Consider the following 122,575-nt stretch of genomic DNA (forward strand, 5'->3'; position numbering starts at 1 on the left):
TGGAGCTCCTTCCCCGCCCCCCAGTGCCAGCAGAAAAATGGTTTTCTTTGAAAAGACTGATTGAGGTGTTTAGTCTTTTCATCAATACTTTCCTGTTTCCAACAAAATAATGCAGTTTGTTCCTTTGGTAATAGCTTGAAAGAACATCTGAGCAGCCCATTATAATTAACTTTCACCATTTCAAAACATGTATTTCACAACTATATAACTGCCTGACACCAGTAAGAGCAATATTTCAGCCGTGCCTGATTGGGATGCAGTCACATAGTTTCAGAGATTGTAATCACAGTCAAGCACACCTCAGGTGTGTTTGAGTCTCTTTAAATTGTAGGGTGTGAAGTGTCTCTACAAATATATACGTATTTGTTTTGTCATAGCACAGGTTTTGTGCAACTGGATGTTGAAAATACCACAGTTGTGCTAGTAAGTACCCATGGTGACAAGGTTGTCGCCGGTTCTCCTCTGTGAGGTGCACCCTAAATTCCATCAATGAGACTGATGTGCAGCAGAAGCCTAAATTCACATCACCAAAATTATGTGTTAACAAATGTATTAACAGTACACGGGTTCACAGGTGTGAGGGAGTACTGTGAATAAAATCTGGCTTGTATCTTGACAGGCTATAGACAAAACCATATCCTTCTAAATGTGTGAATGTAAGAGAACAGAAAGGACAGTGTATCTTGTAATATAAGCTGAAATTGGGCACTTGATTTTGAGAGGATTTAATTTGCTTGTTGAGAGTTTGTGTAAGGCCAGGAGGACACATCACATTTCAGAAGGGTGTATTGCACCATATCTCAGTACTGATCTAAACTTGTCCTAAACTGAAGGCTCATCTGGGTGGTCTGGCTGCTCATTAAGTGTTGGAAGTCAATGGGCTTTCTAGTGCCTTTTTGAGGCTGGGAATTATTCACAGTTTATGTAGGGCACAAAGAGTGAAGATAATGTACTTAAAGCTTGCGACAGCACATGAACCATGGATGGATCTTGCTGGTTACCTTCCTGTTTTTACTGGTAAACCATTCCCTAAAAAGATTTGGTTTTACTTTTTGCCTTCCTGGTCTGAGATCTCACATTGTGTCAGTATTTATAAACTCATCCCTTCACCTTGCTAGGGTAAAAATAAAGGCTGACAGCTTGTAATAATATGCTGTGATCTCCCAGTGATCACCTCTCCTTAAAGTGGTAATTCCCCAGGTGGCAGAGGTGCAGATCTAGCGGCTGGTTGTCACCTTTCACTGTTGCCTGTAATATTTGACGAAAGCTGATTGAAATGGTTTCTGACTTTCTTGAGCAAAGCTACACTTCCAGCCTAGATGTGTCATTGCTGAAGTTATAACACAGCTGGCAACAGACACCCCTGTCTTCATAACAGCCTCTTAGTAAAACTAGCAAACTTGTGTTCAAAGCAGCAAGAGGGAGCATTTCTAATGGAAGAATATTAGCACAGCTTGACCAACTGGATGCAGTGGCTTGGCCAAAGCCTGCTCCTAAGATGTTACCATTGCTATTCGAAGGGAGATATTGTTGTTCTTGTTTATTAGCAGGGATGGAAGATGCTGCTGGGACTTGCACTGAGAGCGAGGAGAACATGAGTAATGTTTGGTTTGACCATGTGGGGAGCAATTGGCATTGGAATGGTCAGGCTTGGATTCACACTTCCATTGATCATGGTATAACCAGTGCAATGATTCTCATGCTCGGATCATTTGATGCATGTTGAGCAGGACCGATGCATTCAGAAAGACCATTTCAGTATTGCTCTCAAGAACAGCACACTTTCTTTTCCCAAAACTATTTCACTCAAAGACTGAAATTTCAAATGTGATAATTGGTGCTATTGTTCACATTAATGCTGAGACATAGTTTGCTCTTCCCCCTTCTGCCAAAACTGCATATTCCCTGAAAAGGCAGCATCCTCTATATGCACTCTGAGGGGCCACACTTAGAAGACAAGCCCAGCTCACATCAGAAAAAACCTTCCTTGGTCACAACTGTTCTTCAACAATTCAAGTGTCCCAAGGCCCTCTCTCCTTTATGTAATACTGTTTTTTCCTTTGTTTCTTTTGCTGGTTGCTCTTTTAGCTTGGTTGGGGGTTTCTCATACACCCTCAGGAAAGCAGGAGGTTGCCCCTTTACTCCGAAGTCCCCTCGGAAGCCCTGCTGCTCCTCCTGCCTCCGCTCCGCTGGCACAGGAGCGGGCGGGAGCATCTGGAGACGTTACACGCAAGCGGCAGAGGAGCCCGTGGAGGAGAAAGCGCTGTAATTCACAGAATCACAGAATGTTAGGGATTGGAAGGGACCTCGAAAGAACTGGGGCAGATGAGGGATTTGCCCGGCGTTGCTGCGCGCTTTGCGGGGCGCTGGCGTTACCCACGCGGGGACGGGCTCGTCCCGTCCCGCCCACGCTTCTGACTGGCCGCGGGGGCCGGGCGGGGCCGGGTCTCCACATGGCGTGGGCGTGCACGGCGAGAGCGCGGCGTAGTGTGGTGCCGCTCCGTGGGGTTCCCCGCTTCGCTCGGCAGGATGGGCCGGAGCAGCTGCGGGCGGCTCCCGGTCCTGCTGCTGCTGCTGCTCTGCGGGGCGGCGGGGCTGGGGCGCGGTGGCGCTCCCCGCCTGCTCCGCTTCTCCGGGCAGGTGCCCGAGAACAGTCCGGCGGGGACGCGGGTGCGGGGCTTGCGGGTGCCGCTGCGGAGGCTGCTGGGCCCCGGGGAGCCGCCTGGGGAGTGGGCGCTGGAGGGTGACGGCGCCTCCCGCTTCTCCCTCCAGCGGGGGCCGGGTGGCGGGCGGGGGCTGCTGCTGCTCCGCACGGCCGAGCGTCTGGACCGAGAGGCGCAGCCCGAGTACGGGCTTCAGCTGCGGCGGCGGGCGGGACGGTCTCCCCGGGAAGCGCTGCTGCGGATCCGAGTCCTGGACCGCAACGACCACCGGCCGCGCCTGCCGCCGGCGCGGCCGCTGGAGGTGGACGAGCTGGCCCCGCTGGGCACGGAAGTGGCCCGGCTCCGCGCCTCGGACGGCGACGAGGGCGCCAACGCGCGTCTCACCTACCGCCCCTGGCCGCCGGGCGCCGGCAGCCGCCGGCTCTTCGTGGTGCCCCGCAGCGGGCAGGTGCTGACCGTGGGCTCGCTGCTGGGGCTGCGCCGGCTCCGCCTCTGCGTCGCGGCTCACGACCACGGCCGCCCGCGCCCGCTGCGCAGCCCCGCGCGGTGCCTGCGCCTGGCCGTGCGCGGCGGGACGGCGGCAGCCGGCGAGGGGAGGCGGCGGCGGGCGCGATCTCTGCCGCCGCCCGAGCGGCCGCCGGGGCCCGGCTCGCAGCGCTACACGGCCCGTCTGCCCCCCGGGGCGCGGGTGGGCGACACTGTCTTCATCGTCCCGCGGAGCCGCGACCGGGCGGCGGGCGGCTGGTTCGAACTGGCGTCTCCCGGCGCCACCCCCGTGGGGATCGACAGGACGTCGGGGCGGCTCTACCTCCGGCGGGAGCTGCGGGCGGGCGGCCGGGCGGAGGTGCTGGTCAAGGTGCACGGCGGCGGAGGACGAGGTAGGGGGCCGGAACGGGCTGCAGGGACGCGGTCGCACCGACCCACGGCGCTGCCTCGGGTGGGGCAGGATGGCCGCCAAATGGCCGGGTGGGGCTGGAGAGTCGCCCGGAGGCAGGGGGGATGCGGAGCGGGCACGGCCGTGCCGGGCACTTATCGCTCAAGGGGATGCGGCTGCGCTGATGCCGCCCGCCCTGGGGCGTGGGGAGCCGAGGACGGCTGTGGGGGCTGCCTCCCGAACTGGGTTTTGTGGCGTGGGGGTGTGCTGGGTCTTCTCCGGTAGCGAGAAAAGCTTTCACCTCCTGCCTTTGAAGGAGCAGATGAAAACTGTGGGTAAAAAAGGATTTTTTGTTTGATGCTGTGTTGTAAGGAGTTCCTGTCACAACAGGTTCACTTCTGTAGGATCGGAGGGGTCTGCCTATGGGTTAACAAGCAGTTAAAACGGGGAGCACATCACAACAGACAGATTGTCTTATAACGCGGGGAGTTACCAGGGAGCCTCTTTGCTCCCTGTGGTCCTCCATGACCTGGGAAGGCAGAGGTGACATGCCCCACGGAGATGCTGCTGGACGGCAGCTGCAGCGCAGACAGAGCAGTGCAGGGGAAGGGAAAGACGCTTTTGCCCAATAGAGGCCAATGGGCCTGGGACAAGAAAAAAATAAAAATTATCCCAATCTCAAATCCTAGAAGTTGGCGCAGAGAACTAGATGGTGATATCATTATATCACTGTGTAAATCCTCTTTACATCAGCAGCTTGTATATTGTATGTTGTTTTCCTAATAGCACAATGAAGAGAATGGCTAGACTTGTTAAACTTAAACCATGTTAAGCTTGAGGTGCATTATGGCTATAAGAGCTGTCCTTTCCGTGTGTTACTTTCACCTTAGAGCAAGTTTTATAGTGTGTTTGCAACTGCAGCTCAGGTATCTGATAACATTACTGGTCATCATTTGTGTTTTGGTTTTTGTGTGTGTGGTTTTGTTTGTGGAATTGTTTGTATTGTTTATTTGTTTGGTTTTCCTTGGATGTGCACAACTTCACTATAGAGGGAATATTTACAGTTTTCTTTAGATGGATTTCACAGCCTAATCTTCAGGAAATGTGAAACATACAGCTGGGAGGAAAACAAATATGTTGGAGTGTGCTGAGTGCCCTTACCATGTTGCACTGTGTGCAGACTGAGAATCCCAGAGCTGCCTGTCTCAGAGACTTATTCTTGCAGGAATGGGCTGTGTCATGAAAGTGAGGAACATTTAGCATAATAAAAATGCTCCACAGTATTTCTAGGTACTAACTTCAAACAAATCATCTGACACTGCAAGTGTAACTTCTCATTCCAGCTGAAGATGGAGTTGGGAAGGTGACGTGTTGTTTGACTGTCTTGCTTATTTATAATGAAAGCAAATAACCTTGTGAGCAGTGTTGTACAAATGATTAATCATGTTGTCCTCTCCAATCTGGTGCAGTACAACATGTTTTTACCACTGTCTATGCACCAATAACATATTGACAAGAGATGAGCCTCAGGGAGAAAGGAATTCGATGATCAAGTGGGACAAGGTCATTTAGACACTCCTTTAAGCTACTTTTAAAATCAAAACTGTCTCATAACTTTGTATAGTAACAAATTTCAGATCTTTTTCTGGCTGCTTATTGTACAGGAAGGTGATGAAACTATGTGAGGCTTTGAGCATCCATTTTTTTTTATCTGAACAAACCTTGTGAACTGTCTAAAGACTAACAGAATTAACTTTTGTCTGCTCCTCATTTCTCCTTGTGCCTCTTACTAAAAATAATTAACAGCGGGTCACATAGCAATCAATATTATGGAACATGTGCCAAACTTTTAATCCTCTCATTAACTGAAAAACAAAACTACCAGACCCTTATTAATTGCCATCTCTCATATAAAAACTGTGAACGGAGTTATGCATTTCACAGGTGCTGCTTCTCCACTGAAGTTTGGGTATTGTGGTTTGGGATTTTTTCAAGAAAAGCAAAGCTTTTTTGACACTTAAAAAAAATAAAGAAGGAGGTCAGCCAGTAACTTGGAGCACTGTCCCTTGCAACTGTACTCCTAGGAAGACAGTGTTAGGCAGTTAAAATACTGAAATAAACTGAGTACGGGGAACAATAAACTCCTGAATCCTACCTGTTGCTCAGCAGTACTTGTAGCAGTGATGTGTATGACACTGCTGTCTGGTCTGTGGGGACATCATCACTGCGAAAATATAGTCCTTCTTCCGTTGAGCTTACACTTGGTACATCACAAAGAGGTTTACACTTCTGTGAACTGTCTTATCCACCTACACAAAGCAGTTAGCATCTTCTTCAGGAATCTGGCTGGTTGCGTGTCTCTCAAAGCCTTGCTGTTGTGGGCTCTGCATGAGCATAGTTGTGGGATTGCGATCTGGAGTTGAGACAAAAATCTTACACAACGGTAGCAGCTACTCACCAATTCTTTCCTCATCCAGGTTTTCTTCCAGGTCATTTAGCAACCTGGAAGCACAGACTGTTCTGTCAGAAGGCAGAGGAACAGCGCATAGCCTGAGTGTGGTAGGGCTGGGAGAGGTGGGAAAGGACTCAAAGGGCTGTAGTTCCTTTCCCCCTCCAGGTCTGACTCTGTTCTTGCACACCTGCCCACACCTGCAAGCACAAGTGTAGGTTCTCATACTTGTTACCGACTTACAAAGGGTAGGACATATGCAGTTACACAGCTGTCCCCTCTGCCTCCACCCACATCCATCCTGTCTGTAGCTGGGGATATCTACTGGTACACTCTGTGTAGAAACTTTATGGTTAGGACTTCATCATGTTTCAAAAAGTGAAGAAACACAATTTCTTACCCCCACGCTTCGACTCTAGCAGACTTTCACCTCGGTTTTTTTTTGTGTTTTGGTTTTTTGTTCATTTTAATCTTAAGAGCCTGCCATGAAGGTCTTACAGAGCACATGCTGCATTAGCTTGGAATAGTGACCCCTCCTTGGTGGTTTCCATGCTCCTGCGCACACCAGCACCACAGATAGAGCCCACGTGCTATCAAACTGAAAACATACATTATAAGAAGTCACTCTATAACCTACAAAGGTCATTCTTTGAAAGCAATGGAGACTCAAAAGCCCAGCCAGACAAATCTCTGCCCCCTCCAGCCTGTCTGCAGTGCTCTGAAGAGTAAGCTTGAGGCTGGCAACCCTTTAAATCTGGGATGCCTCAGGACATGAAACTGAGGTGAACACCAGCAGCCAGTTTATGACTGAAATGAATAAAACAGTTGCAAGGCTGTTCAGTATTTTCATGTTTTGGAATTGAGGTGGATGCCTCTGCACTTGTTTTCTTTCAGGTGGAATAGCAACTATTTACTATTGTAACTGAACTCCAAGGAGATCGATCTTAAATCTGACTGAGGAGGCTGTAGCATAATGCTCTTCCTCAGGTGTATGTCTTATGGTAGAATATTATAAGTATCGAACCCTTATGGCTCACTGGAAGAAAGCTATGTTTTAAAAAGGCATCTGTCAAATCTTGAAATTCCTGAAAATACAGCTCAGACTGCACATGGAAACATAAAGTGATTTGAGTTCCTTGCACTCTCTTAAAAAACTTCCACCAGGTTGCCTACTGGGAAAGGAAAGCCTTTAAATGCAGCTTCTGTAAAAACTGACAAGTAATAGGTACGTGCTATGATTGGCATGCTGGCTATGGTTTCAAATCAAGATAAAGCTTAGAGTTTGGCTTTTTGTTTTGGTTTTGTGTTTTTTGGGGGGTTTTTTGGTTGGTTGGTTGGTTTTGTTTCATGAAGGCAGTCATGGCCTGTTGCTTCCTGGCACCCCCTGACATTTTAGAATAAAATGCGTCTGACTCCAGAAACAGAAATCTGGCCTGGCAATCAGGTTTACAGGTCATGCTCTGGTCATGCTATGTGCTGCCTTTAGGTTTTTGGCTTATTGGGTTTTTTTTTCCATCCTGGTACAAGACTGATTAAAACCATCTGTGGATGCCGTTGCTGTGCCTTCAAATTCAGGTGCTGACAGAGAAAAAGCTTGCTTCACTTAAACCGTGAAACCATTTTAATGGTCAGGGATCATTAGACAAAACAGCAAGCTCCAGGATGAAGGTTATTGTGTTACCCTCTCTGTGTGTATCTCCGGAAGAATCTTACTGTAAAAAAACTAGATGTAAAAATCTATAATGATCCAGAGGCAATAAATAAGTGATGAGAATGTCTGATAAACTCTATAGTTGGGAAACCAACAAAAAGCTTAAAAACAGAAGAGGTAAAGTTTATGGTACAAGTATCCTTAGTAAGGTGCATAAGAAGCTATTATAACAAGTTAGAGAAAAGCAATGGGAGACCTTCAAAATAGAATATTCCACCCTTTATCGTTAATGTTAACATCTTAAATTTTTTGTACAGCTTCTGATTTAATATTTCTGAGTTTTCATTATATTACAACAGCAGAAAGACATTTAAAAATCTGTTCCACACCCAGATCAAAGCAGCATCACACCAGAAACATCCCTGTGTACCCCCAGTGCTGTTTTACACTCCAAGAGCCCTGTGCGGTATGTGGCAGGGTTTAATTTTTGTGTATCGACAGGAGCTGCCTGATCTGTGTTTGCCTTTTCACACCTGCATTACACATGGGAGGCCCAAAACTGAAACTTACCGTGTTTGCACAGGCAGTTTTTTCATATAAGCATCCCTAGGCAGACGCGTGCATAGCCGCCTCATTTGGGAATGTAACCCTGAAGTGGGACTGAACTTGCTCCCATCTGAACACTGTCCTTGCTGGAATGTGGCGGGGGCTGCTCAGCAGGAGCTGGTGTTTCCTCACTAAAGCCATAAGAGCCTGGCTTGCGTGTTACATGACAGTACTGCAATTTCAGCCCAAGCAGCGAGTTTGGCATGCTAGTGAAAACTGTCCAAAATTCAAGAAGAAGTCAGGCAGAAGGTTTAAGAAAAGCTTTTAAAAGCTTGACCTTAGGAAACGGGTGGACGGAAAGGGCTCAGGGTTCTGCTCTGGCAACTACACAGATCTTGCTGCCTTGCACATTGCTGATGGAAGGGACTAAAAGCAGCGCTTGGTGGAGCAGAGCCACGAGTGGTTTGCGCATACAGTTATGGATGCACTTGCTTTACATCAGATGGGCTAGCTGAGGTTTCGACTGAGATACATATGGAATAGACATTTGCTGCGTGGGAGAGGAGCAGCAAAGCAGCGAGGGATATGTCTGTGGAAGGGGAGGAGGATCTGTTTAGAAATTTAGTATATCGGGCAAATTGGAAGGCAGGTTATGGACTCTTACCTTTTCATTTCTTAGGCCACAGCACAGGAACCTCCTTTGGAGGCTGCTGCCCTGGTTAATCCAAACACACCTCTAAATGCCACTGTCCACCTTGATCAAAGTTGCGTGAGCTACTGGGTCTGAGGTGCATCTTTTATAGTTCCATCCACATGTGTTAATAAGAAATCTTGCTATAACTTTTTTGGCATCTTTTTGTACATATAAAACATGCTATGGCTGCTGAAAAAAATACTGGTATTTTGCTGGTAGTTATAAATTTTAAAGTCTTTGGAAATAAGTTAATATACTCACAGTATGGTCACAGGAACAGCTTTTATTGCATAAAGCCTCAGGAAGCAACTTTTTATCTTATACCCATTCGAACAAACCTCAAGAAGAGATTTGTTTTTGTTAAAAGACAATGCTGACACAAGAACAAATGCCTGTAGCTTTTCTGCAGAAAGACTGGGGCTGGAAGCGAGGTGATTCCTAACCACTGTAGCCATTGGATTCTGCCTCTCAGGAAGAGGGTTTTTTATACCCCACATAAGCTACTTTAAACTTAGTAAGTGTCGGTTTAAAGAGGAGGAGTAGGTGCTGTGTTGTGTGGAGTGATAGGAAGGCAGAGACAGCGACTGGGAGCTCATCCAGTCATAGGCTCCTCGAAGGATGTTGTGTTTCTTTAATGATGCTGCCCTTATGAGACACGTTTAGGAATCATCCTAGAATTTGTGACTGACAGCACAATGAGGGGCTGTGTAGGAATCCTGCCTTGATGTCCTGTTTCAAGGTGGGTACTGCAGAAACTTCTTCACATACCATGCTGTCTCTTTTACATTCAAATGATTCATTTTACCAGAGGGGGTATAAGTAAAATATAAACTACCATTTTTCAATGCACATTTTTGACTTCTCAGCTTCACAGCATTAGTCCTGTCAAATCCATATCAATTGGTGCAGTTCTAATGCTCATCTCGGCAAAAGAAAATTACTTCTGTCACATTTTCCATTAAGGTAGGAAAATAAATGATTAAAGGAACACAGAGTTGATACAAGCTTACAGGAATAGCCACTTAGAGTTTAAAAACTTTTTCCAGTTCTTTCTTTGCTTTCACACTCTTGTCCAAGGATGCCACAGGTATATCTGCTCTGATCTGCTGAGATGTGTTTAATCCTCAAAGACAGAAAATTAGCAGCTCTTCGTTGCATGGATGGCCATGTGGTGCGTTCCCCCATCCTTGCACTTGCTACATCCTGACCCTTTCACTTAGGTTCCTTTTAGCTGGTGGTTGATTGACATCCCTTTCATACCATCACTGATGTGCCTTTCTTGTGTGTAAGCAAGAAGTAAAGCTGAAGCTTTGGGGATATGCTAGTATCTCCAGGAAAATCAGTCGCCTATAGTATTGTCTTCTGGACTGATCATACCACAACTCTTTCCAATAGCCAGGAATTTTATCCTGTTTCAGTAGCCAGGTATTTTATCCTGTTGATAGTCTTGTTTCACAGGCTATGAAGCCTGGTTTCCTGATTATTTCCTTCCTTTCAGCGGGTGATTCATATTGACAAAATGGGTGAACTGTAACATCACTGGGTGATGTTGCATTTTGATTTAATAGGATGCTGCGGTTGTGTCAGTGGAACAAAATAAAACACTATTGATTTCAGAGGCTTGATCTGTTAATGCCTTTACAGTTATGACAGTTGAAAAAACAAGGTATTGCTGGAAAAAAGCCGCCTGCTTTATCAAGACTGGGTTTGTTTCACTGACTTTTTTCAAGTCAATGCAATAATTTTCAATAGTATTTGAATGCCATGCATCTGTAACACCTTAGAATCCAGTAGTTTCTCACTCCTGGTGTGTGTGCAAAGAGGAGACAGCTACCAGAAATGTCCATACCCCTGAGCAGTGAAGGCCCAAAGTGCTGCTTCTGAACAGCCCTTTCTGAATGACAGGGCAGAGCAGTGCTCTTTGACTGGCCTCCAGTTAGTGTCCGGTACCTGTCCAACACTGCTTTTCTTCGAGTTTGGGACTTGCTCCAACATAGACCTGACCTTTATAACAATCTTTGCTTCATGGAATCATAGAATCATTTTGGTTGGAAAATGACCTTTAAGGTCGTCTAGTCCAACCGTTAACCTAGCACTGCCAAGTCCACCACTAAACTGTGTCCCTAAGCACCACATCTATACATCTTTTAAACACCTTCAGGGATGATGACTCAAGCACTTCCCCAGGCAGCCTGTTCCAATGCCTGACAACCCTTTCCATGAAGAATTTTTTCCTAATATCCAACCTGAACCTCTGGCGGTGCAAGTTGAGGCCATTTCTTCTTGTCCTGTCGCTTGTTACTTGGGAGAACAGACTGACACCCTCCATGCTACAGCCATTTACTCCCTGCTGGGATTAGAGTTCTGATGTCTATATGCAGAAAACCCAGACTGTTTTACCAGTGTGCTTGCAGGTTGCTTCAGTTAAGTTTTGTTTCCTCACCCAGAGAGAATAGCTCTGCTCTTTCAAGCCTGAAAAGCAGGAATAAATGCTATGGGGCTACAGGAGTGAGCCAGGTCTCAGCAGCAGAAAGATGATCTACCTGATATCTGAAGTTTATTGCACCTGTTGTTGTCCCCATCCTGTGTTTTTTCCTTTCAAGTGAGGTGCTGGCTGTTTCTGGAGTGGTGTTCCCTGCTTCCCTCACTTCTTATCTTTGAGCGAACGGCAAAGAAAAACACAAGGTCCAAAGAATGTTTGTGCTAGAAATTCCCTCAAGCTACCGGAGAATGAGTGACGTGAACATCTGAGCTTCAGAAATCAATGAGATGCAAAAGGGGGATTAAATGATGATAGAAAGGATTTAACAGTCTTGCTGGTACCATGCTTCTGCCTAGAGGCAGGCCTTGCTGTAACAAAGTGATTCCCAGCAGATATTTGTCTAGTCAGGTCTTAAAAGATCTCATTGGTGGATGCCCTTTTACCTGTCCAGCTGCTATGGAGTGCTCCATTATCCTTATAATTCAAAAATTGCTGGGTGACTTCCCCCTTCCCCAACAGCTAATACAAATCTTTTCCTGAAGAGTGAGTGTTACTTTTTGTCTCATAGGGTAGGGAACAATTTACTGACTCTGTACATCAGTCCTTTGCCATCTTCTAGCACTGTTAGCATGTCCCTTGCAGTCTCCTCTTCTGAGGACCCCCAGGCCTTTCCAGTTTTCTTGACAGGCTGTTTTCTGGTTGCGCTCTTTGCTCTTCTCTGGACATTTGCCATCTGGTCCACATCTTTCTTGAAATCCAGTCCCCAAAACCTTAGTTGACTGCACAGGCTACCCAGGGAGATTGTGGAGTCTCCATTTTGTAGATATTCAAAAGTCATCTGGACATTGTCCTGGGCAGCCTGCTGCAGGTGACCCTTCTTGAGCAGGGGGTTGGACCAGATGATCTCCAGAGGTCCCTGCTGGCCTCAACCATCCCACGAGTCTGTGGTCTGAGGCTTTGCTAGTGTCACGGTTTTACCAAGGTTCAGTGAGGGTGTTGCTTTGTGTGTCTGACAGTTAAGAGCTGTGCCTGCTTCTGTGTCCTTGTGCGGTGTTTGCCTTCTGTGGGCCCTTACCTGGGGGCTGAAAGGGGAGGCACATCCAGTGGTTTGAGAAAATTAAACACATTCGTGTTTGAGCTGGAAGAATTTTAGGAAGTTTTGATTGCTTACCTCTTCTGCGATTTTTAAGAGAAAATATTTTATTTTATATTTTAATTAATATTTTAATCAACTGATTTGGTAAACTGGCAACATTTATGTTGAATTTGTTGAAAACAAAAGGCCCAATTTCACTCGACTCTGGATAAATATGCACTTAAAACTGTTTCATGGCAAGAGGTGTAACTGACATAGTATTCAACATGTATATCTAACTAATTAAAAGCTATTATTTAATAGATTTTTAATTAGTTGTTTACTGCACTTAATGCACATTGAGCTGCCAAAGTCCATTTCTGTACTGTATTTTTTGTGCATGCAATAAGATGAATGTACTGGACAATTCAATTTGGTTTAGAGATAGTAGTGGATAAGATCTTAAACATTCCCGACGAAAGTTTGTGAACAGGCTATGTAGAGATGTGTGCATTGTTTGCAGATAATGACTGGTACCTCTGCCATGTGACACTCCTTGCCCCAGAAGAGGAACTTCTGTCCTGGGCCATGTACCCGTACCCCTACCTGGCACGTGTTGACCCAGATGCCCGAAAAGGCACTCTTGTCTACCAGCTTGTCGCGTACTACAATAACAATGAAAATACCAGTGCTGGGATTACTTACACACTCATTGCAGGTAAGTCAGGTAAAATTCTGTTAAACTGCAGATTTTTCCAATTTTATCATTTTGTTGATTGATTTTTATCCCTTGGAGAATCCTTGAAGATACAGCAAGTAGAAGCTAGAGGTGCTTTAGGTAAAACAGATATGTGCATGGGAATCTTTCTTGCTGCCACTTTCTTCGCTTTACGTCTATTTTGAAATCAATTGCAGCCTTACCATTAGCTTAAGGCTCCATTTTTCACCCGTCCATGTCTCTTTTATACCTGCACCATTCAACAGAGCATGGTATGAGTGAGAGATAAGGTGCACAACTGGAGAGGTAAAAAGAAGTTCCTGCAAGGACATAGGCAGGCAGTTTGAGGATGGCTTATGTTAAAATACTGAAGATGCAAATGTTCTTGCTGTGGGGCATTTTTCAGATCAGCTTTGTGCATATGTTGATAGGTGGTGAAGAGCGATTCCGAGTAGATAAGGATACCGGTATTATCATGACGACTGGCTTGCCTTTGACGTGGAACAAGGAGTATGTGGTTACGGTGGAAGCCTCCGACAAATACGGCAACAAAAGCCCCTACGCCTCCATTTCCATCCTGGCGGGTTCCCGTCCCCCGCAGTTCACTAACATGTCCTACAGTGTGTTTGTCCCTGAAAATACTCCAGCAGGAGAAAAGTAAGTTGGACTTTGTTAGGTGAGCTCCCCCCCTCAGTCTGAGAGGAACTTCACAAAGTACAATAAAGCGACTTTTTGGTGTTGTTGCTTGTCAGGGCTGTGCATATGTGTTTGCCTATTACACTTTTAAAATAGCGTTGTGTTTTCTAAAAGAGATTATGTATTTTTCTGGTGCTTGAGAGTCTCCAGTGTGGCACACATTGTAGCCTGGGGTGCTGGAATTCTGCTGAAATTATTATTTTAATGTTCTTGGGGTCTTACTGCATTGCATCGTTAATCAAAATAACCAAACTCCTGGCTACGCATTTCCTGGAGCACTTCAGATAGGAGTGTTTGCAAAGTACTCTCCTTTAATTAATCGGACTTGGAGTTGTTTAACTTATATTTAAGTTTTCAGAAAGGCAGTCATTGCCAGACTCTTGAGATAACAACGCACGTGTGAAGTGCAAATAGATACAGCTGGGTCTCCATGGGGCTCTGTGGTTGAGTGAAGAGCTGCTAAGCCAAGCCACAGTGGGGAGATGCTGCCAAGATGACTCTGATTTTATTGTCACTGCTCAGCTGCTGGAGAGCAGCATCGGCTTTTAAAGCACCAGGTAGCAGGTGGAGCAGTGCCACAGGGCCTTTAAGGAGTAGGAAATCTCAAAATGAGCTGATGAAGTAGGAAAAACTGCTGGATATGTGCCACTTACCCCATAAAAGAGACTGAATGAGGAGGAGCAGGGAAATTTGTTTCCTTGCCTAGAGCTTTCACTGAGATGGGCTTAAAGTGTGTTATCACACTGGCCAGAGACTGCTGTGAGAGGTGGAGCTTCAAAACATAAGTCACGGTAGGGTGGGAAACATTCATTTGATGTCCTGCCAAGGTGGACAGCAAGATCTGGAAAGGCCCTGTGCTTCATGGGTCTTCCATCCATCATTTGAAGCTTCAAAAAAAGACAAAAGCATAGTAGCTTGGTTACCTATATAACTGAAGTTAAAACAGTAACTGCTGTCAAGTATTTGGAAGGGTGCAAAAGGGAAGAAAAAAACATTTTCAAGTTAATCTTGGTGGGAGGAGGAAGGGTAGGTGGGCTCCCTGTGACACGGGGGTTTCCAGGCTGAATACAAAGCTGAGCCCAGCATTGACAAGGAGCACTTCACCTCTCATCTTCCTCTTCTAGGTGCTCAGGAGTCATCTTTCATTGTTGTTTTGAAGCGAAGGGTTATTCTCTCATTCTTTACAGAGTGGCAGTTGTTGAGGCTGTTTCTTTCCAGAGCCAGCCTCTTTCGTACACTCTGCTGACGAACCCCAGCGGGCTCTTCAGGGTGAGGCAGGAGAGCGGGGAGCTCAGCCTGACCCACCCCGTGGACTACGAGAGCGAGCACCACCTCTACCACCTGCTGCTGAGAGCCATGGAAGCTGAGAGCACCCTTAGCACTGTGACTGAGGTACGTGGGTCACTTCACTTTCTACCCACTGTTTCTGCAATCTTGGTTACCTGGTCAACAGGATTAGTTAAGCACATGGATAGCCCAGAAAACTTGTGAAAATGCTCGGGAGGGAGAACGCCTTATGGTGCAGGCAGAAGGCTGGGCTCTGAGCTGGGTTCAGATCTAGACTCTGTGGACACCTTTTATTATTTCTCTTTGGTTTTGCCTCCCATCTGCGTGGAAGCGGAGGAGATAATACCTCTGTGTTACAGGAGAAGCGTGAGGAAAAAGTTTAGCATCAGAGATGTAAGGACAGGACAGCAGCAGAAGGAATGGCTTCCCAGGCAGTGTCCAAAACGGGATGTCTGTTTTTCAAAGTGTAGAAACTAAAATTCCCTCTCAGCATGTCCTTTTGTCTCAGGTCATGGTCCACATCACTGATGAAAACGACTGTTCACCTGAATTCCAGCACTCTATTTACAGCAGAGACAATATTCCCGAAACCATTCCTGTCGGCACATCTCTGCTGCAAGGTGAGGACCATCCTGGTACCTTTCGTTGCAGTCTTGCCATGAACTTACCAGTTTGCATTATGTTTTCGTGTTCTCACCATGAGGAAGGGCTGTCTCTCATAAGATGTGGCTGGTTGCCTTCCTGGAGGGCTGGAGGTGGCTGCTGGGTATCCTGGAAGCAGAGTTGTGGGTGTCTTCAGGTGAGGACCACTGTGCTGGGTCACACAGCTCTGCCCAAGGAGGGATCCCGTGGTAGCCAAGGAGCAGTTAAGGCAGCTGACAGGCAGTGACTTACTGGGTTGCCATAACTTGTTTCCTTTAAATCTTGTGGCTGTCTTTTAACTCAGCTTGGTCATCTTCTTGTTGAAGCAACTGCAACTAGTTTTTCTTTTCATAATATGTTAAGGAAAAAAAAGAGGTTTTTAAATAGGCAGCTAGTTTTATCAAATAGGTATTGACACTGTATAATGGACTTAGAAAGCGTTAAAGGAGAAGCCTTCGGAAAGCCTGTGAACTTTTATATTCATGATTGTGGCTTACCAGTCATCATTCCAAATTTGATGTGTTTAAGATGGCTGCATATCAATTGCATGTAAGCCCTGAGTGCACATGTAACATTTTTAGAGGCTTGAATAGTATCCTGTTGAAAGATTAGAGCTACTAGAAATTCTTTTAAGCCCCAAATTCCAGCCAAAGCTTCAAGGTCACTCTCAAAATGCCATGGCTGCATAATTAAAGATTGAACTTGGATGGCACTGCATCTTTTGTCTCAGTCTATGGAGTCCAACAGACAGGGAATTAAAGCCTGTTCTCCAGCCTGTTTTACTGGTGTCAGTTCAATGCCTTCAAAGATGTCTGGAGAGTGACATCTGTTGTGATGTGATGCATGCCACAAATGTGTTCTGCCTAAAACTGGGAGAACACTTACAGGCTTGTTGTCAGTATTCAAACTGGAAGTAGAGGCCAGGACTGCGGTGGGTGATGGGAACGTGGACTGAGACCTCAGCAGGTTTGTGAACTGTGTGAGAAATGTGTAAGTACCAAGGCGAGACTTAGCAAAAGTTTACATGACTAAGGTGTGTCTTTTGAAGACAACAATGTAAATTTCCTGAATTTGAAGCTGAATGCATGAAGGTCGCAGTGGTGATAAGAATGTGGCTTCCCTTGTGCAGCCACATGCTGATAAAAAGCCTGCAGGGGCTGCTTTCTCTGAACACTTATCAAGAGAGTTCAGAGCTTACTGTGGCTCATTTTTTGTTTTTTTGGCTCTTGGAAAGAAATAAGTTGATTGGAATGATCAACTCCTAAAATTTCCTTAGCGTGTGATTTTGATTAAAAAAATGGATGCTCTTCTCTCCAGGAGACTTGTAAAGCTGATCAAAATTCACCCAGTTGTGGAGAGAAAAGTACACCCCATGTCCACGACAAGCAGAACAGCAAAACTGTGCAGTATGGTTTGCAATTGCATCCCATTTGGTTGTTTTACAACACAGGGTACATTTAGAAAGGCTTCTAGAAAAATAAAATGCAAGGTGGCAGTCAGTAAAAATGGGTGGGTGAGCGCTCATTTGGCATTGCAGGGCAGATCAGCGTTGGCAGCAAGGAAGCCATATGTGCAGTCACCTGTACCCCTGTGCCGGATGAGTGCTGAGCCATGAACTCTGACTGCCCAAGCAAGAATCATCTCAGGAAAAAAAAAAAAGCAGTTCTTACTCTGCCTATAGTTCCTTGAGGGCTGGGATGGTTACAACCTCTGGGTGTCCCACAAACAGAAAGAAATCCGAATACAAGACATTTTTTTCCATTCTGTGACTGACTGGGTTGCTATGGATGGTAGTGAACAGAATACTGTGTTATATGGCATTTGTTGGAACTGTGGATGACTTAAATGTAGATTTTAGCCATCAAGCATTTTTATTGTAACACACTTGAAGTTTGGCTCGCATCATATTTGTAGTGTTGACGCTATGCTTGCTGAGTCAGTCTGCCAACTTAGTCAGTATGGGCAGATTAATGCTCACTGTATGTGCTTTAGGATGCAAACAAGCCATGATTGCAAAGCAGGGAGGAGTGCTCTCAGCAGGGTGAGTGTGCTTCTTCAGCCGCACCGCTGTGCCAGCAGAGTGGGGCTCAGAGCAGTAGTGGGTGGCTTTGTGCTAACATACCAGGCTTTAGCTGGAGTCAGCTTGCACTGAACTATCTCAGAGCATGGGTACAGTCTGCACAGACCTGTTTGAGGTGTCTGTGTGATCCCTGAAATACCTTTGCAGAGCAGATCAGTTTGCAGGACGGAGTAAATGGAAGGCGAATGAATTCCCAGTTGCTGTTGGTGTTGTCTGTGTCACGTCTCTGTCATATCACAGAATCACAGAGTGTTAGGGATTGGAAGGGACTTCAAAAGATGATCTAGTCCAATCCCCCCACCGAAGCATGAACACCCGGATGAGGTTACACAGGAATGTGTCCAGGCGGATTTTGAATGTCTCCAGAGTAGGAGACTCCACAACTTCCCTGGGCAGCCTGTTCCAGTGTTCTGTCACCCTCACTGGGAAGAAGTTTCTTCTCATATTTAAGTGGAACCTCCTGTGTTCCAGTTTGTACCCATTGCCCCTTGTCCTATCAGTGGTTGTCAGCGAGAAGAGCCTGGCTCCATCCTTGTGACACTCACCCTTTATATATTTATAAACATTAATGAGGTCACCCCTCAGTCTCCTCCAAACTAAAGAGACCCAGCTCCCTCAGCCTTTCCTCATAAGGGACGTGCTCCATTCCCTTAATCATCTTTGTTGCCCTACGCTGGACTCTCTCCAGCAGTTCCCTGTCCTTCTTGAACTGAGGGGCTCAAAACTGGACACAATATTCCAGATGTGGTCTCACCAGGGCAGAGTAGAGAGGGAGGAAAACCTCTCTTGGCCTACTAACCACTCCCCTTCTAATATACCCTAGGATGCCATATGCAAGTAAATGTCACATTCTCTGCTTGCTAGAAAACATCTGACCAAAAAAAGATGTATGATTATTAAGCATATAAAATGTATTTTTGTAAATGTTTACAATGTCTTGGTAATTACTTTGTAGATTAAATAATAACTTTTTAAATTAAATGTTTATTGCTTTCTGCATGTCTTTCTAAAAACAGTAATTGACCGCTAAATGTAACAGTTTGAAGTCGCTTTAGTTTGTCTTTCTTGAGTTTTTAATATATTTCATTTTTCAGTGGATCAAGATAGTGATTAACTCTTAAACCCTTGCTTTTATAGTCTGTAAGACACACAAATATTTATTCAGAGCAGGATTTTGAGAGATGTTTAAAAAAAGATGTTACAACTACCATAAATGTCCTTTCAAACCCAGATGAATAACTTTCTATGGGCAGAGGTAGTTGGGGTTTTTTTGCAACTCTGCACAGCATTTCAGTGCACTTCTTAAAATCTTTCTCTTCCCCTTTTCTGTTCTGAGTTAATATTCTGATAGTGGTAAGTCATTGTTGCTTCGTCGGATGTTTGGATGATGCTGTAGCTGCCTGCCAGACTGTCCATGTGCTTTTTACAGACACTGAAATCACTTCCAAAAGGCTCTGTGCTAATGTGATGGCCGCATCTATATCCTCCTGGTAGAACAAAGAGTTTGTTTAATGCCAGTGTGGGTGTGATGTGAAGCCTCATTGTTTGTCTAGAAAAATGGCAGGGTAATTAAAGAGGTGAGCTCCTGCTCTTTAAAATCACTTTTGACATAACGCTGTGAGCTCCAGCTCTTTGTTCTGCTGATTTGCTGCTTCTGAGCAGATGGGACACCCAAGTACTGAATAAACAGTTGCTGGGGAGGAATGTTTAATCACTCTTTGTACCTTGAAGCAGGTAATTAAAAAGTACTTTAGCTATAACATAGCCGGGAGCTAATTAAATTTGAACAGCATCCCTGGAGAGAGTGAGGACGCAGTTTATGACTGATCATGTTCTACTAAGATGCATATTGATTGTGCAGTAATTACCAGTGTTGACTGCTGTTTGTACAAAGCATGTTGTGTAGTATTGGGATCACGGCTCTCTTGCAAACCCACCTTGCTGTGATCACTCAGGCTGGAGGGGAAGAGTTGGTTTGCTTTTTTTACTCCCAGACTCCTGCTGAGTTCCCAGGCTTTTACCACAAAAAAAAAAGACTTTCATGGATAAAACAGACTTAGGTGATCTCTGTTCTCAAAAGAAAAAAAACAAAAGTATCTTCTGAAGTTGACTCAGTAGGAAATAGCATAACCAAATATCTTCTACACCATGACCATTCTGCTAAATGTGTTCTCTAATAGTGCTTGCAACAGACTGTGACTCTGGCTCCAACTCTGAGATCTCTTACTTCATCCAGAGCACTGATTTTTCCATCACACGTCACGGGGTCATCAATTCTAATCAGAGGCTGAACTTTGAGCGGGCAAACCATATGTATGAGTTTGTGGTGATAGCTGTCGATAAAGGACATCCCCCTCGGACGGGGACGGCGTCGGTGCGGATTCGAATGGCCAATGTGAATGATGAGGCTCCTGTCTTCTCCCAGTCTGTGTAAGCCAGCTTTAAACACCTGCTTTGGTTTTTAAAGATGCTGTTCATATGCGTAACCTTAATAACACTTGGCTAAATGGTTACTTGTTTTGCGCAGCAATAAGTACCAGTGAAATCCAGGGATAATTTGTATGAATAAAGGCTTAGAAGTTGACCCTTCCTTTCTAGACTGTATCAAAAAAATACAGCAGTTGTGATACCAGCTCATTGACTTTATGGAGCAACTGTTTTATTTAGAGAGAACAGAATGAATACATGATTTAACTCTACAGGGAATAAATCTGACTGTGTCGATTTCTAGGTCTCAAAGTGATTGCCCATGCGTACATACGTAACAGATTAAGATGATAGTTAGCAAACATTAAAACTTAATTTTATTATCAGTGAATTGTTTTATAAGGCCCTGCTTGTTTCAAATGCCTTATTTCCTTTCCTGAATGAATACCTTTTTCAATGAGTTTAAACTGTGAACATGTTTTGAATACAAAACATAAATACATTTGTTTACAAAACTAAATACATATTTACATTACCTCTGTAGTATCTGATGCTTTCCATTAGTAGAAAGTGACATGAGAAGCACTGTGTGACAGATATTGGTCCTTTTTTTATCTTTAAGATATAAGTGATCCTGGTTTGCAGTGTAACGATGATCAAAGTCTTGTCTTAAACTGATTAAAGATTGCATGATTGCATGCCTAAAACTTAAAAAAAATTACATTCATAGTGAATTTACAGTTCTTGACTGATGGTTAATATGGTGCTGGTTATTCTGGTACTGAATGTGCTGCCATTGCTCCTTTATATGTATCAGTTACAGAACTTTCCTTTCGGAAGATGCGGGTCCCAGTACCTTAGTGGCTACTGTTCGGGCAAAGGACCCTGATGGAGATGGGCTGCTATATCTAATTACAGGAGGTAACGAGGAGGGCAACTTTGAACTGGATAGTCAGAAAGGTAAGGGAAGAGCTTTTAGAATGCAGTTACTTACTGTCTCATCTGTACTGACTCTGCTTCACCTGTGTGATGAAAATCATCAAAGCACCATAATAATATAATCTGCAAATAGGGATGCTTCATATCAGTGATAATTAGCTCTTTGATGTGATGGTCATTCTCCAAATAGAAGCCAAAATTTGGGGTCCCAATCCTACGACTGTGTGGTCTAAGATGACTGAATCCTGTGCTTTACAACCAAAATACAAACTGAACCAACGATATGGTGGCAGAGAAATGTGATGCTTACTTCATTTTGTGTGCTTGTTTACATAGTAAAATAAGATGACACTTTATGTTTCAAAATTTAGGTATCATTAGACTCCGCAGCAACCCACCTCCCAACCTGAAAGGGCCACAATACACACTGAACATCACCGCGATAGATGACAACGCCTCGGGGGGACCCACCCCTCTCAGCAGCTTTGCTGAGGTTATTGTAGGAGTTAATGACATTAATAACAACAAGCCTGTCTTCAGAGAGGTAAGGTGTCTCTCTGCAGCTATTCTTTTCCCATCCATAATTGGGGTTATAGACTCTTTTTGGCTTCTGGTGGTTGCTGGGGGGCTCAAAGGACTGTGTTTGCAGAGCAGAATGCATCTATAAGTGAACACACAGCTATTAATAGCTTTCTTCATACTTAAAGTATAAAGCTTTTTTTCTGTCCTCTCCCTTAGAGCTGGATTTCTTTGTGAGTATAAGTAATAGAAGTTATTTTCCTCTGAGTTCTTCTCTTGTGCTGGAAGAAATATTGACACTGTGCAACAAATTCCTGTGGCTCTGTGTAATGTATAGGGCTGGATGTTTGGGTGTGTTTTTAGTGTGCTTACTACAGCGACAGCACCTGGGTTCTGGAGAATCAGCCTCCAGGCACGTACGTGCTACAGGTAGAAGCCCATGATGCAGACCTCGGTGTCAACGGAGAGGTGAAGTATGGGCTCATGCACCAAGATGGAGCTTCCCTAGGCTTCAGCATTGACCCAGACACAGGTCAGTAGCTTTCAAGTTACTGAGATAAAATGAAAACGCTATTGAATTGTAATGAGAATGCCACTGTATGAGTGTGTCCATGTGGGCTCATGCTTTAACAGTGTAACTGCAGGGTTACCTATAGTAGCTTACAGAATAAGCAATGAAAAAAGTTAAGACTAGGGATAGCCATGAAAATACATTGAATTTAGATGACAGTGATTTAAATGACAAATTAAGTAGGGAAACAAACACCAGTACAATAAGAAGATAAAAACCTATTCTGTATCAGTTGTCCACCTGTTGGATCAAGTGTAGCTGTAAGAATGCAGAGCAGAAAGTGTGACTCTAACAGCTTGAGTTTATTCTTCCCTTCAGTGTGGCCTGACAGTTCTTTAAAATGGTTTATTTCTCATCTCATGCACAAATAGGAGGTCCAGGTGGTGCATATAGAGGCAAAACTCTCTTGCCAGAACAGGGCAGTGACAGACAGTCTTGATGCATTTCAGATGAAGGTGTTATAAAACTTGTTGATGTTTCTATAGTCAAAACAGTAAGGTGTGGTATTTGCATGTCCAAGACTGTACAGGAGACTGGAAGGACCAACAAAAGAGCAGCAGAATCCCGGTCTCTGGCATAGCAGAGACAGGTCTGGGAGTGGCCTCCAGCAAGCTGATTTAAAGTCTCCAAAACAGAAGAAAAGAGCTGAGACAGGGAGAGACCTGGTCAGTGGAGAGGAAAAGTTGTGTACTGGGAGAAAATTGTTCAATTTATTAACTGAGCTATGTGAGTCTACCCTATTTCAATCTGTTCGATGAAGCATCCTCCAGTTCCCATAGTAGAGATGAATTTGGTCACATCATTTGTGCCTTCTGTGGTGACTCTTTCCCAGAGAAATAATGAGCTGGTTTTGAAATATTAAGTTACTTGGACTGTCACTGGCATAAACCTAAGAGATGCCTCTCAATGAGGAGGAGAAAGCTGTTGAGTCCTGGTAGTGTGTGGCATGTGAGGAGAGACAGGGGAATTGGAGTTGGTCTTGTCCAAGACATGCATTGCAGGGTTGGTGTGGATTAAACTTGATGGTTGTGCTGCGTGCGGTCAGAGCTTCCTCTTGTGTGGGAGATGTGCTGCTCCATTTCTGCAAATTCAGTACCGAGGCTGTGACACGCAGGACAAGAGGTGTCTGTGTTCCCAGGGGTCATCACGACCACACAGAGTTTTGACCGGGAGCAGCAGAGGGAGTACACGCTGTCTGTCACTGCCACCGACCAGGCACAGGAACCACTGATCGGTGTGTGTCAGGTCACCGTCCTCATTGCTGACGTCAACGACAACGATCCCAAGTTTGAGAACAGTCGCTATCAGTGTGAGTGTTTAACCACTTGTCTCAGTACCACAACGTGAGCCTGGTTAGTAGTTCCGTATAAAAATGGTCAGTTTAGGTGACCAGTCTTCCTTTTCCGCTAAGCCAGTTACCTCTTAAGCGATTATCGGTAGAAATATGCAGAACCGATCACTGTCCTTGTGGCATATTCATTGCAATACTCTTAAAAATACTGACAGTATTCACTCCTACAAATTAGGCAGATGTGATTCCTTTCCTTTGTGACTTTTCATTGCCTAGTTTTTCTGCACACTGAATTTTTATTTGATGCCCCAAAACAAAACACAGCATCCTAGCTGAGAAGTCATCAGCCCCAGCTAGAAGAGCAATTGTCATCTGTGTCTCTGGAACACAGGACCTTCATTTGAAGAGGCTGGAGTGCTCTTTATCTCTTGTCAGCCCGAAATCATTGGCTTCTAGCCTGCAACTGACTGGGAGCCCTGATGCCTCCTGTAATTGCACTGCTGAGATGCCTTTGCCCATTTGCCCTGGTGCCATTCCCCACATGATGTGCTTTTCATCAGTCTTTCCTTTAATTTTACTTGATGCTTCTCCAGTAAAAAATCCTGCACTTCACTACACGGGGACTCTCTACACTTGATGTCACCTACAAGTGACAAGTGTACTCCCTAGTTGCTGGATGAGGATCAGCCCTTCCTTGCATAATTGCCTCACCAAGAATGTGACAACTCCCATTTGGAGATGTTCTGCCACTTCTATGGAAAAGTCAAATAGTGACCAGTGACTTATTAAAATGAATATGGCTCATAAATAAGTCATCTTTAGCATCACAGAGGCCAGCAGGATTCAAAAAGAGGTTGGATGGTTATATGGCAGGATTTTAACAAGGAGAAATGACCTGCTAGGAAATAGTCGAAGAATACATCTACGCTTTGGAGTTAGGCACAAGGATGGAAAGAAAGTTGTGTTGCACCTTTTAGAGTATCTTATAGTGACTAACTCCAAGTGCCACATTGGTTAAAATACGCAGATTAGGAATAGGCATTTCTGCATTTCTACCAGGATTTTCTGCAAACCTGGCCAAAGCAGCACTGAGAAACCAGGTGGGAGTGATCTCACTGGAGAGAAATATTTTCAGACAGAGCAGAGAAGTCCTTGAGGTAAAGGTAACGTTTGTGCAAAGGTGAACTTTTCTACTCTACCTTCAAACATGTGTTTCAGGTGAAATTTCCCAGGATTGTTTTTTTTCAGAAGTGGTGAAGCCAAGAGGTTGCATTTGGTAATCATGGCGACTTTGGCACTTCTGAGGAACAGGCAGACTTTTTTATTGTTTTAATGAGCACAGGGAACCACCAAAGGTCCTAAAGCAAAGGCAGCCCTTTGGGATGGGGAAACTACAGATAATGAGGTCACTTTATGCATAGTGCTTTTCCATCATCTATACATAGGTAATCAATGTTTGTACGTCACAGAATTAAAAATAGCTTTTTCTCTAACAAGATCATATGCCATTAGTCATAGGTTTCTGTTCTTCCTGGAAACTGCTCTTTCTTTATTGCTCTGCATTAGGATGTTGGTCAAATAATCTTATCATCTGCCTGCAAAACAGACATTAAAGAAATGCTTATCTTGGTGCAGTAGGGATGGTATAGTAAGTCAGTTATGCCAGCAGCAAGCAGAAGTACATGAAATGAGAAAGTAGGGCCCTTCCAAGTTGTTTTGTATATTTTCTTACCATGCGATTTCACAGGATTTGACTCTAAAAGCATAAGTTTAAACATTAAAAGGATATTTCACAGTGTTTATTAGAAAAAAAAAATCTATTTTCATTAATCTATTTTAGTGCAAGTGAATCTCTTTTGAGAGTAGCTTTAGCTGTTACTGACATACCAGGGACATGAATCGTAGACCAATTAAATATCCTGGGGGATGATGGAAGCTAATTAAAGTTCAAATATGTGTTCACGGAGCAAGTGGTTGTGGTGGTTTAAGGTTTTACTGTCCCACTGCCACAGACTGTATATATTAAAACATAAAATATGGCCACCCCACTCTATAAATAGCATGCAAATCTGATTGTGTCATCTAAAAATTGCTAAAGGAGCCACATACAAGGGAGATCAATGATATCGAACACTTTCTGAACAAGAAGTGATTAACTAGACTGACATGGTTGTCTAAACCCAACTGCAACAGCCTTCCCACTGCCACGGCTGTTTCAACACACTGAGCTGATGGAGCCTTAGTGCATGGAAATGGCTCAAAAACTCCATCAGGCAAGCACCCGTACCTACTTGGAGGAGGAATTGGGACTGGATGGCTGAGGATGGGGGGAAGAGCAGTACCAAAGTCAGATCAGAGCAATCTAAAGACTGGGGTACGGAAAAGATGCAACAAGCAGTGCTGTGATAGCTTTGTATGAAACAATTCCTCTCAGACAGGAGGGGAGTAAGAAATGACTGTTCATGGTTTCCCATCATTTTGTTGATGTCCCTGCCAGGAATCAGGCTTTTGAAAGACAAAATGGATTACTTTTCTATGCAATGGGTACTTCATCTCTGCGACTCTTTGCCACCAGATTTTTAGATGATATTTATAAAAGCAGGTTCAAAGAGGGACTGGTCTGTCTATAACTATGGACACAAAGGCACACCCTCTGTTTCAGGTGGCTTGGTGGGAACAGGGAGTGAGACCTAAGGAAAGGGATATGTATGAAAAGGAAAGACATGGACCTGTTAGAGAGGATCCAGAGGAGGGCACAAAAATGACCAGAGTGCTGGAACTCCTCTTCTGTGAGGACAAGTTGAGAGAGTTGGGGTTGTTCAGCCTGGAGAAGAGAAGGCTCTGGGGAGGCCTAATTGTGGCCTTTTAGTACTTAAAAGGGGCCTACAAGAAAGACGGAGACAGACTTTTTAGCAGGGCCTGTTATGGGAAGACAGGGGGTAATGGTTTTAAATTAAAAGAGAGGAGGTTCAGAATGCACATGAGGAAGAAATTTTTTACCATGAGGGTGGTGAAACACTGGCACAGGTTGCCCAGAGAGACGGTAGATGCCCCATCCCTGGAAACATTCAGGACCAGGCTGGATGGGGCTCTGAGCAACCTGGTCTAGTTGAAGATGTCCCTACTCATTGCGGGGGGCTGGACTAGATGACCTTTGAATATCCCTTCCAACCCAAACTATTCTGTGATTCTATGAAGTGCTCATTGCCCTTGCCCTGGGCAGCTTCTCCAAAACACTGGGGTGTTTGGGGGAACTTCACTTTGACCTGAGTCTTCATGCTTTGCGATTACCTACTGCCTCCTGCTGGCGATGCTGCCGCTGCTCACATTCAGGATTAATTCAATTCACAAGAAGTTCCTTTTGGTGACAGCCTGCTTTTATCAGCAGCTGAGCCCAGCAACCTGGGCTGTGATCTAAGCAGCAGACGGGTGGCTTTGGGGTTTGCCAGCACTGCTATGAAGAGGCACAAGTGCTGGAAACGGCATCATCACTAAACCTGCTTCACCAGCATCTGACTTAACAACCAACATGTCAGGGGAAAGGGAAGGGGAAGCTGAGAGAAGGCTGTAGACACTTAATGACAGTACTTATAACCTGCCTCATTGCAGAAACATTTGATCTCATGTGACGGGGACTATGAGGTCTTACAGTAGTATTTCTTTTATGTACAGCCTGGTAAAACAGAGCAAGACCTGCTGACAATACCTTTGTCTCTTCAAAGACTTCCTCAGCGAAGACACTCCAGTGGGGACAAGTTTCCTCCGTGTTGCAGCTCATGACAGTGACCAAGGCACGAATGCTGCCATCACGTACTCTATGTTGGAGCATCAGCTGGAATACTTCCAGATCAACCCCAGCACAGGCTGGGTATATGTGAACCACCCGCTGTCCCAGGTAAAGTAACTGTGCTTGGAACAGCACAACCTCTCACCCCTCAAATCCACTGCAAAGGGTTAATTGCAATTTCTTGATTTCTACAAAATGGTTTGCAAATATCCTTGATCTTCTTCATTTCACAGACAACACGCATTAGTCGCTATATCATAGTGACAGATGGAGGGAACAGAAGCAGCAGTGTGGAGCTGACGGTAACTGTCACTAATGCTCTCAGCCAGCCGCCTCAGTGGGAGCAGAGCAGATACTGGGTAACCATCCCCGAAAACACCATTCGTGACACCAAAATAGTGGTATGTTACTTCCCTCCTTCTTCGTTTCAACTTCTTCCTCTGTTGTGCTCTGTCTCCATGTTAAGAGTGCGTGGATGCTCCCTCTGCAACCTTACTGCCTTGTGCTGTTTCCTTGTCAGCCTTCACCGCTGTGTATCCTATCCTGTTAGTGTCTGAGGAGTACTATTTGCTGAACAGGCTGGCATTTCAGCTGGCAGCAATTTTCACAGTGACCAACAGCCCTCAGGGTGTGTTCCTGCAGGCAGCAGCTTTAAATGAGAAGCAAGACCCATGTCCAGTTCTTTTTTAACCTGTACGGAATTATTCTTTAAGGATAGTCTCTTCTATAAATTGCCAGATAATTCCTGCCTTCCTCCTCCTGCATGTAATATCCAAGCACTTGCAAACAATTTAGATTGTGTCTGTATCTTGCCTGGTAAAATGAACCACTCAGTAGAGAAACAGTCTCCTTTTGGCTTGCTTTGATTTTGGAAGGAGGAGGGAGGAGGGATGGAGTTTTTGCTTGACGTATTTACAGGCAGGTAAATTTACTGCTGATTGAAGACCTGCAGCAAACCTAAATGTTGTAAAATGAAAATCAGCTCTGTAAACTGTTTCTCTTCTGTCTGTTATCCAAGTCATACAGGCGTGTATGTTCTTGAAGAACATATATGCATGTATGTTCTTGCCATCAAGCTGCACATTTAACACTTACAATACCATGCTTCATGAACATATGTCATGGTTCTTTTCTTCTTCAGACCATCAAAGCCACATCCCCACTTGGTGATCCCAGGGTTACGTATAACCTGGAGGAGGGTCAAGTTCCAGAGACTAACATGCCAGTTCGTTTCTATCTGAAGCCAAACAGAGCTGATGGATCTGCTTCTCTTCTAGTCGCTGAACCACTTGACTTCGAGACAACTAAGTTTTTCACCCTGACAGTCCGGGCACAAAACGTAGCAATGACCCCTTTAGCATCCTTTACCACTGTTTGTGTGAATGTAACAGGTAAGCTCTGCTGCTGTTAGAACAGCTCATTCAGAACAAGAGTGTTTTTATTTACTTATTTAGTCACATCACAAATTAAAGTACCACCAGTGACAAGCTACCTAAGAATGCTTTGTATGTTTCTATACTGTAGAAGGAAGTTGGTGCCATCATTGGGAAGGTCTGTCTGAGACAATTTCTGTGTGCAACTATAAAATGTGAAAATGTGATAACGCAAAAATGGGCTGTGTGAATATTTACACAACACTAGTGCCTGCTTCTATAAGTGTAATTGCAAAGGTTTTCTTTTGATAGGAGTGAGAATCTAGTAAGTGTCCCCAACCTATTGAAAGGAGACAAGTATTACTAGAAATGTTTTGTGCTATAGAAAGAGAAACAGCTCATATAGATACCAAACAGAAGCCAAATCTGTTTAGAGGTGGTTGTTGCATTCAGAATTTTCTATTCAACATCGAGGTTAGAACTGTAGAAATGAAAATGCAAGGGTCCTGACAATAGGTACAGTCTTCAAAGATTTGATCCAACCCTCCTATAGTGGGATCTTTTTGTAAGGCTCTACTATAGATACACATGAAACTATACACCTGATTTTAATCCCTGCTTTTTGAAGCAGTAATGGAGTTCTTTTTCATATACAGACATTTAGATTAAAACATGAATAAGTGAAGTCTCCAGCAAAAACATTTGTCTCACTCACCACCATGGAAATGAGAGGCCTAAGTCATGATTTGAATGGGAATCCAGCTTCCCTGCTTCACTTTATCACAGCGTTGTCCTGACTTCCAGGCAAAAACCCTTCAGGTTTGTAGAGCAAGAGTGCTTCAAGTCAGGGTCTGAGCCTCACTGTAGGTTATGGACCCCATCCCAAATTTTTTTCCTATAGTGCTGTTACTGTTGTCAGAATTTGGCAGAAATTTCATTTTGTTCACCAGCAGAAATATTTTTTCAATAACTCAGTATTTCATAGGAAAAAGGTTTTACACACACGTATCCATTAGTGAGAGAAAAAAGTGAGTTAAACACCTTTAAGAGCGAAATAACCACCAGAAAGTTTCGTATGCACAAGCACACAGAAAAGTAAGTCTTTTATAGCATCTTGTTTTCCTTACATTGCTCAGTGAATTTGTTGAAATTTATCTCTAACAAGACATATTCTCTTTTATAAAATATGAAGGGAAAAAAACCCCAAACTCTTAGAAGTTTTCACAGATGATTATGCATATGAGAGAAAGAAAAATGGGATTTACAGGAGCCCACACCGACAACTTAAATTAAAAAAAACAAAAGTAATTTAAGACACTGGTTGTGCAAATAGTTGTGTGTCAGAATCAATGGAGTCATGTGGCAGTAGCAGAACTAAATGTGTACTTAAGAGTTTTTAGAATGAGATATTAAGAATTTTGTTTGCACTTCCTAAAGACAGATAGATCTGAGGAACTGTGGTTATGGCTCCTCTGTTTTGGCACTGTGCCACAACAGAGGAAAATGACTTTCTTAAAATAGGAAAATGATTTTTTAAAAATGTGGCTGTTAAACTGCGGAAAGTGCAAAAAGATGTAGGGGAGTATGCAGCATTTCTGAGTTTATTCATATCACAGACAAAGAGGGACACCAGACTGATTTGTCATGGGTTGAGCAGGAGGACATGGTTCCAGAGCAGTTTAAACAGATCCGAGTCGGTGCTGCCACAGTTCTCCTGCCGTTCCCTTGTGCCCGCCTGCTCCTGCACAGCAGTTTTAGGGAGAAAATGTGTCAGAAACTGGTTCTTCAAAACACTGGACATACCTTTTCCAGTTTAGCTCTCTGCAGAGGTCAGGCAAGGAAGACAAGCAGGACCAGCACTGATGTAAGCTTAACTTGGCTGTTTGTTGTGCCTCATCCGACCTGCCTGCAGATGGCCACCACTGGGGCAGTCCTTCCTTTCCTTCACCGTGTCCCTTGTGTTGGGTCTGGCGATATGCAGCTACAGAGAGTGTCAGATCAGTTAGCCCCGTTGTCTCCAGAAAGTCAGTCTTCTCTGTGAGCAACAAAATGAGCACTGTTGACACGGGGCTGTGTGATCTGGCTCATGAGAAGGGGGTCGCGTGGCTCAGAGCAGGATGGCAAGAGTGGGAAGATCAGCATGGTTCCTTTGGACATCAGCCAGGAGTTAGATGAGAGCACCTAATGTGAAACTGCATCCTACGTAATCATTAGGTCCTACAGCCTAATATAACTGTGGCGGTGCTGCCCTGCAGAGGCCAGGAAAGGCTGTTTTACACGCAGTCTTTGTCAACTCTATAGATTCAGCAATTTTAATTTCCATTGTATGTTAATCAGCCCTTAATTAAAATGCTGAAATTAACTACTGCTGTAGATGAGCAGCTCTTTATAGTCTGTGGATGAAAGGCTTCCTGGTCCTGGCATTCACTGAATTACTAAAAGAAGATTGCCAGTCAAATCATTAGCTAGTATCTTAGCTGAGGTTAGGCAAATGTCTCCCAGAAACTGCTGAATGTCTATAAAATGCCTCCTGACAGCTGACTCAAAGCAAGATTGCTTCTTACTATGAACAATGCAACTTGTTTCTGCAAGCAAAATTACGACTATGGAAAAAAATACAGTAAAAGAAAGTCTTCAAACATTTTCTCACCATGGTTCCCCTCACCTCTTTTTTCAGATGTCAATGATAATGTTCCATTCTTCGTGTCTTCTAACTATGAGGTGTCAGTGCCAGAAGGAGCTGATGTTGGCACTTCTGTGGTTCAGGTGTTAGCTACGGACTTGGATTCTGGCCTTCATGGACAGGTTTGACCTTGCATTCAGTTCTTTTCCTCCAAATAGGCAAGTTTTAGTACTGCAATTAGTGAGAGTGCACAGACAGAAGTGACAGGGTAATGAGACACGAACACTTGTTATAGCACTTGTCAAGCATTTGCCTAGCATATGGCTGAAGTGCATAATATGGGATGCAGGCAGTAAAGATGCTGTTCATGATCTTGGGATCCTGCATTACAGCAGCTCATCCCGATCCAGCAACTATGACCAAGCCCTCCTGCATGATTCTCAGAGTAGCTCCCATGGCAAGTGGAGGTGACTGCAGAATGTGTTTCCAAACTCTTGCCTCTTCAGTTCATTGTTTAATTGACCATCAATTATTATGGTCAGTGAAATACGGTTGTTTAAATATGGTCAATTAAATAACATTTCATTTCACCATCACTGGTCAAAGGGTTGGTCAAACCAACGTATGACTGTCATTGTCATAATAACCCAACCCTTGGAAAATGCAGTGTTATGAAGGAAACTGCATATTTTCTGTGCATTTTCCTGAGCCTTTTCCAAAAATCCTACTAGCTTTTCTGGGAGAGAACTCTGGCTAGTAGAGGTTTGCTGTTCTGAAACTTTCATTTTGCACCTTCTGAAGAACAACCTGTGTGGTAGCAATGCATGGTGGTGCGCTGGGCATGACTTGGGGGTGGGGGTGAAAATGTTTTTTTCAGAGGAGGAAGCCAAATCTTTGTTAAAGGGAAGAGTTTGAATAGCTTTCATCAGTGGAGGTTTTCATTTGTTCAGTCCTGTTGAACCAGACCCAAACTCTCAGCCCTGTTTTTTTTGAGATCAGAAGCACAATGGGTTGCTAGAAGCTGAGACACCAGGGAAGGTGTCATTCCATGCATTCTCTGTCCTTCTGTTATTCATGTTCTTTCTTAATTGCTCCTACTGGCCACTGTTGGAGTTTAGATACTGGGCTTCATGGGCTTTGATATGATTGGTACAGCTGTTATGTTTGAAAATTCTGGGGGGTTTTAATTTCAAAATGAGCAAAAGACTACAAAAAATTCTATCAAGATGAACTGTCTTTCCTTAGAGTCTTGCTAGTTTGCTGACAGCCCCGGGAGGCTACTAGGGAAGGGGGAGCTCACAACATTTGAACGTGCAAATGGAAGTGGAAAACACACCCTCTCTTAACTATTTCATTTTTAGGTTCACTACTTAATATTGAAAGATGCAAGTGGGGATTACCAGTTCTTCACTATTGAGCCTGAGACAGGAGTTATTTCCACCCATGCATCTTTTGACAGAGAGAAAAGAGCCTCTTACTTGATTGAAGTTCAGTCTCAGGACTCTTCAGAATCTGCTAGACCTGGTGTTCATGGGCATCCCAACACAGGTAAAACAAATGAGGAATTATATACTGGGTAAAATATAATAGGGGTTGGGTTCCTTAACTTTTCTGGAATTGAGGGGAATGTGAGCTGTCTGGAATTGAACAAGGTGTTCTACCTCTGCCATTTCTAGTCTGCCTATTCCTCTTGCACCTCCTTAGACACAGCCTACGTAAGGATTTTTGTCAGTGATGTGAATGACAATGCTCCAGCATTTCCTCGGTCAGTGTATGAGGTCAGCATAGATGAGGACAGGGATGTTGGGAGTCCTGTTGTGACAGCAACAGCACATGATGAAGATGAAGGTGAGTAAGCCTGCCCTGCACATCTTTAATTCTTCTTAGTATTACTCTGTATTGTGTATAGGGCTACTTCCTTCATGGCAAACAAATCTTTGTATTCAAGAAATGATTAAGCATTTGTGAAAGTGAGGAGACAAGTACGGGGCACATGGCAGCGTTTTCTTCTATTAGGTGCTTAGGTTTGCAGTGCAAAGCTTAAGCTAGCTGGCAATCTCTTTGGGGCAGAATGAAATCACCTGGAATCACAACCCTGCTGTAACTTCACTAGAGGTAACACAAAAACTCAGTCCTGAGCACGTGCTTGATTTGTGCTGACTCCCGGGCTTTACAGAGCTGCCTGTGAGCCAGTTTTATTTATTGCTATTGCAAGGAAATCAAACCTGTGTGCTTTTTCTTAAATTAAGGAGTTGAATCTGCTTGTGGAATAATTTGTTGAACAGTAGAAAATGTGGCATGACATGGCCAGAAGTGAAGTCAAGGAGAAGGCAAGAATAAGGCAGGCCAAAAAAGGGGAAAGCTAGACCTTTTGGGACTCACAGTGTTACCTCAGCTCTGATGGTGTGAAACTTTTCCTATGGTGTGGTGAGGCCAGACGTGCTGAGCCAGTCCAACAGCATGCACCAGTCAGTCCTCAGCTTTGCTTCTGCTGGGGCCTTTTTGCTCCTTTCTTGAGTTGGTCCAGCTCAACTTGCTGGAGGAAAACAAACTCATTGGTAGAAAGGAAAGCAAGCTGGTGGGTTGGTGACAGAGTCCAAATGAGCACCAGAGGAGCATGTTGCTGAGAGCAGGTGGGAGTTGACCATTCCTTTTGGTGGCTGTGCTCTAATGCCAGTGCCTCTTGGTGCCCATAATGGAGAAGAGGTCTTTTAAACTCAGCTGCTGCACTTGAGAGGATTTGGCAAAAGCAGCTAGGAAGTGATGCTGAAAGACAGGCTGCAAAGGCAGAAAAGCCCTTCCGAGCACAGCCTTTTCAGTTTCTTGCTATCCATGTTGCTCTAGTCTCCTCATCCGCAGATGACTCACAACTTAAAATGCTCAATATTCTTTCTACTACTAGCTATCACCTATTTTATTTGGGAAATGACTTTTTGTCCTGAAATGCAATGTCATGGGTTTTTTTTTTCCTTTTCAAATAAGTAAACATGAAGCACCAAACATTTTTTGTTAATTCCTAAATGTTTTGCAACAGTCAAACAACAGCTCTTATGCAGGTGAAATGTTCTTCTAGAGATTAATTCTTGCACAAAAAGAGGACTTCTGTTGTATTTTAGCACCATCCAGTGGTTAAAAAAAAAACAACAATCAAGGAACGTTGGCATTTTAAATGTGAGGTTTAGGAAACATTAAGAAAAAATAGCTTCTAGTATTTTAATAGGGTGTTATTTTTTTATTATTGGCAAATGAATGTACGATAAATTAGAGGCACATAATTCCTTCATTATCAATAAACACGTGCTTGTCTGTGACTGAGAATTATGTTTGTGAATACAAGTGCAGACCTAACTCCCTACTACCCTACACAACCCCTTCAAATTACATACATGGATCATGCTGTTTGTGGCTCTGTCTGTGTTTTATCTCCCACACACACTTTATCAGTCTGGGCAAATAAGGTTTCTCTTGGATACTTGTCCGCTGTGCATGGCTGCATTGAGCATTCAGAGAGTGGACAGGCAGTGGTCATTTGCTTTCTCTTCTAGGTGCAAATGCCAAACTAAGGTATCAGATCACATCAGGAAATCTGAAAGGAGTTTTTGATGTGGAACCTGAGGTTGGAACTGTCTTCATCACTCAGCCTCTGGATTATGAACAAGAACAACGTTATGAGCTTCGGCTTGTAGCTTCTGATGGAAAATGGGAAAACCACACTCTTATCATCATCAATGTCATCAATAAGAATGACGAAGCACCAGTCTTCCTGCAGAACGAGTATCAGGGCAGTGTCTTGGAGGAGCTCACAGATCTGCCTGTATTTGTACTAAAGGTAAAGTAGTTTGCACAAAGCAGGGTAAAACCTGACTTTTTATTCAGCTCAATCCCTTCCATTCCTACTAATCCAAAGAAATAGTTCTGTCAGGATGGGTGAGCCCTGGTATTAGCATTTAGCTAGCAACTTTCTGTAAAAGAGATGATAAAGAGGGCCTCTTTGAATTTCTGTGACGGACTTGGTCCCTTGACCAGCATAAATGTTGAAAAATGTGATGGCTTTCCTTTACAAAGCAGAGTTAGCATGTTTTGTATAACTGTATAAGCATATAGCGTGGTTGGCACGTGTACCTCATGCATTTAAGTCACAAACACTTTGGCTGCATTTATACTACCAAACAAACATTACTAAGGGTTGTTCTTTGACTCTGGAACTCAATCATCTTCATTCTGTTGTGAGAGCAGTTCCTGGCATGGGTGCTGCTGGGCTGACCCAACGAGTCTCCCAAACAATCCCTGGGTGCAGATCAGGAGCCGGGAGTTCTCCCTGGCCTGAGCTGATAGTCAGCTGGGATACAAGGCCACCCCGCTCTCTCAGCCTTCTGTGTACTCAGAGAGGAACAGCCCTTACTTGCCTTTGTATTCCAGCTCTGAAGAGTTTCTTAAAAAACATTTGCTCAGTAGATCTGTTAAAACTTCTACATGGTTCTTCCTGTAGTTATTTCCTCTACACTGTGAAGCAGAATATATTGGTCTGTCTAAACATGATCTTTTTGTTTCTCTAGGCTGTGCATGATCTTTATGGAAAGAGTACTTGACCTGAGTCACTCAAAACAACAGATGTTTGCTGTTAAAATGCATGCTATTTATTTAGTCTCCACAATACCAACTGCCATCAATAAAATAATAGTGATTTCCCCTTTTCTTTTACATAAACACTTACCTGCTGTGGCTTGTTCCAGGTTTCTGCAACAGACCCCGACCAAGCGGCTGATCAAAATGCCATTAACTATTCATTGCACGGACAGGGGGCCAGTAGTGAATTCAGCATCAATGAGAACACAGGTGAGATCAGCGCAAATAAAAGGCTAGACCGTGAGAAGCGATCAACATGGCGCTTTCTTGTTCTTGCAACGGATGAGAGAGGAGAGGGACTGACTGGCTTTGCAGATGTGATCATAGAAGTGAGGGATGTGAATGACAATGCACCCCTTTTCCTCTGTGTGCTCGATGGCTGTTTCATGGGCCACATTGCTGAGGATTCTCCAGCAGACACTTCTGTCATCGAAATGACAGCAGTGGACCTCGATGACCCAAAGGCTGGTACGAATGCTGTACTAACATACAGTATCATTCAGAATGTCCAAAATGAAATTAATCTGAACTTGTTCTCAATCGACTCTGTTAGCGGCACCATCTATACAGTGCTCGGGTCCCTGGATCGGGAGAAGGAGGACAAGTATCTGGTAGTGGTTGAGGCCAGAGATGGAGGAGGGCTAACTGGGACAGGCACTGCCACTATTTTGGTGACTGATGTAAATGACCATGCCCCAGTCTTCCTGCAAAGGATCTATACGGCATTTGTCTCTGAGAATGCAAGTATTAACACAGAGGTGGCAGTGGTGTCTGTTGTGGACAGAGATGAGGGAGAAAATGCCATGGTGACGTTCAGCATCCTTGATGGGGACAACGACCGCAAGTTCTCCATAGAGACAGATGAAGTCAACAACCGTGGGTTTATCCGGCTACGAAAGCGGATTGACTTTGAGAAACCCCATGAAAGGGTGTTCAATTTGACTGTGAAAGCAGAGGACATGGATTTCTTCAGCATCACTCACTGCGTAATCTATGTGGAGGACTCCAATGACCATGCTCCCGTCTTCTACCCCCAGTCCTACGAAGTGGCTGCACTGGTAGAAGATGCACCAGTTGGCACCAAAGTTGTTCAGGTTTCTGCTGTTGATTTGGATTCTGGTCTGAATGGAAGGTTTTCTTTCCACCTGCTAAACAAATCTGACCCAGGTGGCCAGTTCTCTGTGGCTAGTGATGGGTGGGTGGTAGTTGCAGGACTGCTGGATCATGAGACAGTGGCACAGTACCAGCTCATTGTCATTGCCACTGATATGGGACAGCCCCCTTTGACTGGCAGTGCCACTGTTTTAGTGTCTCTGCAGGACATAAATGACAATGGGCCAGAGTTTGAGGCTCATTATAATCCAGTGGTCTGGGAAAACACAGCTTCTCCACAGGTCGTCCAAATGAACGAGACCTCTGCGTTGCTGTACGCTAAGGACCGAGACACTGCTGCTAATGGCGCACCTTTCTCCTTTCACCTTCTTGGTGATTTTGATAGTCTGACTAACTTCAACTTGCAGGACTTCCAGAATGGAAGTGCTTTGCTCACAGCACTGCGTACCTTTGACAGGGAAGAGCACAAAGTGTTCTACTTGCCCATCCTGATCACGGACAGCGGGATCCCACCAATGAGCTCCACCAACACGCTGACCGTGAATATTGGGGACCAAAATGACCATCCGCATTCTGCTGGCTACATGGAATGTCTCATTTACAGCTATGATGGTAAATCACTCCCTGATGCTTGCTTCCAAGTGTAACAGTAAGATCAAAGGAGCAGCAGCGAGATTCACAAAAGGACTCTGTCCTGTTCCACATAGGCTAAGATCTTAGTAAAGGTTCTGCTGAAGTTTGCTTAAGCCCCACCAGAGAGCAGTAGGTGTGTGGGGCACAGAATTCTAGGCCACTTGATTTGTGGAAGAAACTGAGCCAGCCTTGAAGGAAGAGCAAACCTGTCTGGTATTCTATGCATGCTTCTGTCAAACTTGAGTAATGGTCTTGTTTTCAGATGCAGTTTTCAAGCAGGATTAACTTTCCAGGGGGAAAAAAATTAACAATTAACTTAAGCTGAATTAATGTGTAAACTGCCTGAGACATTCATATAAGCCTTCAGCTGACAAATGCTCTTACAGGGGAATTTTCTGTGAATGTTGGCTGCAGGCAGTGCGAGAGAAGCCACCTTTCCCTTCTCGCTTTGGCAATTAGGTAGCAGTTCTCTTGTGATCCAGGGTCCCCACATAATAAGCCCAACAACAAAATAAACCACACAGGTAAGAAGATTTTTAGATGTTTGCACACATAGGCTCAGGACATTCCTTCCTCTTCTACTCTGCTGTGTATCCTATGGTTTGACACATGTTAAATAGGTTGTCTATTGTGGGCACACTATGAACCGCTTCTGTGTAGATGCTGTTGACCTGTACTGAAATGTTGTTACGCCTGTTGTGTGCCCACTCTCAATTTCAGCTTATTGTAAAGTTGAAACCAAGTCCGACTGCTATTTGCTGAGATGCTCTGCTTGTAGCCTAAGTACCAAATATTTTCATTAAGCTTTAGTTCCCTTTTAGTTGCCTCTTTAAAGGTTAAACTCATCTGTACTGTCAGTTTCTGGGAGGGACAAATCAAGTCTTCAGATCTTTGGTTATTTAAAATATTAGGGAGAGACAGAATCAGAAGACTACTATTGTGGTGTGTGTTATATTCATATAATGTGCGAGTCAAACATCAGGGCAACCTGTACACTGTCTCCTGCAAAATATCCAATGAATGTTGCCACAGTTGCAGGAGAGGTATACTTTTATCTCCTTTTTGCATGTAGTCCCTCAGTTGTCAGGGTTTGTGCTGTTCCCTTTCACAAGGTGAAGTCCTACATTTTTTCTTTCTTCTTTGTATATCCTTGATTCTTTACTTACTATATATACGAATGCAGATACCTGTGGATCTTTGCTTCAGAAATAGTTTTTATAGAACAAAACAAAAAAAAACTAATTTGTGAACCTTGCTGAGAGGAGACAAAACCAGCAGAACACATGCTGCTTTTCATCTCCCCACAAAGTATCGCCATCTACTCAAAATAAGCCTGGTTACTCTATTTTGGACATCCTTTCTATCTTGCTGTGATTTCCTCCAAATTGCTACTGGTTTTTGCCCTTTATAGCCTAGTCAGCAGTTTGTTGTTTATCCTGCCAGACCCCAATCCCTGTCTAAACCACTCTGTAAGTTTGTTGGATACTGCAGCCAAAATAGTGAAAATGAGCAATTCTGATGTTGTTTCTGAATATCTGTTGGATCTTTCCTCAGCGGTGGCTTGTCTTTTTTCTTTCTTGATTGCTTTTAATTGCAGCCACCTGATGAATTGAATCTATGTGGCCACATAGCAAATATGCAGGACATGATGTGGTATTTGCAAACTGATGCATGTCTTCTCTAGGCAATCATCACAACTGTTTTTGTAGGGGTTTTAGACTTAAGACAAATGAGAAAAACTTGAATGGCCAACCTGTTAGTGTATGTGTGAGAGATCCCACTGTGGCACTTACATGCTATGTTGGTTTAGGTATTCTCCCCATGACTGTACTGGGCCAGGTCAGCGCCCCTGATGATGACGACTGGGATCGCAAAATCTACCAATTTGAAGGGAAAACATCAAGGTATTTGGAGAGAAAAATGGGAGTTGGGTGAAATGTATGGAAAACGTGCCCACACACACACAAAACCACAAAAAGTATTTAAACTGCCTTTTTTTGAAAACAAGTGTGCAAAAGCATTTTGTTGGTTAGACACTTGCATGTAGCTCTCCAAAAGCTCCTCTGAGTGTGAGGCCGCGGTAAATAATGCTGCACAGCAAATGGGTCTGCTTCCCGTTGTCTGATGGGCTAGAATACCATTCAAAATTCCTGTTCACAGTTGTACCCATAATCAGTATCAGTGAGCCAGCGCAGAAAAAAATACCCGCTAACTTCCATCATCCTTCATCCAAGCTCCTGGAGAGCTGGTGTTTCTGTGTCACCACTGGTTTTAAGACCTTATTTGTATTGGATGTGTTCACACCAAAGTGTCTGGGTTGTGACTGGGGTTGAGATGTATGTGTGCTATTCAGAGGTTTTGACAGAGGTGTCACTAGGAGTTTGCACTATTTCCAAATTTATAGCTATAGTAGCCTGAGTCTTAGTACACAGTTCATATAACTTAGAAGCGGGAAGAAGCCTTGATATACTGGTGAAGAGCCATGAGAAGCCAACAGAAGACAATGTAAAAAAGTTCTGTTCTGCCCTGTCCCTTCATGAGGGAGCATATCTGCTCTCTTTGATAGCTTTTCCAAAATAAAGTGGATCATAAAAACCATCAGTGATGAAAATCACTACTTAGCTTTTGAACTTCTCATAGTTTGTTCCTTGGCTTAAATCTTATTACAGGTACTTTATCCTTAATGATACCTCAGGTTTGCTGACTATGAAAGAAGGAACCCCCCCAGGAACATACAACATAAAAGTTAGAGTCATTGATGGAGTCTGGCCAGACGTTGTCTCAACCATAAAGGTTATAGTGAAGGAAATCAAAGATGATGCCCTCCATAATGCTGGTTCTATACGAATAAAAGGTAAGCAATGGGATGAAGTGCCTTAGCATCATAATACTGAAATCTACCTCTTTAATGTTACTGCTGTGTTACTTAGAATTCTCTTAGACAAGGGATGATACTTAGTAGTTTTCTAGGTAAGGGTTTGAAAATGCTTCTTTGTTTGCATGGTACTCTAACACTGCATGTAGAGGTGCAGCTATGGAGAAAAAACATAGCAAGAAATGCTTGTCTGATGCAGAAAACAAAGACAAAAGTTTTCTGTACCAACTTTTTAACAAAAGACTGATTTATATTTAAGAAAAAAAAAATGAACTAGTGTCTGCCTGAAATTCATCACATCATTTCATTCTTTGTAGGAAAGTAAAATCTTAAACATGTTTCTGATTTAAAAGATCTTTTTTAAAAATAAATATTTAGAGGCAGAAAGCTTCAGAACACAAATCCTAAGCAGCAGCCAGCATGGAAAATTTCAGAGCCTAAAAATGAAAATACTCCTGAATTTACAGATGAGTGCATTTTCTGCAGTGTTAATATTTATTCTGTCGTGCTCCTCTCTTTTATTGCTACAACAGTTGCAAGATATGTGTTTGTCAGGTTTTTAACTTGTATTACAGGTATCACTCCAGAGGAGTTCATATCCCAATCCTCTGAAAAACAGAGTAAATACTACCACTTGAAGAAGCTGCTTTCACAAATTATATCAGTCCAACTGGAAAATGTTCACATTTTCAGTGTATTAAATAGCCCAAGTCAAACCCAAGGAACTGATGTTTGGTTTGCAGTTTATGGTCCACCCTATTATAAAGCAGAAAAACTTAATGGCAATGTAGCAGCCTCCAGGGGGTGGGTAAGTATCTGTACTACATATGAAACCACAGCATCTTCTCATTGTGTCTGTCCAGATAATATCCATTGCGTAGTGAATGTGTATACTTAGAATTACTAAGGGAGTAATGTGTGAGAAAAATGGATAGTTTTAATCAGTGAAGTCAAACAGTCCTTTAGCACTTACAGTAAAAGTTTCAAATATGAATGTTTTAAAAGCCAGCCCATAAATACATATTAAGTCATTCAAACACAAATAGCTTTTAGGAATAGAAACATGTTTTTCCTATTAAAAACCATAAAACTCTGTATAAAGGATGTGTTTGGGAGTTGCATTTCTACATAGTGTCTTAATGTTTCGATTTATAGTCTACTACACAGGAATGTTCTGTAGCTGAAACTCAAAACCAGTCAAAACTTCCATCTTTCTGAGTTAAGAGGGCGAGGCACTAAAATAACCACTCTCTGGTGGAAAACCAGGTTGGAAATGTGAATTGACAATTTAGTAAAGTTTCTGTGCCTCTTGCAAAAAAAGAATATCAATAAGAGTTACAACTCACTCTGTTGAAAATGTGTCTGTTGGTACTCGGTGGCTGAAATAAGAGTTATGTTTAGAATCAGTGCTGCAGTACCAAATCACTCTTGCCCAAAAATGTATTTCTTCATTGCTCAATGCCTCTCCACCCTTTCCAATATTTTTAAGACAGAAGTCTAAATTAAAAATACAGCTCAGATGCTATGTAAATAATCCATCAGAACCATCAGTGATTCAAATTTATCCACTCAGCTTATGATGAATATGATATTTTTGTCCTATAAGTGCCTAGTCATCCTATAATTGACTTTTACCAAGGCTTTGGCCTTAATAAATAGATACCAGGCTGAACTGCCTTTGGCTGGGTGGAGTGAGGTAGATGTTGGAAGGAAGTTGCACAGTTTTGAGAATAAATAAGAGTTGATCATTTCATGGCTGTTGTTGTGAGCTTCCTCTTGGTGAGAAAGGCAGATGAATGCAACTAATTGTTCTCCACAGCTGGAAAACATCTTGGATATAAATATCACCCAGATTGGCATTGATGAATGTGTGACTGCAAACTGCACTCATAGCAGTGGATGCATCAGCAAGCATGAGCAGAATCATATGCCAACGATAACCACAGCTGGAAGCGTTTCACTGGTGTCTGTGACAGTCCTGAGTCAGGCCCTATGTGGCTGTGCAGCTCGGGAGAATCCTCATCTCTCCTGCTCCTCATACCAGACGAATCCTTGTCTCAATGGTGGCACGTGTGTGGATACTGATTTGGGCTACAGGTAGGTAAAGCTTTGTTTGGTGTGCAAGCAAAATGCTCCTAGCTCAGTCTGTAAGGAGGGGGAATGGATGCTTGGGGAGGTGTCATTACATGTCTTCTCACTGTGGCAGATCTGAGTTTTTTTATAATTCATGTACAGGTCTTGCAAATAAACATCTGTTTTCAGGTAGGTATTTAGGTTCATTGTAGTCTCCGGTAAAACCTTGGGAAGTTTGCAGACTGCACTGGTTCCTTTAATGTTATCCTGCAGAATGTTCTTGTTTTGTGCAGCCTACCTTATTGTTGTTAAACACACAAATGATGTCATTTTTGTCACTTAATAACCTCTTCCCCACATTCCTTGCTTCATGTTTTCTCAAAAAATGACATCTCAAAGGCAAAGTAGTATGAAGATCAAAAAAATAATGGGACTACACCAGGTCCAAATGAGCCTAGTCCCCTTCCAGAAGCAAGCCTTAAGCATGTTTGCTTAAAAATGGTCATCCCAATTTAGGAAAGCAGAAACAACTAGCCAGCCTCTTCTGAGAACCCTTGACAGGGGTGATAGGACTCAGACTGAAGATGCAGAAGCCATGGTCGTGGTAAAGATCTGAGCCTGACACTGCTGCTCAGAGGTAATGAACCATGGAAATTTTGCTGCCCAGAAACCCCTTGATAGTGCTCTGTCGTGTTCTCAACTTTGAGGCTTCTTCTGCTCCATTTTCAGTGGTTTTGTGAGTGATCTTTTTCTACATCCCACCCCTGTTGTTCTGCTCTCATTATGTACAAGCAACCCATGGGAAGTAGAAACTAAGAAATAGGACCCAGTTTGTCTCCCTCCCTGTCCTCCTGCCCATTTCTGTTGCCCCTCTGGTTTCCCCCTTAAAGTTTTTGATATTGTCATGCTGTGATTAATCTTTTCTATAGAAACCCCAGAGTATTAAGGAAAGAACTCCAAGCATCTATTTTTGCTAGTTTAAAAGAAACAAACCAGTAAGTAGCTTGCAATAAGAGTGAAGTTATTAAGATCTGTGACTGTCATTCCCTTTCTCACTTCTTCTGGGTGATATTACCTTCCCACACCCTTTCTTTACTTTCCTTGCCAATGCTATAAAGTCTTCAAATAAGCTGAAAACTAAGCCTAGTGCAAAGTAGGTTTCTTTTTTTGCTGAAGATATTAGAGGTTTTCAGGTGCTTTGTATATTATGTCTCTTTCATTTGTTCACAGAATTATTCTTTCATAGACATAATATGATTTAGAACTAAAGCTAAATTGTGTTTGTACAAACAAGTCAATAGGGAACATGTTGTGACAAGAGTTTTGTTAGTGCTTGGGCCGGTTAACATGGGCCCCTGTGTTTAAGGTGAAGAGTCCTGCTGTGGGTAGAGCCCTTCATGACTTATGCTTGGATGGTGGATTTTTGCAGTTTTGGTGGTGGTGGTGGTTTTTTTGTTTTTAATAGATGCAAATGTTCTGCAAATTTCCATGGACCAGACTGCCAGCAGACAAAACGCAGCTTCAGAGGCCACGGTTATGCCTGGTTCCCTCCTCTTAAGCCCTGCTTTGAGAGCCGCATCTCCCTAGAGTTTATCACTGAAGTCGCTGATGGCCTTCTGCTGTACCATGGGCCAGTGGCACGAGGGCAGCCTGGAGAACGGGAAGATTTCTTAGCATTAGGTGAGCACCTTAAAGAGTATTTATTCTTTGTATTTGTAAGATTCTACTTATTGAAAGTACTAGTTGACAGTTTTTTTGTAAAAGGTTCAAAAAGTCTATTTTGGAGAATAAGAAGAATGCAGAACAATTTGCCAGCATCCCCCTGTGATAGAAGCTGGATTTTTTTGAACTAGCTAAAGAACTCCTCCAAGTAAAATCTAACTGTAACAGTCATTTCAACTGGGTTTGTGTGGGAACATGGTTCATGGGTATCAAGTGTAATAGACTTTTCTTTGCAGAGCTCTCCGGTGGTGTCCCATCGCTGACTGTGAGCCACAGGTCTGGTGAGCTTTTCCTGCAGCTGTCGCAAAAAGTTAATGTTGCAGATCGCCGCTGGCACAATATTAAAATTATAAATGATGGAAAGGCAAGTGTAAATATAGACAGTCTTGTGGAAGCACTATTTTGGGTACCTAGTTATCCCTTCCAAATCCTTTCTTTCTTCTGTAGAGCTCTTTTATCAATCAGTCTTTCACCATCTCTGCAACAGCAGGAATTGAAATTTGTCAGCTCAGGTGTCCCCTTAGTCTTGAAGCAGTGAAGCAGAAAAAGGCCTGGAAAAGTCCAACCCTATTTTGAAACTGGCCCTGCTATCTTCTGTGTTTTGTGATCCTCTCTATTGCTTAGACTACACAGCTGTGATAATGCAAGGGCTAAATGCTTCCTGGACTGATGGAGTAAAATATCCTTAATTTCTCTGAGCAGGAAATCCTGCCCCACCAAGTGAGTATAGACTTGCAGCACAAAGGAGATAGATATGCTTTTGTGTAGCAGGAATACCTTGTTGATATAGCACTGGTGAAGGCACCTGCTAGGCTCCCCTTTCCTCTCCCCCATAAGACAAGCTGGGGGGCACGTCAGGATCTGGGATGGAGAGCCTGGCAGACTCTCTCCTTTGCTAGATTGTCTCTTTGGGTTCTGATTTGGCAGAGAACTCCAAGAAAATCCCATCTTCCCTCTACCGTGTCAGTGACTTGGCATAGTCATGGTAGAGTCAGATCTTTTGTGTAGCTCCTTAGTTATAAACCGTGTACAATAACCTTCCAGATTATGTGGAAGTGTTTTCTTATTTTAATAAATTTTCCTGTAATGTAATTGCTAGTTACTATTCCCTCTTCTGCTAAGTGAAAGAAAATGTGTAGCTTAAATGTATGCAATGTCTCTGGACGCAATTGTTTTAAATAATGCCTTTCTCTAGAAAGTGAAGCTGATTCTTGACCACTGCATAAATGTCTCAGTTAGAGGCAATGACAGTGTCATTAAGAAGATCTCCCAAGTGGATCTATCTGCCTGTGAAGCCTCTGGAGAGACTGCAGGATCTCAAAGGTAAAAAACAAACAAACAGACAAGAAAACCCAAGAACTGGAAATATAATTACTCAAGAGTTAAGGAAAAAGGGGGAAAAAATGAACCAAGTTGCTAATTTTGTCTCTCCCTCCCTTCCCTTCAGCATGGGCAGGCTCTTCAGTGGCTACTGGCCCCTGCAGCTGGGTGGAGTTAAGACAACTTTCCCGTACCACGATTCACAAAGGCACTTCAGAGGTTTTGTTGGCTGCATCCGCAATGTTGTTGTTGACAGTAAGGTAGGGCTACTAAGACCAGTCTTTGATTTACTGCTGTTAACTGTAGACACCTGATGTGTTGCTTCTCTTTGTCCTTTTCCAGGTCTACGATTTAGAGCACCCAGCAGAGTTCTTGAACAGTGCTCCCGGCTGCGTCCTTACGGATGAAATGTGTCAGAGGGGTGGGATGGCCTCCTGTGGCATCCATGGCAAGTGTGTTGGTGGCTGGGATTTTTTTCACTGTGACTGTTCCCCAGGATATGCTGGACCTGCGTGTGAAAAAGGTACTGGGGAGGAACTGATGGTGAGGATCTGCGGGAACAGCATCAAGCATATTGCTTTAGATTTGCCACAACATTGAACTGAGTAGTCTAATAGGGCTGTGCTGTAGTCTGGGAATTATTTAGATCAGCAGCAATGTAAAGATCTTTCTAACTCTTGTTGAATAAAGATAATGTCACAGATGAGGGTCTTGTTGAGACCTGCTTTACTTTACAAGGGTGGCGAGTGGTCAGATGGGTTGCTTTGTCCTTTTCATCACAGCAACTTATTTCACAGTGGTGAAAGATGAAATATTCTGCTTTACGCTTTCTTCCTCTGATCATAATGATCACAACATGTAGTTTAATGAACAGGGTGCTATTCGTCCACCTTGCAGCAGTTGTGAGAGTGATTAGGTTGCCAGCTTGGTATGTTCTCTCTGCGAAACCTGGGGACACAACCCTCATGTCCTCAGGTCCAGTTTTCTTTCTATAAAATGAGCATTTGCCTTTGTCGCTGGAATGAATTGAAGGTTGTGCAATGCCCCTAGACCACAGCAGTGGGTTCATGTGAGGACATGATATGAGGCTGGCTCCAGCAAATGTGCTATCCTGCACAAAAGCAGCATGAAGTGTGTATCAGAGAACAAAAGCATGCAAAGGTGATAATGAAAGCGTCAGAGATGTTGTAAGAAAGTGGAAAAAAAAATAGGAAATAAATTATTTAACTCCTAGTAGACCACAGCCATGTTCAGGGGACAGAGGACACACACTCAAAGTTGGCTCTGTCTTCCCTATCTTAGTACTTTCAGCAGCCATTGCTCTGAAGCAGAAATCAGAAGTGAGTTACAGGTGTTTACTGGGACTTCACCTGCCCTGTGTCTGCCTTCTCCCCCTAGGTCAATAGGGTTAATCATAACAGTTTGTAATAAGCACCAGTGCCCCATAACTTGGGGGGCTTCATGTAGTGTTGGAAGATAATTTGGTGTGGATGAGCTACAGGTGAGGATGAGCAGCAGCAAGAAGCTGGGAAGGAGCACATGCAAGCTGGCATTGAATCGGTGTGTTGTGGTTAACAGACAGGACTGGTGGTATATTACATGTACCCTTTCAGCTCAATGTGCTCACTTTTCCTTCTTGTATAGAGAAAAATAATACCCTATGCCGGCAGCCAGACCTTCTCTCCCTTTCTCCATCCACCACACAAAGCTTTAAAAATGTGACAGCATTTTACTCAGAGGAAGCTATGTCTGTCCAATGGGGTGAGGACTGGAATGGTAACTGGTGTGCTCTAGGCCTGGAGCCTTCACTGTTTAAAGTGTTTATAATGACCACGGAAATGGTTCATACAGTTCAGTTATTTGTATTAATGTTTTGCAGACAGATGATACTGGTTTCTAAACATCTGCCTAGATTTAAATCTTATTCTGTTTTGCATTTTCTTGGGATGCTGGTTCACAAGCCCAGCTGCTGTATTGGCTCCCACCCCTCACCACTGTGGGACAAACCAAGTGCTCAGAAAGTAATTAGTTGAAATCCATTAGTCATATCCTGATGTAATTGGAAAACTTCAGTTGGTTCCAGCTTCTTCTAATATACTGGGCTGCCAAATGCTCGTGTTTAGCTGATGCTTTATGAACGGCTGAGCCATACTTGCAGCAAAGGAGCAGACAGCAGGGGACAGGAGTCACTGTACAAGCTCAAGGAGTCACTGGACAAGCTCAAGAAGTGGGCCTGTGTGAACCTCATGAGGTTCAGCAAGGCCAGGTGCAAGGTCCTGCATCTGGGTCAGGGCAACCCCCAGTAGTAATACAGGCTGGAGGATGAGGAATTGAGAGCAGTCCAGCCAAGAAGGACTCAGGGGGGACTGGTGGATGAAAGATTGGACATGAGCCGGCAATGTGCGCTTGCAGCCCAGAAAGCCAACTGCATCCTGGGCTGCATCAAAAGGAGCGTGACCAGCAGTTCGAGGGAGGTGATTCTGCCCCTCTGCTTTGGTGAGACCCCACCTGGAGTTCTGCATGCAGCTCTGGAGCCCTCAGTACAAGAAAGACACAGACCTGTTGGAGAGGGTCCAGAGGAGGCCACAAATATCATCAGAGTGCTGGAACAGCTCTCCTATGAGGACAGGCTGAGAGAGTTGGGATTGTTCAGCCTGGAGAACAGAAGGCTTCAGGGAAACCTTATTGTGGCTTTTCTGCACTTAAAAGGGGCCTATAAGAAAGATGGGGACAGACTTTTTAGCAGAACTTGTTGCAACAGGACAAACAGACTAGATATGAGGAAGAAATTTTTTACAATGAGAATGGTAAAACACTGGCACAGGTTGCCCAGAGATGTGGCAGATGCCTCATCCCTGGAGACATTCAAGGTCAGGCTGGATGGGGCTCTGAGCAACCTGATCTAGTTGAAGATGTTCCTGCTCATTGCAGGGGGGTTGGACTAGATGATCTTTGAAGATCCTTTCCAACCCAACCAATTCTATGACCTGGGAACTAGATGAAGTGCCCCAGCATCAGCTTGGCCCTTTCTGGATTTCTACTTGCATGATACTGACCTCAGATTAGCTGTTGGTGACCCAACATTACTCCTGCCCAGTTACTAACTTGGACTATGTCTTTATTTGGTAAAAAAAAACTTCATCTTTTCAACTAAGCTGTGCCCAGAACAAGCAGAACTAGGATTGCTGTCAGGTAGTGAGACTGAAATGGGTGCTTGCTGCATAAAAACACCAGAGTCTGGGAGGTTTAATGGGCTTTGATTCCCACAAAAGTGCAGCGCAGGTCTCTGCTGGATGACTCTCAGATGGCTTCCACAGGCTGCTGGTGGAAGAATTAATTTCAGTGCATTTTCCCTTGTCAAGATAATAAACACTGATTTAATCTCTCCTTGTAATTAAAAAAAATATTACATATTATGACTTTTGACTCTGTGCCTGCTCCAAGGCTTTCTCTCCTGATGACTGAAACAGGAAATAAAGTGTGTATTTTCTAAGAGTGAGGTTTACTAACCACAGGACTAAGCTACTGAAAGAAACATTAGATTATCTTCTTTTTTTTTTTTGTCTTCAGATCAGTACCAATTACTTTATTGGAAATAATGTTTCAGATCTTTGGAGAAAAAAGGAGCTATTTGGCTCAGTGTAGGAGTGATTGGGTAGAACATATATCTTGTGACATGCATAATGTTAGAGACATTATCTAATTGTCCCTTTCCTGCCTAAATTTTGTATCCTTGATTTGTTCTTTGTCTCTTAATTCCCTTGGCAGTGGGGGCGTGCTTTCCATGATGCTTTATTGCATTGTGAAAGCTTCTTAAGAAGTAAAATGCTGACATTCAGAACTGCTTAATTCTCAAGCAGCAGAGATCTGAGTGAGCAGTTTTTTATGAGATCTGCACTTTGATTTTTTTGTGTTTTGCTTAGTTCTTCCAGAATGGGCTTTTGGAAGGGACAGTTGGATACATTATGAGCCGAGAAGCATCCTCGGCAGTCACAGCACTCGGATCCAGCTGATGGTACGAACCCGCATCTCCCACAGCACCCTGCTCAGCTTGGCCTCGGCAGATGGGAATGGGTACATCCGACTGGAGGTGAGCCGCACAAAAGCCATTCTGTTTCAGTGCTCTTAATTCGTCACAGAATACCTCAGTAAGAGAAAAGGCTGCAGATTTCAATTAAGGACGCCTATTCTTTAAAGTAATAAAAAGCAAGCATTTTACACATGAGGGTAACTACTCTCATTTGTGTTATCCTTCTCAGTATTACCTTTTCATAACATAGATTCTAGTAGTTTCTCTTCAAAAAGTACAGATAAGTGCATGTGATACACATGAATGGGGGAGAATTTTTGTCATGCCTGCCTTTTCCCTTTGCTTTTATCTGTCTCTGGCTATAAAACTTGTCTCTACATTTTTGTTGTTGAAAAAAGCTGTTTGGATTATACTAGCTAGACAGGAGCTAATTATTCCAATTTTAACACGAGGACAGGTGGGAAGACTTAGAGCTAGACATCAATAGGGAAATTGATAAAAAGGTTCATCTGAGTTAAAAGAGCATCCTGTAAAGAAAAGAGTTGATAATTCCCAGACCTGTAGTTTTCTTGTGGTAATTTTTATCTGGGAATAAAGCACTTAAAAACAAGAGTGCCACTTTCATTTTAAAACTTGCATCCATTTCTTGAGGCAAGACTCTGTAAAAACATCTAAAAGTGCATTTCTGTTATTAAAGGTCTTTATCATCTTCCTCTAGGTGACTGAGGGTTTCTTTAGCGTTAACTTCAGCTTGGGGGACAAAAATCACTCTTTGAGAATGAGTACATTACGAATAAACAACGGTCAGTGGGTTCTTCTGACCATGGAGCGCTACAACAATGAATTTACTCTGCGTGTTAACAGTGGTGGAGGTGATCAAGAAGTGACCTCTGTCTTGGGTACAAATAGATGGTTTGAAATGGACTGGGCAAGCATCGTGCTCGGAAACCGCCTTCCCGATCATTCAGAGGGCGATTTCCAAGGTAAGTGATATGAGGGGTTCCTAAAAGGAGGGAATGATAGCCCAGAGGTGGCATTTTTGAGTGCATTGTAGAGTTTAAAACCCAGGTAAGAATTCCCATGGAGACTGCCTATGAAATCCCACCTCCTCTACTAGGGAATTCAGAGCCAATGTTCAACTCTCTATTTGCCATTGTATCTAGTCCTAGTGAAGATGTGAGATTTCCTGTAGATATTAAAAAATAGCACTTCAGATTTTTTTTTTCCCCATGCCAGAGGCCCCGATCAGGGAATTCATGCCATGATCTTCACTCCCTTTTTGCCTTTGAAGGGTTTCAGGAACAGATGCAACACCTCCTGGTAGGAGGAGAAGGATTTGCGAGGCAATTCATGGTGCACTCTCCATTTCCTGGGGTGGGATCCTGAAACTGGAGATTGTGGCTCAACAGAAGAGAGTTTTTCCATTCCATTGCTTCTCATTCAGCCCCTCATTTAGGATTACATTTTAAATGTAGATTAATGTAGTGGAGCTGTTCTGGTTCATAGCACAATTATGCTACATCATTGCATTGGTACAACCAAGCTGTTCTGGAGGAGTATTGTCGATCTGTATGTTGGCCAGGGCACATAGGCACATATCCTGTAGCTCTTCTTCTAAAACGAAACCAATAAGCACTATGAGGATCTTTTTAAAAAACGTTTTAGGTTTTCTACAGCACTCTAGGGTCTCCTGTATATGTGTTGGGAGCAAGGCTTGAGGTGAGGAAGTTGCTAACTTAGGGTATTTCTCTGTATATTCCCCTTCTTTGATGCAGGTTGTATGCGTGATGTCCAGCTGAATGGTCTGCCACTTCTCGTGGAAGGCAAAAGCACGGAGTTTGGCTTAATTCTGAGGCGGCAAGGTGTCACGATGGGATGCCATTCCAGTGCCTGCAGCAGCCAGCCCTGTTACAGCCCTTTTCTTTGTGTTGATCTGTGGAGAAAATACGAATGCCGGTACCTTAAGCTTTTGTTTTCACCCGGGGTGGTTGGGAAGTTCTTTCTTTCCCAGGCAACTTGCTTCTAACACTGAAAATCCCTGTGCTGCTGGCCAGAGAGCGCCATCCCAATGGCAAATAATGCTCTCCATCTCATCTCCCAGCATGGGCCAAACTTGGCTTTTCCTGCAAGTCAGATATGGATCCTATTTACCCCACTATTTTTTCCCATGGTGAAAAGATCACAGGCCAGCAGGAAATTAAATTCCCTTTCATAAAAGGTGAATTGCAAAAACTTTGGTCTCTGCTCCTTTGTGTGAAAATTCTATATATTTTGATATAGTATATTTATATTATGTGTATATATCTGTAAAAATATATATATTGCATATATACTATATCTATATGCACATGTATTTTCTGTAAAGAAGGTGAAATTAACCATACTTTGAATGAAACAATGAGACTTTCAAAATTAGACTGTCACAAAACTGGATTTTAAAATCAGCTGCCCAGGGGCGGTACCAAAGCCCATCAGCTGGTAGCCTATGCAGTTAGTTCCTTGGAGAAGATCCACCCTTTACAGAAATTTTTCAAAAATATATTAAAATATGCAAATCAAAATGTGCTATCTCTGCTAAAAACAAACAAAAACAAAAAAACAAAGCACACAGAAACAAACAAACAGAAATGCAGTTAAACACAGGACTGTGAGTATATGCCACTTGAATTCCTTCAATTCAGCCAAAATTTGATCTTCTGATGCCTGGTGATTCATTGCTGAAAGAGCTGTGAGATAGTTGTAAGTCCTAAGTGCCTTGGGACACTTGCTTCTTCAGAACAGTGTGAAGGCTCTTCCATTTATTCTCTAGTGTTTCTTCTTTGGTTTGCAGAAAGCAGGTCTGTGCCCCTCACAGCATTCCTCCATGGCCTCTCCAATTACATGTCAGGAGAAATCACTTTCTCTGCAGATTAAAGTCCTAAAAGACAAGATGGGTCATTCCAAGGAGGTCAATGTGGTCTGTTTCCCAAAGGCCAAAATGAACATTACAAAGTTTATACTAAGTGCTTGCTAACCACATTGATCTCAGCTGTCCATTTCCTTCTAGAGGTTTTGAACAGTCTGTAAGAAAAGGGTTAGTCTGTTCAGAAGCTGATGGATGCCTTTCTTAAGGAAGGAGTGAAGCTCTTCTGCATATCTTCTGGACAGGGAAAGCAGAATGTATGTTCCATGTTTTCCTAAGCTTACTAGTTCACTATGTTAGAGTTTAAATCTGTTTCATACACTCAACGTGAAGTTGTGGTTTGTTTGTAAATACTTCAATTATTGGCTTTAAGGACATAGTAGCAAATGGCACAAAACAACATACAAGTCCGGGTGCTTTGTGTGCCTAAAAGGTATCTTCTGCTTTTGTTGTTCAGGTGTCCAGCTGGGAAAGTAGAAGTGACGGACAACCTTACAGGGCTCAGACACTGTACCTCATCACCTTGTGGACACTGGACCTGTAGGAATGGGGGTACCTGTGTGGCTCAGTCCCAAGACAAGACAATCTGCCAGTGCCCTGAGGGTTACAAGGGAAGATGGTGTGAAATCAGCCAGGTGAAAGCTGGAAGACCTGTTGGACTCAGCTCTGGCTCTATTCTGGCAATCAGCATGTGTCTCCTTGTCTTCCTAGGTAGGATAGCAAACTTTTTGTCTTTCTTTTTAATCTTGTACCTTGCTCCATTGAATCAAGTCTGCCTTACCCTTGGATGTTGTGATCTGTGTTTCACTTTTTCTGGAGATCACTGGTAGGGAGTTGATTTGAGGTTGCTGAAAGACAGGCATTAGCACATAGTTACCATTTACTTGCTTTGAAGACAGTTCAAGCAAATATAGGACCTCTCTTTCAGAATAACTTATTTTCAGTCCTTAAATAAGAGTTTTCCATCTATGTGTACAAATCTGTGTGCAGCCACACCATCTGAAACTCCCACTTGCCCTAAGCCCTTACATGTGTAATAGGTAGGACCTACAACTAGTACATGCTATTCACATATTAGAAAGGCAGAAGTCTTTCTCTAGAATATTTATGATACTAATGGGCAAACCTCATTAAGTGTGGGGCAGAAAGAGATGGTCACAGTGTGTCAAGCTTCAGGTGCACTTTGGCTGAAAAGTTAATAACACCACAAAACTGTTTCTCATATTGATGAAGAAAAACCACATACACATCTCAGAATAGTAAAGGCTCCATGATTATATTACACTTGTAACCTTCATTAAAATAGTGTTTTACTTACTTTGGGTATCTTATTTACTCAGGATTGGTGAAAGGCCAGAGATTGGCCAAAATGCCTTCTATTTAAATGGATTCCTTTAGGTAAGTAAAATACCCTTTTAATGAAGTTTAGAATGTAATATACATACATTATTCTTTACATTCCTGAATATAAGTTGTTTACATATTAACAATTATGCATTTCTTACCTGGGAATTTGGTTGTCAAATTAAGAGTTGATTTGATATCTCAGGAGTCATATAACTACTTATTGATCATGCGTTGTACTTTGTCATTTGTCATAAAACAAATATGTGTCTCTATTTCTTCTAGCACTCTTGGTCTCCTACACGGTGTGGAGTCAGTGGGGAAGTTCAGGGTTTCGGAAAGGAGGAATTTACCACATTCCTGAAGAGCGTGAAAGCTGGGAGGATGTTAGAGAAAATGTCTTCAATTATAATGAAGAAGGAGGTGGAGAACGTGACCAGGTATGATGCAGTTTCAGTCCAATCTTTGCAAATCCAACCTTTCTTCACTTTCCTTTCCCAGACCTTTTTATTTAACGTATTGTCCTTATCCAATTGGCTTTTTTTTTTTTTATTAACCTGAAGTACTCTTGAGGAGGAGCCTTCTACTTCAACCCAATCTGTACATTTCATGACACTGGTCATCTGTGGCCACCTTTGAAAGGGCACCTCTGGACACAGCATTCTTGCTTTAGCTCAAGACTATCATTACTCAAAGGGACTTGGTGTTACCTGAACTTAGCCCTCTGAACTAGGCCCTCTCTTTTCTTCAGTTTGTTGAAAACTCACAGAATCCAGTTTTGTGTTGCACTGAGTTTTACAACATTTTTTGGAACCTGTTTCCTTTTGTGTTGTTTCTCTCTGCTATTTACATTCTCTTCTTTTTTCTTTTTTTTTTTTTTCTTTTTTCTCCAGAATGCTTATGATATAGATGAACTGAAGAAACCTCTCCATACCATTCCCCACTTTTCCTTGAGGGCAGCTGCTCCACACTCCAGGACACCCACTGGCCCAAAAAGAGACTCACTCCCAAAACATGCACATGAGAAACAATCAACATCTGCTGTTACCAGTGTCCCAGACTTCAAGGAATATATTTCTCAAATCATCTGGGAGGCGGACAATGATCTACAGAGTCTTCCAGCTGACACTATTCATTTTTACTGCTTAGAAGGGCAGTGTTCTCTAGCGGGGAGTCTTAGTTCCTTAGACTCCATTTGTGATGATGAAGATCTAAATTATGATTGCCTCCAAGAGTGGGGGTCAAAGTTTGACAAGCTTAAAGAACTCTATGAGGTCTCAAACGAACATTCATAACCAGAGTTAAAGGAACTTGACACATTGCCGTGACATATGAACACTACTTTTAAAAATGCCCTTTTTTATATATAAGGTACATCAAGTAACTTACTTGATGCAAGTTTTTAGTTATAGTACTATGATATACTCAGTTTTCATGGAAGTGATAACCTGAACAGTCTTTTTATATGCACTGTACAAACAGCTATTTAATAATAGAAGTGCAAAGATTTTTAAAGCATGAATTTTCTTTTTTGGAAGGTAGGATTTGTATTTAATAGCATTATAATATTTCTTTTTATTTGTGTAGACCAGAGTGGCTTACTAGATTTGTCCTGGATGCAAAAACTTGAATTATTTTCTCTCTAGTATTAATATGATTCCTACCAGGTAGGTAGCAATGGGTAGGGCATTTTTTTTACAGTTGCATTAATTTTAGACTGTGAAATAATTGTTACTAATGTTAAATATAAAACAGTTTACATTTTTTGTTTTCTTGTCAGCTTTTGTCTTATTCTTCTAAACTGTAATTTCCTTTGACATCACACACACCACCTCACTCACTGTTACAGGCTGCCCAATTGTGGAAGACTTTTTCTATCTGACCCTTTTTCTAATTACGTGTAAACATGTGAAAACAGTGGAAAGATCCTAGCTGTGAATGGCACTTCGTTGGTGTGACAATTTTACACTCTGTCGAGGGTTTTGATTGTAGGGTGACAATAAAACCGTGGCAGATGTATTGTTAACCTCCTCTCCCCCCCTTCCCCCCTCAGCCCTTCCCTCTCCCCCCTTCCCACTAAGGACAGGTGATCAGGAGGGAAAGAAGAATAAAGAGAAGAGAGTTGGAAAAATTAAAAATGTTTTACTAACGCTACTAATAGGAATAGAGAAAATAATGCAAAATATACAAAACCAATCTTGAAAGTCTCAGCAACTGCAGAGCTTGCACCTGAAGTCCTGGATTGGACTCTACAGCCAACCGGAGCTGGATTCAGTCTGTCACTAGGCCTCAGTTCACAGGGACGACTAGCAAGGTCCTCTCCTAATGTCGGCCATAAGCAAAACGGACGAGATCCTGGTGATCTCCCACTTTTATATAAAGTATTCATGTGAATGGAATGTTATACACAGTTAGTCAGTTTCTTGGTCACCTGTTTCTCATTGCCCCTCTCCCATCCATGCTTATCAATAACTTTGCATTCCATTGCTATGTTTACCAAAACATGTATCTGGTTCTCCAGGAAAATGCAGCTAATATGAAGGCTTTAGCTGACAGGCAAATTCACTAAAAGAGAAACTTGTTTTTTAACAAAACCAGGACACACTCTGAAAAGTGGGGGTAAGACTTAGGTAAAGTTTACATTCAGTAAGCTTTTATTTCCAACGTTGCTTTCTACACAGAGCCTTTCTTCAAGGTCTGCAGCTGGAAAAGAGCTGTTAGCAGGTGTGAAGAGAAGCTAGAAAGTAATCGAAGCAAAAGTTGGAACTGAAATCTCTCAGTCAGGACAGACATTGTGAAAATTGGGATCCTCAAAAGAGAAATCATGGGAAACTTCTACCCTGCTCCCCTTTGCCTCTTCCTACTTCCACTACCCAAAAAAGGACTGTGGTTTGAGAGTAAAAAGAGAGTCAGGAGCTTCTGAAATGGAACACTGACTTGACCACTCACCTCACCTTGTTCTTTCCCTTCCTCTCTGAAATAGAGGCAGCTCCCAATGTCTGGGGTGATGTGTGAATGTTTACAGAGTGCTTGACAGCTCTGAAGTGCTCAGGTTTGGTAGTTTCCTACTCAGTGCTTTTTTAATTACCAGTACAACACCATATTCCATACTTTTTTTTATTGAAGTCTTGACACTTCCTTTAATTTACAAATATTGTTTTAAAAATTAGTCTTTCGTCACTGTTCATTTTACATGGCATAAAAAATGCAAATGTAAATTAGTTTTGTATCTAGAAGGAAGATTTTGATACTGTTAGAACAAGTATAATTTACACTCAAAATTGATTGAACAAAAACCACCATGTGAACTGAAAAAATATCCATTTAATAAAATCATTTATATAAATTATACTAAAATAGTAATATTTATTGGAGGGATTTGGAGCAAAAAGTCAGTATGTGCCACTTGTTCATGCCAAAATCTCACACAGCTGGGCATTGATTGTTCTGACAAGGTCATACCAAAAAAAAAACCAACAAAAGGCTGTATTAACTTGTAGCTTAATGTAAATTTTCCCTCCTTTCTAAAGATACATGGTCTTGTAAGAAATTACAAAATCTCTTACATCCAAGCGTATTACCTATGTTGTGCTGCAAATGAAAACTGGTGAGCCCCAGAACTTCAGTAAGGCGACTGTTCAGAGCCTTGAACTCTATGACATCTTTGTGAACTCTATAGCATTTTATTGCTCTTTATTAAGTTGCCTCATCTGAACTTGGTATCAAATTGTGCTACAAGTAGTGCTGGCAGGCTGTGATCTCCTAGAGGATTATTTTGTAATTCATATTCTGAAACTGAACATTTTACATATGGATGCATTCAACAATAACTCTGGAAAGTTGAAGTTATTTTCCCTCAAGTAGACACAAAGTAACCCGTACAACAGAAGGTAACAAAGTGCATTGCAGTCAGGACATGTCATGTTATTCTGTCTCCATGGAAGATGAGAAAGATGTCTTCTTGCATCACTTACAGTGAAACGCAGAATGTTATGTCTGGTCTACACAGTTAGATGGACTGAGACAGGGCCACACTGGCACTAATTTATTGCAGTATCCACTGTTTTGCTTGCTGTGGAAATTGTGGCTGTTGAGTAGATGAGCAGCCGTCCCGTAGGAAAGGAAAAACAGCCCGATCACAGCAATGACGGGCAAAAGAGATTTGCATTGTGCCATTGGAAACTTGCTGTGCAGCCTTTGTGAACTCTTTGCTTGGCAAAATATTTCAGAAATTCAGTCAAATGACTGAGATAGTTACGAGCTTCTGCTAGTCATCCTGCTTCTCCCCCGGACTTCAACATCCTAGGAATGGGGATATCTGAAAAGCTTGGGAACCAGCCCCCGGCTTGTTGCAGCTCGAGAGGCACAGGCAGACACGAGCGGTGTAGATGTGGACAGATCAGTGACAGCACAACCTGATGCTGAAAGGAGGGAGCTGCTTCTGCCACTGAATTTGAATCTGCCTTTCTTCGCCTTTTGCTAGGGCACTGAGGTGCGTGGGGGCGGCAGGACGGCGGGGTTCGGCTTTTATCCCCGGCTGAGCTGCCGCATCTCCCTCTGGCCGCTGGAAGCGCCCAGCTCTGCGCGTTCCCTTCTTTCCCTCCAGATAACTGCTAATCGTCCCAAACTGAAAAATGCATTAACCGTTACTCAATTAAACAGCAGCAGCGGGAGAGGAGGGAGCGACAAGGCCAGTCCGTCAGCCCCTGCTGCGAGTGTGGGAGGGGAGCGTGATGTTCCCGCCCCCTCCGTGGTGGGCGGGGCCTCGACCACGGGACCGGCCCCGCGCTGTCCTATGGACTGGGTCTCCGCGTCCAGGGGGTGGGGCCTCACGTACCCCGCCTCCCGCGCTGCCCTATCGACTGGGGCTCCGCGCCGAGGGGCGGAGTCACGTTTCCCCCCGCCGGAGCGAGGGGGCGGTAGCCAGCGGCCATCTTGTTGCCACCGCCTGTGCCGGGGGAGGGCGCGACTTGTGCGGCCGCTTGCGGGGGCGCCCCCGGGGCGACCGGCAGCCATGAGCGCGGAAGCGGCGGACCGGGAAGCCGCCACCTCCAGCCGGCCCTGCACGCCGCCGCAGACCTCCTGGTTCGAGTTCCTGCTGGAGGAGGCGCTGCTGGAGCAGCACCTGCAGAAACCCTCTCCCGGTGCGTGCGGCGCGGCCCCGCTGACGGCCGCCGCCCCTCGGTTTCGGGCGCCGCCTGGCGTCGCTCCCTGGCTCCTCACGGGCTCCGGGGAAGAAACCCTGGTTCGATTCCCCGCGAGCCCCTTCCCCCGCCGCTGCGGCCTGCAGCTCGGCCGCTGCCCGCCCGGGCCTGCTGCTGGCGCCGCCTCCCGCCGCCCTCCCCCGCCTCTCCTTCGTGCCCGCCTCCGGCTTCCCCGCGGGAGGCGTCGCGGGGTTTGGTGCCCCGCGCTGGTGACGCGCTGACAGGCGAGGCCCCGCCCGAAGGGGAGGGTTGAGCGCGGAGGGGCCGCCGGGGGGTGCGGGAGACGGGGGTGCGAGGGGAGGCCGGGGTGCGGGGTGGAGACGGGGGCGTCAGGCCACAGCTGTGCAGAGTCAGCGCAGGCTCGAATGTACTTGTCTCGTTCTACCTTGTATTTCTTATTTAGTAACTTGCATTTCTATATTTTTTTCCTCTGTGGTATATCATTTTTGCATGTGTGAATTTTGTTTGTGGAAATGTTACCAGTTGTTTATTTTTGCCGTTTGTAAAAAAAAATCATTACAATTTGCAGCTGGTTTTCTCCCATTATAGTCTTGCTAGGGCCAGAAACTGGAGTCCTCCTGAGTTCAGTGCTGAAATTGCTTTGTATTGTTACACTTGGAATGAAGAGAAACCTAGTCTGATGTATTATAATTACTATATTTAAAAGTATTTGATCTTTTCACAATCATAAACAAGAATCATCTTTTTTAGCACCTGAATTCTACAAGCACGTGAAGGGAACAGGAAAACCTGGGGCAGTATTAGCTTTACAAAAAGTAGATTTAAGCGTAGTCAGGCTATATATTTTGTGTTTAGATCTTATAGTGCTATTTTGCAATTAAAAGTAATAATTAATACTAGTCTTATGTTTCACCAAGTTCAGTGAGAGTTTAATAGTTACGATTTGGCTTCAGATTTTCAAAACAGCTAAAAGGTACTGGAAGGCTGTCTTGTTGTAAGGGAGACGCTTGGGGGCTTTCTTTTTTTAATCAGTCTGAAAGCGTCTTCCAAACATGTTCAGAAGTACCAGCAGTTGCTTGTAAATATATTTTAAAATACAGAGGAGAATTACAAGATAGTATATATTTTTACAACAGCTAACTTGTGATTTCAATAAGCAGCATTTATTTTCTCTAAATGGAAGTACTGAAACATAATTAATACAAAATAGTGTAAATAAATAAAAGTATGAGAGTGTGTTTACCGTGCCCAAGTAAACATGAAGGTTAAACAAAGATATGTTTATAGTCTTATTTAATGCAGGATAGGGAAACCCTTTGGGATTAGGATCTGCCAGGTGACAATGTCAGCTGTATAAATGACAATGAGATAAGATCCGTGTTCATAGCTGCAACAATAAATTAATTTTTGGGCTTGCAAAGAATTTGAGGAGTGGCTGTGTGTTTTGCAGATCCACCACCTGTACAGCTGATTGTCCAGTTCTTGGAACAAGCTTCAAAACCATCAGTGAATGAGCAGAACCAAGTCCAGCCGCCACCTGATAACAAAAGAAACCGCATTTTGAAACTTCTTGCTCTTAAAGTTGCTGCTCATCTGAAGTGGGATTTGGATGTATTAGAGAAAAGGTATAGTCTGTACATCTTCATGCTGAAATTACTGAATTGAAAGGGCTTGAGATCCTTATTTTAACAAATGGAAATCTTTCTTGCTCCCTTTTCTGACAGTATCTTTCTTACATTAAGAAGAGTCTTGGGTGTAACAACTGAAATCACATTTGATTTAATCTGTGAGTTAGAAGAGGGTTTTGGTAAAAGCAATGTCTGCAAACAAATCAATACTGGTTATAATTTAGAGAGAAAGAATAGTGGGTCTTAGGCATCAAGATGAATACGTCTAAACTGCATAAAGGTTTAGGTTTTAGGTTACGTTTTCTTTGGTGACAGTACTGTCTTAAGTTTCCACATTCTGGCATGCTTGAAGTTGGAGGTCTTGCTCCAGTTTTGTTGCTGTAAAGCGCTCCATATATCTGTGAACTAGATCACTGAACTCTTCGAAGCAGGCAAAATCCACATTTGCGTATTTTCTTTGAATTATTTTAACCCAAATAATTTCAGCTGCTGAATGATTTAATGAGGTAGAACAGTTGAGAACTTCCTTACTCTGACAGTGTAAGCACATTAGGGAACTGCACTTCAGCATCCTAAAAGCTTAGGGGGGCAATACTTGCCCCAGTTGTAACTGGCATAAAATCACAGAATCACTTAGGTTGGAGAACACCTTTAAGATCATTGAGTTCAACTGTTAACCTAACATTACCAAGTCTACCACTAAACCATGTCCCTAGGTGCCACATCTACACATCTTTTAAACACATCCAGGGATGGTGACTCCACCACTTCCCTGGGCAGCCTGTTCCAATGCCTGACAACCCTTTCCGTGAAGAAATTTCTCCTAATATCCAGTCTGAACCTCCCCTGGCACAACCTGAGGCCATTTTCTCCCATCCTGTTGCTTGTTACTTGGGAGAAGAAACCAAAACCCTCCATGCTACAACCTCCTTTCACGTAGTTGTAGACAGTGATAAGATCTCCCCTCAGCCTTCTTTTCTCCAGGCTAAACAGCTCCAGCTCCCTCAGTCACTCATCAGACTTGTGCTCTAGACCCTCCACCAGCTTCATTGCCCTTCTCTGAACTCTCCAGCACATCAATGTCTGTCTTGTAGTGAGGGGCCCAAACCTGAACACAGGGTTCAAGGTAGGGCCTCTCCAGTGCTGAGTGCAGGAGGACAATCAGTTCTCTGGTCCTGCTGGCCACACTATTTCTGATACAAACCAGGATCTTCTTGGCCACCTGGGCACGCTGCTGGCTCATGTTCAGCTGACTGCCAACCAACACCCCCAGGTCCTTAATATTTTTGTCATCTCTTAAGCTGTGTCGTATTTGTCTGCCTTAGTGAAGTGTTGTGAGGTCGTATTACCGCTTGCCAAAATATCTTTACAAGATACTGCAGACAATGAATAGAAACCTTTATTGTGGTTGGTTGTGAAAATATTGTATGGAAAACAACATCTGGTATACAATACTTTATACATATATACTTTAGCTTTTAAAGCAGATGTATGTGAATGTGAACAAGAGGGCTTTTTTTTTTCTTTTTTTTTTGCCTGCTTCTCTTGCAGGAGGAGTTTATACTGACATTTGTGGTGTATTTTCTGGCAGTTAGTACCTTTACTTCTTAAAATGCAGTTGTAATCCTGATTCAATAATCAACCCTGCTGCTTGACATTATTTGGCTTATTCTGGGTTTTGATAGGATTGTTTTGTCCATCTGTGGTGTTTTTCTTGAAAGAGAACCAATCTGAAGTCATTTCAACTACTAATTTAGCATCTCTAGATAGTAGTTAAGAGTTCCTGTTCTGTTAGCTTGTGAAGCCTAAGATTGTTCTTAATTAAGAAACATGCTTTTTGTCTTTAACTGGTTATACCAAAGGTTCAGTCATGTTAGTTAAAAAGGAATAAAATAGCAGCTTAAACCCAATTTTTTTCTAAAACTTCTGCTGTTATAAACAGTTGAATGGTGTTCTACTTTTGCCAATGAAAACACGATTCCTGGACCTCACATAGTAAAAACAGTGTTTGTTAGTTTAAAATGATGGCATGATAACAGACCTGGAGTCTAATAGTACACAAGACCTGAAATTTGTTAAACAGGAATTCTAGCTTGGTTGCCAGAAGTCTGGTTTCACTGGTTGTTTTCAATGCTGGTTGCAAAGAATGAAATTATTTCACAAGGTCAAAGGTACTTTGACAGTAGCTGAGCTCTTCTAGTTTCAAGTAACATCTAAATTAGTAATAGTGTTTCAGTTGTGTTAAATTGTACCTCAAAAGCTTGGAGTAATGCAGTTCTGCCTGTGTGCCTCCTCCTTTTATCAAGGAAGGTTCTGTCCCAGCTAATTATATTCTACATAATACTGCTTGCAGTGCTCTGTTGCACTTCCTAGTCTTCACTGTTTCCTGGTGGATGCTGCAGAAAGGGAGATAAGCTGTGATAGCACAGAGAAATGTTCCCTTTACATGAGTGAAATTCCATTTGCCATGGAAATGTTGTTTACCTTCTGGAAGTATGATCTGGGACTGCTTTGAGAAGGTTTTGTTAGTTGGGACCTGCTGTTGTAGGTGATTGGATTATTTTCAGGATGCTTCTGTGTGGATTAACAGTGGTGCACAGTAGTACAGCTGTTACAGCAACCTTCCACTTGGGCTTAGGCTGCTAATACTGGTACCTGCTTTACATACCTGATCTAGGTTGTCATCTGATACAGAGCAGTTCATTATGCTAAATAAACATACTACCCTTACTTCCATGGCATGTTAAGTAATCATATAGTACTGAATAGTAACGTATATTACTTAAACATTCCAGATCTAGGATTACTATATGAAATACTTGATTTTTTTTTTCTCTTTTATTTTTTTTTTTCCTGATAGCTTGTCCGTCCCTGTATTGAACATGCTACTGAATGAACTTCTGTGTATTAGCAAAGTTCCCCCCGGAACTAAACACGTGGATGTAGACCTGTCCAGCTTACCCCCAACCACTGCGATGGCAATACTACTCTACAACAGATGGTAAACTACTTTAAACCTATGAAGTCATGACAGAACAAAACAATGTTTTCTTCTATCTATAATGCTTGTACATAGAAGGAGAAAGAATCTCAAAGTAATAACAACTTTGAGATCTGTAGGTAGGTTATAGTGAGGAGCTGAGTCTGAAAAGCAATTTACAGCTGGTTTTGTTCCCTAAAAAATAGTCAAGGTAGTGGTTTTAACTGTCACCTAATAAAGATAAAAATCTAGCTGTCTTTTGGCTTTTTATGGGCATAAGAGCATTTCTTAAATACTGTATGTGCTCTTGAGCAGAGGATCTATCATTTCAGATGCATTCTACTATTAGGATAAACTGATATTTTTAAGAGGTGTGTAATCTGCTTATTACATTTCTGAGGCTAATACTGTTCTTTGCTTCATTTTCTCCTCTACACAGGGCCATAAGAACCATTGTTCAAAGCAGTTTTCCTGTAAAACAAGTGAAACCCGGTCCACCTCAGTTAAATGTGTAAGTTACAAGTATAATTCTTTTGGACTTCTTGTGTATTTTGTAATCAGAAATTTAATTTCTCTTTTAATATGTTACAGTCTTGCTGACTTTGTAGAGGCATGAAGAATCATGGGAGAAAGGGAGATGGCAATTTGCCTGGGCAGAATGCTTATCCTCTAGTTTAAACAGGGTACATTTCTTACATCCTGTTTTAACTTAACAGTAGCTTGGTTAGTACAGTTGTTTTATTATACCATTTTTCTGCATTATGTAAGATAAACTGAGAAACAATTCTTTTGCTTCAGTAGGCAATAAACTGTAATTTAAAGTCAGTATTCGTTTTGCATTCTGGAAGTGGTGTGGCCTTAGTTACAACCTGTCCTTGGAATTGACTTTTATGTTACAAATTTATCTGATAAAGCTGGGAGTATCTCAGTGGTACTTTTCATGTATTAGGCCATACGTGTTTGAGAGAGTCTCTTTAACTATGTTGATTAAAAATACTCTTTCTCCTGCTCATTTTACTATAAATCTTGTGTTGTCCTATAGGTATCAAAATTCTGTATGGGGACATAACTTTTATTTTTTTACACAAACACATGAACACAGTTCTGCGTCTGACATGTTCAAGAAGATTTAAATAGTGAAGTTGCAAGAAACTTGAGGCTGTAGAAGCTGGCATCTTCATGATAGTTCTGCTAATCTTAACAATCTGATTTTTAAAGAAAAAAGCAACTAAAACTTTCTAACTTCTGTTTTATTGAACCACATTCTCATCCAAAACTAATTATATCTGTATTTCAGATGTAGATAAGAGCAGTCAGTGGTCCTGCATAATGATGTTTAAAATACAATTAGGCAAAACTTACTAGAAGTGCATTGTTGTGATCTAGAATGTGAAGTAAAATGACATGCAGGTTTCCTTTTTAATTGAAATCTTTACCTCTTCTTTCATTTTCCAGGATGAACCAGATGCAGCAAGAAAAGGAACTGACTGAAAATATTTTGAAAGTGGTGAGATTTTTTTCCCCGTCTTATTTTTGCTTGAATTTATGTGTAAATATGAATGGACAGGAAATATACAAGTGCATCACAGTTTTGTTGGATTCAGTACATTCACATTGTATTTGCCACTTTCAGTATTTGCTACATTTCCGCTGTACGTGTTTTGGACAGTGTTGTCTCTGCATTGCATGTAGTATGGAATTTATTTTGTATGATTAAAGTATTTTCAACAGCCCATCCTTGGAGCCATATGAATTGAGCAAACCCCTGCACAATCAGTGTGTGATTAGTAATTAAGACCATACCATGCTTGAGCTGCAAAATCATATGGCAGTGAAATTTAACACTTAAAACATTTTGGTTTTAAAGGCTTTAGTAGCTGAGTGTTTTCTGTGTGTAGCTTTCAACAGAATGCTAGTTGCGCCTAGTGTTCCACTTTGAGAGAAGCAAGAAAGAGGAAAAACAAACCCTCTACTTAAGTAGTCTAGATAATTTTCCTGCTCTTGTACTACTTGGAATCAGTTAAATTATTTGTATTATACATTTTATACAATTTTTTACTTTTTCATGTATTTTAAAATAGCTGAGCATGAGTGATGGTTAACTCTTTTACTAATTCATTAACATTTTTGAAAAAATCTTGCTGCTCACTTGGAAGCTGGTTTTGTTTCAGCTGCCAAATAATAACTCAGAATTTACAGTCTGACCCTTGCGTAACTTAATGGTCCAAAAATGGACAAAAACATGTGGGTGAAACAGAGAAAAATGGTTTGTTTCACTTAGAAGTAAGGGTTTGATCCTGTTTCTCAGAGAAGTCACGAGTGTCTCTATTGTACAAGAAATGCAAGGGCATACTCTACATAGCAATAGGATGGGTGTATGAGGACTTTCATTTACTATCCTTTCCCTGTACTGTTACATTTCTAGTGTTAATTTAAGCCAGAGCTAAACTCAGAACCAAGATGTTAATTTTTTCAATGCATTTTAACTATTGCAGTTGAAAGAGCAGGCTGCTGATTCCATTCTGGTCCTAGAAGGAGCGCTGAAATTAAACAAAGATCTTTATGTCCACACTATAAGAACTCTGGATTTATTAGCCATGGAGCCTGGTATGGTGAATGGAGAAACGGAGAGTTCCACAGCTGGACTGAAAATCACTGCAGAGGAGATAGAGTGCCAGGTAGCTTACATTCTATAATAAGGGTTTAATTTGTATCTATGTTTTTAGACAAAGTGTTAGAACTTCTTTGAACACTGCAAATATTGTTACTTCCCCATCTGGAGTAAACCATTATATGTTAAGGACAGCTTATTGCATTGTTCTTAATGAGCATGTGGAAATCATTCTGTACTGTTGTAATGCCTGTGCAGAATTACTCATACTGAGATCGCAGTTAAAGAGGAAAGAATTGTTGTACATGGGGAAAGATAGGCAGTGTATGTCATCAGTCATAAGCTAAAACTAGGAATAGCGTGAAGTACATACGAAGTTGGAGCTGAAGTACTTAATCTTCACCTTAAACATTATATAAATTTCCAAGATAATGTGTTTTGTATCAATGCTGTTTACAGGTTTGCTATGATTTGGGTGCAATCTATTTTCAACAAGGATCTACAAATGCAGCTGTTCATGAAAATGCTAAAGAAAAGTTTTTCAGAACAAAGGAGTTGATTGCAAAGGTAATTAGTGTTTTATTAGTATGCATGTTCAACTCCTCTTTAAAAAGTGCCGAAATTATTGCTTCCTATAGCAATTTAATACTGTTAATGGTACACGTGGTCTTTAAAGAAACTTCATGGGTTTTTGACAGCAATTTTTTGTTTTTTTCACATTGTACCTTGTTTAAAATTATATTAATCAGCTGCAGTATATTGCTTCTTTGTTCTAAATTTTGTAATGAATATTCTCTTACACAAATTGTATTGATGAACAAAATGCAAAAATAATACTATCTCTAGTGCTAATATTATCAGTACATTCTGTGTCCATTGTGGTATTTTGATTGTGGTGATGTGGTTTTGAAGAAGCATACATCACTTTATTTTTCCTTTTTTTTTTTTTTTATTCTTTTTCCTTTCCCTTGGAAATCAGATTGTCCGACCTTTTAAAAAATACAGCATTTTAATTTTACAACCGAGGTATGCTTTTTTAAAATCTTGCTTCACATTTATATTCCAAAAACTGCAAAACTCACAATTTAAATAGACAAAACATGGTCTAAGCTGTCAAGAGCACATATAAAAGTATGCCATTAAAAAGGAAGTGTGTATGTACACATTCTTACGTTGTTTTGCTGTTACTTGGGGAAATTGTGAGTCTCTTTGTGTTTCTAAGTTAAGCCTATATTTAATAATATTTTAGCCTCTAAGATTTTATTAACTATTCATTTTCAGAATGGTTCGTCATCACTTCATTTTACCATTGATGAAGAGCGCTTAGCTGGTTACTGTCAAGCTTGTGGAGTTCTTACCTCATCTTCTGATGATGCATCTCAACAGGCAACTCCTTATAGTCAAATCCATAGCTGTATGAAATCTGGCAACTATCAGGTAGGGTGCTTAAATCAACCCACATATGTTTGAGGATTTTTTTTTTATCGTTCCATGTGGATGATTCCACCTGAACTGATAGGGATTTTAATAAATGTAAGTGTTCCAGTTAACTATTAAAACACATAAATAGAAATGTAACATAATCTGATATGTATATTAGACTAAAATATCTTGGATTGCATACAATGTAATTCCTACTAGCTGATGTGTGGAAATTTCTGGTAGAATCCAGCTTTTTGGGTTTCTGGGAATGTTGCTGTTGATGTGTGCAATTTTGGTTTTATTCTTTGATATTAAAGAACGTTTTTGTTGTTTGGTCCCTTTCTGGCTGTTTAATGAATATTAGTATTACCTATGGGTGCAAACTGCTTCCATTTGTTTGATAGTTTTTTCCATAAAAGATTACTTCATCTGTATCTCTTGCATTATCCGTTGACTATTCCAACTGTGTTTGTATTATAGGACTTAGTGAAGATATTTCTTGAAGATAATCTAACCCTTAGTTTACCTGTTCAGTTCAGGCAGTCGGTGCTAAGAGAACTCTTCCAAAAAGCTCAACAAGGGTGAGACATTATATAATTATATGTTTGATGATGATGAAAAGTAATATTAATAAGTTTTATGTTTTTCTTGGAAAGTATACAACATCTTCTGCCAACAACTTATATCCAAGAAACTTCAGCCTTTATTTCTGTTAGCAATATTCTAAACTACACTTTTCAACTAAAGAGGTATGTTGTGATGTATCTCACTGTGGCCATATATGGGGAAAAATGTAATGAGTATTAACACTTACATAAATAAATCAGTAAAGTCATAATTGATCATATATATGCGTGAGTATGACTAAGTTAATGCCTCTTTAGAGGTCTTCTAAAGCTTGAAGTCAAAACTGGTCAGATTAATAATACCAAGCAGTGACTGTGTACTTCATTGGGAGTGTGGTTACTTGTCATTAGGAGCCTTGTGCACTGCTGAACTAGCCCAGGGCTGAAGGACTAGTATGGTACATTTATAATAAGCAAAACATTTATAATTAGGAGAAAGAATTAGGAACATTACAAGGGCAACTTGTGGATGGGTCCCAACAGAGAAGTGCTGAGCCCGTGGCTGTGTCCAAAATTCAGCCTTCTATGGAGCTTAGGCACTTGAATCAGGGCTATATGGAAAGCAGCTCCATATAACTGTGATAATAATTCTTCTCTGAAGGGCAGGTGCCTACAAGTATTTCAGTTGAAGTGGTAAGAGAGGCTCAGTTTTACAAACACGTGTGAGGAAAAAGTATTGATGGTGACAGCCTGTTGTCAAAGAGCTAAGTACTCACTGAACTCAGCTTTCACTTCAGCCAGAGAGGAATCAAGTAACCACCTCTTAGAAGAGGATTTTAGAGCCTGTACCTTAGCACTGTGTAGGGCTGTTGTCATCTCTTGATACTGCTGATACAGAGCACCTTCAGTGATGAGTACTAGACAGAGAAGGAGGGAAGAGTGTGACTTTGAAATCTAGTTAAGACACACAGAGAAGGATTAAGAGAAAGAAGCCATAGGTTCTGGTTATTTGTTTTTATTTTTGTCCAATGATCGTGTATTCTGAGATGCATAAATATTCCTGAAGTCTTTTGGGCTGTTAGCCATGCTCAGGGCATGCTTGCCAAGAAGCAATGCACCTTTGTATTGGTCACACTACTCTAATTGAAGTTCCAGTGATGCTCAGACTGAAATTACAATGAAGCCTGTGTGTGTGAAACAGAGCTGCAGACAGGGAGGGAATTTGCTTTTTAAAGAAAGGGAGCTCCTGGGTAAACTTAAGCAGACCCTGAGTAAGGTTTTTCAGAGTGCAGTCAAAGGCATGTGCTTCAAACTTGTCTTGGGATCTGGCACCTGGAGCTTTGCTGTGATACCAACTCTGTGTTTGTCAGAGAAGTTCTGTGATCTTTGGTTTCGTGTTCATGCAGGAATGATGCTCTGGATGAAGTTTGTTTCAAAGTCTGCGTGTGCAACACAGTCTGCGATGTGTTGCAGGGTGAAATAATTGATATTCAGTTTTGTCTACTGTTCCTGAAACCCAGCAAAGAGAAAATAGACTTTCTCCTTGAGGTAAGAAATTATCTGAAATTAGAAGGGGGAAAGGTGTTTAGATATCTCTTTAGAGATACCTCTTTCCCCATATAACTGTATTATTGTTGCAAGTAATGCTCAAATTTCTGAAGCAGAGAAAAATACTTTATAAGGTAACTTCTCAAACTTAATTCAAGTTCTTTGCAGTTAGTACAATTACAGTCTATGTAATCAATCTTGGATCTGTGCTGATAGCTCCGTTTCCATCTGTTGGGGAGGAACCAATGTTGACTTGTTGCTTCAGTTTGGATTTGAAATTGCTGCAATTCCTGACATCCTTAAATTATATAGAGATATTGTTGAATAGTTTTTTTTCAAAGAACAAAGAAACAAATTGTCCAGAATAGAGAAATATGCTAGAAAAAGAAATATCTGTTGAAGAGGACCACTTTCCCTTACCAGCTTTCTTGTAACAGTTAGCATGTCATGAGTTACTGTGTGTGGAAGATTTAAACTGTTGCCCTCAGTGAAGCATTTTAGGAAACTATTATTGCTCAAACTAAACTTACTCCCTCTGTTGCTTTGCTGTTATTTTCATATCTTCTTTGCTTAATTTGAGCCCTGTCTTTTGCTTGTCTGTTCAAGCATGTGGCAAAAAATTGACTGACGGTGCTCTGTACTTCAGAGCCACTAAAAGCTGTTACATCAACTGCTCATATTAGGATTTAAACACACTTCTCAAAAAAATTACTGCAAGCTGGTATTTAAATTCAAATATCTAGTTGTCTTTCAACTATTGCTTTTTTTGTAAAATAAATAAATAAATAAATAAATAAAATACTGTGGCACTTGGTGTCAGCACACCTAAATATCAGAGGAGTGGGGAAAAGGAATGCGAATGGTGTGAGGTAAGGGCGGTTGTCTGAAACAGCCTGTCTTGTGTACAGGTTGGAAGAAACGCAGTCCGTCTGTAATGGCTACAGTGTTTGTCAGGTAACTTTGTTGCTTCCCTTGGGAGAGAGGGTTACTGCCTGGTACTAATTGTGAGTCAGGAAACTGGGTAGTAACACTGTCTGTAACTAAATATTTTAAGAGTTCTAAGGGGCTGCTTAATTATTTTCTTCTTTCTTCCCAGGTTTGTTCAAGATCAATAAACTTGGAAAATGCTTCCGAAGCATTGAAGAGAAGAATGGCAGCATTTCTCAAGTATGTGGCTGTATTAAGATAACATGAATTTACACTTTGTAAGCAATGCCATATAGCACAGTAAATGTTTAGAGAACTTATAACTGGCAAAATAAGTAGCTTCTTTCTACTTATCTGTTGACCTTCTTATTTGTTTAGAAACTTGTGTTTGGGTTTGGAAGATCTTCAGCTTGTCTTCATGATTTCATCTCATGAGCTGTTCATAAAACTGCTGAAAGATGAGGAACGGAAGCTACTCATTGATCAGATGCGAAAGAGATCTCCTCGAATCAACCTGTGCACAAAACCTGTGACTTCTTTTTATGATATCCCAGGTAATTTTCACGGCATTTCCATTAACTTATATGCAGGCCTTGCCTGTTTCCACACTTGAGATTATTATGTGCGGGTGCGGGTCTGTTCTCAGAAAAAGTTTGAAGATAATGTTTTTAGAGAGAATACTTCCCATTTTTAGTTGGTGAATGTCCTACTTGTTCAAGAAAGTGGCCATTATTTGCTTGTATGTTGCTTGTATCTGAGCTGAGTATGATAGATGTGCTCAAATGAACATGTTCTAGCTGACCAAGTGAAATAGAGGTGTGGTGGTTGGTATGAAACAAATCTGGCTGTGGTGACTGTTCCCACAAAGGCCTCCCTGCCCCTGGACTCACACCAGCACTCACTCATGTGACTGTGGTGAACTGGACCAGGAGTACTGTCTGGACGAGGTTTTACCAAAATGAAACCCAGATCTTTTTGGCAGCGCATTTCTCAGGTGTAGTTTGCTGGCTGTGAAGCTGCACAAGTCAGAGCTGACATAAGAGGTGCCAGGTGGTGACTGGAGCTGGAGAGAACTTAACTTTTAGCTCTAATACAGTCTTGCATTGACTTAAGCTAGTTGTGAAAATGCATAGTTTCACTAAGGCAGGATAGGAACATTTTTTTTTTCTGCAGGTCTTGAACCTATTGCTGCACTGTAGCAAGGGTAAGGGATAATTTGGAGCTGCTGGTGTGAGAAAAGGGGGTGTCGCAAGCAACCTTGAGGTCGAGGGGGCTGGGAAGCTGGCGCAAGGCGTTTGTGGAAGGGCACAAAAGGATGTATGGGGCCTATGAAAGCATTGATGTATCTGCTGTTCTTACCATGTTATGTTTAAAATGTTATATACTTAAAGAAATGTAAGCATCTACATTAAGAAGGAATGTGCTGGAGATCTGATTGCTTTTCTTTTAGCTTCAGCAAGTGTCAATATTGGCCAGCTTGAACATCAGCTCATATTATCAGTAGATCCTTGGAGGATTCGCCAGATCTTAATTGAGTTGCATGGTATGACTTCAGAACGCCAATTCTGGACTGTTTCAAACAAGGTAATTTATTTCATGTGTTCATGAGAGTGTGGTTCATCAGACTGCAATGAACAGTAAACACTTTGTCATAGATCCTCAATGTGATTTTTTTCCCCCTCTCTGCATAGTGGTGGTTTAATAAGAATGATGATAGATACCTAAACTCTCATTCTCTATGAAAAGTATGGCAACAAAACTTTGTTTTGAAGAGTTACTGATTGTGTCACAAGCTTTTTGTGTGAGAAAACAAATTTCTGTAGCTTTTGCTTTCAGTGTTCTGACTAGTTGGCAATACTATTTTAGTTAAATTCCTGTAATTATAAGCTGGGAGCGGGAGAGAAGAAGTTTGGGTTTTTTTGTTACGTAAGGATTTCTTGTTTTCTCTTTTGTTCCCCCTCCCAATTGTTGCATATTCAGAGTATGAGCAAATTAGGGTATCTGACCACTTTTATCATACTTCTATGTGAGCAATACATTACTTCTGATTAGATGTCAAAGAGTTGGCACTTAAATGTCAATAATCTTCAACACTTGAGTTTTGCTTTTAATGTTTTAATCAGTGATGTGAATTCTAAAACCTGTTTCTGTGCAAATGTCCTATGTATTTCTCTCCCAGTGGGAAGTACCAAATGTTTACGGCAATGTTATTTTAGGAATCAAAGACAATCTGACTAGGGATTTGGTCTACATCCTTATGGCAAAGGGATTACACTGCTGTGCGATTAAGGTGAGCAAGTCATATGAAGTAACTGGTGAATTAGTTTGGGCAACTGAATTTTAACAACACTGAAAATATGGAAAAGAATTTAAAGACTGGGAGGTGAGGGAGATGTAGTAACAAGCTCTGTGTGTCGTATAATGTTAAATATTTCTGTCTCACAAAGTTCCATCAGTAGAGCAAGGATAGTGGCTTTCCAGTGAGTTGGTCCTGGAAATAACTTCATTCATACAAAGCTTTGATTATGATGTACTAAATCATGTTGCATCTGAACCCAGCAGTGATTTGGCTTACTGATATGAAGAGCTGTCCTTTTGGATGACTGTTTTACATGAGGGATTTATTGCAATGTTGTTTTGTTTGCCTTGTGATTGACAACGCTGTAGTTTGCTAAACTACAAGGTAGAATCGAACTGTACCTAATGTGCCAGTAGTTACTTGGTTTTGCTCAAACTTCTTGGTTTGGTTTTTTTTTTTTGAAGAATCCGTAACCGTTGGAACTATTAAGCTCAGTAGCAAGTCCAAAGGACTCAAAAAATGTAAGAATTAGTTGTGAGATGCTTAAGCAATGCTGTTGAGAATGAATGCTGAGTCTGGTTCAGCCAGGATAGAGCTGAACAGCATTTAACTCTTGGTCTTTTCCCTTATGAATCCATTGGGAATCATTAACGCATATCCTCTTTATTGCAGGATTTTGTTCATGCGAAACAGCTTTTTGCTGCTTGTTTGGAGCTCGTGACAGAGTTTTCTCCAAAACTCCGTCAAGTCATGCTGAATGAAATGCTACTTTTGGACATCTACACTCATGAAGCTGGACCTGGCGCTTCTGGAGAGCGTCCTCCTTCTGATCTTATAAGCAGAGTCCGAGGCTATTTGGAAATGAGAGTACCAGGTAAGTACATTGCTGTCTTCTCTGGGATGCAGTAAAGCACAAAGCTTTATATATCTACCAGTTAGGTGTATAATTGGAAAAAAACTAGTGAAGTTTGACAGTGATTTTAGTGGGTGTTTAGAAGTTTAGTTAGTTTTTTGAAGCTGGAAACGAGAATGACAACATCATAATGCCTATATATTGCTAAACACTGACACTTTCTGTTTAGCGCCACTTAAAGGACTTGAGCAGGATGAACATTCCACATTTTTAGCTGAAAAGTTTTGCTATTTGTCAAAGCAACCCACATGGTTTCGCACTACGGGGGTAATGTCAGACTGTTGTGATTGTAGGAAGTTGTTGTTGCTCTGAATTTTCAGAGGTCAAGTCTCTTGTAGGGCTAAGCAACACTTTTTCTGTCATGAAAGATATGGAACAGAAATGGCTAGTTAGAGGGATTGGTTTAGCTTGTTTTCATATAACACTGTTTTTTCTCAAAAAAAAAAAAAAAAAAAAAGTTAAGCAAAGAACTCCTTTTTTTTTTTCCCAGATATTCCTCTTCGACAAGTTATAGCTGAAGAGTGTGTTGCCTTCCTGCTAAACTGGCGTGAGAATGAGTATTTGACGATGCAAGTTCCATTACCTCTCGTTCAAACTAATCCTTATGTGAAGGTGATGAACACTCAGTCTCAAAATCTTGTCAGGCTGCAGTTGACTTTTTCCCGTTGAAGGCTTTTGTACTTTTAAAAGTGTGTACCCTTCTGTCTCAAGAGTGTTGGGTCTCGTGGCTATAACGAATGAAGTGCGGTGTAGAAGGCAGCAGGGTGAAGCAACCAGTGTGTTTGATGGAGGCTGTGCGGCAAGAACACATGAAACAAACTGCGTGGTAGCCCTTGTTGCCTGCCAGCTGAGGTTGGGTCTGTGAGCATCAGGCATGTGTGGTTACAATCCAGAAGCTGCTTGAACCCCTGTAGCACTTCTATGAAGGACTCTCCTCTCAGCTGGAACTGAGCCTAGATTCCTGTAGGAGGTCTGAGAAGTGTGCAGATCTCAGGCTTCATGTCTGGTTGTCTTTCTGTTCCTAAGACTCTTGTTTTCCAAATGCGCTTTAGTGGTTCCATTGGTGAACCCAACACCAGTGTTGAATTTCTGCCATTTTTGCAACTTTACTTTCAGAGTGGTTTTACATCAATGTTTCTACTTCAAAGTGAGGCAGTAAAGCTGAACGCAGATTGTATTACAGGACAGATTATTTTTTTTGCTTGCTCTGCCTACCTGTGGGTTTTCCTAACTTCTGTTTTGAGGTTCAGCTTTTTCTGTATCGCAGAGGGTGTCAGCTCCAGTTCAGATTAATTATTATATGAAAATTAAGGGAGTTCTAGGGACCTGGTCTTTGTAAAACTCTGTTTTCTGTTTTGTAGGTTTTATGTAATTTATTTGAGTGTAAATGTTGTTTTATGGAGACTGTAGTAATGAAATAAACCCTAAGAGAACTAACAAAGGGGAAAAAAAACCCACCACATTGTTTAATTCCTGTCTTCCAGGTTCCTCATCAGTGTCCTCTGCTGCACAGTTTAGTCACATTGCTTTGCAGTTTGTAACTTGAAATCACTTGCTTAGCCATTTTAAATGCCAATAATTCCTTTGCTGTAGTCAATACTCAGAGAAGCTGCAGTTACTATGTTTTTTTTCCGCTTTCATTTCATAGCTGGGACAGTTGCTGGCTGCGACATGCAAAGAACTTCCCGGTCCCAAAGAAAGTAGACGGACAGCAAAAGACCTTTGGGAAGTTGTTGTACAAATCTGCAGTGTATCCAACCAGCACAAACGGGGAAATGATGGCAGAGTGAGTTTGATAAAACACAGGGAGTCTACACTGGGCATTATGTACAGGTGCGTTTTCTTAAATTATTCTTAAAGATAGTTTGAATTGTATATTTGACCCCCACATGGCCTTCAATAATCATCTGGATTCTGCTATTAAAGTAGGAGCAGCAACGAAAGATCTCCACTGAGTGAACAAGCTGCTTACTGGCAGCGCTGGGTGTTAGCTGTGATGTGCAAGTTTCCTTTTCCGAGAGAGAAAAGGAGCGTGTGGGATTCAGGTCACCATACAGACACCAAAGTGTATATACTCATGCTCCTGTTATAATCAATATAGATCTTCCAGTGAAGTCAGTGGCATCTGGAGGGCAGTTCAGCTGGAGGTGTCTGCTTTACATTGAATACAATTGCTCTGCAGGCTCCATTGGCTGTACCAGTTATCTACTTTGATAACTGGATAAAACACCTAGATCGCAGCATAGGTGTCTAAGCTTAGCTTTAGGTTTCTGAACCTAAAGCTGGATGTTATTCAGTCTTGAATTGAAATCTAGTTCAACCGAGCCCTTGGGGAGAGGGGAAGGAAGACAATGTAGTTGAGTGGAGTAATTTCACTCTCAGTTATCTAACCTCTGTCAACCTTAGCTGATTGATTGATTCAGGACTCAGATTTGTCCAGTCAATAGGTGTTTTTAGCCCGTTCTTAAGTCCAAGCCTGATTGTAAGTAGCCTGTTAGATTAAATTGTGGAATGTGTGATTATATTGAACAGCTTTCCATGTTAAAAACATGGAAAAAAGTGCCTCTGTCAAACTGTTGACTGTTTCTTTGCCTTTCTTGAGCTAATCAGGTTAATGAATGCCTAAATGCCAACTGCTTTTGCTTATGCTGCTGTGGGATGGGTGGAGGAAGGTACATGCGTGCTGTAGGTTTCAGTTGTGTACTCTGGTAAGAAAAAAGGGTGCAGTACAGATGTACGCTAGGACACTGAACCTTTTCTAACCCCTCTGATTCAACAGTAAAGGGCAGTGACCCTGTTGTTATTATGGAAAAGAAGCAGTGCAGCCTTTTCCAAACAGGCTGTTCTTGCCTGATTGTCTTATGGTGACAGTTTCTGATGTGATATGACAGGGAAGTCAATGTGCTTTATAAATGATTGCTGTGTACCCTCTTTTGCAAACCTGTAGATCATTGTGGCAATGCTAGCTTGGAGAATTTCAGTACAGTTCGATTGCTTTCCTTTTTAGAGTCAGTGTTGACTTACTATGGAGTGATTTTCATGCCTTTTATAGCTTGATAGCATAACAGATACCTCTTATTTAACCTGTTTTAAATGCAAAAGTAAAACTTAACTTGCCAGTGACTGTATTAGGAGTGAATGACCTGTTTGAGTGTCTTCACTTACATACCCTGCATTTGTAAACTTAGAGGTGAAGGAATAATTTGGTGGGTTTAGAATTTGCATTACTGAATCTTGTTTCCAGTGTATTAAGTTTGCATATATTCTTTGCTGTTGATGATTACTTACATGGATATTTGTGTCCCTAATTTAGGAGTGAATTGCTTTCCTTCATCAAAAAACTTCGGGTAAGTTACAGTGGTCTTCATAATGTGTTTGCAACCAGGACTTTCTTTTGGTATAGTATTTTTCCGGACTTTTTCTATTAAATTCAGAAGAGCTGGTAGCTGTACAGGTGTTTTTTATGGCTGAAGAACTTCTGAGTTTGCTCTGCCCGCCAGACAGCAATGTGGAAGAGCTTGTGACAAAATGCTCCTGAATTCATGACACATCTGTTAACATTAGGAGTATATTTTGATGCATCTATCATGAAGTTCATTTGATTCCAGCTGTCATGAAGCAAAGTGTTCCTTTTGAGGGGAGAAGGAAGCTGCTACTTGCGCTGTAACTATGCAGCAGAAGTTAAGAAGAAGAGAAACTGTTTTATAGCTTGTGGGTTTGTAAATGCATAGAAAGTTGTAGTATACCTAGTTTAAGTTTAAGGCTAGGCAGTAGCCACAGAAACAACATAAGGATGTGTAGAACGTAGGTAACGTTTATATCCAAAGAATTATTCAGGAAAAACAGAAGTAGTTAAAGACTCCCTACAGAAACTTGCCTGCAGTATTCCTGTGTTGCAGGATTCTTAACAAAATATTGCCCCATTTCGATAAAAAACTATGTCAGAATTTCTTATATAGCTTTAAAGCTTAGGGAGGAAAGTGGAGTTTTCTTAGTTAATGAAAATACTCTTTTTTAATTTTTTTCTGTACAGGAACCGTTGGTTTTAACCACAATATTGTCCCTGTTTGTCAAGCTTCATAATGTTCGGGTTAGTATATATCATACATATCTTATTTGGTTTTCTTGAAATGTTTGTGTCTCTAATTTCTCTTGCCATCTTTCTACTCTTAGGAAGATATTGTGAATGACATTGCAGCAGAGCACATTTCCATCTGGCCCTCATCCATCCCCAAGTAAGATGATAATTAAAAATACATTTTTCAAAACATATGTTTAATTGGTTTGTTTCCAGTTACTGTGTTAGTGTGGTTTCTGCCCTGCAAGGGCATCGCTGAGCCCTGTTCTGTTTGCAGACAGATTGTTCTGATTGCATGAAGGTTTTTGGTCCTAATTTGATGGTCCTGGTGGAGATGCTTTTATGAGAAACTGAGAGGTTTTTTTAGCCCTGTGCTTTACTGAGCTGTATGTAACTATGTGAACTATATAATATTTTAATACAGAATAATTAAGATTTTTCAAGGTGCATTTGAATAATTATATACTTGAACAATTATATACTTTGAATAATTATATACAAAATACTGAGTGACGTGTGGTATGTATTGATTTGCTCTGGCTGGACTGAACTGTGTGTCTCCAGTGACATTTAGAAGCTCTGTGGGGCTAGAACCTCACTGGTTAAGGTTCCGTGTATGCATCGAGAGACATGACTCTCGTGAGAGAAGGAATGAGTGTGTAAAGCTTAGTGTGGTTAATGTGTCTTTAATTGGTCTGAATAGTCTCATAGTTAAGTGATGTAGACTTCAGTGTGTATTATAGGGCCAAGCAGAAGAAAGCTGTTTTCAATCTTAGCACAATTTAGCAGTAGGATGAGAAAAAACATGTTTTCAAAAATGGAGATTCCACATGAGCTTTGGGAAGGACTGCCCAAGCAATGTCCCAAACCATTCCCAGCCTTTCTTTACAAGCTACTTCCGCAAATTGCCTGAGATTGCTGTCTGTGGCCATTTATGCAGATGCTCTGATAAATTTGAAGTGGTCTCAGGTGCTGTCTTTAAACTTCTTGAAACCAAGAACATATATTCTTGCACAGAACCCTTTTATGGTATCAGTCACAAAGTCCTGACTTTTTGTGTGGGTCTGTGAAGGGTGTATTTGTTCTGTCACATTTACTGTATTGAAACAATTTAACAGTAGTCTTAGTCAACGCTAAACCTTTTCTGGAATTATTTTTGTTAGGTACTTAATGAAAGGTGCTTTGGAATTCATCTAGATGTAAGATAAGATTACTGTTTAAAAAACAAAATAATCATTTAGGAATTTCTTTTTCTTCCTTTTTTGCTATAGTCTGCAGTCAGTGGACTTCGAAGCTGTGGCAGTTACAGTAAAAGAGCTCGTCAGCTATGCATTGACTATCAACCCAAACAACCACTTCTGGTTAATTATTCAGGCAGATATTTATTTTGGTAAGTGAAACCAGTGTCTGGTTTTGGCATGCATGATGGGGTACCTTGCTTCTCTGAGATTTGTCTGACATAACCCTCCTTGTATTTTGTCTTACGAGAAGAAGCTTAAGTGATGTATGAGTTTAAAATCTTTAGATGTGATAATGTAGCTGAATTTGTCTGGGAGGCTGTTGAAGCCCACAGAGAGACTGAGATTTCGATGGGCCGTGTGGACTTGCTTTTAGGGTACAGGGAATTTTACTGTAAGGGTAATTGTTAACTTCATTTTTTTAGTGGGTCCAGTTGGTTCTTAAGTGGTATAATTGTGCAAATCCCTAACATTCAAGTGTTTTAGTAAGTGAACGGAAAGTTGTGTGAATAGTGCTTGCTCTTAAATGTGGAGATCAGCTTCACCAGAGCAGAAGACAGGCAGAGTAGAGAAGATCTGTGTTTTATACAGGGAAGCATCTAGGATTTGTGAAAAAGGACACATGAACTCCTCACCCAGTACTGGTTGTGATGGGAAGCCGTGTCCTCACCAGTCTCTGCCCCAGTTCTCATCCTTGCTCCTCAGCCGAGAGCAGCCAGCAGAATTGGGACGTAAAGCGTTTGGGCTTCTGGGCACCAGGACATGCACCCAGACTGCACCAGCGCAGCGGTTGCCTGGGGCAGACCTGCCCAGCCCACATGATGCTGTGCCTTGTTATTCCCCAATCTAGAGTCAGTTCCTGGGACTTACTGTATAGTGTGAGGAAAGAGTGCAGAGAGGTAGGTGCTGAAGAATGAACTTCCAGCAGATAGCCGGACAAGTATGGTACTACCTGGTGTACATGCTAGAGAAGGACATGGCCATAGCCATCCTCAAAGGTAGTTAGTTGGGTATTTCTTAAATTATCCATTGAGACCACTGTAGTGAAATTTAGCATTTAAGCCAGACTGTTCTTTTCTGGCAATAAAACAGGGTATGTGCTGTGCCTCTGCCATCGACTTGCTGGTGCTTTGTGCTATCTCAGGACACAAGGTGCATGTTTCCAAGTCTCCTTTTTTTTGGACTGGAAAGATGTCTGTGCAGTAAGATGTAGTGCAGAAATTCTAGCCTGTTGCTTCCAAAGGAGACAAATTTGTCTAGAAGATGCTTTATAACCCCTAGGGTGAGTGGAGGAGTCTTTGTCCCATGTTTAGGGCTATCACCATAGATATGGGAGAGTGATTCAGGGTTATAAACTGTCAATATTTACTGTACGTACGAAGTGGAACAGCATCCCAGAAGGAGGGTGTTTGTGTAGGGAGCCTCAGAAGCTGGTACCTGAAAAAGCAACAGCTGGAGCACCCTTGCTTTTCCACTCTAAGGTTGATGGATTTAAGATCAAATACCTGAAAAATAAGTAATTCTCAGAAGGCAGAACTTTGCCTGTGTTGCTAGTTTTCCTGATTGAGTGGTTTTCTCTCACTGTTTAACCATCTCCTGTGTGGCTGTACTTCTTAAACAATGATATGCAAGTCACTTTCATAGAATCACAGAATGGTTGGGGTTGAAAGGGACCTTCAAAGCTCATCTAGTCCAACCCTCCTGCAAGGAGCAGGGACATCTTCAACTACATCAGGTTGCTCAGAGCCCTGTCCAGCATGGTCTTGAATGTTTCCAGGAGTTCAGCTATGAAATATATCTATCTGAGTAATTCTATAAACAATTTATCTGAGTATTAGAAATAACTGCTATATTTACTTTTAAGACCTTATTTTGTTTTGTTTTATTTTTTTCCAGCAACAAATCAGTATTCAGCAGCCCTTCACTATTATCTACAGGCAGGAGCTGTGTGCTCAGACTTCTTTATTAAGATGGTACCACCAGATGTGTACACGGACCAGGTGAGGTAAAATGGCATGTAGATGTGCAAAAAGTATCTCTCTGGATTCTGTAAATAGGTACCTGTGTGCTCTGCAAGTTGGCGTAACAAGTAGCTTGTCACTTGCAAGTGGCTGTGAGAACCCCTTAATAATGCTGTGTTTTGGGAAGGAACCTTCAATCCTGGCCACAGCGTGTTCCAGTGACACCATGCAGTCGCTTTGACTTTTATCCAGGCATTTGTTGTGTCCGTTAGGAAACCATGGTGTCACTGTGGCCGCATTTCGGTAGGCCTTGGGAAGCAGCCGCTTGTCGTGGCTGTCTAGACCCAGGGAAGGGTGTTATTTACATACCCTGTCCGGTTGCCACTCCTGTCATGTTCCCGTTCATACGGCAAGTGGGAGCTTCAGACCCTGCCTGGGATCCCGAATGTTCACGTCCCGTGGAGGCTGTGCCTTGTGCCAGCCTGCCCTGGTGTAAGTGTCCCGGCTGGGACAGCCACGCTGTCACCTGTCCCACGGCAGCACTGCCGCTTGCCAGCATGCGTGTGCCTCTCTGTGAGTGCCCGCTTGCTGTGCTGTCCCCACCCAGGACAGGCCTTGCTGTGGGTGCAGGAGATAAAGGCCACAGGCTGGCTCACTGACCAGGAACATCCTGCCCTTGTGACGGCTCCAAAGTGGGGAAAGCTCATGTGCTAAAACCCAGGAATTGCTGGGAGGGGTTACGAGGGTGTAGATATTTAGCTGCTCCCTTGTATTTAAAGGAAAAAAAAGTGCTGTTTGTGTTCTGATACTAGCACTTCAAAACTTATGTTTTGGTGTATGTTTGTTTGTTTTAACCGTTCTGTAGGTGATAAAAAGAATGATCAAGTGTTGTTCTTTACTCAACTGTCACACCCAGGTAAGAGGTGAAACATCCCATTAAGTAAAACATTAGTTTTATAAATATTTTAGTGTTAAAAGAGGGGGAACTTTTTTTAGAAAGTAAAACCAAATCCAACTTTCCTTGTAAATGCAACCTGCAACAAAATATTTTGTTGCTACCATTGCTTCTAGGACACTAAAAGAATAATAGTAACAAGTAAATAAACATAGGCTTGGAAATGTTGTAAAAAGCAGAAATAGTCTGGGGTTTTTTTGCCTCGTTTTCCTCTTAGGATATAGGTGTGTGTTTTGTTGTGTGTTTTGTTGTTGTTGTTGTTGTGTTTTTCTTTTGGTAGAGTTGTGTGAGGGCATGGTGTCTGTGGGGTACTGTTGGGAACCTGGCCTTTTCTTCATCATAACCACGTGTGGCCATTGCTGTTCAGTGGGATTGTTCATTCTCCGAAATTAGCAAGGCTTATATTAGGCTCTTGCTTTAAGAGCTATTATATGCATTTAGAAACCTGGAAGCCAGGTGGGTCCCTTCAGATTTGAGTAAAAACCCTTTTTCCTTCCCTTTAGCTACTACTGTTGTTGATCTTTCAGAATGAGTTGTGTGTGCTGTCGAGGTTTGGTGCTCAGCACTCGCTGTGGGAACAAGCATGTGGTTGGGTCTAGAAATGGGGTGGGATTACTCAGGCAATCTGTGGAAGATTTTGGTTTGTGGGGAAATAAGGCTGTGAAAATCACCCAAGTCTTCCCTTACAGGTAGCTATTTTATGCCAGTTCCTCAGAGAAGTAGACTATAAAACTGCTTTTAAGGCACTGCAGGAACAAAACAGGTAAATGTTACAACAAAGTTTATAAATATCTATACACAATATGGGAATGTGTTAGGTCATCTAACTGGTATTCTCTTTCAGTCATGATGCCATGGATTCTTACTATGAATACATCTGGGATGTCACCATCTTGGAGTATTTGACATGTATCCTTTTACTAGAATACCACTGTAGAAAGGTCATTCTGCATATTCATGGCTGGAAAAAGTCTTTTTGCTACCCAGGTGTCTTTTCTTGACTCACCCTCAGATCTCCACCACAAAAGAGGCGAGACAGACAAGCGGCAGATTGCAGTAAGTTAACACGGGCTCCTTTGGGGCATGGCACTTCCATAGTGTTTCTTTTCCTCCCTGAAACTTCCTTTGAAAAGAATTGCCACTTCCAGTTTTAAATTTATGTAATTTTTCACAGTGTCTGCATGCTGGTGTCAAGTTGTACTTGGGGGGCTGTGGGGTGGGGTGGCATAGCACATTACAGAAAAAAAAACCCGTTGAACTAGTGCTAAAAATAATGCCTTGTAATAAGCCAGCTTTACTGGAGGGGCTTTTGCCAGTGATGTCTCTGCTTTCGTTTCAAGATAAAAGCCATTGGCCAGACAGAGTTGAATGCCAGCAATCCCGAGGAAGTCCTACAGCTTGCTGCACAGAGGAGAAAAAAGAAGTTTCTTCAAGCAATGGCAAAACTTTACTTCTAGACTACTGCTGGGAGACTATTATAAACTGTAGAAGTGAAAAAAATCTTTCAAGACTTTATTATTTTAAAAATCCATTTAAATTTTTATACAACATTTACAGTCTAGTATCTTTCTTCTTAGAAATAGATGAAATCTTATAATAAACCCCTTATTTTTACAAACTGTACAGAAGGCTGGAAGCAACTTCAGCTAGTTCCACAATGGCTTGTTTGAAGAAGACATGAATTCAAGTTTGCTAAGAGCATGAGGTTAAGATGGATGTGGATAGCACCTGGTGCTCTAGTGCAGCTTTGTGGACTGCTTGATGTCACATACAACTTGTCCCTGGATGTGGGGCACAGGTAGGAGCATCTTGAGAGAGGAATGAGGACCATTACCCATCTTTCCCAGTACTGTCCCTTCATCACAGAAGTGATTCAGAGGTAGTGAATATCCCAAGGAAAACACAGTAGTTAATGCTGTGCATAAACACTCATAAAATACAACTCCACAGTTAGTTTAAAATACTGTTCCTATGACTTGAGTGGTTGTAGAATACCAGCAGCTCACTTTTTTCCATACCCTCTCCAGTTCTTGTTGTTTGTTCCTCTTGAAAGTTGGGGGCTGGGTCTTATAGAACAGAACTCCTTCCTTCAAGGACTGCACTTCTTCCAGTTACAGGTTCTTTGCTTGTACTCTTGCTTGAGGTCAGTGATTCACTAGAACTGAAGTTTACAGCAGCCCTAAGGGGCCATCTTAAATCCATCAGCCTCCTGTGGAGCTACAATGTGATACAGGGCTGGCTACACTGTACTGCAAGGGCAGAGTGGTTTCAGAAAAGTAAACTCTGTAATACTGCACCTGAGCTCATGGGTGGCTAACTGACCTTACCAAGAAAAGAAAAAAAAAGGTCAAGAAGAGGTTATATGTACAAGCTGGCAGTAAGGTTTCCTGCATGGCTAGCCTGAGTTGAAGCAAGTTTGACATGTAGGTTGAGTGGACAAACTTGGCTACTCAGCCATATTTAAAAAGTTTTGAAATTCATAAGTTAGGAATGGTCAGAGTTGAACTAAGTCATGTCTGAGAATGGACCAAAGTAGCCCAGGCTCCTGTGACAGCATGTCTTGTATCAAGTCTGCAGGGGGACACTGGTCTCAATTTCCAGCTGCTGCTCTGTTGGATGCTGCTTTTACTGCCCTGGTCTCAAGTAGCAGTAAAGAGCATGAGTCACCTTTAGTGTGGTCTTGTTCTGAAGCACCAAGTCCTGTTTCTGAAACTTTGTGATGTTTGTTGTCCTTATTTCACTTCTTCTCTGTACTTTTGGGAGGGGTTATTATTCCTCCTGTTGAAACAGGTGATAACTGACCTGGGGCAGTAGATGCTGCTCCACTGTTAACTTCTTCCTGTGGGTTAGGGGAGGAAGAAGACAGTCAATGCCTCTGACAAGTTCTACTTTTTTTGTTTCACTAGTACATCTCAGCAGTGCTTCCTCCCCCTGCCAGTACAATTCAAGTACTCCAGAATTAGGATAATGAATTAAAACAACAAAGCAATGTTACACTACAAGGTAAAGATTATTATCTTTTAAACACTTCACCAGTACTTCTAATCCAAGTCTTTGCTTACGGCTTGTGAGTGTTACGATAAAACAATTTTAGTTTATAGCATCATCAAGCAGGAGCAAGAAACCCAAGGCTGGGCACTGCTGGCCATGCTGGCTGAGGTGAGCCAGGCCTGGTGAGAGCAGGAAAGTGCTGGGGCAGTGCTGGCTGCCTCAGGCAGAGGGGTCTGTACTGTGTTCCCAACTGCCCAAACAACTCCACAGCCCACCTACCAGCATGTCCAAGTAGTTTGTGTGTGTTTGGATGTTATGTCGATCTTCTACTGCAACCTTCTTAAAGTTCTTCAGCTTCACAGGGACTTTTTTGGCCACGTTTGCAAAGGGAACCATCCATTCTACACACTCTGAAATGCTGTCCCAATCTAAGCCTGGAGGGTAGAACACAGTAGTATATTTGGAAATCATGGGGGAGTTGCACAGTGTTCCAATATGGTCATAAATTTAAAAATAACAGTACATAATACTGCAGATAAAATTTCAGAAACATCCTCCCAGAAACTTCCAGCATTTCCTTGTGCTCATTACTCAAAAGTGTTGTGACACAGTGGGGGTGAGCACAGGTCTCAGCAAAGCAGCTTTGCAGCTCTGAGGGTTCCTGTTGCTTATCAGGGGAGGCTGAACTGATTTTTTTCAGCTTGAGCACAAAGTTTGGTTCACACTATAAAAACATACACTATTGTCACAGTCCTTTATGGCAACACACAAGTGCTGAGCTTAGTTCAAGGTGAGGGTTTTTTCAGTTCATAAGGGACAGGCTGGTAGAATTAGCAGAAAGGTTAATTGAATGCTTCTGGCAGACAAGGATGACTGCTTGATAACTACATTTTAGGAGAAAAAGTAGCCAAATGATTTGTAGCTAACAGCTCCCTAAACAACAAATTCACAGAGCAGCAATATTAGCCCAAAAGCAAAGATAAATCTGCATCATTTCCTTGGCTAAGATCATGCTTCTGAAAGTGTTTCCTTCTTTTTTGAGTCTTTGTAACATTTTAAATAGTGGTAGGAAGAAGTGGAAGTGGGAAAAAGAACTCCTGCAGAACAGAAGAACAAACGTCATGCTCACATAGCTTTTGCTCTTTGGCAGCCAGGTAAGCTGGTACACTATTAGCAGCCTGAGGCATCTAACAGCTTTCAGAAATTTCTGCCTAACAAGACCAAGCTTTACAAAGGCTTCTTACCTGAAACTTTCTTAACTACTTCAATTGAGGTATAGTGGCAGAGCGCTGCAGCAGCTAGTGTTCTGTACTGGAAGTCCAAAGAATTCACATCCAGAATACACAGGTCTAAGAGCTGAAGAAACAAAGAGGGGAGAAAATCTTAACCAGATGCTACTTCAATATTAGTATTTAGTATAGTAGCTGTCTCAGAAACTGCAAGGCATGCAACAGCCTACACACTATAACATGGCTGACCTTTCTAGCATCAGATGCATGCATCTAATTATTTTTGGCACCAACTTCAGTTAAAGTGGGTCTGACCTAGTCATGACACAAATCGATTTGCATTTTTACCAGTAACATGCAAGACACTTTGCTTGGACAGATGCAAATGTGCCTTTAATCTCTTAACAGAGCTTCAGGAAGGTGTTTTCTTAAAATACTACTCAGCAGCTCAGTGACTTAGACCAGTCTGCTCTTCAGCAAACCTCTCTGAGGTTGGACACGACACATGCCCATAAAAATTGAAGCCCAGTAGTCAAAACACTTCTCAGACTGCCTTCTCGGCAAATACACAGAAATGCTGTTACAGGTAATACAGGTAAAAACAGTTAACTGTCCTAAATTATCTTAAATTATCCACCCTCAGAGCTGCTGCCACTGCCTGCTATTTGCAGATTGCTGTAGTGATTAAAAAGGATGGATTTTTATTTTTCCAGTGTACAGAAAAGTCTTAAAATACGTGAAAGCAGAGAAACAAACACATGGGTGGTTCCCCTCAAAGCTGAATGTGATTCTCTGGCAGTCAAACTTGCACCTTCCCTAACAAAGTGACAGGTGAGGTAGAACGAGGACATGCATTTTCTGAATCAGTTTTTGGAGCATAGTGTTCAATTGTGCTTTAATCACTCCAAAGAGCATTTTTTGATACAGTTTACAACCCACCTGTGCTATCTGGATGAATTTTTCCTGAGAATACTGAGGTAGCAGCACTTTTGGAACATCCTTTAGCGCATCCACTTGAAGGTACAGGTTCAGCCAAGAGATGATTGTCACTGGACAGAGTTCCCATTTTAAAGCCTGTGGATATTAAACAAACAGTTTAGCACAGAAGGGTAGTTCTGCGCCCTGGTCTCTTTTCCCATCCTGTTCCAAGTTTGCTCAGTTCATTGGACAGATCCTGGGAAGATGCTAAAGATTATGTACAATTTCAAATACAAATACTCAATTTAGATTTCATTCTCACTGTTTTTGTACAGGCTGCGTTACGATCAGCACAAAAATGTGTCTATCTCAACCCTGTGCCTGCGCAGCTGGATCTTACGTATCCTCCCCGCTCAGAAGCTGGGGAAGCAGCGGATTTCCCCTGAGTCTCCAGGCTGCCTGCCTGAACCTGCAACCAGTATTGACTAACAAAGAATAAATGTAGGAGTTCTGTGATGGTAAAGGTGGATCCTTTCCCACACAAGGAGCACTGGGTAGTGTCAGTTCTTTGCCTGCTCTCCTAGTGACCCCTGTTCCTGGCCAACAAAGGACCCTGGTGGCAAGCGCAACACCTTGCAGTGACAGCCTGCGGGGCTGAACCTGTCAAGAGCCTTCACTTCCCTACAAGCAAGAGAACCCTGTCCTTTTCTAACAGACACAGACTTCACCCCAGCCAGGGCCTTTAGAGGTCTGCTGCACATACAATGGGGCCTTCACTGTTCTGCAGAAAGAGGGACATACTAAACGTGTTCCTATTCTAAGCTGATAAATGACATCAGAACACAAGGTTCAGCTGGACAGTCTCTCAGCAAGCACTTAAAACACAGCAAAGTTATTACCTTTAACATAATGAGTTCCATTCTTACAATATCATCTTCACTGCAAGCACCATCAGTGACGTAAGCAAATTCCTGTATTTTAGGAGCGTAGATTTCCTTTAAAGGGAGGGAGAGGAAAAGTGAAGATTATAGTGCCTTACAGTTCTAAGAAAGCTGGAGAAGATACTGGCAAATACTTTTCAGTCCATATTGGAACATTAACATTTCTTACGCAAGAACAGTCTTTTTCTTATTATATGACGTGACTTGAATCTTACAGCATGAGGAGATACTAAAACCAAGCAGGTTATACATTGTCTGTTGTAAAACGCAGCAGATGTATTGCAACTTTTTTAGCTCTTGGGGAAATAAATGCTGACCAAGCAATCAGAACAGCCTTCCATTTATGCCACTTTCTACTCAGCTATTCCATTTGATGTAAAAACATACACCATCCTTAATTCATGTACAGCGAGCGCCCTACGGTGTTACAGAAAAGGCTTTCTGGTGCAGGTTATGCACAATGTCAGTCAGTGCTGATATAGTTTTATTGATTTTAAAAAAGCTAGAAAAACATGAGAAAAAAATCCCATAGCCACTGTAGCTGGCAAAATTCGTGGTGCAGGGGTGGTTAACAAAGAAGTTTGCCAACCCAGTCATGCCACTTGGGGCCACATGTAGGTAGGTGTGTTAGCAAAAGAGAACTTTCCAGCAGAACTGCTTCTCTACCTGCTGGCTCCACAGCCTGATGCCCCACGCACTTCCTTAGGACAGACAATTGCTTGTAGCACAGTGCCTTGGCCTTAGGAACAACAGCTGGATTGGGGGGGTTCCAAGTATAAAGATTCAATATCCCAAATTTTCCTCTAGCCTACCATAACCTACAAAAGGAGACTTAAAAAAAAATATGCTCTGTGCTCACAGATGTAGTGTGCAATGTAATGCATCACCACCCCTGCACAGATTACGTTATCTTTAAAGGAGAAAAACCTCCGCTAAATGGATTTGCAGGGATATCAGCCTGATGTACAGGCAGTTTGAGACAGCCTTGGTTTTGTTCAAGTCCCACACCCATTCCTGAGATTGTTTGCCAGTTGCTGTATATTTGGAAAAAGACAAAACAAAACTACTCCTAGCACATTTGCATACCTTTTAAGTTTTTGTGGTCTCCTTCCCTGCTGCTGAGGAAAGGGAGGACAAAGACTACACTCCAAGAGATTGACATATACACAACTGAAGGAAGAGAAAATAAATTCCCCTTCTGACCTTCAGTGTTGTATGTACACCATCAAGTCCAAAGGGTTCAGAGAGAATAAATAAATATGTTATCACTGTCTTTTTAGTTACTACAAACTTAATATCCTCCTCCCCATAACAGAGTTTCTTACCTCAAGTTTGGAGGCAATGAATAATGAGGTAATTCCTATGAGCTGAAGCATGCTCTTGTTAATGTTCTTTTGTGTCAACATGAATCTATCAAAAAAGTCTTGAGCTAGGTAGAAGGTTTCCCTGTGGAGTGCATACACCTCACACACCTACAAACAGGAAGAAAAAAACAAACCCAAACAGTTCAGATTTCTATTAAAATACACTATGTACACACATTGGAGTATTCAAGTTTTAACAGTAAAACACAGTATGCACAGTTTGATCTTTGGCATGCACTAACTATCCAAGCTATCACACACCTGGGTGTGTTAGGATGTAGTGGTTAGTATGGGACTGGGAAAAGTATTTCCCATGCTCCCACCTAACTATGGATTGGCTATGATGCACTAACATACTCCCAAAGTATATTTTTTTAATCTAAATAGCATAGTTTTCCTAAAAACAAGTACAATTTTCTACCAGAAGAAGAAAGGCTCATTGAGGGGAAAAAAAAACAAACACACAATAACAGCAACCAACCACTAATTTGCTCGATTAAGAATACTCTGGGCTCAAGCCTCAAGTTGAAGTCACCAAGCAGATCCTCCCTGTATTCCTAGTAGGTCTGTTCCAGGGCAGGACCACTGGAAAGCTTTAAAGTCTTTGGCTGTACAGCAGATAAGCCTGGAAGCTCCTGCCAGTGGGGGCTCTGCTGTGGAGGCAGGAACACAGCCCCTCGGGCACAGACAGCCCTGTGAAACAGGAACAAAACTGCCAGAGCGACCATCTGCTCCACACAGCTCCCTTGGCAGGAAAAAGGTTTAATACTTGCATTGTATCAAAGTGGTTCAAATGCCAGTTCAACAAAAAGGAAAGGAGACTGCCTGGGCCTGGAGAGCCTGTGCAGGGGCCTACTCTTTAATCTCTAAGTGAATTTGGGTGGGTCTACCACGACTCTAGCTTATCTGCAACTCTGTATCCCTTCCACAGCTAGAAACTAGTTAGATATCTATAAATTACTTACAGTCTACCTATGGTCAACAGGAAATTATATCCAAGAAATAGATCCCAAATCCAAGCTTCCTGCCCTGCTTCATTATTTCAGTTTGATACAAAGCCAGTATAAAATCTCACTTTTCATAATTATTTCCTAAGATAAGGTTGAAAGGCCATTTGCAAATTAAAACCCTTCCTGACCACCAAAAATGCAAATGGTTGGCAGTAACACCACAGCTCATTCTTTTAGACGTGATCTAATATTTGCCAACTGACGTGGCAAAATGTACAGGCCCACCCACGAATAAATGGCACAATTTGTATAAAAGTGTATTGGCCAAACATAAGTAATAATGCTTAGTCACGTTAAAAGGCATCTCAGTTATGATGTTACAGAAGAAAATGTTAGGAGCTACTGGACAACTCAAAATCACCGGGATTTTAGTGCACTGTGGCATACAGAACCACTGAGCTGGGCAACAACAAGGCCCTTATTGACATTTTTGTTTGGAAATCGGATTATTTTCTGAGGTCAAGATTTTTTTTTAAAAAAGCACCAAAATACAGTTTAATGGTGGTATGTAAATTACACATTAGAGGAAGCAGTGAAGTACACAACCGAAGTAGCTTCATATTCACCATGTATTTTGGGGGAAAACGAAAGCCAAACGCTCCTCTCCTCTCCCTTGAAATTCCCTGCTATTAGCACTGTCCCACCAAGACAGCAAGATGCCACCAACATCTGCTTCCCTCGCGTACTTGTTATGGAATCAGTAAACCTGCAAGATCTCTTCTGCTGAGGGGCAAGGGCTGCATGAGTCAAAGGTTGCTTTTGGCAGAGGTGACTGAATGTGCTCAGCATCGAGTTCTTGGAAACGCCTCCAGAGCATAGTTCTCTATTTACAACACCGCTACTCCTTTGCGCAGGCTGCCAAGACGGAGAGCTCCCATTTTGTTGGACAACTGGAATAGTCTGAAGTACAGTAATTAGACTGGAATATGGATTTATTTGAAATCTTTTTCAAATACAAACCTGTCTACATCAAGAACCTTCAGATGTCAGCCACAAAAGCACTACTTTCCTCTGCTCTCTCTCTTCATAGGGTAGAACTAAAAGTTCACTAATTAGTCAGAAAATAGTGTTAGAGGCAGACATTTAAGAGGTCTTGATGTAGATGTGGGTAATAATTCAAGTCCTCAAGACAGACGCAGTTGTCTCATGACTTAGATACAGCTAAGTTAGAGCTCCATAACTAATCTGTCCACAGCAATTTCAACACAAGTGTCTCAAAATTAGATTTCTCCTCTTCCCAGAAAGTGGTATGGCAAGCGCAAGAATTGAGTGCTGTTGCTGACTGCCCTGTGTGGAAGGTTCAGCATCTCCGTCAGAGGATCAAAAGTAGTAACTTGTAACCCCTTTGTTGCAAACTTGTTTTATAATTTATCATTACAGTACATTTGGCTATTAGATCTTCAGGTAAAAGCTGCGCTTTTATCTGCCTGCTTCATAGACATAACACGCTGCAAAGTAACTGAAAGAACGCACCTCTAAGAGCCAGTCTAACAGTATCGATCTCATGTGAGGCTGCAAACTGGAATGTAGTGATGTGAAATGTTTGCAATGAGCGTATCTGTTCTCCTTCTTCAGGATATTGAGCCAGACATCTTTGGAGTTTCCCCAGCTACAGAAAAAGGTTACACAAAGCATTGTTAAGTATATGTACTTTCACAAAAGGAGTATAAAAACATAATTTATTGTTTACAGAAATTCAGGAACAAAAAGAAAACTTCGGCATACTAAAAGATCATTATGGTAATTAGAAAACTGCAGGTATACTTTGAACACTTTACATCATCACAACAGCAGTTTGCCAAGATCATCAGCAAGTCCAGTTTTACAGAACAGCCAAAAAACTGAATGTGTGCGTCCCAAAGTTGCACATACAATCAGTTTCCTAGTTTGCCTAGTTAGGCGGCTGTCCAGAGAGCAAGATAAAAACCAAACCCTCCCCATTAAAAAAAAAAAAAGGAAAGAAAAAAAAACAACAAAAAACAAACAACAAAACACCCCACTCCCCAAGAAACACAAAATATACACAAAGTTGTCTGTGTTGTGTCTGTATTGAGAAATACATTTACAGATGGTATTTTAAAGTCACTTATCCATCCCTTCCTTTTCTAACCTACCTTAAGGCTCAGAAACAGGCTATTGTGAGAAAAACAGCAAGCAGATGGGACACATGGTATGGAGGATTCCGTGTCCTCTCTCCACCTGACTGAACAGGGTGACTTAAGGGATAGGGGACAATGATGACAAGTTCCTGCCCAGTGTGTCTCCTCTGTGACTACCTCACCTTCCCAGGTGCCCTGTAGAATAAGTATAAGCCTTTGGCAAGCAGAACCAAAAATTAACAAGGAAAATGGTTAATCTAGCTTAGAGGTGTTGCTGAGGTCAAGTCAGCCTACACCCTGTCTCAAAACTGCTTCCATAAAGAAAAAAAGACGGGTCGTTGTCATCAAGATGCCTTATGAAGGGAACAGAAGGCCCAATATGCAGACTGGACCCACTTCTCAAGGAAGTCTGCTGTCTTCCTGGGGCCTGGGTTAAAGATGAGAAGAAAAAACTTGTCAGCCTGGTACAGCTCTCAGGTTGTTACCCATTCTTGATTTTTCAGGTAGGCAGCGATGAAGTTGCAAGAAGTTCGAGAGCAATCAAGAGAGACTTCAGGGCTTGTGGATGATCGGTTAAGGGATCAGGAGCACAAGTAGGGTTCTCCTTTGTCTTTCCAGTTGCAGTGAATAACAAGGGAATTTACAGGAAGATGCAGCAAAACAACAGCTGGCTTTGAACTTGGTGTCACGGGCACAATTTTTAGTTTTTTGCTCATGAGTTGGTTTACACAACACCAAGCCTGCTGGCAATAGACAGAGTACACTTGTCTCAAAGCAGGAAAAGGATCTTTGCGCAGGAGTTATCAGGGCTCACTGAAAGAGCTTTAAACTAGATTTGAAGGGGGAAACAGATAGAACCAGGCTTGCTAGACATAAGCCTGAGTGCAATATGGCAATATTTGAGGGATGGTGTGCAAGTGAGGCCCTTCAGTCTGCCATTTCTGTGCAGGTAGGGGATGGAGAGCTGTGTGGTAGCAAAGGCACAAGGGTTATTGATGTGTTAGAAACCATGGAAGTGCCTGAGAATGGTCATGTAAGAATTAGGGCTTCTTTCCCCAGAAAGGTGGTGGGATCAGTAGCCCAAATGAAGTGCATCTACACCAGTGCACACAGCATGGGCAACAAACAAGAGGAGCTGAAAAGCCATTGTGCAGCAGAAAAACTACAACATAGTCACTATCATGGAAACATGGTGGAATGACTCTCACAACTGGGGTGCTGCATTAGATGGCTATAGACTCTTCAGAAGGGACAGGCAAAGAAGGAGAGGAGGTGGGGTAGCCCTGTACGTTAGGTAGTGTTTTGACTGTCTAGAGCTTGATGATGGTGACCAACAGGGTTGAGTGCTTACAGGTAAGAATCAGGGGGACGGCCAACAAGGCAGATAGATCACAGTGGGAGTCTGTTACAGACCACCCAACCAGGATAAAGAGGCTGACAAAATATTCCATAAGCAGCTGGTAAAAGTCTCAGAATCACTAGCCCTTGTTCTCATGAGGGACTTCAAATTACCAGATGTCTGCTGGAAATACAACACAGCAGAGAGGAAACAGTCCAAGAGGCTCCTGGAGCTTGCAGAAGACACCTTCCTGACATACCTGGTAAGGGAACCAACTAGGGAAGACGCCCACTGGACCTGTAGTTTGCAGAGAATGACTTGTGGGCCATGTGATGGTTGGAGGCCACCTTGGGCACAGCGATCATGAACTGATAAAGTTTTCAATTCTTGGAGAAGGAGGGTGGTCAGCAGAACTGCTACCTTGGACTTCCAGAGAGCAGAGTTTGGCCTGTTTAGGAGCCTTGTTCTGACAGAGGCCCTTGAAAGGCAGCTCTGAAGGGCAAAGGAGTCCAGGAAGACTGGTCACTCTTTAAGAAGGAAATCTTGAAGGTGCAGAAGCAAGCCATTCCCATGTGCCAAAAGATGAGCCAGCAGGGAAGACCAGCCTGGCTGAACAGAGAGCTTTGGCTGGAACTCAGGAAAAAAATGAGAGTTTATAACCTTTGTAAGAAGGGAGGGGTAATTCAGGAGGACGTCATGAGGTTCCGTAGAGTGAAAATTAGAAGGGCCAAAGCCCAATGAGAACTTAATCTGGCTACTGCCACAGAAGACAAAAAATGTTTCCATAAATATATGCACAACAAAAGGAAGACTAAGGAAAGCCTCCATCCCCTATTGGATGGCAGGGGAAGCACAGTGACAAAGGATGAGGAAAAGGCTGAGGTACTTAATGCCTTCTCTGCCTCAGTCTTTAACAGTAAGACCAGTTGTTCTCTGAGTATCCACCCACCTCAGCCAGAAGCAGCAGAATGAAGCCTCCATAACCCAAGGGGAAATGGTTAGTGACCTGCTACACCCCTTAGACACAAACAGGTCTATAAGCTGGATGGGATCCACCCAAGGGTGCTGAGGGAGCTGGCAGAGGTGCTCACCAAGCCACTTTCCATCATTCACCAGCAGTCCTGGCTAACCAGGGAGGTCCCAGTTGACAGGAAGTTGGTAAATGTGACACACATCTACAAGATGGGCCAAAAGGAGGATGATGATAGAGCAGATCATACTGAGTGCCATCATGTGGCACTTACAGGACAACCAGACAATCAGGCCCAGTCCACACAATTTTATGAAAGGCAGGTCCTGCTTGACTAACCTTGTCTCCTATGACAAGGTGATCAGCTTAGTTGAGGAGAAAAAGGCTGTGGATGTTGCCTACTTACAGTTCAGTAAAGCCTTTAACACTGTTTCCCACAGCATTCTCCTGGAGAAACTGGCAGCTCATGGCTTGGACAGCCATGCTCTTCACTGGGTAAAGAACTGGCTGGACTGTCAGGCCCAAAGAGTTGTGGTGAATGGAGTAAAATCCAGTTGGCAGCCAATCACAAGTGGTGTTCCCCAGGTCTCAGTATAGGGGTCAGTTCAGTTTACTCTCTTTATCAGTGATCTGGACAAGATGATCAAGTGCACCCTCAGTAAGTTTGTAGATGACATCAAGTTGGGTGAGAGAGTTGATCTGCTTGAGGCCAGGAAGCCTCTACAGAGGGATCTGGACCAACAGGCTGAGGCCAATCGTATAAGGTTTAACAAGGCCAAGTGCCAGGTCCTGCACTTGGGTCACAACAACCCCAGGTAACACTACAGATTAAGGGAAGAGTGGCTGGAAAACTGCCCAGCAGAAAACGACCTGGGGGTGTTGGTCGGCAGTCGGCTGAACATGAGCCAGCAGTGTGCCCAGGTAGCCAAAAAGGCCAACAGCATCCTGGCTTGTATCAGCAGTAGTGTGGCCAGCAGGACTAGAAGAGGGATTGTCCGCTTGCACTTAGAGTTGGTGAGGCCTCACCTTGAATACTGTGTTCAGTTTTGGGCCCCTCACTACAAGAAAGACACTGAGGTGCTGGAAAGAGTTCAGAGAAGGGCAAAGAAGCTGGTGAGGGGTCTGGAGCACAAGTCTCATGAGGAGCAGTTGAGGGAGCTGGGGCTGTTTAGCCTGGAGAAAAGGAGGTTGAGAGGAGACATTATCGCTGTCTACAACTACCTGAAAGGAGATTGTAGCAGGGAGGGTGTTGGTCCCAGGTAATAAGTGATAGGATGAGAGGAAATGTCCTCAGGTTGTGCCAGTGAAGGTTTAGATGGGATATTAGAAGAAATGTCTTCAAGGAAAGTGTTGTCAGGCATTTGAACAGGCTGCCCAGGGAAGCAGTGGATTCACCTTTCCTGGAGGTGTTTAAAAGATGTGTAGATGGTTTACTGGTGGACTTGGCAGTGTTAGGTTAACAGTTGGACTGAATGATCTTAAAGGTCTTTTCCAAACAAAATGATTCTATGAATAATGTGGCTTGGTTTTAATTTGTAATTATTGTTACTATGAATTTATGTGAGTTTTTTCTTAAATATAATTCAAATCCTACAGTTTCTAAAGGAGACAGCATGTTAATCAATACAATGCTTATTTCCTACTGAAATTGTTGGAGTTATCTATTTATCTCTACCCAAGCAGAAGCAGAGAGAGATTAAGCAGACCTGATCACTGGCATCACCTTCAAATTCTAACCCAGATCATTTCCATTCTGCTGCCATCATAAGTCAAAAGCTGGAGAGATACTTGCTTGTTTAATGCACAAGTCTCCCCCATTTAAGTGGGCAGACACTACTATGATCTTCCTGCAGCAGTTCAGAAAGCGTGAAAAGGCAGGAGACAGTAAATAAAACTCAGCTCATCAGAAAGGATAGAGCTCAGCTTTACTGGATGCCTATTGGCAAGAAGTAAACATCAAGGATTAAACTTACATGGAATTCTGTATCTGAACACATCGTTGGTATCCAGCAGTTTCCAACAACTTGCTAAAAACCAATTTAGTCAGCTAATCTATTCCTCTGCAGAAGTTAAACTTTCTGGAACTGTAACTGCACCAAGCTTAAAGAAAATTTTGCTTAGTATTTTTTTTGCCACTCAGTTCCAATAGCACTGAAAGAAGTTAGTTTAATCATTATATGCCTCTTAACCTCTTAGAGTGTCCAGTTTTAAGTTATAAAAGCACAGCTCTGAAAGGAGAAAATTATCTGCCCAGTGTGTCTGTATAAGATCAGGGGGGAAAAATACTACAGAATTTCTGTCTTTTTCTGGACATTAAATTGTTGATGATGAGGAGACAAGCAGAAGTACAGGTTGAATACTGCCCACTATTATACAAACACAATAAAACAAAAGATTTTACTACAGTAGTTCAGCATATTTCATAAAACATCAACAACTGCTGTATCTGGTAAACTTACTTGAGTTCTGGCAAAGGTGATGGATTTATGAAGAGGTTTCTGAACCTGTATTTTTTGAATCTTGAAAAGTCAGTGGTTACTGATTCTTTGTGAGGTGTCTCAATAATTATACAAGGCGAGATGCCTCCTGTTATCGTGGGCGGCCAACAACTCTGCAACATAAACAAGGTATCTTTTAAATGCTGATTTTACTATGAGAGGAAGAAAGGCAAGAAGTAGATTACAGTAACAACATAGTAATATGTAATGTATGTTAGTCTTTTTGGACCTCGGCATCAATTCAAGTACTGAAACCAAGAAAGAGAGATATTAAATGTCAAAGCCTTTCGTATTCAAGATAGAACATGTATAAACAAACTTGATAAATTTTGGAAACTCAGGTTTGAGGAAGACAACCATCTTTAGTGTATGACCCCACAAGTAACTTGAGCTGCTCAGTCACAGTACACAGGGCAAAGGTACTCATTGCTACTGAAACACAGGACATGTGGTTGCTGGTCATATCTACTTATCTACTCAGGGGGAAAAGAAAGGAGAGGGTGGAGGTTCTACTGTCTCTCAGTGGAAATTCAGCAGCTTGTTATCTTCCAATTAAGCACTCCAGAGAGGAGCCACCCAGCTCAGCTCCAGAGCTAGATATCCACTGAGCAAGCAGAAGCTGTGAACTTTTTCTCAGCCTGCCAATGCCAAATACAGGATGCAATTACTCAAAGGGAGAAGAACCCAGAGCTGTTCATGCAGAAAGCTTCGAAGAATGAATTCTAGATTACTTTAGTTAACTCTGTACTCCCACACTGAAGTTACGTATTCCAGCAGAACTGATCTTAACAGCACACAGCCACAAGAAGAGGGAGATCCTGCACCTTCTCTCCTGTGATCTTCACTGCCCCTTCCTTCTTTTGTCAGCTCTGATACTTGTCAAACCCTCTCTTAGGTTGATTGAACCCACTAACCTGGCAGAACATGAACTCATTTTGTAGTGCCAAATCAGCAAGCTGAACCTACATATTTCTTCATTTAAAGAGAACCAAAATGGAGCAAGGCAGGGGATGGAGTGTGTGGCCAGCTATAAAGGAAGGAAAGAAAGGAGAGCAGGATTTCCCTCTTTTGGCAAAGGTAAGTTGTGGCACACAGTTCCACCCCAAGTACAGCTGACGTACTTACACAGCATTTTTCCCTACATAACATTTGCAAAGACAACTTCACAACCAGAATTTTGCTTCAGCACAGTTGTTAGTCTCATTTGCTTTACAAACTGAACAACTGCAAACAGGATCGCTTGCAAGAGAAAGTTACATTATTTTACTAATCTACTTTAAAATAAACAACTGTAAAGTCCCTCAATCAAACTAGGATTAGCCTATGTTAGTTAAAACAGATTCCTAAATTGATTTAAACAATCAAAAGAACTGATAGATGTAAGTAAAGAGGGCCTGCATGGTTATGAGTCTTCTTAACTAAATGGCCGTGAAACCACACCTTAGGTTGAAACAAGTGCAATGATCTTGTTTAGACTTGCCTCTAGGCTTTACCTGCTCTGCATGTGGAATTATTCTGAAATATCTGGTTTTATTCTCATTTTTACACCTAACCTTACTCTGCAGTGGTTTCCATATTGAAGGACCCTTTATCAACAAAAAAGCCATGTGTACAAAAAGCCGAAAACACATTAAAAGATGCTAAGGTGAAGAGCTCCCATAGCTTTCAATATCTGAAGACAGAAACTTTCCCTATTCAATACTTTCTAGTGTGGAATGCACAACTTCACACTCATCAACAAAAAACAGATGGACTCCCTTGCCTAGTTTGAACTAGTAATCAGGATTGAATTACCTTAATCTCATATTGATGCTTTTTTGCAATTTTCCCATCTTCTTTTTTCTTAATCTCCTGCTGAGAAGCGAGACACACATCAATGCACTGACAATGACCAGCATACTCACCTCTAAAGCTAAAGCAAACTGTTGTTACCCCTGCCCCACTTTCTAACTCAGCAAAGATTCTCCCATCCAAATGCACTGAAGAATTCTCAATATTATTAGACTTTTCAAGTTGCCCAAACTGGTCACCTCTGCTGTTCTCTTTTTTCTGCTCTGAAGATGTTCTGGTGCCTGCAGTTCTTGTGGAGACTCTTCTTGACATGACAGTGGCTGCTGCTGCTTGGCTTGCAATCGGCTACTGCAAAGACCAAAAAGACATTAGGCATTAGCAAGCAGCAGTTGTTAGATGAATACAGATAAGCTCGGTATATTACAACGCTTAACAGTTTACCTGCGTCTTGACATCTTCTTTGGGTTGGAAGATCTCTACCTGGAACAAAGGAATAGCATAAGCTCAGTTAACGTATGCTCAAGAAGTTAGGACCAAGTTCCGCACTTTGCATCATAAGACAACTGAAATAGAAGGGCACAAGCAAGGAATGCCCGAGCAAAGGACTCTGGCATTTAACCACCAGCAGCTCCACATGCTGCTGGCGGTTACTCCACAGAAGGGGGTTACACAGGGACGCCCACATATGCCTGTGGGCAGTTTGGCCCAGGTGAGCTGGGCTTATCTGGCCATGGGGATGGGGCAGGGGGAGGACACGGCTGTAAAGCAACATCTCCCACGCAGGAGGACGTGGGAAGGGGGGGCTCTGTGAGACTGTGACCCCCCCCCGCCACTCCCTCTGCACCCTGCCTACTGCAGCCACCAGGCACCCACACAGACACACGTTTTGCCGGTGCAGCGGCTCCCTCGGGGAAGATTTCACCACCGGCCCCCCACACCTGCCGGGCTGAGCCGTGCCGGGCCGCCCGCGCTCCCGCCGCGCCGGTTCCGCGCCAATTTGCAGAGAGCGGGGAGGCGGCGGCCTGCGCTGCGCCGCGCCGGGCCGGGGGGCGGCTCGGCCAGCCCCGGGGCGCAGCGGGGGTCAGGTTGGGGGGCATCGCCGCTACCCGCGATCGCTCTCCCTCCAAAAGCAGCCAAGCCGCCGCCTGCCACCCTCCCCGCTGTGAGGCGAGGGGTGCTGAGGGGACGCGTGAGGGGGGCAGGGAGCAGGGCAGGACCGCGACACCCCCTCCCCCGCGCTCCCGCCTTGCTGCGAGCCAGGCTCCCTCCAAAACCTGAGGGGGAAGTGGGGGTGGGCCTGCCGGGACGGCAGCCCCGCACAGGGGAACATCAACCCCCTCCTCGCCCAGACACCTTCTCTCGGGGGGATCTCATATCAGGGAGGGATCCCACACAAAGTGGGGGACACCCCAGTGTCCCTCAGAGCGGGCTGGGGCCGGGACACCTCAGAGATCCGGGGCTGTGAGGGGGTGTCCCCACCAGGCGCCCTCCTCGCCAAGCTCTTATCCTAGAGACCACGGCGGGGGGAGCAGGGACCCGCCGGGGTGGGCTGGGGTGAGGGCGGGCGGCGCGGGCCGGCGATCGGGGTCAGCCCGCCAAGCGGCTCGGCCGGCTTCCCCGCCCCCACCGCGCCCGTCTCCCTCCAAAACCCGGCAGCCCGCTCCCCGCCACCCCCACGGGCCTTTCCGCCGCCGGGTGGCCCCGGGGTGGGGTGGGGGTGGGTAGGTGAGAGGCGATGGCGGGCTCCCGCCGACACCCCGGCCCGCCGCGCTGTCTCCCGCCGGCGGTGCCCGCCCGGGCCGTGGCCCCTCAGAGCGGCGTCCTGCAGCGCTGCCTGCCCCGGGCGGGAGGGCACCGCGGGCTGCACCGGGCCGCGGGCGGACACCCACCCCCCCGCCCTCTCAGTCGCTCTCCCTCCAAAACCGTGCCCGGGCGGGCAGCCCGCCTCACCGCTCCCGCTCCCGGCCCGCGCCACTCCTCCGCGACTGCGCCCCTTGCATCCCCCCACAGCGGCACCAGGTCTGCCGGTACCGCCACCACCATTGCTACCGGTACTGCCAGCATCACCATCATAACTCACGGCACAACCATCATAACCCATGGCACCACCACCACCATCACCATCATCATCTGCACCATCATAACCACCACTACCATCCTCATCATCATCCGCACCATCATCATGACCACAGCCACCGCGCCCCCGCCTCCCATGTCCCCATCTCCACCAGCGGGACCCCCGACCGTCACTCCCCGCGCACCTCTGTCGCTGCCGCCCGGGCCGCGCTGCTCAGCTGGCGCCGGCGCCAAGTCGCTATATATCGCGGCCCGGGCCCGCGCTGCGCATGTGCGAGGGCGGCAGACAGCTCCCCCGCCCGCCGCCCTCCCTCCGCCAGCGCCCCACTCGCCCCAGCACCGCCCCTTCGCCGCGGGGCAGTCCCGGGCCCCGCGGCTCCTTCGTCCTCCTCCGGTGCTGGGACACCCCTGCGTCCCGCCCGCCGCGGCTCCCTTGGCGGAGGCGTCCCGGGATGAGAGCTGCCACCGCCGCCGCCCCGCAGGCAGAGCCACCCGCTGCCCCGTCCGCTCTCACTGTCGCCCCCGCCCCGACGCCGCTGGCGGGGCATCGCCGGCACCGTCATCCCGATCCGCTGCACCCGGCGCCGGGTCCGCGCCCCGCCGGGCGGCTCCGCCAGCGATCCCGCGCGCCCGGCAGAGCGCATCCCGCCCGCCCCGGGGCGGGGCCGCCGCTCGCCCCGGCCAATGGGAGCGCGCGGCTCCGCGGCAACGTGCATCGGGCGGCGGAATGTAAACACGGCCCCGCCGCGCGCGCCCTGCACCGCCCCGCTCCCGCCGCGGGCCGAGGCGGCTCCTCCCGCCCGCCGCTCCTGTCAGCGGGGACGCGTTCCCCGGCACCCCGCGCGGCTGCGAGCGGCCCGCTGCCCGCCAGCGGCGCTAGTCGGGCATGTCAGCCCGCGGCCCCCCAGCGACATCCCGATTCTCACTGTGCCACCAGCCTCCTGACCCACCGACGCCCCGCTGCTGTGGGACCCTGACGTCCCCTCTCACGAGTGGGGGTGTCAGCCCGCTGCCCGTCACACCTCTCTCCCTCCGTTTCTGCAGCGTGTTTAACCACAGAGAAATTCACCCCAGCAGAGAACGGGCCTCCCCCAAGCGCAGCCTCCGTGGTCTCCCGTGGACAGCCCTGTCCCGTGCCCACCGCCACCCCTCGGGGTCCCGCCAAGTCCTAGGCCAGCAGTACACCCTGCTACCCCCTCCTCCATTAGCAGACAGTGCTGAAGCTCACCCGCAGTGCCAGGCACACCTGCCACTCGCTGGTGACACGGCTCAAGGTTTGCATGGAGTTTTCTCCATATCCTAAAAAAAGAAGAAGAAAAATCCACCCTGCCCCCAAATGAATCAAACCCTGCAGTAACATGTACTTAGCAAGGCTTTGAGCACACCCTTCTCTATAAAACCCCCGTGGCAGGGGGTGTGCTTGGAGACAGGCCCCCACCTCAACACAGGGCACCTGCAGCCATTTTACTGATGAAAAACAGCCAGTACGGTCCCTCTCCTCTTCCTCTCCTCTTCCTCTCCTCTTCCTCTCCTCTTCCTCTCCTCTTCCTCTCCTCCAGCACAGAGCACAAGTGCTGCAAAACAGCACATAAAAAGCTGCAGCTGCCTTCAAGCCAATACACCACTTCATCATCTTTTTCACTTCTTCTTTTTCTTTTCCCAAGTGTAACACTATTAAAGAGTAAACACTAACTTTGCCTCCAAATACATATTAGCACAATTAAGCACAATAACCATGTTTCGGTGCTTAACTTCTCATAGTTTTGCCCTTTTAAAGGGCAAGAGAAAAAAGGCATCACAGCCCACCAAAGGCTGAGATGTTACGGTGGGGTCGCTAGCAACAGTTTAACAGGTAAGTAAGTTTTGGGCAGTGAGTCCTGGTTCTTACAGCTCCTGATGGAGTGGGGACAATAATTCCTGCAAATTTAAAGTAAAGTAGCATGCAGGCAGCTGCACAAGATGGATGTTGCAGTCACCCGGCATTCTCAGCTCTGAAAAATGCCTATTTCAGTCCTTATAATGAAGAAAACCTGCTAGATGTGGCTTTTAAAAGACATTAAAAAATGCCCATACAAACCATTATCATCTGTTCAAGCCCATTAGCACTTAGAAACAATCTTTGTCAACTGCCTATATTGCACCAGCTCATTTCAGAAAATCTTACTTATGTCACAGTTCAGGTTGCCTAAAGGAGATGCAGCCCTCAGCAAGTAGCTCTGCTATTTGATCTCCACTGAAGTCCACCAGGAAGAGACATCCTGCTTTCACCCACTCCACAGACTACAAAGAGAAGGTGGTCTGAATTTGGGCAAACCTGAACCAACTTTAACCTCAGACCTTTAACTGACTTGCTGAAGATTAAACCCTACTATGGGCAACTTGTTAAAAAGAAGTGAAACTTCATGAAGGGGCAAGCAGGAGAGGAGAGACAAAGTATCTTTTTCCCTAAAAAACCTCCAGCCCTCACAGATTTCCTATTAGGGCTTGCTCAGGAGCAAATTCCGTGGCACACCATGAAAGGAGAGCACTGCAAAGAGAGTACTAGCTAAAAATTGAATGGACCCGGTCTGCCACAACTAGGTCTCAGCACAAAGACTGTGACAACCCCACTTCTCATTTTCCACACCTTTGGATGTGACCTGCTGCACGTCGTGTGCCACCATATTTGTGGTTTTGCCTCAGTAGTGGAAAATGCATGAGGTCCTGTAAGCATTCTGCACCCTGCTAGCAACTTCTCCCATAAATTTTCAGCAATACAGAGAAAATAAAATAAATAAATCAGAGGTTAGTGCACAATAAAAACCTGCTGCAGACAATGAAATTATCATTTTCATGCAAGCTAACACATTGACATTTTGATGTGGCTATAAAACTAAAGTAACTTGGCCCACACCAGGACATTTCCAAGTCAGTTAACACACAGTACATCCTCTTTCATTATGTGGATGCCTCCTTAGGGGGAATGAGTGTAAAAGAGAAAATACTTTTAAGTTTCTTGAATTACACTACAACTGTTAAGCAGCATTTGTGCTAGGATCTGCTAAGTCCTTTTAGATTAGTCTAGTGGTTTTCTTTTTTTTTTTCTCTTTTCTTGTTACCACTTCCAGATATGCTCCAGAGAATGTGTGAAGCCCATTGGAAAGGCAGGAATTACAGTGCCTTCCTTACAAGTTTACACAGCTGAGGTTGTTTTCTTGGTTATCCTTTTATGGATCTCTGAAGGGGCCCTGGGTCTACTGGGGATCTATAAAGTACAGATTGAAAGCCATCAGGACAAAACCATTTACTAAGTGTGCTTAATGTTTCTCCCAAAGCTTCTGAATCCACCTGGTTGTTCCCAAGGATAGGAGCAGAATTTTGTTATAAAAATTTGCACACAGGTCCACTGTGATCCAGGCACAAAATAACACAGATTATCACCCCCTGTATTTTTACCTTGATGCAGTAAATATTTTACTGTGGTCATTCGCTTGTGCTGCTAGGCTTTGTCCTTCGAGTCACAGCCATGTTGTCAGAACTGTTCTATAACAGTTAAGGAGAAGGCCTGCTCTAGGACTCTTGTGTGGATGAACTTCATTGTTTTTAAGGGGAGTTTTAAACTTATTTCATGCAGAATGACTCCAGCTACAGAGCCTAAGCAAAGCACCATTAAAGCTTTACACACCTCCTGAAGAAGAATCCTAGTAGGAAGTTGCACCCCTCCCAAACTGTAATGTTTGCTGGGCTCTGGGCTTTCCCTCCCAAGCATGCAAGGTGAGGAGTATTTACTGCTGATGCTTCAGCTTCCAAGCACCATATCAAACACTTTTTCAGCACTTGCAGACTAAGAGTTATGATTCCCCACAGCCCCAATCTTGGCTATGTTTAGGACACATCACGGACCCACCATAGCCCATCCCAAACTGCCCAGCATTAGCAGATATTTGGTAAGGGTGTATCTACTAATTCAGCTGTTTGGTGATTCGTCATGAGCCACAGAAGCCAAATTCCTTTATCTCCTCCCCATTTAATACATCTCCTATCTATCAGTCTCACACCACAGATGGAAGAGCTAGAGCTGAAATTCAGTGCTAGGAGTGGGCAGAGGTCTCCCCTTGTCTATGTCAGTCCCCCATTTCTTAATTGTGATCTAATTTTCTTTATTCACCTTGCAAAAACTGACAGCTGTTGCACATTAGGCACATTCCCCAAAAGCCTGAAGGCTGCTTCTTTCTCACCTCTTTCTGCCTCTACTAGTTCTCTGCAGAGCTCCTTTTAACATTCACGCTGACTTGGGGGCACAATTGTATTTCTTATTATAAAGCCCAACTAGGTCATCTTGCTTGGACACAACAATGTAAAGGTTGCACTTCAGGAGAAAGCATAGACTTATGACACAGCCCACATCTGCAAGTTGAAATCTGAGGTCTGCCCCTGGCCACTAGCCTAGTTTTGTTGCTCTTATCTGGGTTTTCTCTTTTGGTTACTATTCTTTCTCCTTAGCTTGCCCACTAAATTGCAATATAGTTATCCACTTGATTAAGGTATTTGAATGTTCAACTGTCAACCTGCCCAGAAAACTTTGGAACAACCCAAGGGACTTTAACTTCTGAAGTATTAGTTATACAGCACTAGCTCCAGGTCAGTATTATCATGAAAAAAAAGGCTGGCTGAGAAACAAAACTTTATACACATCCTGTTAAGCCTCAGTTCAGTCCTATTTATTCTAAGACTGATGTGTCGTGACCACAGCATGGGAACAACAGTGCCACAGCAACACCAGTCTGTTCTTTTGATTAGTCATTTCTCTGCATGCCAAAAAGCCTGAACCCTACTTGCAAGCATCACTGAATAATGGAGGTGACAGCTTTTTGTGGTTATAAACATGCACTAAAAGAAGCTAATGAGACAAAGAAAGCAGATACTGAACATCTCAATGAGGAAACAGAGTGATTCTTCCATCAGTATTGTTTCAGAGAACAGTAATTAGTATGCTAGCTTCATCAGAGCTGTACAAGGATTTATATAAACAGGAAAACTAGAAAAGTCTAAACTTAAGTCAAGATGGCTATATTGATATGACCCTTTATATGAAGATTTTTGTTTTGGCATGAAGAAGTCTTTTTTTAAAAAGTGCTAGTTCACGGTGTTTTGTAAAGTGTCCAACCTAAATTTAAAAAGCTGCATTAAGTACAAAATAAGCACCCTCAAGAGGAACACTATCAGTATAGCTAGTTGGGTAATCTGTATGGATATGGTTATACAAGCATAGTTGGTCAAACTTTCTCCTGCGGAATACTGTACAGCTGTTAGCATAGACTCCGTTTTGATAAATGTATGGGTCATAAAATCTACATTTGAAAAGATGGGTGCTTTGTTGCACAAACGTCATTTCATCACTGTCAGATAAACAGATTGTTTTGTCATCCAGTTTGTTCAAAGGGTGAGAATCAAGTCAAGGACTACTTGCAACAACTCAACGCACACAATTCCCTGGGGCCCAGCAGCTTGCATCCAGTGTGCCAAGAGAGCTAGCTGATGTCCTTGCAAGGCCACTCTCCACTGTCTTTGAAAAGCCACAGAGATTGAGGATCCCTGATGACCAGAGGAGGGGAAAAAAAAGAAATATATATATACACACATACATTTTCAGCAAAAGCCAGAAGAACACAACCCATATAAGACCAGTGAGCCTATTACTTACATTTAAATGGAATTTCTCATATTTCAGCTTGCACCCATTACCTTTTGTCCTTTCACTGGGCACCACTAGGGAAGAGTCTGGTTCTGTCTTCTTTACTGTTCCATAAGGTGTTTATATATCCTGACAAGATCCCTCCTTTTCTTCTCCAGCATAAACAATCCCAGCTCTCAGCCTCTCCCCATTTCAGTCTTCAACCCTATTATTGTCCCCCTGGTCTCTTGCTGGGTCCTCTCCAGTATGTCCACGTGTCTCTTATCCTGGGAAGATCAGCACTGGACACACTCAGCAGCGCTGAGAGGAAGAATCACCTTCCTCCACCTCCTAGCAACACACTACCTGATGCAGTCCCGGAAGCTTTTAGTTTTTGAGGTCACAAGGGTACATTGCTGGCTCATGATTGACTTGGTATCCACCAGGACCCCCAGGGCTTTTTCTGACAAGGTGCTTTCCAGCCACTTGACCTCCAGCCTGTACTAGTGCCTACAGTTATTTTTCCCCCAGGTAGAAGACTCCACATTTCCCCTTGTTGAATTAATGAGGTTCCTGTCAAGCCATTTTTCTCCACTGTTAAAAGCCTTGCTGAAGTCAAGATACACTGTGTCCACTGCTCTCCCCTCATACACTGAGCCAGTTTTCTAATCTGGTTACTCCTAATCACCTTCTTGTTCACATTTGGAAATGGTTTCCAGGATTATTTGCTCCATCACCTTCTCAGAGATCCATATGAGACTGACTGTCTTGTAGCTCCCCTTGTCCTTCTTGAAAATAGGAAGGACATTTGTTTTGTGGTGGTTTTTTTGTTTGTTTTCCTTGTGTTTTCTTTTTGTGTGTGTGCATGGGTTCTTTTTAGCCCTCAGGAATCCTGTCCATTGTTATCACCTATAAGATAATTGAAAACAGATTCACAATGACATCAGCCAGCTCCTTCACCATTCATGGCTGTGTCCCATAGATCTGTGTACATACCATCTCTTTAGGTGTTTCTTTCCCTATCTCAGCCAAGGGTTGATCTTCTTTGGTCTAGCCTTTCCCACTGGCCCCAGGGGCCTGCAATTCCCAAAGGTTGGTCTTACCAGCATAGACCAAAGCAAAGGTGACCTCAGCCTTCTCCATGTCCCTTGTCACAAGGACTCCTGCCCTGTTTAGCAGCAGGCTCACATTTTCTCTCATCTTCCTTTTGCAGCTCATATATCCATGGAAGGCCTGGTGTCCTCTGCATCCCTTGCCAGGTTCTATTGCAGATGGCTTGGGTTTGTCTTTCCTAACAACACCCATGGGCATTTGCACAGGATCCCTATGTTACTCACAGGTTACCTGTCCCTGCTTCCACTTCTTGAATGCTAACAACTGCCTTCCACACAGCTTCTTCATGGTGGTGCATGACAGGAGGATGAAAGGCAACGGGTATGAGTTGACACAGGAGAGCTTCAGCCTGGATAAGGAAAAACCTTCTCCCCACCTCGTGCACGTACTTAAGTGACAATGTTTTTCTCTCTGGCCTGTTCACCTATGGCACTTCTGCATTCTGACCAGGAAAGGCAGCAGCTGGCAGAGGTGTAAAACACTACTTACACCACACATGGTCACTTGATCAGCAATGCAAACTGATTTCCTGAGGAATTTCTGTACCAGAGCAAGCATTTCAAGATACTCGGTACCTGTACCTACCACACCTCAATAGGGTGCTCAGGCATTTGCATTTTGACCAACCTGCAACATAAAAGAACAGACTGACAATTTTTAATAGGCCATTTTTTTTATTGAGAGTTAAGATCATGTCCTCCCCATGGTGAGCAGAACGCACTAGGAAAACAAAATACAGAAGATTGCTTTAGAAAATACACACTGGTTAAGCAATGCTACTTTTTGGCAAAGTGCTGTATTTTGTTGGTTTTCAGCTTGTGTTAAACTATTAAAAATAAGAGCCAGACATTCTTTCATATCAAAAGAACTGCTACAAATAGAAAAGTGGCTCTGGAGAGAAGCTGCCATATATGCATAGACTGATGTACAGTATTAATCCTAACTGAAATGTCCCTTTTGAATCTTCAAGTTTGCTGTGTAGAAGGCACAGTTTAAAATGCAAATCTGTCTATTAACCAGTACATATGAAAATACAGTTTCAGCAAGATTCATGAATATCAATCAGCATGAGACAGTGCAAGGCCTCCACTTTCACAAGAAAAAACACACACTTTAATACAATTCAAAACCCATATAAAAAGCCACACAGTTCACTACTAAAACAGAAAACCAAAACAAATTAATTGCCCAATAGCTCCAGGCACAAACCAGGGCTAGACCAACATAAATATGTAAAACAAATTAACAAAAAGCCATTGATGCAGCACTATCTCGCGCAATAATATGGTTTCCAATATTACAAATTGAGAAGCACAGCTTTGTGCAACAAAACAGTTTATATCCTGAAAGATATAGGCTTTCATCACCAGAAAGTTATCTAGTAATGTAGTATAAAAAGATCAGTATCTCCCAATTCTAGGAGCAGTCTAAAGTTGCACTTACTTGCCTACAGAGAAAAACAGACCAAGGCTCTCATTGTAATGCCTGGGAGCCTTATACTCTCAACTCCATCTCCCTGTTAACAGTTAAAGGATTACTTACTCCTTCCAACATGGGGAGGTGGAGACTCCATCTTCCTTCATTTCACTTTAAGAAAATTAAAGCTGAAGGAAAGTAGTTACCTTTATATAAAGAAAAGTGATACAGGAAAGCAAAGGATTTTCCTGAGCTAGAAAGTTGGCAGTGAGGAGAAAGAAGCTTAAGCTGGGCAAAGAGTTGGAGTGATAAAAGTAGATAATCTGAGGCAAGTAAGTATTTATGAAGGCATGATAGACTGATGAAACTGCAGCTATTTGCAGGTAAACCAGAGTATTTGGACCGCAAAAGAACTGTTGTATGGACATGGGCACATACTGCTGAAAAGAATAGGAACCAAATCTGTTTTGGAAACTCAAGATGTAACCAATCTTGTTCTCTTTCATTGTCCACGTGAATTTCATACGTCTTAAAAAGACTAGTGTATCCAGGAAAGCATCACTTGCTTTTATACTTTCAACCATTTGTCAAAATCCCTTTGCAACAATTCTAACTAATCCCAGTGAAGCAGCACATCTGCAGCAAGAGATTATAAATGATGTTTCCTGTACACTGAATATGTTCCACAACAATTCCAGCTGCAGAATGTGCAACAGTACCACTACATCAAGGCCAATACAAATTGTCGGGGTTTTGCTTCAGTGAAATTGAAGCATTTGGCTGCATTTAAAATACTTCATAGGTCTGGAATAATTCACATTATTCGTCTTGCCTGGTATTAAAAAGACTCCTCACATGACTCCTTATACTAACTCCTGTATAAGGTCTACTGGAAGACACGGTTGAATGTCATGTTAACACTTTAATGCCCTAGGCACTAAACACAAGGGGGAAAAAAACAAACAAAACAGTAAGTCACATTAAGCACTGACAGAAAGGGGGATAAATTTACTTATGCTTCCCCCTTCTTTTTGTGCAGATTTCTGCTTCCTCACCTCCACAGCCATTTCATCTACTTCCCAGATTGATTTATCAGGGTTTGGCATGCTATATGGCTGCTGTGTAAAACACACACTCTTTGTTAACACGTGAACTTTACTTTTTTAAGGGCCTGCCAACTTCCAAAACATCTTGCACGGTGTTCTTAAGAAAACTACTTGTTAGTTTTGAATGGCTTTTCTTTCCTGTTGGCTCACAGAATTGCTATCCAGTCCTTTTGACCCCAATGGGCTAGAAGAACAATCACTGCTGATCTCTCTCAGTTTTTGTATACCTTGTTATCATCAGGTTTAGTTCTGTACTTTTTTCCAGCATGCTCTTCTCCCTGCCACACACTGCCCTTCATTTCCAGTCACAATTAACTCAGACTTCATTTTCATAGAGAGAGAAAGAGATACAACTAGAACTTCTGATAAAATTTTCTTTGTAGGTACATTTGAGCTACCCTCAATCCGTAAATATGAGACAATCTAACAGCAATTAGCAGCTCAGAAATAGCTGTCCATCAGCCTGACTTCTTTAAAGAACAGTCAGCTACTGATGGGATTAAAATAATGGTTGATCCACCATATTTTTCCTTTAACTAGACTAGCGATTAAACGAAATAGGGTAGGGGAAATACATCTTTCAAAGACAGAAAGAGAAATAGTTAGAGAAAGGGAGCAAGAACTCTAACTGTACCAAGTAAAACCCAGTTTATCTCTCTGGGTTGTGCATCTGCACTTAACCCACAGGTCCACTTTTCCTTCCACTCCACTGTGAGGTACTACATCTGTAACACCAGTGCCATATCATTCTGCAACAATATTGCTGGGGGGGACATTTAACCCCTTTCTGATACACATATTAAGTACCCAACACACCTACAGAGACTCCACTAACAGAAGTAGGTACTAGGTAATTTAGATTAGATGTCCTTCCTGTAACAGTTCAGCATAGCTATATAATATCCGCCAGCAGCTATAGTATTTCCTTGTTAGACAGTAATCGTATGTCGAATACAGATACACAAGCTGCCAAGTACTGGTCATTAAAGCACACAGCTAACCTCAAATTTTCTAACTCCACTTGGATTAATGCAAAATGTAACTGATTTCCATCTCAGTTAAGTTTCTTTAAAATACCAACTAAGAACCCATCTATACATCATAGTTTATAAAACAGCACACAAACTATTGTACTGACAGGCTTCCAAGACATTGATATTTAACATCAATGTTTAGGGCTTGCTGCAAGATGTTTGGAGACTTATGTGTAATTTCAAACAAATGCAACACTAGTTACGATTGTATTTGAGGGACTGATGATCAGCTTCAGATTGACCACACTTACCTACGCATGAAAACAAGAGCAACCTAAGACAATTAGACCATAGATTAAAACCACAGGAGCCATCAGTAATTGAACTGACGCTGGCAAGGCTGGTGAACAAACAGTCCATTGTGCTTGATTTGCCGAGAGTGGCAATCCCTGGTAAGGTTTTGGCGACGAAGACCATTTCTGTTGAGATAGTGTCTTTCATTATGCTCTTTTATCCAGTGGGTAGGACGAAAGCTCTTGTTTTTTTCCAGAAAAGCTGAACGAGTAGCAAGAGCTGTGACGTAGCAGTGAACACGCTGTCCCGTTTCATTTTGGGCCTCCAGTCTAGAAACATAACAAGCAGGTATCAGTCACTACTGAATTGCACTGGAAAGACATGCAAACCATAGAGGGTGACAGAACATGGACATGAACATTCATTGTTTCAAAAGGGCATCCTCCTACTTGACAGGGGTTTGGGCTGAGGCAAGGTCAAGCCAGTTTAGGAAAACCACCTGGTAAGTAATGCGTAGTGCTGCTAGCTCACATTTAGTGTGAAGGCACCACAATAGCCTTTGGACTTCTGGTGTATTATGCTATTGCACCCTTTCCCACCACACCACACTAAGGCCAAGATGCAAAATAGATCAGAAACAAGGCACTATGTGTCACACTGCTCCAGCTTTAGAAGACTTTGGAGTTATCCATTAGGCAAAGTTTGGTTTAAAATCATCTTGAACGTAGGTGGTTTGGCCTGAAAACAGCAGCACACTAATGAAAGTGTGTTTAGATTGCCAGCCACACAAGTAAATCCAAACAATGTTTATGCAGAGGAATGGGAAAGATAGACCAGTTGTGACACACACAGAAAATAACTTAGAAGGACTGTTCCCCAGCCAGCCTTCTAGATTTCATGAGCAAAGAGTCAGCAGTTCTGGAAAATCCTTATTCCATCATGCACTACTGAAAAAAAACAAACCAGCGGCCTATGCAAGCAGGGACTGACGTACTGAAAAAGGACTTCCCTACTTGACAGAACAATCACTCGTGTTTCCTGAAACTTCCAAAGTGAAGCTAAAAATAGCCTAGCAGTTTTAAAAGCCAAGCAAACCCCAAGCCCAAGTGCCACAGCTGCTGTGAGACCAGCGGTATTGGAGCTACCTGCCTCCTCCCTCCCCACCCAGGACCCAACTACCAGCTCTCAACTCAGTGGTGCCCTGGAAGGGTGTCTGCAAAAGCAGGAGATTGCTCAGGCATGAGCAAGAAGCCTCTTGGGAAGTCATTTTTTCAGCACTAACATGCCTCTATAATAAAAATCTCCTCTGGAGGAGCTTAAGTTGCTCATATTGTATGATGTCTCTGTACATGTAAGTCTCATCCGCTGTGCCCACACTACATGCTCTCAGCCTTGCTCTTGGGGTCCTACAGGTGCCTGGCAGAGAACTGAGCTCTTCTGCCTCCCCACACTCCACACTGGAGCAAAGCACCCTGTCAGCAAGGGAGTCCTCCTCCCTCCTCTCTGCTTTTTCCTTTTAAATATACAAATCCACTTGCTTTTGGCTCCTTGGCCAGCTTGAGATGACTGACTAAAGCCTACCGACTCCAGAATAGTCATGTGTGACGTGTCGATTTTTCCCATTTACTCACTGGATGCTGTCCTAAACTTAGCACTTGAAATACCAAGCAAGAAATAAGTGAATAAGACAGCACAAATCAATTCACAGTGCCTTGTAAACACTTTGTCTATGCAGATTACACCAGTTTAACTTACATGAGTGTGCCTGCAAGCACAGAGCTACTGTTTTCTACGTGGAGCCATCCCTTAACAGGTTCAACAGTGCTAGAGGTGGAACTTCAGCCAAAAGCTTTCTTGGGAAAGCTGTAAGGAGCTGGGAAGCCACACCACATTGTGTTATTAGAACCCGTATTTCTTAAGCATGCCCCTGCTGCATGTCATTAGCAAGTGAAAGGAATCAACTTCTAATACAAAGGATTGTGGTTTGTTATGGAAAAATGACTAGGTTGATGAACGGGGGAAGTTTATACAACACCCTTCTCCTTCAAAAGGAGTTTAAAAGGAGAAAACAGATTTCCTTTACAAAAGGAGAAAAACTGGTTTAAAATTCCTGGTTGAAGATGTTTGAGCTCTTTTCCCCTCTTATCAAATACCCTTCCAGCACTGGTTTTCAAACCAACACTCTTCTGCTTGCCATCTCAAAGTGAAACTGGGATAGCAGAGGTGATTTGAATTAGCTAGAAGGCCATATACTCTTTCAAAATGTAGCATTCTTAGTAGTTGCCTTTGGTAGCCTGGCCCTACAGAGCTGGACACAGAACAGGGCTGATGAGCCTTCACCAGTGTGGTCAAAATGCCATTTGAGAGGGGCTGCACCTAAAGGCAAACGGCCACTACATACATTTGCTGCTATGTTCCTGGCATCTATTTTGCTAGAAAGCATAAATATTCTGCTAGTTGCGCTATAGAGCCAGACCTCACAAGAAACATTAAAGGCTTCAGGCCCCACCCCAATTAATACTTAAGTAATTTTTTCTGCACTTAGCATTTTGGCTTGTTAAAGCAGAAGTAGTTAGGCTTGATCAAGTAACATCATTTGGCACAAAGGTTAGTCCTAAAACCAGTATTGTTTTGGCAGACAAGGCTCTAGATGAAGCAGTGTTGCTAGCAGCCTGATCAAACAAAAAGCACTGTCCCAAAACAGTAGTACTTACTGTGCCAGTGTGCCTTAAGCAGCTTTTCTTGGCCCTACAATGTTAAATGGCCAACCATTAAACCACTAATCACTTCAAAACAGTTTCTGAAACTTACTGCGTTATCAGTGTAAGCAATTTTCCCAGTTTCTGTAATTTACCTCAGCTTTAGACTTCAGTCTACTCCCAGTTCTGACACCCTAAATAACTCTTTACAAAAGCCTCAGTCCTCTGACAAAGCAACAGCACCAAATTACATGTGAAGAAACTTACACACCAGTTGAGGCCACACACCTTTAGCTTTGCAACACATTAAAGCAGCTTAAATGTACAGCACAACACGAGATTCGTCTCTAGAGGAATTTATACCATTATCCCTAGTTCACAAGTCTGAGAAAAGTCAGAGTCTTACTTTGTATGTTACTATCCCCCGTAATCAGTATTTTAGATAAACTGATCTGCTGTCTTTCACTAGGGTATGTCTTACAGCCTACAGTTCTCTTGCAGGTTCCTTCAGATCCTCAATTTAAAGGTGCTATGTGCTCACAGCTTCCCCCCGATTTAAGTTAAACTAGACCCCTGATGCTTAACATCTCAAACTGCCCTCTCCAAATATTTATACAAATCCCCTGGTCTCCAAGATCAATGGAGCAGCCATATATTTCAATATTATACAGCAGCATGTCATCTCAGAGTCACACACTTCTTTGACGTAAGAACTTTAAATATGGCAAGGACGTCAGAAAAGTCAATGGGCATCTACCTACAGCAACTCTACCATTACACTGATTTTTTTTTTATGTGTAACAAAGCTTACCATAATATGTTGGGTTTTTTTCCAATTGTTTCTAAGTGTAGGCACCAGACAGGAGGACAAGTCAGTCTTTGTTATTAACCAGGATTCACAAAACACCCCTTTGTTTTCAAATCCACAAATACATGGGCAAGTATGGAGACATGATGGCAAAAATATTCTATTTGTATACATCTATGGATACTTGAATACATGCATAGTCCTTGAATGAATTCAGATGAGGGCAACCAAGATGGTGAAAGGGCTGAAAGGAATGTCCTGTGAGGGGCAGCTGAGGACTTTAGGCTTGTCTATTTTGGGCAAAAGGAGGCTGATGGGCAACCTCATTGCTCTCTGCAGCTCCCTGAGGAGGGGACATGGAGAGGGAGGTGCTGAGCTCTGACCCTTGGGATCCAGTGACAGGACACATGGGAATGGTTCAAAACTGCACCAGGGGACGTTTAGATTGGACATGAGGAAGCATTTCTTTACTGAGCAAGTGGTCAAACACTGGAACGGGCTTCCTAGAGAACTCTTCAGTGCCCCAAGCCTGTCAGTGTTTAAGAGGCATTTGGACAATGCTCTTAATACCATGCTTTAACTTTTGGTCAGCTCCAAAGTAGTCAGGCAGTTGGCCTAGAAGATCACTGTAGGACCCTTCCAACTGAAATAATCTATTCTATCATATATCACTATACTCATATTTGTATATTCTGGGCATCTACCACTGAAGAAGCAGCACACAACAAGCATGCATCTGCAATAATTCCACATGGTCAGATCTTTAGGACTCCCAAAAGAAAAAGAAATCTAACTGCACAACTTTTACCTTGCTAAAAGTAGAAGTCTGCAGCATAAACTTTTACCTTGAGGTAAGTTTTGTGCAATATTTCTCCTTGCTTTTGTTCCACAAGCCATCTGTGGAAAAATGTAATCCTGCCCTAATCTATCACTAGATTGAGGAACATAAAATACCAAAATAGACTTCCTTGTCAGGATAGTTAAAGTAATATTTTGCATCTCACAAGGTGACTGAAAGGGTTCTGACTAATAGTTATGAAAAATACACATAGCTATGGAGGGGGCAAAGTACTTTAAAACCTACGTTATCAGCTATCCAGTTAACTGCCACCAGTTTCAACAGGACTGGAATATATTCTGTGAGGGAACAATTAAGCTCCATAAATATTCACTGCAGTGTCAAAATAGCATACCCAACCATTTCCTGCCAGGGTCATCTTGTATAACATTTTTTCTAAGCAGGCAGCCCTGACCACCATACCCACCTTGTCTAGTATCCATGCTTTATTCACTTGCTCTAAAATAAGCCGGAAAATTCAGTATTAAGTGTCTAAGCTGATCAAGTAGAAACCAGATATTTTCAGCAACAGAGCTCCTTGACAAGAGAAGCCAGACATACCTGGGACTACCTGGGCTGTGAAACTCCTCATCGCCACATCCAGTCTCATTAAGGCTGTGACAGGTATTGTGGACAGCATACACAGACATGCTGGGATGCTCTATGAGGAGGTTCTCCATCGGACTGGTTTCCACCTTAATAGTGGTTAATCCACCTGCAGTAAAACATGGGGGTGGGGTGATAAACCAGCTCTCCTCCATGGGACATGACTCGAACTGGATGAAGCAAGACTCGCCGGCTTCTGGCAAGTGTTCCAAGGGGGACGGTAAACAAGAGAAGACGGGTGAGCCATCCACTACCGATGCTTCAGTGATGTCTGCTTCCTCCACGGAGCAATTAGTGCAAGCGTCTGCTGTAGGTGGCCATTAGTCAGTTGAGAGGAACCCATGGAAGTTGGTGATTGCAGGAGGTCGAAAACAACAAGGTTGCACATAGCCAGAAACAGGACATAGAAAACAAAACAAAGAAACAGAAATAAACCCCTATCAGCACGTACAATTTCTTTTTTTTTAAAGGGGAGGTGAAAAGGGAGTTCCCTGACAAGCCATGCTAGACACGTAAAACAACTGTTATCAGTAAAACAAGACAATTGTGTAATGAGTCAAACACATTTTATCTGTTCTGCTGAAGCCTGTGTCAGGCTTATAAACCTGACATAATTTTTCTCATCAGTTTACATAACATGTTTTGGTACATTTGTTTGGGAGACACCCTACTATCTAATCCACACTGGTTTTTCTTAGTTAAAGTTTCTCCCAAGCTACTGACTTCTAGGCAGAGCTTACATTTGACAGGCACCTTACCTATAAAGTCAACCAGAATCCACTCGTCATCTTCTTTCTCACTGAACTCTGGCTCTTGGCTGGACAAGCTATTAATCTCTCCCATGAGCATGTTATTTAACCTCTGGAACATCACTAAGGCAAGAACAAGACTTTGGTTGGTAAGTCTTTATATCCAAGGTTCAAGGCACAGCTCACACTGTACTAGCAGAGTGGCATAGACTTGAGATTGAAGTGCATAGATGCTCTATCAGCTTAGGTACAGGACACGCAGAGGCATGACTGGTAAACAGTTTATGTGAAACCTGCAAAAAATTATGACAGAGGTCTTAATGACAAAGCAATATGTAACATCCCTAGGGAACAAATTAAAAACCCTCGCATTAGTGCAGTCTGAGGCATCAGTGAACATTTTTCCCCCAAAAGAAGAGGCAGCTTCACTGGCATTCACCATTCCCTTCCACTTAGATACACACAGAAAAACCCTAGGTCTCTCCTCAGAGCTGAGTGCCTTCTTCTATATCCTCCTCCTCCCCGTGCAAAGGTCTGTTTGGCTGCTGATCCCCACATTCTCCTACGGGAGGAGAGGACTTTTGTACAGGAGTCTTGCACCTACACGCACAGAGATGCTCCCCCAGCTCCCCACCTGTCTTCCTCCTGGTCACACAGAGATGTGAAGGGCAAGTGCACATTGTCTGCTCCAGACATGGCATCTCCCCTGTTGACACAGCCTCACAGCTCCCACAGAGACTCCTGCAAGGGCTCCCGGGGGTGCCCAGGGCAGCGCATCTTCTCTCTCCCATCACACACAGACACCGCAGGAAGGCGCATCCCCTCTTCAGGTTCAAAGCACACTACATAGTCAACGGTGGGATCATTTCCACAGCAAGTGCTCAGCTAGTCATCTATGGTAAGTATAAGTAATAAGGAAAAGTAACTTGTATGCTTAATTAAAACTAAGGTTTATTTCTCAATACACTTCCTTAAATCTACATGTAATTAGTCACAATAAGCCCAAACTCTATATTTGGTAGTTAAGGTGAAAAATCCCATCACTGCTGAGAAGCTGAATGTTCAACTGCATCAGATCAGCATGCTTACAGCCTTTGAATATTTATGTATGAGCCAATAAACAGAAGCCATTAAAGTAGCTGAATAAGTAAAGACTATACATGAAAAATATTCATATTAATTACAGGTTAATTCCACCATAGAAATATTTGAATTATCACAGCATGTCAGAATTATTACAGATTAAATACTTGTTTAATAATTAAATAGAGAAGAAGATATGCATGTAAGAGGGTGTGTGTGCCTGCATTCGGGAAGAGAAAGGGAGTAAGACACAGTACACTAGACAAATCCAGACTACAACCCATAACGAATATTATTTAAGGCCAGTATACCTTGTTTCACCCTATAACTCTCACTGAAGAGTCATTTTGGCCTCCTAGATCACTCTACCCCAGGACCACAGACTCCATCACCACCTTCTTCAATGCAAAGACAAGCTCCATACAATACAGCTCCTAGAAACATTTATGCAGCTACCACCTTACTAAAACAGCACAAAAGGATAAGATTAGAATTTAAAGTAGCCTTCAGAAGCAATATGGAAAAGTACAGGCTAACTCAGGAGTTGTTATTCACTCTAGTTCTTCAACAGGAACTGTCAGCTGCAGGAAAACACAAGCCTAGGAACAACTGGCTCAGCTGCAGTAGTGATAAAAGATGGTTCCTTAGGACCACACCTGAAAGTGAAGCATCCTGGCTCTCTTAAAGAGAACTACAAGAATGATCAGAAGTTTAAAGAAAAGCAATAACATTTTAAAAATGGAAAGGCTTAACAGAGAGAAGGAAAAATGACAACAGCAGTCAATTATGTGAAGAAAGAGGCAAACATTTATTCCCCTCTACATTCACAGCAAGCAGAAGTGGCTTTTAACTGCAATAAAGTTCGGTTTTCAGTGGTTACTAGCAGGAAACACTTTTAACCATTAAAGTTGCTAAGCCCTGGGTGGGTTACCTAAGGAAATGCCAAATGCCCACAATGCTCCTAAGCATCTTCTTGAGAAGGTTTGAGCACTTCAGATACAGACTGAGCTTGCCATGGATAAAGAAGCAGACTCCAAGTGAAAGCCTGAAGTCTGTAGCTTTCCAGCTATCTTCCACATCCATCCCTAACCCTCTTCTGGCACAAGGCCTATGAACAAAAGACTTTGTTTTTTCTTTAGGCAAACTAGCAAGCCATAGCCTAACTGCTGGTCAGCACTGGCTTTCCCTGTACTCCCACTGCCGCACGCATGCTTTACTGCTTTCCTAGATGTAGCCTGGAAGTACCTCCAGGCAAGGGCTGTCTTTTTGTTCTGTGTGTACAGTGGAACAAGATGAGAGCTCTCACTCCTACATTAGGGCTCCATAGGCACCACAGCAACGTCAACTAATTAACCCCTAACAAAGAAAAGGGACATCACCGTTCCTGAGAACACAAGCTAAACAAACTACAGCTTTTGGCCCATAAATATCTTCCTGTAGATCAAAAGCAGACTGTCCCATTTTCCCCTCCCCCCACCCCAAGGAGGTTTGAAAATAACCACACATCTGAATCATTTGGAAACTAGGTGATGTCTTCACATCCTTTTGGACAAGTGCCTCTAAACATGCCACACTTCCATGCTATTGTGTAAGTCAGACGGGAACCAAGAAGTGACATTTATTACGGGCCATCGTTAGGGGAGGCGAATGAGACAGCGGCTGAAAGAGAGGTACAAGGTGCCCCCGTCTCAGACAGGATCTACCAGCTGCAAGAAAAGACAGGACCAGGAACAGCTGACTCAGCTACAGCAGCGATAAAAGGCTGTTACAGATAACACATCCAATGCATGCCAACAACATTGAATTGCTGCTTTCATTTTTTTTTCATTCTAGCCTAGCAGAGACAGAGTGCATTCTAAGTTAAAAAAAAAAAAAAGGAAACAGAAGACAAGACACCCTTCCCGAATCCCTTCTGCAGTTCTCGTTCGCCTCTGGCCGCTGATCCCCCCTGCCCTCAGCTCCGCGGCCGCTCGGTTACCAGCAGGAGGCTCCAACAAGCCGCTTTCCGCGGGGCGGCGGTGACCCGGCAGAGCCCGCGGCAGCCGCTCACCTTCCCGGCTGCGCCCGGAGCCCTGCCCGCCGCTGGGCGGGGGGACGGGACTACCGCTCGACAGCCGCGAAAACGGCAAAACCCTCCCGCCCTCGGTGTTTCCCGAGGAGAAAGAAGCCGGGAGAGGCGCCCAGAGAGACGGGAGCTCCGCTGCTGCTTTTCACCGTCTGGCCCGGGCGCTCAGACCACATTACACGCCGCCGTACGTGAGCCAGGACGCCGGCAGCGAGTCCGGCCCCAGTCCCGCAAAGCGAACTCACCTGGACCGCGCTACTCCCGGCCCCGCGGCCGCACAAAACCCTGCGCCCCGCGGAGCCCTTTGTTGTTATAGCCGCGGAGCGCAGCTGACGGACCGGCCGCCCCGGCCCCGCCCCTCCCCGCCCATCCGCCAATGGGCGCCGCCGCCGGCTGTCGCTAACGCACGTGACGGGCGGGCAGGGACGCGGCTGGGGGAGCCGCGGGGCGGGGGCGGGGCCGAGCTGCCTGGACACGCCCCCCCACACCCCGCCCCGGCCCCGCCCTCACGGTGGTCGTCGGCTGCAAATAAATTTGCGAAATTTGAGGTAATGAAATGCTGAACACGGTGTGGGAGGCTGCTTGTGTAATTCCGTGAAGCTGGTAGTTACATGGTTAACTTGGAAAGCAGGTGGTTATGAACAGAGGTAATTAATTGTACAAAATATTCATTAACAATGGAACAAAATATGCAAGTTAATTGAACATGTGTGTTTGATTAGTAATTAAATATGCACAGTCTTGATTTATAGAGCGGTTTGGGTCGAGAGGGGTCTTCAAAGAGCATCTAGCCCAACCTCCCTGTTGTGGGGAGGGACATCTTGTACTAGGTCAGGTTGCTCAGAGCCCCATCCAACTTGGCCTTAAACACTGTGGGGCAACCTAGTCCAGGGGCTCACTGCTCTCATATTGAAAAACATTTGCCTTATATCAATCTAAATCTACCCTCTTTCAGTTAAAAAACATTGCCCTTTGTCCTGTCACTTGGTAAAAAGTCTGCCCCCATCTTACTTCTAAGCCCCATTTAAGTAGGCTGCAATAAGGTCTCCCCGGAGCCTTCCCTTCTCCAGGCTGAACAGCCCCAGCTCTCTCAGCCCGTCCTCGCAGCAGAGCTGTTCCATTGCTCTGATATTTGGGGTCTCCTCTGGCCCCTCTCCAACAGGTCCATGTCTCTGCTGTGCTGAGGGCTCCAGAGCTGGACGCAGGACTCCAGGTGGGGTCTGACCAGAGCAGAGCAGAGGGGCAGAATCACCTCCCTCAGCAATTATTAGGTTGAAGGACATCACCTGGGTTGCACAGTTTCCAAGTCACACATCTGAAGCCTTAGAAAACTCGTGCATTAGGTTACTTACCCCATCCACTCCCTCTTTAAGGAAAAGAAGATGAACACAAATGCAGTGCTATTCTGAGAGATGAGCAGCTAAAAGGAAAGGAATTTCCAGGCAGTGGGGTTACGGTCCAGGAGAGCTGGCAGAGCCGTGCTGCACACCTTTGGTCGCTTCATACAACTCTGGATATATCGGAGTGTTAATAGTCGCTTTAGATTGCGGGCCAGGCAAGTATCTCCGTCCTTTGGAAGATAATGAAATAAATGGGTGATGTGGGGCCAAACAGTGTTTTACAAGCACT

The 122,575-nt window shown here is 43.2% G+C and overlaps 4 protein-coding genes across 16 annotated transcripts; 2 read left to right on the top strand and 2 right to left on the bottom strand.

Annotated features, from left to right (window-relative positions):
- The first annotated feature begins 2,462 nt into the window (after nt 1-2,462).
- On the top strand, nt 2,463-55,794 carry LOC102095246 (neural-cadherin). The gene is made up of 33 exons (XM_065054010.1): nt 2,463-3,541; nt 12,958-13,152; nt 13,584-13,809; nt 15,036-15,240; nt 15,644-15,755; nt 20,038-20,287; nt 21,102-21,244; nt 21,595-21,767; nt 22,106-22,274; nt 23,452-23,622; nt 27,327-27,499; nt 27,625-27,792; nt 28,533-28,782; nt 31,442-31,569; nt 32,749-32,935; nt 33,092-33,235; nt 34,933-35,216; nt 36,121-37,738; nt 39,570-39,663; nt 40,429-40,613; nt 41,210-41,442; nt 42,454-42,731; nt 44,173-44,387; nt 44,666-44,793; nt 45,625-45,752; nt 45,877-46,009; nt 46,092-46,272; nt 49,673-49,839; nt 50,498-50,762; nt 51,555-51,735; nt 53,139-53,392; nt 54,311-54,465; nt 54,919-55,794. The coding sequence occupies exons 1-33, from the start codon at nt 2,530-2,532 to the stop codon at nt 55,318-55,320; spliced, it is 8,607 nt and encodes a 2,868-aa protein (XP_064910082.1). The 5' UTR covers nt 2,463-2,529; the 3' UTR covers nt 55,321-55,794.
- Nucleotides 55,795-58,929: 3,135 nt separating this feature from the next.
- On the top strand, nt 58,930-83,939 carry INTS8 (integrator complex subunit 8). Its single transcript, XM_065054011.1, has 27 exons — nt 58,930-59,169; nt 60,641-60,815; nt 63,679-63,819; nt 64,238-64,309; nt 65,254-65,305; nt 66,294-66,476; nt 66,869-66,976; nt 67,691-67,846; nt 68,312-68,412; nt 69,804-69,945; nt 71,042-71,112; nt 71,251-71,426; nt 72,323-72,456; nt 73,052-73,162; nt 73,844-74,045; nt 74,575-74,696; nt 75,733-75,917; nt 77,398-77,431; nt 78,118-78,174; nt 78,258-78,319; nt 79,434-79,552; nt 81,297-81,400; nt 82,227-82,277; nt 83,006-83,079; nt 83,161-83,225; nt 83,329-83,372; nt 83,657-83,939. Exons 1-27 carry the CDS (start codon nt 59,040-59,042, stop codon nt 83,771-83,773), a joined length of 2,988 nt encoding a protein of 995 aa, XP_064910083.1. The 5' UTR covers nt 58,930-59,039; the 3' UTR covers nt 83,774-83,939.
- On the bottom strand, nt 83,808-102,164 carry CCNE2 (cyclin E2). Of its 4 annotated transcripts, none has more exons than XM_065054022.1 (12): nt 102,057-102,164; nt 99,908-99,946; nt 99,706-99,814; nt 99,470-99,526; nt 97,637-97,788; nt 92,243-92,378; nt 89,721-89,867; nt 88,354-88,449; nt 87,476-87,610; nt 86,552-86,663; nt 85,587-85,741; nt 83,808-85,155 (listed from the first exon to the last, which is right to left on the bottom strand). In XM_065054022.1, the coding sequence occupies exons 2-12, from the start codon at nt 99,919-99,921 to the stop codon at nt 85,054-85,056; spliced, it is 1,215 nt and encodes a 404-aa protein (XP_064910094.1). In that variant the 5' UTR covers nt 99,922-99,946; nt 102,057-102,164; the 3' UTR covers nt 83,808-85,053. The 4 variants fall into 4 exon arrangements, with proteins under 4 accessions (XP_064910094.1, XP_064910092.1, XP_064910093.1 ...); XM_065054020.1 differs by having other exon boundaries at nt 99,470-99,529; XM_065054021.1 differs by lacking the exon at nt 102,057-102,164 and adding an exon at nt 101,728-101,847.
- A 6,798-nt stretch (nt 102,165-108,962) lies between these two features.
- On the bottom strand, nt 108,963-121,329 carry TP53INP1 (tumor protein p53 inducible nuclear protein 1). Of its 10 annotated transcripts, XM_065054031.1 has the most exons (6): nt 121,192-121,305; nt 118,433-118,691; nt 117,808-118,091; nt 117,005-117,356; nt 114,813-114,846; nt 108,963-112,427 (listed from the first exon to the last, which is right to left on the bottom strand). In XM_065054031.1, the coding sequence occupies exons 3-6, from the start codon at nt 117,917-117,919 to the stop codon at nt 112,410-112,412; spliced, it is 516 nt and encodes a 171-aa protein (XP_064910103.1). In that variant the 5' UTR covers nt 117,920-118,091; nt 118,433-118,691; nt 121,192-121,305; the 3' UTR covers nt 108,963-112,409. The 10 variants fall into 10 exon arrangements, with proteins under 10 accessions (XP_064910103.1, XP_064910105.1, XP_064910102.1 ...); XM_065054033.1 differs by lacking the exon at nt 118,433-118,691 and having other exon boundaries at nt 117,005-117,353; nt 121,192-121,329; XM_065054030.1 differs by lacking the exon at nt 118,433-118,691 and having other exon boundaries at nt 121,192-121,329.
- Nucleotides 121,330-122,575: the final 1,246 nt, after the last annotated feature.

This window comes from Columba livia, chromosome 2 (genome assembly GCF_036013475.1).
Source record: "Columba livia isolate bColLiv1 breed racing homer chromosome 2, bColLiv1.pat.W.v2, whole genome shotgun sequence".
Taxonomy (NCBI): Eukaryota; Metazoa; Chordata; class Aves; order Columbiformes; family Columbidae; genus Columba; species Columba livia.

What these genes read in the sequence shown, in the direction of transcription:
- LOC102095246 (XM_065054010.1), top strand. Translation starts at nt 2,530, where the DNA reads ATGGGCCGGAGCAGCTGCGGGCGGCTCCCGGTCCTGCTGCTGCTGCTG. An exon ending in ACAAGCCTGTCTTCAGAGAG is followed by an intron (nt 21,768 to 22,105) that starts GTAAGGTGTCTC and finishes GTGTGTTTTTAG; the next exon opens with TGTGCTTACTACAGCGACAG. An exon ending in CAGCATTGACCCAGACACAG is followed by an intron (nt 22,275 to 23,451) that starts GTCAGTAGCTTT and finishes CTGTGTTCCCAG; the next exon opens with GGGTCATCACGACCACACAG.
- INTS8 (XM_065054011.1), top strand. Translation starts at nt 59,040, where the DNA reads ATGAGCGCGGAAGCGGCGGACCGGGAAGCCGCCACCTCCAGCCGGCCC. An exon ending in TGGCCCTCATCCATCCCCAA is followed by an intron (nt 78,320 to 79,433) that starts GTAAGATGATAA and finishes TTTTTGCTATAG; the next exon opens with TCTGCAGTCAGTGGACTTCG. An exon ending in CATCTTGGAGTATTTGACAT is followed by an intron (nt 83,226 to 83,328) that starts GTATCCTTTTAC and finishes ACTCACCCTCAG; the next exon opens with ATCTCCACCACAAAAGAGGC.
- CCNE2 (XM_065054020.1), bottom strand. An exon ending in AATTCATCCAGATAGCACAG is followed by an intron (nt 86,664 to 87,475) that starts GTGGGTTGTAAA and finishes TTGTTTCTTCAG; the next exon opens with CTCTTAGACCTGTGTATTCT. An exon ending in AGTAGTTAAGAAAGTTTCAG is followed by an intron (nt 85,742 to 86,551) that starts GTAAGAAGCCTT and finishes TCTACCCTCCAG; the next exon opens with GCTTAGATTGGGACAGCATT.
- TP53INP1 (XM_065054023.1), bottom strand. Translation starts at nt 117,919, where the DNA reads ATGTTCCAGAGGTTAAATAACATGCTCATGGGAGAGATTAATAGCTTG. An exon ending in GATTCTGGTTGACTTTATAG is followed by an intron (nt 117,357 to 117,807) that starts GTAAGGTGCCTG and finishes GGCCACCTACAG; the next exon opens with CAGACGCTTGCACTAATTGC. An exon ending in CACAGCCCAGGTAGTCCCAG is followed by an intron (nt 112,428 to 117,004) that starts GTATGTCTGGCT and finishes TTATGTTTCTAG; the next exon opens with ACTGGAGGCCCAAAATGAAA.